The sequence below is a fragment of the Macaca mulatta genome, chromosome 5 (assembly GCF_049350105.2).
Source record: "Macaca mulatta isolate MMU2019108-1 chromosome 5, T2T-MMU8v2.0, whole genome shotgun sequence".
Taxonomy (NCBI): Eukaryota; Metazoa; Chordata; class Mammalia; order Primates; family Cercopithecidae; genus Macaca; species Macaca mulatta.
This window is the reverse complement of record NC_133410.1, coordinates 6,152,734-6,296,912: the sequence shown is the minus strand read 5'-3', so window position 1 is coordinate 6,296,912 and position 144,179 is coordinate 6,152,734. Positions and strand designations below refer to the sequence as shown.

At 45.1% G+C, this 144,179-nt stretch overlaps 1 protein-coding gene and 1 long non-coding RNA gene across 21 annotated transcripts; one reads left to right on the top strand and one right to left on the bottom strand.

The window, feature by feature from the left end:
- Positions 1 to 19,498: 19,498 nt before the first annotated feature.
- Positions 19,499 to 29,868, bottom strand: LOC144341118 (uncharacterized). Of its 6 annotated transcripts, none has more exons than XR_013417749.1 (4): positions 29,574 to 29,868; positions 27,601 to 28,690; positions 24,763 to 25,405; positions 19,502 to 21,294 (listed from the first exon to the last, which is right to left on the bottom strand). It is a non-coding gene; the product is annotated as an uncharacterized LOC144341118 (long non-coding RNA). The 6 variants fall into 6 exon arrangements; XR_013417750.1 differs by lacking the exon at positions 19,502 to 21,294 and having other exon boundaries at positions 24,670 to 25,405; positions 27,601 to 27,797; positions 28,093 to 28,690; positions 29,574 to 29,867; XR_013417753.1 differs by lacking the exon at positions 19,502 to 21,294 and having other exon boundaries at positions 24,670 to 25,405; positions 27,601 to 27,797; positions 28,182 to 28,690; positions 29,574 to 29,867.
- Positions 29,869 to 45,715: 15,847 nt separating this feature from the next.
- On the top strand, positions 45,716 to 143,161 carry KIAA0232. 15 transcript variants are annotated; one of them, XM_015137947.3, is made up of 10 exons: positions 45,716 to 45,830; positions 83,558 to 84,057; positions 100,967 to 101,104; positions 116,067 to 116,133; positions 117,326 to 117,407; positions 119,810 to 123,092; positions 125,131 to 125,199; positions 130,814 to 130,922; positions 135,912 to 136,009; positions 139,808 to 142,357. In XM_015137947.3, the coding sequence occupies exons 2-10, from the start codon at positions 83,827 to 83,829 to the stop codon at positions 139,985 to 139,987; spliced, it is 4,257 nt and encodes a 1,418-aa protein (XP_014993433.2). In that variant the 5' UTR covers positions 45,716 to 45,830; positions 83,558 to 83,826; the 3' UTR covers positions 139,988 to 142,357.
- The last annotated feature ends 1,018 nt before the right edge of the window (positions 143,162 to 144,179 follow it).

The following is a 144,179-nucleotide window of genomic DNA, read 5'->3' as shown; positions in this document are numbered from 1 at the left end:
AAACAATTATTCTGTCTCAGCCTCCTGAGTAGCTGGGACTACAGGCACATGCCACCATACCTGGCTAATTTTTGTATTTTTTGTAGAGATGGGGTTTCACCATATTGGTCAGGCTGGTCTGGAACACCTAACCTCAGGTGATCCACCCACCTTGGCCTCCTGAAGTGCTGGGATTACAGGCATGAGCCACCGCGCCCAACTAGGATAAATTTTTCAAAATGACATTTAGTCATGAAATTGCTAAGGAAAATAGTCTGGCAGTTTCTCAGAAAGTTAAGCATAGAATTACCATATGATCCAGAAGTTCCATTCCTAGATATATAGCCAAAATAACTGAAACCAGGGACTCAAACAGATACTTGTATACCAGTGTTCAGCATTATTCACAAAAAAACAAAAGATGAAAGCAACCTGAGAGTGCAGCAACAGATGAATGGATAAGCAAAATGTAGTGTATGCATACAGTGAAATATTATTTGTCTGTAAAAAGGAATGAACTTCTGATACATGCTATAACATGGATGCACCTTGAAGACATTATAGTGATACAAGCCAGACACGAAAAGAAAAATATTGTATTAATCCACTTACATAAGGTTCCTAGAATAGACAAATTTATAGAGACAGGAAATAGAATAGAGATTACCAATGGGGAGGAAGAAATAGGGAGTTATTGTTCAATGGGTATAGAGTTTCTGTTTGGGATGATGAAAAAAAAGTTCTGGAAATAGATAATGCTGATGGTTATACAGTGTTGTGAATGTACTTAATGCCACTGAACTGGACACTTAGAATGGTTAAAATGGTAAATTTTATGTTACATGATGTAAATGTGATATGGTTAGGCTTTGTGTCCCCACCCACATCTCATCTCGAATTGTAGTTCCCAGGTATTGAGGGAGGGACTTGGTGGGAGGTGATTGGATCATGGAGGTGGTTTCCCCCGAGCTGTTCTCGTGATAGTGAGTGAGTTCTCATGAGACCTGTTAGTCTTGCAAGGCAGTTTTCCCTGCTCTTACATGCTCTCTCTTGCCTGCCACCATGTAAGATGTGCCTGCTTTGCCTTCTGCCATGATTGTAAGTTTCCTGAGGACTTCCCAGCCATGTGAATCAATTAAACCTCTTTCTTTTATAAATTACCCAGTCTGAGGCAGTTCTTTATCGCAGTGTGAAATCAGACTAATATTAATACAAAACATATATTTTACCATAATAGAAAATGTTTTGAAAGGAGACATTTATTCCCTGATTACCAGTGTCATGCATTTTCATAGATGACAATGTGGAAATACAGAGAACACACAGAAGGAATGCAGGGAAAGGATGAAAAATGCAAATAGCTGTCAGATTTGGGGCAGCAGTCCAATTTTTCGGTGATTGACCCGGGACATGGATGAAGTGGCTTCCCTGTGAGTTCGCCAGCCATGCGCTGACTCTGCTGTCTGGTGGTGAGCACCCTCCATGTGCAGGTGAGCACATGCCTCCGAGGAGACGTCGTTGCCCTTCAGTTGGCTTGGACACACATTTCCCTTGGCTGTTCCTACTTGGGTTTCTCTCTGCTCCCAGAAAGCTTAGTGAGGATGACTGGGATTCCAAGATTCCAAGATTATATCTTGCAAGAGTGAAACACTAGGGTTTTTTCTGCTTTATTTATTTATTTATTTATTTATTTATTTATTTCTAAGAATGTTGCACTGGACTTTCTAGTTTTATGTCAAAAGAATTTTATTGTTTTTGTTATTGTTGTTTTGAGACAAGAGTTTCGCTCTTATCGCTCAGGGTGGAGTACAATGGCTCTATCTCACTCGCTGCAGCCTCTGCCTCCCGGGTTCAAGTGATTCTCCTGCCTCAGCCTCCCAAGTAGCTGGGATTATGGGTGCAGACCATCATGCCCAGCTAATTTTTTGTATTTTCGTTAGAGACGGGGTTTCGCTGTGTTGGCCAGGGTGGTCTCGAACTCCTGACCTCAGGTGATCCACCTGCCTCAGCCTCCCAAAGTGCTGGGATTACAGGTGTGAGCCACCGCACCTGGCCAATGTCAAAAGAATGTTGATTGCTGGTCATTTTCACACCTACAAAATTATGACGGCAAATTCTGCAAAATGACTCTTAAACAGAACCTCAACATTACTCATACTCTTTCCTGATAAACCCATGTATAGGAACCTATCCAGAGGAAATATTTGAATTATAAAAGGGTGTTTTGCAGCATCATTTACAACAGCAAAGACCTGTCCATCAAGAGGATTATGACCATCCACTCATGGATGCCTTTGCATATGTCACTTGCAAGGAGGGCTGTGTTAAAACTGCATGATATTGCAAGAAGGGTAGAATAAGTGAAACAAGCAGGATACAAAAGTTTCATGCAGTATATGCTTAAACTCTATTAGAGAGGCACAGCAATAAAATCTTTTCAAATACCTTTAACAGCATGAAACAGTTCAGTCCATGGTTTTTAGTGAAAAAGACCATGAAACTGTGGATGAAAATTGCTACAATGTCATGTATGAAAAATATAGGCTGCTGGGTACAGTAGCTCACACCTATAATCCTGGCACTTTGGGAGGCCGAGGCAGGCAGATCACCTGAGATCAGGAGTTCGAGAACAGCCTGGCCAACATGGCAAAACCCTGTCTCTACAAATACAAAAATTAGCAGGCGTGGTGGGGCATGCCTGTAATCCCAGCCACTCGGGAGGCTGAGGCAAGAGAATTGCTTGAATCCAAGAGGTGGAGGTTGCAGTGAACTGAGATCATGCCACTGTACTCCAGCTCAGGTGACAGAGCAAGATTCTATCTCAAAAGAAAAAAAGAAAAGAAAAGAAAAAAATATAGGCTGGGCATAGTGGCTCAGGCCAGGCAAGGTGGTGCATGCCTGTAATCCCAGCACTTTGGGAGGCCAAGGCAGGAGGATCACCTTAAGGACCCAGGAGTTTGAAACCAGCTTGGGGAACAAAGTGAGATCCCATCTTGACAAAAAAAAAAAAAAAGCAAAACAACCCAAAAAAAAACCCGACAATTAGTTGGGTGTGGTGCCACATGCCTGTAGTCTCTGCTACTTGGGAGACTGGGGTGGGAGGATTGCTTGAGCCCAGGAGTTTGAAGCTGCAGTGAACTATTATTGCACCACTGTACTCCAGTCTCCAGGTGATAGAGGGTATCTCTAGAAAAGCAAAAAGGAAGGAGTGGAAAGAAGGAAGGAAGGGAGGCAGGCAGGCAGGAAGGAAGGACCTTAATAACAAAGATTGGACGGAAATATACCAACATGTTAATAATGATTGGCTTTAACTTGTGGTACAATGAGTCACTTTTCTTTTTTTTTTTTTTTTTTTGAGATGGAGTCTTGCTCTGTCGCCCAGGCTGGAGTGCAGTGGTGCAATCTTGGCTCACTGCAAGCTCCGCCTCCCAGGTTCACGCCATTCTCCTGCCTCAGCCTCCCGAGTAGCACCCGCCACCACGCCCAGCTAATTTTTGTATTTTCAGTAGAGACGGGGTTTCACCTTGTTAGCCAGGATGGTCTGGATCTCCTGAACTTGTGATCCTCCCCCCTCGGTCTCCCAAAGTGCCGGGATTACAGGCGTGAGCCACCATGCCGGCTCTTTTTTCTTTTTCACCTCTTTTTTTTTTTTTTTTTTTTTTTAACGTTTTCACTATCATAAAGCCATCCAACTGTTAAAATCAGGAAAGAAAGTAGGTTATTTTTATGCTTAGGCAAATTGAAACTTCATCAAAATGTAAGTCCTTGTGTTAAGGTGAGAATAGAGGTGTTTTTTCTATTTTTTAAATTTTTATTTGCTTTATTGTACTGCCGTTATAATAAATTCTATGTGTCATTTTTAACCCATTGAATTTAGCCATTTCCCTTGTCACCTTCCCACCGTCCCAACGCCAACCCCACTTCCCAATGACTAGAGCCCAAACTTAGCTGGGGGCGACAGTGTGTAGTTGGCAATGATCCTTCCTTGTTATTTGGAGTCAACAGCAGGAACCAGACACACAGGTGAGACCAGCGAGAACCTCTGGGAAGCTGGCCTGACCTCCCCACCCCTTCATGACTCTGTGAACTTAGTTCCCCAGGCTCAGGCCCGTGCCTCTTCCCATATGTTCCCTTCCACGGAGCCACCCCAGGGTGGGCAGGTGCAGAGGCAGAAACCTGCTGAGGATGCCCAATATGACTTATTGTCCATTCCCCACAGCCTGGGGGCGCCTTCTCCACCCAGATCGGGTGCCTGAAAACACGCTGGCCATGGAAACCCCTATTAACGTGAAGGCGTCTCACTTCAGCCGTCAACACTGTCACCACCAAACAAGATTGCCAGGGTTCCCAGAGCAGGAGAGAGGAAAAGGGTTGTGTGGACAATTTAGAGTTGCCAGCTCTGTTTTTCCCTTCCAAAGACATTTTGTTAAAATTTTTCTTGCTAGAATTCTTCTTCTTCCCCTTCCCCTCTCTCTCCTTCTCCTCCTCCTCCTCCTCCTTCTTCTTCTTCTTCTTCCTCCTCCTCCTCCTCCTCCTCTTTCTTCTTCTTCTTCTTCGTCCTCTTCCTCTTTCTCTTCCCCCTCTCTTTCTCCTTCTCCTTCTTCTTCCAGGGTTTGGCTCTGTCACCCAGCCTGGAATGCGGTGGTGTGACCTCAGCTCACTGCAACCTCCACCTCCCAGGCTCAAGCAATCCTCCCACCCCAGCCTCGCAAATAGCTGGGACTACAGGTATGTGCCTCCATGTCCAGCTAATTTTTTTTTTTTTTTGTATTTTTAGTAGAGAAAGGGTTTCACCATGTTGCCCAGGCTGGTCTCAAACACCTAGGCTCAGGCAGTCTGCCCATCTCAGCCTCTCAAAGTGCTAGGATTACAGGAGTGAGCCATTGCACCTGGCCCACCATTCCTTTTTTGTAGTTTTTTTTTTTTTTTTAGAGACAGGATCTCACTATGTTGCCCAGGCTGGACTCAAACTCCTGGGACCAAGTGATCCTCCTGCCTCAGCCTCACCAGTAGATGGAACAATAGACATGAATACCACACGTGGCTACTACCATTTCTTAAAAGAAAAAACACTTAAATGTAGGAGGAATTTAATCTCAGAATATGGAAAATAGCAAGAGAGAACAGTTGTCAACTGCATACTGATATTTCCAAAACTCTTTTGTAGAGAACATGTGTTAAAAGTTCATTTCAAACAGCGCAAATGTCTATCAACTGATGAATGGGTAAGTGAAAGGTGGTCTGTCCACAAGGTGAAATATTATTCAGTCATGAGAAGGAATGAAGTGACTAGACGCGTTGGCTCACGCCTGTAATCCCAGCACTTTGGGAAGCTGAGGCAGGTGGATCATCTGAGGTTGGGAGTTCAAGACCAGCCTGGACAGCATGGTGAAACCCCATCTCTGCTAAAATACAAAAATTAGCCCAGCATCATGGTGGGTGCCTGTAATCCCAGCTGCTCAGGAGGCTGAGGCAGGAGAATTACTTGAACCCGGGAAGCAGACGTTGCAGTGAGCTGAGATCGCGCCATTGCACTCCAGCCTGGGTGACAGAGCAAGACTCCATCTCAAAAAACAAAAAACAAAACAAAACAAAACAAAAAAACAGAAAAGGAATGAAAGGCTGATACACCTCAAAAACATGGCGCTAACTGAGAGAAGCCAGGCACAAAAGGCCACACATCGTATGATTCCATTCACATCATGTTCAAAATAGGCGAACTGATTGAAAAAAGAAGTGGATTGCTGGTTGCCAGGGACTGAGAGGAGGGAGAAATGGTGAGTGACTGCTAATGGGTGTGAGGTTTCTTTTTTTTTTTTGAGACGGAGTCTCGCTCTGTCGCCCAGGCTGGAGTGCAGTGGTCGGATCTCGGCTCACTGCAAGCTCCGCCTCCCGGGTTTACGCCATTCTCCTGCCTCAGCCTCCCAAGTAGCTGGGACTACAGGCGCCCGCCACCTCGCCCGGCTAGTTTTTTGCATTTTTTTAGTAGAGACGGGGTTTCACTGTGTTAGCCAGGATGGTCTCGATCTCCTGACCTCGTGATCTGCCCGTCTCGGCCTCCCAAAGTGCTGGGATTACAGGCTTGAGCCACCGCGCCCGGCCGTGAGGTTTCTTTTGAGGGTGATGAAAATGTTCTAGAACTAAGTAGTAGTGATAGTTGTACAACATCGTAAACATACTAAAAACTACTGAGTTGTATACGTAAAATAATAAATTGTATGTTACGTGAATTATATGGCAATAAAACATACATTAAAAACTAAATGTAGGTTAGGCACAGTGGCTCAGGTTTGTAATCCCAGGACTTTGGGCGTCCGAGGCGGGCGGATCTCTTGAGGTCAGGAGTTCAAGACCAGTCTGGCCAACATGGCGAAACCCCCGTCTCTACTAAAAACACAAAAAATTAGCCGGGCCAGGTGGCCCACGCCTGTAATCCCAGCTACCTGGGAGAAGGACACATGAGAATCGCTTGAACCCAGGAGGCGGAGGTTGCAGTGAGCCGAGATCCCGTCACTGCACTCCAGCCTGGGCGACATAGTGAGGCTCTGTCTTAAACAAGAAACAAAAAATAAAACAACAACAACAAAAAACCCAAAAAGGAAAAACAAAAGCTAAATGTAAGGCAAGGTCTGAGAATGTACACAAATGACAACACTGAGCTTTATTTTGTATCCTTCTGGCGTGGGTTGTTGTCATCTTCCCTTGGATTTTGCAACTGTTGCAAATCCATTTTCAGAGTGGGGTGGGCCGTGGTGGAAGTCAAAGAGCTCACACTTCCACTCAAGGCACAATATTCTGTCTGAGCTGTCACTGGTCAAGGCTGCTGGGTGGTGTCAACCCCTGGCCTTTCCATCCTGCCCTGAATTGGGCAGAGAGGCTTCCAGGAAGCCCGCAGGCACAAAGATGCAGACGCTGCCTCTGGCAGAGGGGCTGATGTCCCAGGAGAGGCCCTGAGGGCAGTGGCTGCCTATTCCAATGGCTGTCCGCCTCCGAAGGACGCCTTTGGTGCAGGTGATGGGTGCCTCTCCCTTTGGAGTTGCCGGTGCTGCTGCCCTGGGAAGCCCCCTCCTGCCTTTGCCCCTCCCCCATTGCTTAGCTCCTGCTCTGTTCTTGATGATGGCTGGGAGTGGAACTGTGATGTACACCATGAATTGGAAGCTGACTGTCACACCATGGCAGCAGGGACCAGCACAGAGGCAGTGCTGCCCACAGACATAGAGAGCCCTGAGTGAGGAGAGAGCTGGGAAGGTCTCGGCTGTCCACTGGCAAAGGACAATGGATCTCCAAGGGGTGCAGCCGGCTGATGGGTGATGGCATGGATGGAGGGTGGGTACATCAATGCTGGATCATCAGCTCTGTGTGCCCCCGCAGGGAGAATCGCCCCTGCCAAGGCCCCGGCTGCTCCAGATCCACACCAGCCGCTTTAGGGGTGTCTGTGGACCCAGGACCCACACAGCCTCCAGAGCCAAGAGTCCCGAGTTGTGTGCACCTGTCAGCCTGGGTCTGGACTTGCAGCCCCAGCCAAGGGGGCCCAGGTCATGCACACAGCTGAGCATGAACGCGGGTGCTCCTGCACTTGCGTGATGCTGGCAGGCTTGTGTCCCTCCCAGCTGAGCTGTGGGAGGGTGAGGGCAGGCGTGAGAATGTGGGAGTGTGCCAGGGTGCTGCATTCCTGCGCAGCGACGGCGCGTGTGCATGAAGGTTTGTTGGTGGGCGGGCACCTGTGTGCTTGCCTGGGAGTGAGAGGGAGTTGTTGGGGTGGCTACTGCTGGGAGCAGGGAGGAGGGGACTACAGAGGACCGCCGGGGACCTTCCCTGGCTGGCTGCCCGCCCAGGCTTCCGTGTGTTTTGGTAGGGCTGCCCAGGCCCAAGGGCCCTCAGTGTCCAGGTAGAACTGCTCTGTCCAGACACTGCCCCTCCGCACCCTCTCTCCTCCCCACACTCCCAGTCTCTTGCTTTGTCTCTGTCTGTGGGTCTGTGGCCCTTTCCGTTTCCATCTTTCCCCCTCCATCTCTGTTTCTCTGTCTCCCATTCACCCCCGGCTAAGGATCCTCCTTAGAGGCCCCAGGCCCTGCCAGGCCTTCCCGGCAAGCACAGCGGGCAGCCTTCCCTCCCAGGCACGGTGTGAGTCGGGGAGGCCTCCAGGAAGTCCTCCCTCTTCATCTCTGACATGGCTCATTGTGACTTCGTTTTATGGGGCCTTAATGAGTCCATTCAGACAGATGGAGCTGCACCAAGGCGTGGGGACAGACGTGGTCATTAAAGAGGTTGCCAGTAGCCAGCATGGCTGGCACCAGGGTGTTCAGAAGTGTGACTCAAAAAGGAGCCACCCTACGAACCGGGCAGTGGGTAGGGCCTTCAGAGAGCCAGAGCCCAGGGTAACAGCCCTGAGTGTGCAACAGCCTAGCTCTCTGCTAAGTCTTCCCACCCCCATGCTTCCTGGGCACAGATCTGGGCAGACTGTCCTCTCACAGATGGAAAAACCGAGGCCAAGCTCCGGAGGGTCAGTGGATGGTCTGAGGCCACACAGCACAGCAAGGGTTTGCATGGAGACCGCCCTGCCCCTGGGCTATCCAGACTGGAGAGAGCCCCACCCGGCTCCTGGCAGAGAAAAAGGCCTAGGAAGGGGACCTGAGCCAAGAAGCACAGGAGGCGAGGGGGACTGTTCGCCACTCAGACAGCAAACGCTTCCTGACGCCTCCATCACCACCCAAGCAGCTCAACTAGGTGATTTCCCAAGGTCGAGTTCTCTCCCTGCAAAGAATTCTGGGGCCTGCTATAAGGATAATTAAATGTTCTCCACTTCACTTCGTTCCTGCACTCCTTCACTCATTCCATGCACTCACTGGACTCCTAGGGCTCCAAGGCACCTGTTAGAAGCTGGGGAGCCAGCAATGAATCTGGACCCGAGAAGCAGCACAAAGGGCAGGTGCTGAGGCCACGGGGCCCCTCCTCGGGAAAGCCTGGCCCAACACCCTCCCTACCCTGAGCTCCATCTTATGGCGCGGCTGTCCATCTGTCTCCACTGGCCTACCACTTCTGTGGGCCCAGTGCAGGAGCCACCCACAGCTGTAGCTGAACAGCGTTGTTTGTCAAAGGGGGTGACAGCACCATTTGGGTGAAAAGCTTTATAAACAGCATGGGTTCACGCACAGGCGAAGGGTCATGAGAGTGTGCACTTAGGCTGGCTGGGTCCGGGGGGCAGGAGAGGGGTCAGCCCAGGGCAGCGGTGGTGTCAGGAGGCCAGAGTGGTGACTTGGCCTTGGTCCAAGAGGATGCTGCCCCTGGCTTGGGAGAAGACCCTGCTGCCGGTCCCACCCTCCCAGGCTGACCTTGGCCAACACGGAGCCCAAGCGCTCGCCCCTCTGATATATTTACAGATCGGGAAATTGAGTTGGAGAATTGATTTCCCAGATCCACAGCTACTCAGAAAGGGGACTAGAATTCAAGTTCTGATATCTCTGGTTTCTCCCACTGAATCCAGCAGCCCCCCATGTATCAGTCTTATTTATTTATTTATTTATTTTTGAGACAGAGTCCCGCTCTGTCACCCAGGCTGGAGTGCAGTGGTGTGATCTCGGCTCACTGCAAACTCCGCCTCCCGGGTTCACGCCATTCTCCTGCCTCAGTTTCCTGAGTAGCTGGGACTACAGGTGTCCGCCATCATGCCCGGCTAATTTTTTGTATTTTTAGTAGAGACAGGGTTTCACCGAGTTAGCCAGGATGGTCTCGATCTCCTGACCTTGTCATCCGCCCGCCCCAGCCTCTCAAAGTGCTGGGATTACAGGCGTAAGCCACCACACCCGGCCCCATGTGTCAGTCTTAATAATAACATAGTAATAACAATAGCAACAGCAGCAGCAACCCTTTGCAGATGAGCCTCAGTGTTAAAATGCACTTTCTCTAATTCTCTAATATTATCTCATTGGATGCTCTTGAGAGCTCTGGGAGGTAGAAGTTCCCATCTGCCTCGACAGCTGGGGAAAAGGAGGCACACCCCAGCCAGGCACCTCCTCACACTACAGGGCACATCCAGCCCATGCAAAGCTGGGCCTGGTTCCTGGGTGGGGCTGTGTCGGGACAGCTGGGCGCGGACGGGGCTTTCACCCACGCTGGGGCTCCTGCTCAGCCAGGCTGCCTGGTGGGGCGGTGACTGAATGACAAACTTGCTGTGTGGGCTGGACGTCAGGGCGGGAGTAACAGCTCCAGGAAGGCCAGAGTTCAGCCCAGTCAGCCCACTTGGCCCCACTGCTAGGGCTGCCCGCGGAGCATGTGTCATCCTGCCAGGGTCCATCCCACTGCGACCTGCCTTCCTGGCAGCTGCTGTTCAGGAGTGCTGCACCCCGCCCTGGGTGTGCTGCCAAAGCCGAGGTGGCCGTGCGGTCAGAGGCAGCATCCTCTGCCCTCCCAGCCTCCCTGCCTGTGTGTGCCTCTCCTTCCACAGCCGGGAGCCTTTCTCCTCTCCCTTCTCGTCTCGTCAGACTCCCACCCGCCTGTCACAACCTGCCAAAGAGGCGCTGCTCCAGGCAGCTCCTGGACTCGTCCAGATGCAGCCAGACCCTCTGCTGCGCTCACTGCATCGTCGTGGATGTAGCTGTCTCTGCCTTTCCGGACATCCTGACTATGGCAGAGGTCCCCAGCCCATGCGGGATGGGGATGGGCAGGGTGGGGGTCCGTGTCCCCTTTTCTTAGGTGAGGGCAGTCACTTGAAGCCAGGGCAGGTGTAGGGATGGGGGCCCCAGACTTCAGCACGTGCCAGGCCGAGGGAAAGGGAGCTCCAGAGAGGTCGAGTCAGGGTAGGGGGCTTGATGGCCACACCCAAGCCAGAGAGGAAGCCAGGAGGGGCCAGCCCAGAACCCAGCAGCCTCTGCTATGATGAACCAGGGCGCCCCACTCTACCCAGCAGCTCAGCCGACCCCCTCAGACACTCAATTTTATTTAACCAGCACATATCCTGTGCACTCTGGACCAGGAGTGGTTCACTTACTCCTCACGAGCAGGCTGCCAGCAGCAGGGACATGTGCACAGAGGGGCTAGGGAACTTGCCCAAGGTCACACTGCTGGTCGGTGGCAGAACTGAGATCGGAGCACTGACCGTTTGGAACCACAGTCCAAGCGCTGCTGCCCAGCCCTTTCCCAGGGAGCCACTCCAGGCGGAAACTGGACCCCAAAGAGCAGGGGGCTGGACTGGGGTTGAGACTGCTGGCATGAACCTGATGGATCGCCATGGGCCAACCTCTTCCTGGCTGTGTGGCTTTAGATGAGTTGCTTCGCCTCTCTGGGCCTCAGATGTCTCCATTCTAGAGTAGGGAGAGTAGCAATAACTATCCACTCAGAATTTGTTAAGCGCCTTCTGTGTGCCAGGTCCTATTCTGGAATCCAGGACCACAGCTGTGGTGAGGACAGGCGAGACCTGCCTCACGGTGGGGCTGGGATGGTGAGGACCACCTGAGACAGGGTGTGGACAAACACCTTCGTCTACTTGTGGCTGGCTCTCCTTAATGCTCCACTGGGCCCTGCAAATTGAGCCTGATGGCGAAGATTTGGGAACCGCACACCCGGGGGTGAAGGAGATTCCAGGGCGAGGCAGTGCAGGAGCCAGGGCCAGGGGGCTGGGCTGGGTGGGGCAGTGCTGGGACAGCATTTGGGTGGGGCCTGGGGATGAGATGTCCCTGCTCTAGAGGCTGTGCTGGAGGTCCCGAGGTTGGAATGTCCTCTCTGTGTCCTGGGGTGGGGATGGGTGACAAACGGTAGCGTCAGGTCAGCAATCCCTGGGCACGTCTTGAGGTGCAGGAACATCCTGTCCGGCGGCTTCCGCATGAGTTCCCTGCCCTGTGAGCAGTCCAGGCTCACCTGCCCAGCTGGGCCCAAAGCACGAACACCCACGGGCGTGGGCTGGGAACAGCTTTTTTTTTTTCCCTGAGAATCCCTTTCTTTCTGAATTCAAAAGTGACATTTGATCATCATAAAAATAAGATTGGCAAAGCTAGGAAGATACCAACATTATATGAAAAAAAAATCACAAAATCACCCCATCCGGCCCCCCCAGAGATGAGCGCTAGTAATATGTTGGTGAACAGTCCTCTGGCTGTTTTCCTGTGCAACTTTCAACCTGGCTGGGACCAAGCTATGCATAGACTTTGTGTCGGGTTCTTTTTGTTTAACATGTAATATGCCATCACCTAGAATTATGTGTACGGTTTCTTTCTGATTACAAAATGAGTATGTGCTCATTGTGAAAACAAAGCAAAACCATTATGGAAATGTGGAACAGTGAGAGGCCATGGTGAAAAAGAAAGTGAAAGTCCCCCTTAGTTCCCAGCCCAGAGACATCGCCGTGTAAACTGTAAACAGGTAAACGCTGCTTTGTAAACTCCCTGAGGAGTGCAGAGCAGCAGAGGTGTTTAGAGCACAGGCCCAGGATCACGCTGGCCTGGGAACCAATCCTGCCTCTGCAGGCAAAGCCTTAGCTGACCTCTCTGAGCCTTGGTTTTCTGCAAGCGAAATTGATGAGAGCAGGGCCTACCTCACAACATTGCTGGAGGAATTAAGGAATATACCAAAAGCATGGCCATCAGTGAGTTACAACAGGTAAAGTGCTCTGAGTAGGACACAGGAAGTGCTGGAAGCACGTGAGGTTGTACAGTAAACACCTGACAGAAACCACAAAGGGGAACACAGAACTCACCATGTGCCAGGTAAGGGCTTTGCATCTGTCTCATTTGATCCTCCCCCAAGCTCTGTGAGGTAGGTACTTTGATTATCCCCATTTTACAGATGTGAGAACCGAGGCTGAGAGAGGTTGAGTGTCATAGAAGCACTATTCACAATAGCCCAAAGGCAAAAGCAGCCCGAATGTCCATCAGCAAATGAATAAATCAATCATGATATACCCAATATACATAAAAAGGAATGAAAGGCCAGGCATGATGGCTCACGCCTGTAATCCCAGCATTTTGGGAGGCTGAGGCAGGAGGAGATCAAGGTAGGAGGAGGCCAGGAGTTCAAGACCAGCCTGGGCAACATGGCAAAACCCTGCCTCTACAAAAAATACACCAATTAGCCAGGCATAGTGGCATGTCCCTGTAGTCCCAGCTGAGGCAGAAGGATCGTTTGAGCCTGGGAGGCAGAGGTTGCAATGAGCCAAGATTTCGCCAGTACACTCCAGCCTGGCGACAGAGCAAGACCCTGTCTCAAAAAACTTAAAAAGGAATGGAATACTGACATATGCTACAAAACGGATGAGCCTTGAAAACATTATGCTAAGTGAAAAAAGCCAATCAGAAAAGACCACATGTTGTATGCTTCCTTTTCGATGAAATGTCCAGAATAGGGAAGTCCACAGAAACAGAAATAGATTAGTGGTTGCCAGGGAATGGGGGAAGGAGAGTGTGGGGAGACACTGCTTAACAGGTAATGGGGTCTCCCTTGGAACTAGATAGAGATGGTGGGCACACAGCACTGTGAATGTACTAAATGCTACTGAATTGCTCACTTTAAAATGGTTAATCTTACATTATGTGAGTTTAACCTCAATTAAAATTTAAAAAATGAAAAAGGAAGAAAGGGCGAGTGACTTGCCCAAGCTCGGGCCACACGGCCAGTGATGGTTCTCCTGCTGGGCAGACCGGAGACCACATGGCAGAGCCCTTTGTCTGTGGTGTTTCTGCCCATCACCATGACCCCAATTTCCAGAGTGGAGTCACCAGGTCAGAGGTGGCAACCTGTACACGGAGGACACGCTGGGGGACTGGGCCTCGCCCTGCAGGGGACCCGGGTGGGTGGGAACGCCAGCCAGCTGCCCGGCCAGAATCCCACGAGACTGGTCAGTGCAGTTATCCCCAGAGCCCAGCGGGGTGGAGGGCGGGGCTGCCCTTTGGCCTGCACTTTTTGGTTAAGCCTGTGCTTTCAACACCCACCTCCTGCCTGCCTGGGTTATATTTAATCCTGCTCGCTTCCGGAAACCAGGACTCCGAGGACAGCGTGGCCTTCTTCTGGCTTCAGAGCCCCGTGGGGTCCGTCACGGCACGGACCTGCCTTTGGTCACCGCGCAGCCTCAGAACCCTGCTGTGCTTTCTGAGCCCCAGTTTCCCCATCTGAAAACAGATGCGACAATGGCCCAACCACAGGGAGGTTTCGATAGGAGGATGGACCTGCAGGGCCGGCTCGGAGCTAGGCCTATTCAGAGGAAGGCACCAGGAAAGGAACTGTTTGTTCAGTTGGCCCTAAGATGTTCCGGGTTTCTCTTGCAGTACCTTGGAAAGTTGACAGTGGACCTAGAAACATGTCCAAAGTCTCTCATTACATGGAAAAGCAAGCGCAATGGGTGAGGGGTCCCCTAGCAAACACTCAAGTGGGAGCTATTGTTATTTATTTGGGCTTTTGATGTTTGTTCCACATATGTTTCCATACACACACACAAAACATTTCTTTTTTTTTTTTTTTTTTGGAGACGGAGTCTTGCTCAGTCACCCAGGGTGGAGTACAGTGGCCCAATCTCGGCTCACTGCAAGCTCCGCCTCCCTGGTTCACGTCATTCTCCTGCCTCAGCCTCCCGAGTAGCTGGGACTACAGGCGCCCGCCACCTCGCCCGGCTAATTTTTTGTATTTTTAGTAGAGACGGGGTTTCACCGTGTTAGCCAGGATGGTCTGCGATCTCCTGACCTCGTGATCCGCCCGCCTCGGCCTCCCAAAGAGCTGGGATTACAGGCGTGAGCCACGGCGCCCGGCCACACACAGAACATTTCTAGAAGACTTCATGAGAAACTGTGAACAGCAATTAGTTCCTTCTAGGGATGGACAGGAAATGAGATTTTTTACTTAATACGTTTCTGTTCTCTTGAAAGTTTTCACCATGAGCATGTGTTACTTTTGTAATAACAGTTTAAAATAACATTAAACTCTGAAATAAAAAATGTTAGTTATTATGACCCTTTCAATTAACGGAAGAGGAAAATGGCACCCAGCCTCACCTCCTCCAAGAAGTCCTCCTGATAGCCCAGGCACCCGGCTTCTCCCAGGCAGAAGGAATCACCCTGTCCATCACTCGGTTTCCTTGTCTGCCTCTCCTATGAAAGTAGCAGACTGGGAGGGATGGGCCTGTTTGACTCATCCCTGAGTCCCTAGCACCCAGCGCTGACGAGTGGCACTCATGGGCACAGATAAGTGAAGGAATGAGGCTCTAGAGGCTAAGCCAGCTGACTGGGATCACAAAGTAAGTGGTTTTGCAGGGCGAAACCCTGGTCTCTGGGCTCCAACTCAGCCATACTCTGACTTCTCTAGGCCAGCTCCCATCCACTCACCATAAATATCTAATAGGGGCAGCCTGAGAATTGTCCAGATGGCCTCAGGCCTCCTGCAGGTGCTATGGCATTTGGGGCTTGGGAGAAAAAGTTGTTCAGGCTCCAAGTGGGAGCTGGGGATGCCCAGCATGTGGAAAATGCCAGAGGATGGTCCAAACAGAGCCAATCAGAAAGGCCACCAAAGAAGAGTGGTTTGTTCTCCCCATTTCCTTATCTGACACTTTAAAATTAAGATTTCAGCTTCCTAAATCAGGTACAAAGTTTTCCGATGACGGCAAAGTCCCTCCCAGGTGAAGAGCAGCTGACACTGCCTGGAAGGCTTTAGAACCCAAAGGTCTGGTAAGGCATCTCTTATGAACCCATTTTGCAGATGGGAAAACTGAGGATCAGAGAGATGTAATGCCTTGAAGAGCAAGGTCTTGCACTGACCCTTCAGAGGCTGGAATGTCTGTGTTGACACCAGTGTCCCACACATGACATGGCTTTGAGTCAGGCTGCCTGGGTTTCTAATCATGCCTAATTCATAAGTCTGTGGAGGATTAAATAACATAGTGCAGTATACAGAAGGCACTTAAGGCTAGTGCCTGGCACAGGGTAAGCACACAATAATAACAGGGTAAGCACACAACTACCATTAGTGGCTGTTGGTGACACTGCCGAGGCAGATTTTTGGCGTGTGTATGGCCTTTATTGGTGACACTCCCAACATGTGCCCATCTACCCCTTAGAAGCATCAATGTCTCACCACCCTGTCCACCAACCTTCCATTGCAGGGAAAGGCTCCACCCCTGTCTTAGAAGAGCTGGAGCCTCTGTGAGCTCCACCCACCCTGGGGGCAGCACCTGGCCTGGCTCTAGCCCTTTGGCCTGCTGCCTGCCCGCAGGCCAGAGGCCAGCACATGGTCAGTGCTAGCCAGAGAGCCTGGCCTGGCCAGAGAGGGCTGACCTTGACCTCTGAACTGGACTTAGGGGATGTCTTCTTGGCAGACCCTCAGCCAACAGCAAACATTTCCATGTGCCTTAAAACAAATAAGTGCAGCTAGTTTTTTGTATTTTTTTGGTAGAGACGGGGTTTCACCGTGTTAGCCAGGCTGGTCTCGGCCACTGCACTCCAGCCTGGGCGACAGAGCGAGACTCCGACTCAAAAAAAAAAAAAAAAAAAAAAAAACCCACAAACAAGTGCAAATTACACTCCTAAATGACAGAGACAGGGAAAATGGGAAAATTACCTCCTCCTGCTCTGGGTTGCTTTTGAAGAGGTATCCTTGGAATCATGATCTTCAAACTTTCTGGACTCATATAAGCCTTAAACATTTTCGGTGGCTAGGCATGGTGGATTGCTTGAGGCCAGGAGTTCGAGATCAGCCAGGGCAACATAGCGAGATCTTATCTCTATAAAAATTTTAAAATTAGCCAGGCATGGTGGCACACGCCTGTAGTCCCAGCTACTTAGGAGGCTGAGGTGTGAGGATTGGTAGAGTTGAGGAGTTCAGTGCTGCAGTGAGCTACAATCACACCACTGCACTCCAGCCTCACTCCAGCAAGAACCTAAAAAAATTAAAAAATAATAAAAAATTAAAAACTGGGAGGAGGGGTCCCATTATGTACTCCCTTGTATATTTATACGTTGCCTCTCCACATTTTTTCCCTATATTTACACAGCTGCAGATAATGCAATTTCAAATTTCTTTTTTTTTTTTTTTTAAAGACATGGACTTGCTGTGTCACCCAGGCTGGAGTGCAATGCCACCATCATAGCTCGATACAACCTCAAACTCCTGGGCTCAAGCAAATTCTCCCACCTTAGCCTCCTGAGTAGCTGGGACTACAGGTGCATACCACTGCACACGGCTAATTAAGAATATATATACTTTTCTAGAGATGGGGTCTCACTTTGTTGCCCAGGCTGGTCTTGAACTCCCGGCCTCCAGCAATCCTCCCTCCTCAGTCTCCCAAAGTGCTGGGATTACAAGCGTGAGCAACCATGCCCAGCTCTAATGTATTGCGAATGCTGACATTTTAAAACAAAATTGTGGCCAAGTGTGGTGGCTCATGCCTGTAATCCCAGCACTTTGGGAGACTGAGGCGGGTGGATTGCCTGAACTCAGCAGTTCGAGACCACCTTGGCAACATAGTGAAACTCCATTGTTTCTACTAAAATACAAAAAATTAGCCGGGTCTGGTGGCTCAAGCCTGTAATCCTAGCACTTTGGGAGGCTGAGGGAGGATCACTTGAGGTCGGGAGTTCGAGACCAGCCTGACCAACATGGAGAAACTCCGTCTCATTAAAAATAAAAAATTAGCTGGGCGTGGTGGGACATGCCTGTAATCCCGGCTACTTGGGAGGCTGAGGCAGGAGAATCGCTTGAACCCGGGAGGCAGAGGTTGTGGTGAGCCAAGATAGCCCATTGCACTCCAGCCTGGGCAACAGGAGCGAAACTCCGTCTCAAAAATAAAAAATAAAAAAATTAGCCAGGCATTACCTACTTTCTTCCACTTAAAAATTCTAGAATGAGCTTTTTAGCAATTGATGGGTTTGCTTTGTTGTTTTCCTCTGTGCTTTTTTTTGTGTGTATATTTCCATTCCACTCTTCCCCCAGAACTTTATACTAATCGAATAGGCTATACACACACACACACACACACACACACACATGTTTTTTTTTTTTTTTTTCTAGACAGAGTCTCACTCTGTCGCCCAGGCTGGAGTGCAGTGGCACGATCTTGGCTCACAGAAAGCTCCGCCTCCCGGGTTCACACCATTCTCCTGCCTCAGCATCCTGAGTAGCTGGGACTACAGGCACTCACCACTGTGCCTGGCTAATTTTTTTTTGTATTTTTAGTAGAGACAGTTTTCACCGTGTTAGCCAGGATGGTCTCGATCTCCTGACCTTGTGATCTGCCTGCCTCGGCCTCCCAACATGCTGGGATTATAGGCGTAAGCCACCACACCCGGCCCAAATAGGGTATACTTTTATGCTTAAAAGTATTTTGCTTGCCTGGGCAGCATAGCAAAACCCTGTCTCTACAAAAAATACAAAATTAGCCAGGTATGGTGGTGTATGCCTGTGGTCCCAGCTACTTGGGAGGCTGAGGTGCGAGGATTAAATAAGTCTGGGAGGTCGAGGCTGCAGTGAGTGGTGACTGTGCCACTGCACTCCAGCCTGGGTGACACAGTGAGACTGTTTCCAAAAAAACAAGTATTTCACTACTACCCAATTGTTACTTTCTCTAACAAATAAACATATAAGTTGAAATTAATTTCCTATAACTTCAGGGTTCTATGAGTTTTAAAAACATACTTATAGATTGAGTTCTCATTACCAAAGCGTTCATCAAAAATATATTATGTGGGGCCAGGCAAGGTGGCTCACGCCTGTAATCCCAGCACTTTGGAAGGCTGAGGCGGGCTGATCATCTAAGGTCAGGAGTTCGAGACCAGCCTGACCAACATGGCGAAACTCAGTCTCTACTAAAAATACAAAATTAGCCGGGCATGATGGTACATGCCTGTAATCCCAGCTACTTGGGAGACTGAGGCAGGAGAGTTGCTTGAACCCGGGAGGCAGAGGTTGCAGTGAGACAAGATCACACCATTGCAGTTTCAGCCTGGGCAACAAGAGCGAAACTCCATCTCAAAAAAAAAAAAAAAAAAAAAAATATATATATATATATATATAGAGAGAGAGAGAGAGAGAGAGTTATATATTTGATAAGTAATTATTGAACATAAAAGTAAATTGTTATTAGAAATGTGTTAATTACACAAACAGGCCTTGTTTTCTGAAGTAGTTCATGACATCTGCAGATTAATATTTCTTATAGCTAGAATGAGACATGGTTAGGGTAGGTTTTATTCTTTTTTGTATTTATAGATATAAAACATGTAGAAAATTTATTCATATAAAGAAGTGTATGGAAAGGGAAGAACATTTGTTATAGAAATGTCACTTAAGGCCAGGCACAGTGGCTCACGCCTGTAATCCCAGCCCGCCTGTAATCCCAGCACAAGGTGGGTGGATCACTTGAGGTCAAGAGTTCAAGACCAGCCTGGGCAATATGCGAAACCCCTGTTTATACTAAAAATACAAAAATTTGCCAGGAATCATGGCAAATTACATGCCTGTAATCCCAGCTACTCGGGAGGCTGAGGCACAAGAACCACTTGAACCTGGGAGGAGAAGGTTGCAGTGAGCCGAGATCATGCCACTGCACTCCCAGCCTGGGTGACAGAGTAAGACTTCACATCAAAAAAAAAAAAAAAGAAATGTCACTTAATTCTCTGAACGTCTTAAAAGATATATGGCCCAAAAAGTCACATAATGATGCTCCATTATCTAAATCAGGGAGGCCAATCTTTCTACTTCCCTGGGCGCCACATTAGAAGAAGAGGAATTGTCTTGGGCCACTCATAAACTACGCTAACATCAACAATAGCTAGTGAGCTAAAAAACAAAGAAACAAAGAAACAAACAAAAAACTCATAATATTTTAAGAAAGTTAGGAAAGTTTACAAATTTGTGTTGAGCTGCTTTTAAAACCATCCTGGGCTGCATGTGGCCCACGAGCCGTGGGCTGGACAGGTTTGATCTGGATTGTTTTTTTTATTGGTCAGTGGACAACTTGGTTAGGATTTTCTTCAATGTGTTGGAAACGCCTGGCTTCCGTAGGGATTTATTACTCAGTCTCTAGAGTCCTTCACTTTCTCAGTTTCTGGGTAAGTGCACGTATGGCAGACACACCTGACAGCAAGAGCGTGACATAAGCACACCCTGAGAATGACCCCAGGATCTGAGAAGAATGTGTGTTCCGAGTTCCAAGCTAAGGAATCTGGGAGTGGCCAGCCCAGAGATTCATTCCTTATCTGAGGAACATATGAGCCCCCAGCTCATCCCATGGAACTCAGGCTGTGCAGGAGATCGAGGCCCTTTGTTTTGGGTTAGATGAAGGTTGCCAGGGGGAGGGTGCTGTGGGGAGGTAGGGTGTCAAGGGAAAAGGCTATATAAACTGCATCTTTTTTACAAGCAACTGTGACTCTCCTGCCCAGCTAACTACCACTGGACCACCCTGTATGTAAGTCCCCTCAATAAACCCCACATCTCATTCTCCAACCTCTGGAACATGGTGCCATCCCTATTGAAGTCAACAGGAGTCCAGCATAACTGCACCAAAAAGAGTTTCCCAAGAGTCACCCAGGAGCTGGTGATTATACCTGTCACTCTTTCACTTAAATAAAGGCACCTTGTTTAACCAGACATTTGCAGAAAGAATTGGAACAATTTAATGTTGTTAATTTCAATATACTTTCCCCCAAAACTATTGTTAAAGGCTCTTGTAATATGATTCATACACACACACACACACACACACACACACACATATATATATATATATTTTTTTTTTGAGACGGAGTCTTGCTCTGTCACCCAGGCTGGAGTATAGTGGCATGATCTTGGCTCACTGCAACCTCCACTTCCCAGGTTCAAGCAATTCTCCTGCCTCAGCCTCCTGAGTAGCTGGCATTACAGACATGCACCACCATGCCAGGCTAATTTTTGCATGTTTTTTTAGTAGAGACGGGGTTTTGCCATGTTGGCCAGGCTGGTCTTGAACTCCTGACTTCAGGTGATCCGTCCGCCTTGGCCTCCCAAAGTGTCGGGATTACAGGCCTGAGCCACCGCACCCAGCCATATTTTTGACAAAACTTTGGAGCTATAGACTTAATTCATCTGATTTCTGGGAAATATCCACTGTATAAGCAGTTGGCAAAGGCAGTCCTCATCGTTGGTCCAATACGCCAATCAGACATGCTTTCCCCAAGAGGAAATATATATATTTCCCCAAGAGGAAAGCATGTCTTCATCTTTCAGTTCAAATTAAAGGGGCAATATGCATCTCTGTGACCATCACCCCCACTTCTGAGCACCAGATGAATGACGGATGCGTGGGCGGGTGGAGAAGCCTTTGGTCTTTCTGCCAATGAGCTCTTCACTCAATCCCACAAGACTCTTGCTCTGAAAACATAAGGCAAAAGAATTGTGTTCATTCAAAGCAAAACAAACAAACAAATAAACAAACAAAAAGAAGTCCTCACTCCTGCCCTACTCTACAATAGATCTGAATTCAGAACATTCCAGCAGGAGGCCAAATCCCCGTTTCCAACACCAGGCCTGCTCCTAATAGGACTAAAAAAGACGAGAAGTCTCATCTCTGTGTCGGGATTAAATGTGCTCTACCAATCCCCATGGCCTGGGTTCTGATCTGGGGGCCTTCCTCCTGCATGGTAGGAGAAGCAGGGTATGGAAGTGGAGCTGGGGAGAAAATGCTGACCTGTCACTCAACAGGGAGGGCTGGAAATCAAGTTCCTTAAACTCTCCATGCCCACGTGCCACTTGGAAAGTCTGTGCAGACCCCCAGAAGACACATTGCCCCATGGAGGCTGCTGCCTTGGGGGCACTCTTAGAACTGGAGGGACCACTGTGTCACTTGCCCAAGGAAAGCAGATCTTACCTGAAAATGTCCTCAGCTGGGAAGGAGCAGGGATGGCTGAGGCCTCCTAGTCCTCTCCCACCAGCCCAGACCTTTCTGCTATGCCCAGAGCCTCGTGTGATTTCTCCTGCGATGTCTCCAGGCACCTCACACACAGCCCAGTTTGTCCCATCCTGGGCTCCTCTCTCAGTGAGTACACCACCTTCCACCAGAAAACTAGAAACTATCCCTTAATCAAGGCGCCATGGTCAAGCAATCACCAAATGCTACCATGTCCCCCTTCTGGTCATCCAGGGGTCAGTCCCCTCTCTCTACTGCCATAGACACAGGCCTGGCTGAGACCCTCATCGCAGCCCCCCTGGGCCATGGCACCTGCCTCCTAGCAGGTCCACGGATCCCGCCTTGTTCCTCCCACTTAATCCCCCTTCCAGACGCCAAGGGCCCTTTCCTAAGCTCGAGCTTGAGTCTCCTCTGCTCAAAGCCCTCCATGGCTCCGCGCAGGCTGGGCATTCGAAGCGCGGTGCTGTCTCATGCATCCTGGCCCTCCGCTCCCTCTTCGGCGGGCCCTGACCCCCACCTCACATTGCACAGTGGCCACACTCACACTGTATGTGAGTGAGCCCAGCTACCCTCTCTCTGCTCTGTAGAACGGAGCAAGAGCACATCTGTCCGTTGTACAGTGGTTGTTAGAATTAAATAAGTACCCACAGTGCTAATCCAGAAAGGGTACTCCATGGTTGGTGTTCACAGCCACACTCCCCTGACCCTGTAACTTTCTGTTTTGGGCCTCAAACTGGTGGGCTTGCAACATGGAAGACAGTTCAAAACAATGCAGGGTCCTGGGTGCAGGCCAGACCAACGCGTGGCAGCCTGGGCTCATGTGTGTGACCTCAGAAAAGTCCTTTTTGTCTCCTGACTTCAGCTTCCCCATCTGAAAAAGGAGACGGCTGGACTGAAGGATGCCCAGTGTCCCTAGGTGTCTTGTTCATCCACATCCCTTCTTGTCCCAGATGGCAACGGCTCTATCTCGTTTCTCAACTGTCTGTGGACAGGGATCTTGTGAAGGAACCTCCATGTGGCCCTTAATATCCCGCCCTCCCATTCTTTCACCCACCCACCCTCAACAGAACAGGGAAACTGTTCCCCTCTAGCCTGCAGCCCTGGCTTCCCGCCACTGAAGGAACACCGTGTCACCAGTGCCAGCAGGCGGAGGACAAAGGCGGCTGTGTCCCCCAGGGCAGTAGTTATCCGCTGTCACCATGCAGCCTGGACCATCATCATATGCCCCTTGTCTCCCACCTTAGGGCGCTGAGGGTGGGCTGAAGCTTACGTTTCTATACTGGCCCATTTCTTGCTGCAGAAACGCACTGACTGCCTTCACAGGCTTCCTGCGGCTGAGCTGGGGGCCTCCGCCTGGCAGCCAGGGAGGAGGCGGGCAGGAGGAGCCGCACAGCCCTCAGGGCCCATCTGGAATGGAGCAGCCTGGAGGACTGATGCGGGCGGAAGTAGCCAGCAGCCGGCCAGCTGCGGGGGCTGGGCCAGGCACGGGGAGGGTGGGTGCCAGGGTGAAGCGGGCTCCCAAACCACGATGGCATGTACCAGCCTGTCTAGTGGAGCAGGCACAGCCCTGGAACACTGATGTGCATGGTCTGGCTTTTACGTTCATGTATGTGAATGTTAACTATAAATGGATCTTTTACATCGGGTTATCCACAGCACCTGGCTGTAAATAGGCACTCAATGCATGTTAGCTATTTTTTCATTGCTCTGATGTGCTCCAGGTTTTAAAGCATGGCCCTGAAATCCTCGATACTTATTGCCATGAGATGTGGGTTCTGGGTCCCTGCCTCCCGACCAAGCGGGCTTGTGACTGCTTCAACTGAAAAATACCGAGGAAGCTTGCCTCGTGCAGGTGGGGTGAAGTTACCTAACCTCTTGCTATGGTCTGAATGTGTGTGTCCCCCAGAGTTCTTATGTTGGAATCCTAACTCCCAAGATGATGGTGTTAGGGGGTGGGGCCTTTGGGAGGTGATTTGGTCATGAGAGGGTACCCTCGTGAATGGGATTGGTGCCTTCATAAAACAGACCAGACTGGGCATGGTGGCTCACACCTGTGATCCCAGCACTTTGGGAGGCTGAGGTGAGTGGATCACAAGGTCAAGAAATCGAGACCATCCTGGCCAAAATGGTGAAACCCCATCTCTACTAAAAAATACAAAAAATTGCCAGGCATGGTGGTGGGTGCCTGTAGTCCGAGTTACTTGGGAGGCTGAGGCAGGAGAATCGCTTGAACCCAGGAGGCAGAGGTTGCAGTGAGCCAAGATCGTGCCACTACACTCCAGCCTGGTCGACAGAGCGAGATTCTGTCGCGAAAAAAAAAAAAAAAAAAAAGAAAAGAAAGAAAGAAAGAAAGAAAAACAGACACCAAAGAGCTCCCTGGCTCCTTCTCCTGGAGGAGGAGGACCCAGCAAGAAGGCACCTCTGTGAGTTAGGACGCGGGGCCTCGGCAGACACCAAAATTGCCAGCCCCTTGATTTTGGACTTCCTGCATCCAGAATTCTGAGAAATCAGCTTGTGTTGTCTGAGTCTGTAGTCTTCTGTTAATAGCCTGAACGGACTGAAACACCTGTCTAGGTTTACTCTAAGAGGAGAGGATGGAGGTCCCTTCCTCCCAAGATGCCTACACAGGATAGAGAGGACGCATGCAGGCAGAGCGAGTGGCTGGCACCGTGCGCCATCTCGCCAACCTGGGTCTCAGCCCCTGCCCCTCCCAGGCCAGCTGCATGTGGCCACCCCTTGTTCCTGTGTGTCCCTTGGCCCACTCCCTTCACCACACCCACTTTTCCTCTCTCCCACAAGCACAACCCTTGTTCAGATGTCCATACACACTTCTCCCAAAATCCTGTGCTTAACACATCTTTACTGAGCACACGGGAGTGCTGAGGCAAGCGACGCCTGGGAATATGAAGCGAACGCCACACACCAGGACGCACCCTGGGAGCTGGCCTCCGGTGGGGGACGCAGGTGTTGAAGACATAACCACATGACCGGTGATTTCATCATGATCTTGCCGAAGGCTGTGAAGGAAAGTTCCAGGGGAGGAAGCGCACAGCCTGTGGGCCAGGGAAGGCTTTGCAGAGAGAAAGTGGGTCAGTGACCCGCACAGAGGTAGGAGGCAGGGCTGGTGAGTGAAGGTGCAAGGAGGACAGGACACGCGGCACAGAAATGCTGTCTCATAGCCAGGAGACCCGCCTAACCTACCGTCTCTATGCGCCTCTATTCCCCACGCATTTTGTAATTAAAGAAAGAAAAAAAAAAAAAGCCAGCCTGAATCCACATATATGTTCAGAAACAGGCCGGGCACAGTGGTTCACACCTGTAGTCCCAGCACTTTGCGGGCAACAGAGTGAGACTCTGTCTGAAAACAAACAAACAACAACAACAACAAAAACCCAGAAACAGCTGGAAACAAATCTGTGGGGTTAGGAATCTGAACAGCAGTTGCCTTTTGGAGGGGTCAGCTGCAAAGAGGTGTGAGGGAGCGCTCTGGGAATGGGAATTTCTGTCTTGATTGGAGTGGTGGCAGCAAGAGTGAACGCATTTGATGCAACTGCATTTTATACCATGTAATTATACCTAAAAAGAAAGAGAGAGAGAGAGAGATGGTGGCGGGTGAGGGAAGAGGAAAGAAGGACACATGGACAAAAGCAAGAGGCAATAAAATAATATGAAATGAAGTGCTGGGACAAAAACAAAGGAGTCAGCCTCATGGCCTCACACAGGTTTAATTTTTCTGAGCCTCAGTTTCTCCATTCATAAAATGGAATAATCACGTGACCTCCTAGAGCTCCACGGGCCTAGAAGTCTCTGCCCGCAGTGTCTGGTAGACAAGGGTGCTCGGTCGTCAGTCCCCTCCCTCTGTTTCTTTCTGGACTGCATCATCCTCGCCCACGAAATAGGGATGAGGGCCTGATGACACCTAAGAAAAGCCCCAGTTGGCTACCCAGGGATCTCTGCCTGTGACTGACCTCCCTGTTCCTGTTGCCTGCCTTGGCTATATCGATCTTCAAAACATTCCTTTTTGGCCAGGTGTGGTGGCTAACACCTGTAATCCCAGCACTTTGGGAGGCTGAGGCTGGAGGATCACTTGAGCCCAGGAGTTCAAAACCAGCCTGAGCAACAAAGTGAGACCCCATTTCTACCAAAAAAAAAAAAAATCAAAAAATTAGTTGGACATGGTAGCAGGCACCTGTGGTCCCAGTTACTTGGGAGGCTGAGGTGGGGGAATTGCTTGAGCCCAGGAGGTGGAGGCTGCAGTGAGCCATGATTGCAACACCATACCCAGCCTGGGTGACACAGTGAGACACTGTCTCAAAATAAATAAAAACAAAACAAAACAAAAAACCTCAAGGGCGACAGAGAGAGACTCCGCCTCAAAAAAAAAAAAAAAAAAAAAAAAAAAAAAAAAAACCAACCTCAAAACATTCCTTTTTGTTTACTTCCTAGAACTCTCTGCCACCAACCTGTACTAACTTCCATCTCTCACCCGGGACCATGCAGCCGGCAGCTCCTCCTGCAAAGGATCACGGCTTAGCGCCGTCCACCCCAACATCTCAGAGCTGCCTCACTCTGCAGGAGGAGGCCCTTGCAAGGATGGTGGTGGCAACTGCACGGCAATGAACAAAACCGCTTCTTAAATGTCACTAGTAATTCCCAGGATCACGCACTGCTCTAGAAAGCACCGCAGTAACTATTCCTTCTGAACACCTTGGCATAGGAGACACGGAGTGACCCTATGTGGCTTTCACCCAGGGGAATCATGTCCGGGCTAAATACAAGGACGAGGGAGAGAGAAGCCTGGGGGATGTCGGCTGGGGCAGTAGCCATCAGAGAGCGAAGGGCTTGAAGGTCATACCAAGGAGTCTGAATCGTGTTGTGTACAACACAGAGGGGCGTGGGAGAGGGTTAAGTGGAGAAGTAAGAGACGGTGTGCCAGAGATGGTTGCCTCCCCGCTATCTGTTTCTCCCTCCTTCCCTTCCAATGAAACCTTGATTTTATTCTGGCTGAAGACTATATTTCCCAGTCTCCCTTGCAGCCAGATGTGGCATGTGACTGTGTTCTAATCAATGAGACATGGGAGAGGTTGATGAGAGTGCCTTGTGGAAAGCTCAATAAAAAGAGGACACAGCTCTTCTTCCTCCTGCTTTCCACCTGGGATGAAGATATGATTGATGGTTGGTGCTCCAGCAGTTATTTTGGGCTATGAGGTGGTTTCCAGGTTAGAGGCCAGAACTTAGGTAAGGCAGATCAAAGCTAGGTTAGTTGCTCCTGATCCTAGTCCAGTGATCAGTAGCCCAAGGATGTCTGGTAGACCGAAGCAGCAACGCATTTAGCCTTTCACATCCCATTCGGAGCTATTGTCTGATACCCATCCCCCCACATCCTCCCCATCTGGCCATGTACCACTATGCTCTAGTTTCTTAGACCAGAAACATGAGTGTCACCCTCCATTGCCAGCTTTCTCATCTGAAAATCCCACCAGTTGTGCCTCTAGTTCACCCACTTCTGTTTATTCCTGTCACTGGCAGTCTGGCCCAGGCCACCCTCCCCTCCCACCTGGGACACTGCACCCACATCTTATCTGCTCTCCTGGCTTCCACCCTCCTCACAGCAGCCTGATGTTATAGAATGGTAACCCACTCCTGTCTTTGCCTTGTAGCTTCCTCCTGAACTTAGAAAAGAATCTGCACTCCCTGCCTTGACCTTCCAGGACTACCTTCCCTTCCTAACCTGCTCCCACTCTCTCCACTTTTCAGATACGAAAACTCACCTGTGATGAGCCCGAGGTCACAGAGTGTGCTCGGCACAGCAGACACAGAGATGAGCAAGACATGTGTCCCCAGCCAGGTGCTGGACACAGCAGACAGCGAGATGAGCAAGATATATGTCCCCCTCCATGAGCCCCGAGTCGGGTGCTGGCAACAGCAGACAGAGATGAACAAGACACAGGTTCCCCTCCATGAGCCCCTGATTGGACGAGAAACCCAGACAAGTGAGATGGTAGCAAAACAACAGGCTCCTTCTCTCCTTAGGACCTCCCCACATGCTGTTCTCTCTGCCTGCTGCCTTCCCTTCTCTCCCATCTAGCTAAGGCCTGGTTAGTCTTTTCTTTTTCTTGAGGAGGGTCTCACTCTGTCACCTACGCTGGAGTGCAGTGGTGCAATCGTGGCTCACTGCAGCCTGCCCTTCCTGGGCTCAAGCGATCCTCCCACCTCAGCCTCCCCGAGTAGCTAGGACTACAAACACACCTCACCACGCCCACCTAATTTTTGTTTTTGTTTTTTAAATAGAGACGTCTCGCTACGTTGCCCAGGCTGGTCTTGTACTCCTGGCCTCATGCAATCCTCCCACCTCGCCCTCCCAAAGTGCTGGGATGACAGGCATGAGCCATTGTGCCTGGCCCTGGTTAGCCGTTGGACCTCACTCAGAAGCCTTCACTGGTTCCTCCAGCCCCCGAGTCTAAGTTGGTTCCTTGTTATATTCTTGTAGCCAATGGTGTGCTGCCACTGCGGGGGGAAGCACTCATTTGCTGTTTGCCAATTTCCACGGTGTAACTACTCCCACCACAGCTGATTTCAAGGTGCCAATATGACATGAACGTGCAGTCAGAAGAGTAGTTCGTGATCCGGTCCCATAAATCAGTAAGCGCCAATTCCTTGTTATAGTACACCATGAACGCACCAATCTCCATTCCTGGTTGTATTTGTTTCTTTAAGTTCAGTGTTTCCCACTGCTCTGCAAGGTGACATTCCTAGGGTCCAGCACAGTGTCTGGGTCAACACAGGCTCCAAAGCAGCACTCAGAGAATGAATGAAAGGGAGAGGTATGGACATCCGCTTCCTCCTGGGGTCAGCAGTGTCCTGTCAGAAAAACAGACTAATTTCTGTTTTTGGTTTTTTTTTCTCTGTTGCCCAGGCTGGAGTGCAGGGGCACGATCTCGATCTCGGTTCACTGCAAGCTCCGCTTCCTGGGTTCACGCCATTCTCCTGCCTCAGCCTCCCGAGTAGCTGGGACTACAGGCACCCGCCACCACGCCCAGCTAATTTTTTTTTTTTTTTTTTTTTGTATTTTCAGTAGAGACGGGGTTTCACCATGTCAGCCAGGATGGTCTCGAACTCCTGACCTTGTGATCCGCCCACCTTGGCCTCCCAAAGTGCTGGGATTGCAGGTGTGAGCCACCGCGCCCAGTCTGAAAACAGACCGATTTCAAAGAATTGGCTCACACAATTGTAGGGTCTGACTAGGCAAGTCTGAAATCCGCAGGTGGGGGGCCTGCAAGCTGGAAACTCCAGGGCAGGGGTTGATGCTGCATGATTGGCAGAATTTCTTTTCTTTTTCAGAGAAACCTCAGTTTTGCGCTGAAGGCCTTCAACTGCCTGGCCGAGGCTCGCCCACATCAAGGGGAATCCCTTCCCTTAAAGTCAACTGATGGTAGATTTTAACCACAGCGACAAAACACCATCACAGCAACACCTGGCTTAGCGTTTGAATAAATGTGAGTGGAGCCTGGCTCAGTTGACACATAAAATCAACTGGCACGTTCCTCTTAGGTGAGGATTCTTTCCCCCTCTCTTTGAGGTCCCTGCTGGAGTAATTCTCCCCAGAGCTAAGTCCACGGTCTTCGGAATGAGTGTTTGGGGGTGGCCAGTCCCCCTGCCACCCGCCCAGGCCAGGGAGCTTGCCAATGCACGATGGGCTCACTCCTATTCCCTCCTCACTCATGAGTCTGGTGGGACAACTCACCCAGTCAGTCATGGCACCGAAATCTCCACTGGGAACCCCTGCCCTGAGAGGTCCGGGTGGGCTCAGCCTCATGGCACCAGAGCAGGGGGCTCATGAGCAGCCTCAGGCGACCAGCAGGTCACTGGCAACTGTTAAGCTGTGGAGCACCTCTCAGGGCCCAGCTGGCATTCCGACCTCCTTCGCTTCCCACGGGCCTGGGCGGGCCCCCTTCCTTTAGTCCTTAGCCAGTGGCCACTCTGTCCTCCACTGGGAGTCCCTGCCCCCATTACTGCACCAGCTCCCCTCCCCCCACCCTGAGGACACCCACCCTGTTCGTTATAAAGGGACACAGGCACAGATAACAAGGAACAATTGTGGGCAGAGTCCAAAGTTCAGGGTTTTAAGGACACTGTTCCCGCCCCTGGCCTCGTCTCTGAGATGATTCTGGGCCCATCAGAAGCTTCCGGCTTCTCCTTTTATGACCCTGAGCTTGTCAGTCTCCCCATCCTCATGCCCCCTGCCCTTGGAGAGACCCAGCCGTCCTTCTACAAGATCCCCTGTTGAGGGAGAAAGAGCTGGCTGGGGCAGGGCTGTAGGCTCAGCCTACATGCCCCAAGTTCACTCTCAGCTCAAATGCTTGAGACATTGTCCTGGTGCTCAGCCTGCCATCCAGGAGGCCCCTCCCAAGCTCTTGGGCTTCTGTCCTCAGTGATCCAGTGGCCCCGGTTCCCAGAGCTGGGTGGGAACGGGCCCCTTGCCTCTGGGGTGGGAGGAAGCGCTCAGTCCTCTGTCAAGCTGGTTGCAGACTCTGACGAACCTTTCCAGGGCCATGAGTCACGCCGTTTTCCAAAAGAGGAAGGAGCCTCAGGGAGAATAAGTGTCTTGCCCAAAGTCACACAGTGGAGTCAGCACTTGAATTTAGCTCTGACTCCCAGGGCACCTGTTGAGTGCTTGACCTGCTCCCTCCATCCCCCATGGCCTGCCTGCTCCATGGTGCAAGGATCACCTCAGCTGTCACAGCTTTAGAAGTGAGCTGTGCATGGACCCCTGAACCCCAAAGCATCAGGGAGGGTCACACAGAACCCCATGCCTGCTGGATGCTGAAGCCATGCCAAATAAATGGGACAGCCCTACTCATCATGCAAAGCTCCAGTGATGCTTTAGCTTCCTAGGAAATCGCTCTTGTAATGAGCATCAGTAGCAAGTGATGGCCAGCAGGTCCCACTACAAGCCCGACACTAGGAAGAGGTGTTCCCAGCCCACCATAGATGCCTGAAGAATCACTGATCTTCTGCCCATTCTTGCTGGGAAGAGAATTTTCTGGGAGGAAGGGCTTCGCATGCCCTATCTCACTTAACACACCTATGAGAAGGAACTGTTATTATGCCCATTTTACAGACGAGGAGACTGAGGTGGTTACTGGTCCAAGGTCACACAAATAGTAAGTGGTAGAGGCAGGTGCATCTGGCATCAAAACCCTCATTCTTTGAACCATATGACAGAAACGCTTTGCAGAAGTTTGCCCCAAGCCCTTTAAAAGTGATCATAATTCCAGAGGGGCTCGGAAACCTGTTCCCAAGCTCTTAACCTGAATTGGATTCTGTCCTGGGGAAGGCTGAGTGTGGACACAATTATTCGCTGCTGAACAGAGCTGTAGCTTGTTGTTAACTAACACCCTGGCATCTAGAACTGCCATTGGGTCCCTGTGATTCTAGCCAAGGGATTCGGCCATCCAGAGCAGGGTATGGGGGGCCCTCTCGGAGCTTGAACCTCTAACAGGATGGGGCCCATACCTGGGTGCAGCGGTGGTCATGGGGATGCCCCTCCTGAGCAGCCGCTGCCTCTGTGTGCTCCCCTTCCTCTCCCCACCCCCACTCTCTCCCCAGGCCTCCCTCTGCTTACTACCCAGCATGGGCAAAAGCAGCTGCACCCAATATGGACCAATAGGGGCACGCCCATTTTGAGGTGCTAAACGTGGTGCTGATAACAGAGTCCCCAGGCCTGGCCTGGCCCAAGGATGGAGCACCCCAACACCCCAGCTGTCTCAGGAGCCCACTGCTCGGCCTGGCTCACTCCCCTAGGATGGGTGGTCTCTAAGTGCAGCTGGTGGGCTTGTATGTGATGGTGGACGGAGTCTGGAGTTTAGCAGGGTGACTGCGGCCAAGCTGTTTCTCTCTGGAGCTGTTCCTTAGTGTCATTGATGTTGTTGACAGCTGACCGGTCCTGCACTGTGCTAATCATTTTACATGGAGAAGCTCCATGTAAAGCTTCCAGATTGTAATTCTCATCCCAACCCCGTGAGGTAGCTCATATTATCACCTCCATCCATTTTACAGGTAAAGAAACTGAGGACCACAGAGCTCAAACTGATGTGCCTTAGGTCACACAGCTAGTGAGCAATTGAGCCAGGCCTTGAACCCAGGCAGTCTGGCTCCAGGACAAGCCCGCACAGTATCTGTACAGAAACAGGACCTCATGCGTTTTAGGGTTGCTGTGATTTTATCCTTATCTGCAGGGGCTTTTACCTCTGATTAAATTTGCCCTATGACCTGTATGGTAGGTTTTATTACCTCAGTTTTATCACACTTTCACCCTCCTCCAGGGCAGAATCAGCTTACAGACGACGTAACAGGTTCAGAGGGGTTAAGCAACTTGTCCGGTGTCCCACAGCTGCTACGTGTGACAACCTGAATTCAAAGACGTCTCCTGACTGTCACTGCAGAGCCTCCCATTCAAGAGGGACCTCAAGGTGTCACAGAATTCAGACATTCTGAACGTCCTTACTTTATAAGTCCAGATTCAAATCAGTAATAACCCAGTGTTGAAGAGGAGTTGAAGAATTCTTCCATATATTTGTCCAACCTTGTTCCAGACCTTGTCCTAGGATCCTGGGGGTTGCAGTGGTGGGGATGGAACCATAGAGATGAACAAGTATTAGATCTAGGAAGTGGAATTTCAGGAATGCTTTGGGGTTTTCTGACAAGGTGCAGGCAGGCCACCTTTCTTGTGTGGCAGGGCAGGACAGGGCTGGCCTGTGTTCCCGTTCCGGCCGTGTCACTCTCATGCTGTGCAACTTAGGACAAGGTTCTGCTCTCTCTGTACATTGGGTCACCAGGCAGGGATGAGCTGCCTGGTATGGTGACTCCAGGTGGCTCCAGGAGGAAGGCGGGAGCCCTCTCAGATGAGTAGCCACATTCCTCCCTACGGCTTGTCCACAAAATAAGGGGATCTCACGGAGGCAGTTCTGCGCACCTGTCACACTGCAGCCCGGGAGGGGGTTCCGCAGACCTGTCACACTGCAGCCCGGGAGGCGGTTCCGCGCACCTGTCACACTGCAGCCCGGGAGGGGGTTCCGCGCACCTGTCACACTGCAGCCCGGGAGGCGGTTCCGCGCACCTGTCACACTGCAGCCCGGGGGGGCGTTCCGCGCACCTGTCACACTGCAGCCCGGGAGGCGGTTCCGCGCACCTGTCACACTGCAGCCCGGGAGGGGGTTCCGCGCACCTGTCACACTGCAGCCCGGGGGGGGCGTTCCGCGCACCTGTCACACTGCAGCCCGGGGGGGGTTCCGCGCACCTGTCACACTGCAGCCCGGGGGGGGGTTCCGCGCACCTGTCACACTGCAGCCCGGGGGGGGGTTCCGCGCACCTGTCACACTGCAGCCCGGGGGGGGGTTCCGCGCACCTGTCACACTGCAGCCCGGGGGGCGGTTCCGCGCACCTGTCACACTGCAGCCCGGGAGGGGGTTCCGCGCACCTGTCACACTGCAGCCCGGGAGGGGGTTCCGCGCACCTGTCACACTGCAGCCCGGGAGGGGGTTCCGCGCACCTGTCACACTGCAGCCCGGGAGGGGGTTCCGCGCACCTGTCACACTGCAGCCCGGGAGGGGGTTCCGCGCACCTGTCACACTGCAGCCCGGGAGGGGGTTCCGCGCACCTGTCACACTGCAGCCCGGGAGGGGGTTCCGCGCACCTGTCACACTGCAGCCCGGGAGGGGGTTCCGCGCACCTGTCACACTGCAGCCCGGGGGGGCGTTCCGCGCACCTGTCACACTGCAGCCCGGGAGGGGGTTCCGCGCACCTGTCACACTGCAGCCTTGTGCTGCAGCTTCCTTGGGGTTGGATCATCACAGGGGCCATAGTGGTGAAGCCAACTGGCTCTGAGCATGGGCTGTGGGGTCCAAAGACCCAGGGTTAACTCCTGGCTCTGGAACCAGCCAGCTATGTGACCCCGGCCAAGTTACTTAGCCTCTCTGAGCCTCCATTGCCTCATTCATAAAATGGGGAACCTAGCACAGTGCCTAGCAGCTGCTCAATTATGCAGGCACAGTCACTGAAGCTGAGAATTATGAAGCTGATGAGGATAGAGGGTCTAGCCTAGAAAGTGCCACCTACAAGCACCTACTATGTGCCAAGACAAGAAGACAAGAAGGTGACATGATTTACTTCTGGGCACACAGCAAGAACATGGCAAAGCTGGACCTGAGCATTGGATGCATTGGCGCCTGCAGTGCCTGATGGCTCTGAGCCTGTAGCTAGCTCCCTGGCTGAGGTCTGGGGCTGTGCCCTAGAGGAGGAGCCCCTATGGCCACTCCTGCAGGCCTTTGGCTGGGGCAGCACCAGCAAATGTCTTCAGTCCATCTGGCAGGTCTCACTTGCTTGGTCTGAGAACCTGCCCCACAGGCCGGAGCTCTGCAGGGAAAAGAAATAAAAATAGCCAGGTCTGAGAGGGCAGCGGCTGGGCCGCGGGCAGCAGTGCGTGCCTTTCCCGTGACTCCTGCTCTGCAGAGCACAGGCCTTCCCTGAGCCGCCCTGTGTGCCAGGCCCTGGGCTGGGCGCCCGGGAAGCAGAGTCACGGCAGGCAAAGCTGCTCTCCAGAGCAGCCCAAAGCTTGGTGGGTAGGACAGATTTGTCCAGCACGGCACCTTGGGGTGGGGGCCCGAGAGGGCTAGCAGGGGAGCATGCAAGAGAGACCCTCACCCACCTGGAGGGCCACAAGGTAAGCGTCCAGAAAGAGGGCCCACTGGAGAAACAGTTGTTAAGCAGAGTGGCGGGGCGGGGAGGGGACATTCCAGGTAGTGGGACCAGCGTTTGCAAAGGCAGAGAGGTGTGACAGGCACGGCCCATTCAGAGAAGTGTAAGTACCTGGGTACATCCGGAGGCTGGGGTGCCTATAGGGGCAGGATGTAGGGTCAGGCTAGGAAAGCCGGGAGCCTGGGACTGTGGGGACAATAGGGAGCCAAGGGAGGTTATAAAACAGGAGGTCACGGTCTCTCCTTCTCAAGATCCATAGCCTTAATCCCATCAGCAAAGTCCCTTTTGCCAGATAAGGTAACATAGGCACTGGTTCCAGGGATTAGGAGGTACACTTCTTTGGGGGGCATATTCTGCAGACCCTCTCTCTCTAATAAACTGCCCTGAATCCTCGTCCAAAGGCTTCTAGGGACTGCAAACTAAGATACTCCCAACCTTAATTATGGTCCCTGGGCTCCCCGTCATGGACCCCAGCTCCAGATCTTTGGCTCAGCCCCTCCAAAAATCTTGGCAGGTCATTCTCTAAACAGGCAGAGCTGGGTTCAAATCCTGCCTCTGCTGCTTACTTGATCTGTGACCTTGGGCACCTCCCTGGTCTCTTTCAGAGCCTTGGTTTCCTCATCTGACAAAGGGGGTAAGGGGCCCAAGAGATTACTAAACAGGTTAAAGAGTCAATAAGTGCCCCCAAGAGATTACTAAGCAGGTTAGAGAGTCAATAAGTGCCTGGCGCATAGTAGGTGCTCCAGAAATAAGAGCTGTTGTCAGTTACCAGGTAGTTCTAGCCCTTTGTTTCCTTCCCCTGTGCAGAAAATAATCATCATAATTACACGCTGTGCTGTCACCCTGACCTACCAACCCTCCTAGGGGCAAAGAAGTTTGTTTTGTTTATTTGTTTCCTGGATGCAGAGAATCTGTTGATTTCTCCAAGCCAGGCGCTGGCTGAAATTGTCCCAGCCTACACTGATGCTGCCTAGAAGGTGGCTGAAGTTTTGGGGTGGCACCGGAAAGGGCTCTTTTAAGGAGCCACCAGCACCTTCACCTCAAAATCAAGAACAATACTAGGCCCCATGCCAGCCACAGGAGTAATTAGGCCAGATGGTTTCAAGGCAGAAATTCCAATAGTCCCTGAAATGCTATAAATCTAGCCACAGACTGGAGGTGTGGTGACTTGACAGCAATTTCTCCCTAAGGCAAGGCCTCCGCGGCGTCACAGCCAGCCTCCCCTCCATTTGACGGCAGAAATAAATGAAATGATGGATGGTGGTGGTTCTTTGCGTTGAATGAAATGGATTCCCTGTGAATGCTGTTTGATATTCTTCTTGATCGTGTCAACTAGACGGACTGTGTTTTTCTAGCATTTGTTTTTCAAAAAAAGATGTGCGAAATAGGAATTTTCACATAATTCCTGAACAGGTTTTGATGGCGGTAGTGTTTGTTTTCCAAAAGCCAGGACAGGAACTGCAGAGCCTTCTAGTGCTTTCCTTCATCATCTCCCCAGGGCAGCCGGAACTCGCCCCTGGGGTGGCCGACTCTCCCCCCTGGGAGCAGCAGAGACAGCCAGCAGCACAGGCTCGGGCTGTGGGCTGGCAGAATGCTCCTCCGTGAACTCACAAGCACACGTTAGGTGCTCTGGATACAAGAAGCCCAGTCATATGGAGAGTATGTGGTTGGGCGGCCAGGCTTTGGAGCCAGTGGCCTGACTTGTTGTCCCAGCTCTGCCACTTCCTGGCTTTGTGACCTGAGGCAAGGTTGGTATTTCTCTCTGCTTCCATAAGATGGGATAACAATGGCACCCACTTCATCAGGCAGTGACAGTTTGATGCATAAATACAGGTAGTCTGTAGAAGGTCACCTGGCACACAGTGGGCACCCAGCAAATGCTAGTAATTTACCTCTGCTGTTAAAGCCCCTTGTTAAGCAGATGACAGGCAAAGTGAATCACGTATACACCTGAGGACAGGGACACCATTTTGCAAGTGAGGAATAAGGCTTAAGAAAAAAAGAACCAGGCTGGGAGTGGTGGCTCACACCTGCAATCCCAACAGTTTGGGAGGCTGAAGTGGGAGGATCACTTGAGCCCAGGAGTTGGAGACCAGCCTGGGCAACACAGTGAGACCTCATGTCGATAAAAAAAATATATAAAAATTAGCTGGGCACGGTGGTGCGCGCCTGTAGTCCCAGCTACTCCCAGGCTGAGGCAGAAGAATCTCCTAAGCTCAGGAGGTCCAGGCTGCAGTGAGCTGGGATTGCACTACTGCACGCCAGCCTGGGGGACGAAAAACACTCTGCCCCACCACCAAAAAAAGAAAAGAAAAGAAGAAACGAACCGTAGCAACATTATGCCTAGAAGCCGACAGGTGGAGGCAACCGAAGTGTCCATTGACGGAAGAATGTATACACAAAATGTGGTCTATCCTACAATGAAATATTATTCAGCTTTGAAAAGGAAGGAAAGTCTGACACATGTTGCAGTGTGGATGATCTCTGAGGACCTTATACCAAGTGAAACAAGCCAGTCACAAAAGGACAAAGACTGCGTGATTATGCTTATATGAGGTCCTTAGAGGAGTCAAATTCATTGAAACAGAAAGTAGAACGGTGGTTGCCAGGGAGGGAGCGGGGAGGGGAACGGGGGGTGAATGTTTAACAGGAATAGAGTTTCAGTTATGCAAGATGAAAGTCCTGGAGATGGATGGTGGTGATGGTTGCACAACGATGTTAATGTCCTTGACACTGAACTATACACTTAGAAATGGTTGAGATGATAAATTTTATGTTATGTGTATTTCATCACAATTAACAATTTAAAAGAAATGAACCAACTTGGCTGGGTGCAGTGGCACATGCCAGTAATCCCAGCACTTTGGGAGGCCGAGGTGTGTGGATCACTTGAGTTCAGGAGTTCAAGACCAGCCTGTCCAACAGGGTGAAACCGTCTCTACTAAAAGTACAAAAATTAGCCAGGCGTGATGGTGCATGCCTGTAATCTCAGCTACTTGGGAGTCTGAGGCAGGAGAGTTGCTTGAACCTGGGAAGCGGAGGTTGTAGTGATCCAGGATCTGACAAAAAAGGAAAAGGGGAAGGGGAAGGGGAAGGGGAAGGGGAAGGGGAAGGGGAAGGGGAAGGGGAAGGGGAAGGGGAAGGGAAGGGAAGGGAAGGGAAGGGAAGGGAAAGGAAAGGAAAGGAAACGAAAGGAAACGAAAGGAAACGAAAGGAAACGAAAGGAAAGGAAAGGAGAAAGGAGAGGAGAGGAGAGGAGAGGAGAGGAGAGGAGAGGAGAGGAAAGCAAAGGAAAGGAAAGGAAAGGAGAAAGGAAAGAAACTGGCCCAGGTCCCTCTTCTGGGAGGTGTGAAAAGCAGGATTTAGACCTAAGTTTGAGTGACTACCCAAAATGAAAGCCCCTTGCCTTCTATCTATTGGATGGGTAACATTTAGCAGAAGCGGGTGGCTTCAGGAAAGAAAATACTTTACCAAGGGAAGACAAGAGGAGACAGATAGAGATGAGAGATCAGTGGGCATGAAGCCAGGAGAGTGGGTGTCAGGCTGCTTCCGCTGTGTGACTTTGGCACACCACTCACCCTCTCTGGGCTTTGGGTCTCCACTCTTATATAAAGGTTAGGTTGGGAGGGCATCCAGGGCCTTTCATCTCTAAGGTCTAGGGTGGGGTGAGATGGGATGCCCAGGCATGCTGTGAGAGCTCCACTAGGCATGAGTACTCACCGCATCCCAGGATCCTTGGAGAGCCCACAGTTGGAGGGGAGGGACAAGTTACAGACAAACACCAATTGGCAGGTGTTGGCTGAGCACCTACCATGTACCAAGCTCTGTCCTAGGCTGGGCTTCTGCTCTGAGGCTGACATCCTGCTGGGGAGGAAAGGCAATAGAGAAGTAAGCAAACAGGAATAGATCACACGGAGAAACAAACATGGGTAAAGGGGTGCAGGGGCTCGGGGTGGGGCTGCAAGAGTTCCTGGTGGAGGAGAAGGCTGCACTCTGGTTGGAAGGCACCCTGGAAGAGGTGGCATCTGGACCAGGCTTTGAGCCTGGTTCCCCAAGCCTTTACTGAGCACATGTGCTAGAGACAGAGAATTCATGGGCCCATCGTTGTGGGGAAGACAGACATGGCAGCAAACACGTCACAGCACAGCCCAGGACTCGCCACCACGGAGTCTGCCTAAGCTATGGGGCAGGAGAGATGGGGACAGCGCAGCATCTCATGGGAGATTTTCCTGTTGAAAAGGACACGTGAGTGGGACTTGAGAGGATGAATACATTTCTCAGAGCTGGGAAGTGTGCCCAAGGCTTGGGGAACAGCCGGTGTGAAGGCACGAGGGTGTGCGGCAGAGGTTTGGTGCGACTGAGGGCTTTGGGGTCGGCTGACAGCTTTGTATGCAGGTGGCTCTGAATAAAGCAATTCGCTTCTCTGAAGGCAGGTTTCCTAATTTTCTCAATGAAGGAGAGTAATAATGCCACCTGGTGAGGGGTGTTACTTTTTGCGAGTACTTTTGACTATTGAGTGGTGTAGGGCCTCTTGTTGCTCCCCAGTTCTGCACTGCTGGATCACATGGCATCAAGAGGACACAGATGGGGAGTGAAGTGAACTGCCTCCATTGTACCCTGGGTCTGCCCCCTCGCTGTATATTGGCTACCCACCGCTCTTATAGAGAATCCCCTCTGGGACCTCAGTACTCCACAGGGAGCCCACCAGTCCCCAAACTCTAACCGTCTCAATCCAATCCATCTAAAGCTCCCCCATCCTGAATGTCATATTTTGGGGGACCTTCCATTTCTGAATTTGGTGTCCAAGGATGAATGAAATTCCTACCCAAGGCTAGGGACCTTGAGGGGCTGCTGTGTTCAGAGATCCCAAATCCTGGTGGTGGCGAAGCTGCCTCTCATCAGGAGAGGTGGGGCAGGTGGACATTCTGGCCACCAAGGTCTCCCAGTCTGAACTGAAGGGGCCTCAGGGATCTGCCACCCAGTCCAACTTTTCCATGCGGGAAATGGAGACTCTGAGAAGCAATTCGCCTGCCTTGGACCTGGTGCTTGCTATAGGCAGGCTCCACGCCCGGAGCTTTCCCTGAGGGGTCTTCTCCCAGTCATTTCTTCCTGGAAGATGCCAGCTTCCTGCCATGGCCATCAGACTATGAAATCATTATGGCATGTCAACATAAATATAATACCCATTTTAATAGCTATCATTTATATCTGTTTCCCCTATAAACCCTGTGGCATCATCAGCTGTTACTAGCAATCCTGTGTTTTAGGAACGACCCAAATAGGGCTGTAAATCTTCAGCACTGTCTGATCTTTATTTATTCATTCAATGTATATGAATTTTGAGCGCCTGCTGAGTGTGAGGTCCTGTTCTAGGAGCTGAGGCGGCAGCAGCGAACAAAGTAGACGCAGCCCTACCTGTCTTCCTGGAACTTACAGTTAGAGGGTGTGCAAAGCCATAGGTAAATACATATATGACACAGCATGTGACTTACAGTTAGAGGGTGTGCAAAGCCATAGGTAAATACATATATGACACAGCATGTGTTGATTAGTGCTAAGAAGAAAAAAATCAGGTGGGCATAGTGGTGCATGCCAGCAATTCCAGCACCTTGGGAGGCCAAAGTGAGAACACTGCTTGAGGCCAGGAGTTCAAGACCAGCCTGGGCAACAGAGGGAGAGCACACTCCTGGTGCCCCTGACCCCCTACCCTCTTCTCGAAAAGAATTTGTAAAAATTAGCTGGGTGCGGTGGCACATTACAGTCCCAGCCGCTCTGGAGGCTGAGGCAGGAAGATTACTCGAACCCAGGACTACAAGGCTTCAGTGAGCTATGATTGTACCACTGCACTCCAATGTGGTGCAGAGTGAGACCCTGTCAAAGAAAAAGAGAGAGAGAGAGAGAGCATAAGAAAAAAAGCAAGAAGGAAGGAAGGGAGGGAGGGAGGGAGGGAGGGAGGGAGGGAGGAAAGGAATGAGTCACGTGACACAGAGGGGTAGGTGTTATACTATTTTATTACCACAAAAGATTTTTAAGTATAGTGGGTTGAATGTTGGCCGCCAAAACATACGTCCATATATTGATTAAAAAAAAATCATTCCTGGCTGGGTGCAGTGGCTCACACCTATAAATAAATAATCATTTCCAATTCCTTCGCATGCTAATTGTCCAGACGCAGGGTACTTCTGGGCAAAGCAGAGGAAGCCTCGTGAACGGTTTGTGTGGTTATAATGATGACAGTAAGTCGGAAGCCAGGAGGGAGGTCGGGTCGGGGTCTGGCCTTCAGGCTCCGTGGAGAGAAGTCTTTGCTTGGGTAAATCCCAAAAGGGACAGGGATTCACCAAACATAGGAAGGGGCTTCGTATACTTGCAGATGGATCAAAAGATGAGTGTTCACTACAGGAGGGTGCTCCCACTGTGTGCATTTTAGAGAGATGCGAGCCAGCTCGGAGAGAGGAAGTGACTTGTTCAAGGTTTCACTGTGCCACATGGCCGTGCAGGACTCAAACCCAGGTCTGTTTGAGCTCAGTATGACTGTAAGGTCATTTCTGAGACAAATTCACCACGTCAGTGCACTAGGGCTCTAGCTCAGGCAGCCAGGCAGAGGCTGAGGCTGTAAATACAGCGATGAGGGAAGGGGCACCTGGGTGGGAAGGCAGTGAGTCAGCCATGAACATACTGGGGCCTGGGAAGGGTCCCACCAGCAAGGCGGACAAGCCCAAGAGGCAGTTCTTGGCCTTGGAGAAAGGCCGGGGTAGGGGAGAGATATTAGGTGTCCCTTCCATCTTCATGTTACTTAACGGCTACTGGAGTGGAGGAGCCTGCCCTAGTGGCATGCAGAGCGATCAGAAAGGAGGGAATGGGAGGGACAGAGGAAGAGAAGGACCTGGAGATGGGCAGTCAGAGCTAAGTAGTGGGGGCTACTTAGCCTCAAGGAGGGATGGTCACGGATGCTGGTATTTACTGAGTGTTTGCTGTGCGCCGGGTACCCTCTGTGTGGATTCAGTTACCGCTTCACCACAACCCTCTGAGGCAGATACTGTTATTATGATGCCCATTTCACAGATGAGGAAACTGAAAGGCTAAATAATTTGCCCATGTCAGTGAGCTGATCAGCCAGTGTGCTTAAACACCGGGCTCCCCTACTTCTGGGATAGAAGGTTGCTGATGACACTGTTGCTTTTCCATGGAGTGGGTGGAAGGATAGAAGTGAGGAACAAATTTGGAAGCAGCAGACAACCACACCTCTGATCTGGTTTGGCCCTGCAGGGACAGGCAAGCGGAACAGGCGTTTTTCCTCTGTCATTTCCTGCACTAGGAAGCCAAAGCCCTCAGAAGGTCAGGGGCTTGCTCAACGTCACACCATGAGGCTATGCCAGAGGCTTGAACTCAACTCTTTAGGCCTGGAATGATGTTACTACCCCTAAGAGGAATGGAAAGCCACTGAGAGGAGAGGCTGCCAGGATGCAGGTGCAGGCCTGGGGTGGTCAAGAGAGAAGGCCATGACGTGGGCCACCTTGACGGACAGCATCTAAGCTGAGATGCCCAGTTAGTATCCCAAGTGAGGGTCTCGGTCCCACGGGGAGGCTGTGGAGAGATTATCTGGTCGTGGTTTTATCTTGGCCTCATTCATTTAAAAGTCGTCTCATGATGGAGTTTAATGATACTGTGTGGCCCAGCAGCAAGCACAGGGCTAAAATGAAATCCTGGTGCTGCCTTTTAGTAGCAGTGTGGCCTGGGCAAGCCATCTAAAATCTCCAGAGAAGCCTTGGCTTCTGTGGCTGCAAAATGGGGATTATCTCTTCCCTGCCTGGTATTGTGGGAGTTCAGGACAATGTGAGCAAAGCACTTGGCATGCACCTGGGGGTCAGTAAACAGGAGCTGGCATTGTTCGTGTCAGGTGACAGGTGAGGGTTTGTACATCTTTTATCAAAGTGTAGCTTCATTGAAATTTTGTTTCTAAATCTCTCTCACACACACAGGCACAGAACAAAGGAGATATCTGAAATCTTCCTGCCCAAGTCCCTTGTGGTGTAGATGGGGAAACTGAGGCCCAGAGACGGAGATTATGTACCCAAGATCACAGAGTCAAAGAGGCCTGGCCCGTGCCTGCCGTCAGTCCGTGTGCCACACGACATCACAAAGCGTCCCGAACCCAGCCTCATCCCTGCTGTTCACTAAGCATGCACATTACACAATCACTGCCCCAGTTGCCAGAATCCTCGCTGGCATCGAACATCCAAGTCAGAGGGCACTCAGAGTCGCCAGCTTTCTCCAGCATTGCCTCACCTGGCTGTAGGGGCTAAAAAGCTGTGGCAGGTGCTCCTGAGACTGGAGAAATGAAATGAATGATCTCAGACATACACAGGAGACAATGGTTTCTTCTTAGAAAATGCTGAAGGGGGAGTCTACCGCCTCCACACCAACCGTGCCTTAACGAAGGAGTCCTCTGGCCTCATTTGCATACCCAAGGGATCTTAGCCCACAAGAGGGAGAAAGCTAGTGCTCTCCTGTGTTGAAGTTGGCTGATCTCTACCCGGGAGCTTTAAGGAAGGTCGTGGGCAGTGTGGCACACTAGGGGGGCCGGGGCTCATGCGGAAGAGGCCTGTTCCTGATTGCCGGAGGGAAGGTGGGATTGTTTTCTCCCTGATGTCCACTCTGACCATATCACAGATGATAGTTCAGTCCTACACCTACAAACTGGCAGGCCCTGTGCTGGGCTCTGGGCATATGAAAATAAGCACCACAGGCAAGATGCCTGCTCTTGCAAGATACAGGTCTTGAGTGAGGAGGCTGAGATGAATGAGGACACATACAAACGAGATAATCTCAGATACTGATAAGAGCTGTGAATAAAGAAACAAAACAGAGCAGCGACATCATGACGAGGAAGGTTGGCTACTCCAAATTGGGCATCTAGATGTCTCTGGGCAGGTGACATTGTATCTGGGCCCTTAACATGAAGGAACCAGCTACGCGCTCTGGGGAGGGAGTTCCTCAAAGAAATCAGCAGATGCAGAGGCCCTAAGGCTGGAGTCAGCTGAGACTCCTAGGATTTTTATCAAAATAATTTGGAGGACAGGGGGCTATTTTGTTAAGAAAACAAAGTAAACCAGACACTTTCTTTCCCTAATATCATCTTTCCCCACCAGCTCCAAATCCTATTAATACAAGATAATTCCTACTTAAACCCCTCTTCTTCCAAGAAGCCTTTAGGTTCTACCAGTTCATGGTAGAACTAGTATAAAAACTGGTCTGTGGCAAAATAAAACAAAGGTCAATAAAATGTATGTGTGTGTGTGTCACTATACAGGTGCCAACTGTGTTTCCTTTCTTCAGAGACTGAGATATACTGTTATTACTTTTCAAAAAATTTTGCTATTAATACTCTTTTGTAAAATACGATGTAGATGACACGTCACCAATGTAGCAAAAATCAAAAGTTGACCATCCTTTGCAAATCCCCCATACTTTGGTCTGTGAAATCCTGGAGCCTGGGGGCATGTGTGAACTAGGCTCTGAAGCTCTGCTACTCTTCCCTCCTTTACTCCCAAGTGGCCCTGGATTTCCCATACCCTTTCCATTCTATTCCCTGTTTTTAGAGTTTGAGTTCCAGGCGGGCACTGGGACTGTGCGTTCCTGGCACTAAGCCAGGTCCACAGCAAGCACTCAGAACACATTGACTGAACGTATGATTTATGATGATATACATTCACCTGAGAGAATGCTCAGAGAATCCAATTAGGAGCAAACTGGTGAAGGGAGACCATAGGGTAAAGGAAATGAAACCCCATATGTCAGAGCCAGGAGCCTGGGTTCACATTCTGTCTCCTGCAAGAGGTGGTTTAGCAGGGTCAGAAGGCCCTGTCCACTCAGCAGCAGTCAGGCTTGGGTGAAATCACTTTCTTTGAGCCTCAGCTTCCTCACCAGTTAAATGGGGATGACAAAGCTTTGTCCCACGATTTTTGTAAAGAACAAAAACATATATTTGCAGAAATACACTCTGTAGATAGTATGTAAGCGACAGTTCCTCGGTTTGTCCTTCCATGGATGCATGGAGCATCCAGCCAACTCAGTAGATGACCTCCTTCCAGTGTTTCAGCATCTGCTTCTCCCACAAGCCCGTGAGCTGGTGCAGGAAATTCTCCTACAGGTTCTGAACAGAAAAGCATAGTGCCTGGCACCTAGTGGGTGCTCCATAAATGAACAAATGAGCCCAGGTAAGTCACTCCTCCCACTGGACCTGTTTCCTCTAAGTAATCTCCCTTCCGTTTCCAGGTCCATGATACTTATCTGCTTTTTTAGAACAGGCCTAGGAGTCACATTTAGGGAAGGTAGGTGGGTGTGAAAACACTTTGATTAAAAGGTTAATGCACATTTTTGGTTTCCACTTTCGAATCTTCCAGAATTTATTTTTGCTTAATAAAAAAAGAGCCATGTCACATTTCTTTAGCTTGTGTTCTGGGTTCCTTAACAACAACAACAAAAAACTAAAGTCTTTATTTTAAACCGCCTACTCCAGCCATCCCAGGACACGGCGAGGAGGGGGCGCGGACAGGTGGCGCGCGTGCCCGGGAAGGCGGGGGCTGCACCGGGCCGCGGGCGGGGCCGTGCACTCCGAGCCCCACTTCCCCAGCGCGGCCCGGGGGCGGGGCGCGGCGGCGGAGTTCGGGGGCTTCTGCCGAGGGCAGTCCCACGTGCCCCTCTGCGGGAGGCGTCTCCTCTCCGACGCCCCGCACACGGGTGGGCTGCCGCTTCCTGCCTGCCCCCTCTACTGCCTGCCCTCTCTACTGCCTGCCCTCTCACCTCCCAGCGGCTTCCGCCGCCCCCGCCAGGCTGTACGGCGCGTCCCAGGCCCTAGACCCCCACCCACCAGGCACCAGCCCCGGCGTGTCCCCCGGAGTCTTCAGCCCGCGATCCACCGCCCGCGCGCGCCCGCGGCCCAGCCGGAGGGAGGGGCAGGGGAGGGGCCCGGCCGGCGCTGATGTAATCCCGGCACCCGGGCGGAAGGATATGGAGCGCGCCCCTGGTTGGCGGGGCGCTGAGGCCAGTTGCCGGGTAACGGAGCGGAGCGGCTCCCGGCGCGCCTCCTCCCGCCCTCCGCCGAGTGGCGCTGGGGCCGCCGCCGCCGCCGCTTTACGTAAGGCGCAGGCCAGGGCCGCCCTGCGCTCGGCAGCCGCCCGCAGCCCCTCGGATCCAGAGGAGAGGCGCCCCCGCCGGCCGCCGCGCCGCCCGGCAGCCTCGGCAGGTACCGCGGGCAGGAGGCGGGGAGGGAGGGCGCGGGGCAGCCCCTCGGCCGGGTGGGCGCGGACCCAGGCAGGCCGGACGCTCGCCGCCGTGGGGCTCCGGGGCCAGCCCGAGGGAGGCCGGGCCGCCGCCGAAGGCTTCGGGGCCAGCCCGAGGGAGACCGGGCCGCCACCGGGGGCTCCGGGACCAGCCTAAGGGAGGCCGGGCCGCAGCCGATGGCTTCGGGACCAGCCTGAGGGAGACCGAGCCGCCGCCGGGGGCTCCGGGGGCAGCCTAAGGGAGGTCGGGCCGCCGCTGATGGCTCCGGGGCCAGCCTAAGGGAGACCGGGCCGCTGCTGATGGCTCCGGGGTCAGCCGAGGGAGGCCTGACCGGCTCCGACCCTGGTGGTTCCCAGGCGTGCGGATGAGCTGTGGGCCCTGGGACCCCCGCCTCGACCCCAGGACGCCGGGACCCCGGCTTGCAGCTCGTGCGCCCGGGTGGGCAGCGGACGATGAGTCCGCACAATGGGTTGCCGTCGGCTGCCTCCTGCCTGGGGCAGGTGTCGCCGCGCCGGGGCGGCTCTTTTGAGGGAGACGAGGCGGGGGTGCTTAGACTTGAGGATAGGACGCGGAGCCCCGAAAGCGGGCGCGGGAGGAAGGCTTCGGCCGGCGGGAGGCGTCCGGCGTCCCCGGCAGCGGGGTCAGGCCGGCAGGCTGGGCCGCTCGCTCGCGTCCCCTCCGTTCCCCTCCCCTCCAGCATTGTCCTTTTGGGGCCCCGGGAAGGGAAAACCGCGGGGCGGGGGAGGAGGGCAGCAGGCGGGCGGGGCCGGGAGGCCGGCTGAGCGACTGGCGCGTCGGCCTATGGCGCGGGGCGCGGCGCGGGGGGCGGGCCTGGCGGGCGGGGCCGGTGCGGCGCAAGGTTTGGCGAAGGTTACAGCTGAAGCTAGGAGTGAGAGGCCCACAGTCACCCGTGCGCCGCCGGGCAGACCCCGGCGCAAGGAGCGCCCCGAGTTGCTGCGGAGCCTGATCTGCCTCCTTTCCAACAATACGTGTCTCCAGCCGGCATTTCTAGAGCTCTGCTTCTTCCCGCTGGAGAAACCAGTGTGTGTCGTGTTGGAATGCTTCGTGTTGCCCTAGAATTCAGCTTGCATCTTGTGGTGCGCAGATGACAGGACCTGCCGAACTCTTGGTACAGACCCCTAAATCATGGCAGAACTGTCTTGATTTCTTTTTTGCCACCTTTCTGTTTTTGTCTTCTATAGGCAAGCCATGAAGACTTAACGCAGTTAAAAACGGGAGGGAGATTCAGCAGAGAGGAGGCATGCGAGATTCTTTGGAAAAAATACATAAATGTGATTCTTGCTAATAATTACCTGGGTTGGATACTTTGACTTACTGCTCAAGTTCCTAAGAAGGGATTTTACATTTCCGGGTCTTGTTTTAAAAACTGTTAGAAAGCTTGTGAGGGAGTAGGGACAAGTAGTTTTGATAACAGGCGATGCTGTGGATAAAACTGTACAGCAAAATGCCCAAGCTAGATTCTTCATGTGCAAAATAAGACCCGTTCCAGAACACTTTGACCATTTCATGGACTTAGAATTTAAAGGCAGGGGGAGGGGAGGGGGGAAATCTGTCACTGCATCCTCAAGGTCAGGTATTCTTCCATCAGTTATTTCGGATTGAACCATTCTTAAATAGGTCTCAGAATCTCCATGTCGCTTCCTTATGACGGAGCCTGTTTCCTAAATTGTGCCTTTGCATACCTATAGAAGCTCCTTTCAATTAATACATCTTATAACTCAGATTCAGTTGCTGTACTTGCCAAATAATGCATTTTTAATCAAAAAGTAGTTTACGGCTTCCATTTTGGGTATAATGGTTTTTATGTAAGCCTGTTACATCAGTGATATGCCAGTTTTGAAACATTGAGGGGAGGGGAGAATATTACTTAGGTCCATGGGAAGTAGAATTCAAAGTGCAGGTGCTTTTTTGTTTGCTTTAAAGAAAAAGTATAGTTCTTTAACGACATTAACGTAAGTCAAATCTAACTGTTTTAAGGATAATTAGCTCGTTTTACAAGTTGCAAACATTTAAGAAGATTAGATGATTTTTTCTTTTTAGACAGAGTCTCTTTCTGTCGCCCAGGCTGGAGTGCAGTGGCACGATCTCGGTTCACTGCAACCTCTGCTCCCGGGTACAAGCGAGTCTCCTGCCTCAGCCTCCCGAGTCGCTGGGACTACAGGTGCGTGCCACCACACCCGGCTCATTTTTTGTATTCTTAGTAGAGACGGAGTTTCACCATGTTGACCAGGATAGTCTCGATCTCCTGACCTCGTGATCCGCCTGCCTCAGCCTCCCAAAGTGCTGGGATTACAGGCGTGAGCCACCGCGCCCAGCCGATTAGATGAATTTTTAACACTTCCAGTGATAATATAGGGTAATATAGCTAGCCTACTCTGTGCTTTATTGTATGGTAGCACTCTTCAAAAGAAATTAGATTGTTCTTGTTCTTTATTTTTCATTGTGTGGAAAAGTACTGAGCCTGGGCTTTGTCCTTGTTTTTGTAGCATTTGACTTGGCAGTTAATGGCTTGTGAGCTAGTTTCCTCATCTGTAAAATGGGAAGATTGATGACACCTGTTTCACAGAATAGTTGGGATGATCACGGGAGGGAAGACGTGAAATTTTGTCAACACTCCAACCCTTTACTAGTGTAATTGTTAAAACCTCAGATTGCTTGCTTGGCTTGAAGCTTTTAACTTTGTTTTCAGGCTCCTCCCCACCCCTTCCTATCCATGCTTTGCCTGACTGCCAGAGTCATCTTTCCTGAGCTCAGATCTTGTCAGCCTCTGGCTCAGCAAGCTTCTAAGACTGCCTGTGGTTTGGACCTTAGAATTCAGAGATACCAGCCTCACAATGCAGGCTGCTCGCAGTCTGGCCCCCAGTCATCTCTGTACTTTATCTTGTCCTCTTTGTCCCCTTTCCACACTGTCCAGTGTGAAACCAAGACTGCTCTTGGTTCTCTGAACATGCCAAGCTATTTCAGACCTTCTTTGCTTATATTCTTTTCTCTTATTGGAATGTCCTGTCTCACTCCCACTCAATCTTAAAGAGTATGTTAATAGAGTATATTTATTTTTATTTTTTCTGACCCTGGCTTAAGTCTCGACATGCAGTTTTTTGTTTGTTTATTTTTGAGGCAGGATCTTGCTCTATCACCCAGGCTTGGAGTGCAGTGGTGTGATCACGGCTCACTGTAGCCTCAACCTCCCAGGCTCAAGTGATCCTCACACCTCAGCCTCCTGAGCAGCTGGGACCACGGGCATGTACCACCATGCTCAGCTAATTAAAACAATTTTTATTTATAGAAATGGGGGTCTCCCTGTGTTGCCCAGGCTGATCTTGAACTCCTGGGCTCAAACAATCCTCCCATCTCAACCTCTCAAAGTGCTGGGATTACAAGCATGAGCCACCGCACAAGACCCAGATGAAGTATTTTTAATAAACATCAGTGCCAACAACAACATTAGAAAATGTAGTTTTACTATGTTGAATGTAGTTACTATTTAGAATATTTCTTTACAGTATTTTTGGCCTTTCACATAATCACATAATAAGTGGTATTTTATACAAAGTAAAAACTGTCATCTTTCCCATCTGTATCTAAACTTGTAGGGTCTAATGACATAGATTCAGCGCCTGCATTGTCATCGGCCCGTTTTTTGGGTAGAGGGAACCAGAGCACAAGGGTCAAAATATTCCTTATATTGGCCGGGCACAGTGGCTCACGCCTGTAATTCCAGCACTTTGGGAGGCCGAGGTGGGCAGATCATGAGGTCAAGAGATTGAGACCATCCTGGCCAATATGGTGAAACCCCATCTCTACTAAAAATACAAAAATTATCTGGGTGTGGTGGAGCACACTTATAGTCCCAGCTACTTGGGAGGCTGAGGCAGGAGAATCTCTTGAACCCGGGAAGTAGAGGTTGCAGTGAGCCAAGATGGTGCTACTGGACTCCAGCCTGGTGACAGAGCAAGACTCTCTCTCAAAAAAAAAAAAAGTTCCTTATATTTGAAGTATAATTTAATTCCCAAGAGATTACATGTTTTTTCTTAAAAAAAATTTTTTTTTGGAGATTTATTGTATGCATCAAAAGCAATTGTGTTTGAGAGGGCTTCTTAAAAGAATATTAGAACTGGATTTGAAAGACTCAGGTTTGTTCTTGGCCGTGGACACGTTTGTTAAATCTCTCTTGGAAGTCAGTCTTCATTTGTGAACTGAGAACAGTTACTCCTTTTGCTCTGTAGTACATTTAAAGTGGCTATGCTTTGTGTACTGCACATCCTTACACAGATATAAGGTAACAAGGTATTTTGCTTTATAGCATTTTTGTCCTGCTTGTTACCCAGCCTGGAAATCTTCAGAGGTTTCCTTTCTTGACCAGATTTTTACCAGGTTTGCTTCCACGAGTCTTTTCCATCAGTCTTTCTCTTGACTCTTTCCTTTCCTGTTTCCTCTGCCCCTACCCTCCCTGAAGCTCTTACTCCTTTTGAAGATAGCTACTGTAGTCCTCCAACTGGCCTCTCTTTTCTCTGGTCTCTCCTCCTCTGTTCTGTTGCCAGAATTATTTAATATGCAAATCAAATCATATCATGGCTCCTCTCCCAAGTATACCCCAGAGGTTCTCAACATTTTCCCCTGTTCCATCACACCTGAGGGATATGGCAGTTTTGTTGGTAAGGTTATGTATGGGCTTTCTCCTCCAAAGATTTTTACCTTGGAAGTGCTACCACCCTCCTCCCCTGGTTGAGAATTAATGTTAAAGAGTTAGGAAATACTCTAAGATCTTTGCTGTCTGGCCTCATTCTTACTTTGAGCTTAATCTTTTATTGGATCTCTTCTTTTTCGTTTTTGTTTTTTTGAGACAGGGTCTTGCTCTGTCACTCATGCTGGAGTGCAGTGGTGCCCTCTTGGCTCACTGCAACTTCTACCTCCCTTCCTCCTCCTGCCTTGGCCTCCTTAGTAGCTGGGACTACAGGCATGTAACACCATGCCTGGCTAATGTTTGTATTTTTTGTAGAGATGGGGTTTTGCTCTGTTGCCCAGACTGGCCTCGAACTCCTGGCCTCAAGCAATCTGCCCGCCTTGACCTCCCAACGTACCGGGATTATAGGCGTGAACCACCACGCCCAGCCTGCATCTCTTCTTGTCACCTTATATTTCAACACAAGACCTCTGGCCACTTCCATTATTGGCAGACTACTCTGAAATATCCTTTCCACCTTTCTCTGTCTTTCTGAATCTTGGAGTCTTGGCTTAAATGCTGCTAACTCTACTTCTGTAATCTGATTTTCAGAATTAACTCATTTTTCTCTCACACAGTGCTAGCCTGATACCTCTACTTATCTATTTTTTCCTTATGACACTCTTGTTTATATACATGAAGGTTTTTCTTGGTTTATAAGCTCCTTGAGAGATATAGAGGAAAATCTTAATCATTGCTGATTTCCTCTAGTGTGCAACATAGTCTTTTACATAGTACTCATTTGTTAAATGTTTGACTGAATTAACTCAGAATTTACAGTCTCTGATTTCAGGAGGAGAAGGATAGAGTTGGAATAACTTTGTATGAGAACTTCGTGAATCCACGTGACATACTCAGAACAGGGCCCAGCATATAGTAAGTGCTCAGTAAGTGGCAGCTTTTAGCTATTAATATGAACAGGTGGAGAGAACACTAGTGGTTGGATACATTGGTTGATTGTATATGCTAGTTTATTATGACAGTGTCCACATACTTATTTCTGGTGTGTGTGTAAATAAAAAAAAAGTCTCATTTTCTTTCTTTCTTTTTTTAATTTTTATTTTGAGACAGAATCTCGTTCTGTCGCCCAGGCTGGAGTGCAGTGGCGCAATCTTGGCTCACTGCAAGCTCCGCCTCCCGGGTTCATGCCATTCTCCTGCCTCAGCCTCCCGAGTAGCTGGGAGTACAGGCACTTGCCACCGCGCCCAGCTAATTTTTTGTATTTTTAGTAGAGACAGGGTTTTACCATGTTAGCCTGGATGGTTTCGATCTCCTGACCTCGTGATCCACCCACCTTGGCCTCCCAAAGAGCTGAGATTACAGGCCTTAGTCACCGCACCCGGCCTTTGTTTTTTTTTTTTTTTTTTTTTTTCCTTTTGAGACCAAGTCTTGCTCTGTCGCCCAGGCTGGAATGCAGTGGCGTGATCTTGGCTCACTGCAACTTCTGCCTCGTGGGTTCAAGTGACTCTCCTGCCTCAGACTGCCCAGTAGCTGGGATTACAAGCGCGTGCCACCATACCCAGCTAATTTTTGTATTTTTTAGTAGAGATGGGTTTCACCTTGTTGGCCAGGCTGGTCTTGAACTCCTGACCTCATGATCTGCCCATCTTGGCCTCCCAAAGTGCTGGGATTACAGGTGTTGAGCCACCACGCCTGGCCAGTCATCTCATTTTCAACTTGTACCTATGTTCTTTCATTAATTTTGTGAGTAAGTTGGAGAGGGCTTTTGCATAAACAGATTCATGATGGTGGTCCTAAATTATTCTGAAGACAGGCAAACCTGTCTATAGATGAGCAGGTTTTTTGCATATGGCTTAGGAAAGTCTGGAGAATTGGCCAGGCATGCTGGCTCGCCTGTAATTGCAGCACTTTGGGAAAGCAAGGTGGGAGGATTGCTTGAGCCTAGGAGTTTGAGATGTGCCTGGGCAACATGGTAAAACCCTGTTTCTACAAAAAAATTTTAAAAATTAGCCAGGTGTGGTGGCACATGTCTGTAGTCCCAGCTACTTAGGAGGCTGAGGCAGGAGGATCACTTGAGCCCAGGAGATCAGGGCTTCAGTGAGCCATGATTGCACCACTGGACTCCAGCCTGGGTGACTGAGCGAGACCCTGTCTTAAAAAAAAAAAAAAAAAAAAAAAAAAGGTGGAAAATAGAAATTGTCAAATTTTACAGTATACAGTGTGTTATTTTCAGGAAAGTTAATGTTTTCACTTTAATCTTACATCTGGTTCTATACATTAAGCAGTAGGAACCTCCTGTTTGGCGTTTGGAATGACTGTTGAAATTCTGTTTCTGACATCTTCCCCAAGTGCTTCCATGTTGCTAGGCTTTCTACATATCTGTCTCTTCCTCACCGTTGCCCCTGGTTGAATAGGGAGAAGATAAGGAAAACCAGCTATAATTATTTCAAAATTGTTTGCCCAGTTTGGAGATTTTTTGAAGCCCTTCCTTTTTTTATTTAATTTTTTTTTTAATTAAAAAAGGTTTTTTTTGTTTTGTTTTGTTTTTTTTGAGACAGAGTCTGACTCTGTCACCCAGGCTGGAGTGCAGTGGTGCGATCACAGCTCACTACAGCCAGGACCTCCTGGGCTCAAGTGGTCCTCCGGCCTCAGCTGGGACTGCACGCTCATGCCACCACTCCTGGCTAATTTTTCTTCTTTTGTAGAGACAGGGTATTGCCATGTTGCCCAGGCTGATCTCAAACTCGTGGCCTCAAGCAATCCTCCTGCCTTGGCCTCTCAAAGTGCTGGGACTGTGGGTATGAGCCACCATGTCCAGGCAAGCCCTTGATTTTCTTAGATGTCTGATTAATATGTTGCTCCTTGCTAGCATTTTCCCTGAATATTTTAATGGAGAGAAAGTTGAAATAGAGTAGACACGTTTTTAATTCTTTCTTTGGTTGTTTTCCTTGCCACTGCTTTCTTTGGTTACCATCATAGATAATTGAGTCCTGATTGTATTTTTCTTAATCTTTTGCCAGTACCATCTGAAGGAGTTTCTTTTTTTATATACTTTTTTTTTTTTTTTTTTTTTTTTTTGAGGCAGTCTTGCTCTGTCGCCCAGGCTGGAGGCACAATCTTGGCTGACTCTAACCTCCACCTCCCGGGTTCAAGCGATTCTCCTGCCTCAGCCTCCTGAGTACCTGGGACTACAGGCGTGTGCCACCATGCCCGGATAATCTTTTGTATTTTTAGTAGAGATGGGTTTTTGCCATGTTGCCCAGGCTGGTCTCAAACTCCTGAGCTCAGGCAGTCTGCCCGCCTTGGCCTCCCAAAGTGTTGGATTACAGGCGTAAGCCACCGTGCCTGGCCTGTTTTTATATACTTTAAAGTTTAAATTAGTTTAAATTAAATTTGTTAAAGTATATTTTGTATGATTTGCCAAAACATTGGAATATAAAGAGCTGTTATAAAGCCCTTTTTTTTTTTTTTTTTTTTCCAAGACAGGGTCTCATTCTGTCACCCAGACCAGAGTGCAGTGGCACATTTATGGCTCACTGTAGCCTTGGCCTCCCAGGCTCAATTGATCCTCCCACCTCAGCTTCCCGAGTAACTGAGACTACAGTTGTGCGCCACCACACCCAGCTAATTTTTAAATTTTTTGTAGAGATGAGGTTTTAACACGTTACCCAGGCTGTTCTGGAACTCCTGAACTCAAGCAATGCTCCTGCCTCCACCTCCCAAAATGCTGAGATTACAGGCGTAAACCACTATGCCTGGACTCAAGTCAATTTTTTAACATGAACATTAAGTCTCTTTCTTCATCTCCCTTCCCATCCTGTACTCATCTTCCCTTGAAGACCACAGATAAATTGTAAAAACTGGAATCATGGTAAAGAGTGTTTTTATGTCATTATTTAAACAAACACTGACCTTTGTATCTTGGAATGCTTTCCGTATCAGACATACAGATTGATATGGGTTGGCTGTGTCCCCACCCAAATCTCATCTTGAATTCCCACATGTTGTGGGAGGGACCTGGTGGGAAGTGATTGAATCATGGGGGCAGGTCTTTCCTATGCTGTTCTCATGATAATGAATAAGTCTCATGGGATTTGATGGTTTTAAAAAGGGGAGTTTCCCTGCATAAACTCTCCTCTTTTGACTGTCACCATCCATGTAAGATGTGACTTTGCTCCTCTTTGCCTTCCGCCATGATTGTGAGGCCTCCCTAGCCATGTGGAACTGTAAGTCAATTAATCCTCTTTCCTTTCTAAATTACCCAGTCTTGGGTATGTCTTTATCAGCGGTATGAAAACAGACTAATACCCAGATCTACTTCAGGTACAGATTTGCTTTACCATGTTCTTTTTTTAATGTGCCTAGTATTACCTTGTGTGAAGGTGCCTGAATTTATTTAATTAGTTGATATGAAAAGTTTCCAGGTTTTTGTTATTTGTAACACAGTGCTACACTAAACATTTTTGTACATATGTCATAGTGAACTTTCATGAGTAACCACCTTACCCTCAGCAGCCTTAAAGAAAATTGACCAAGTTTCTAACTGCTCTGAATAATCATTTGTCATGTTAAAAATTTTCTTGGTAGCTATATTAGTTTTACTACTTTCATTAAGGCTGGATCTTTTGTTCTCTGAAGTAGTCCTGTGATATAATTTCATACAAATAAGGAAGCCCAGATTTTTTATGTTGCACATAGAATATTAGGTTCATAAAGTTTATAAAGGCACAGGGTTGGCTTTATGAGCCTGTAATTGTATCATACAGGGCCCTTGCTTGGTTCAATGATCTGCTGTTGTAGTTGTAGTTTGATATTCTTTGTTTTTTTTTTTTTTTTTTTTTTTTTTTTGAGACGGAGTCTCGTTCTGTCACCCAGGCTGTACTGCAGTGGCACAATCTCGGCTCACAGCAAGCTCCACCTCCTGGGTTCACGCCATTCTCCCGCCTCAGCCTCCCGAGTAGCTGGGACCACAGGTGCCCGCCACCACACCAGGCTAATGTTTTTGCATTTTTAGTAGAGACGGGGTTTCACTGTGTTAGCCAGAATGGTTTCCATCTCCTGACCTTGTGATCCACCTGCCTCAGCCTCCCAAAGTGCTGGGATTACAGGTGTGAGCCACCACGCCCGGCTGTTCTTAGTTATTGTTGAACTCAGAACCCACATTATTGTTCTGCATTGGGTCCCACAAATTTTGTAGCCAGTCCTATAAAGACTTCATAAAAACTCGTAGTAAGAACCCCTCATCCTCTCACCTCCTACCCCTATTCCCTGTGAGTGACTACCATTAACATTACCTAATGTTAACTAATTAACTAATTACCGTTAGTTAATCCACTTGGGGACTTTTTAGAATATGTGTATAAACAACATTGCATATTATACTTGAGCCATTAAAAAAAGAAAAAACTATTTATTTGAAATTCACACAGAGTCTGTGTATTTTCCTGAAACACTCCATAATGGATCAAGAATACTACAGACTTTCAGAAAATAGAGACTCTAAAAAACTTAGCCTTAAGAAGTTGGTACTGAACTGTAGTTTTAGATTTTGGTTTGTTTTTGAAAAAGTATGCTTAACTTGAAGCTTTAGCGAAACAGCCTAAGTTTCAGTGTTAAGATAGCTATCTCTGAGATTTCACCTTCTAAAATGAAGTAAAACCTTAAGCTCATCATAGGTGAGTCAGGAATGAAAATAAAGTTTGTTCATTAATCAGGTTCAACTGAATAAGGGATTTGCCAGGATTATTTGGTGCTGTCTTAAAAAGTGGTTAGAATTCTTGGTGAAGTAAAAGGGCTAAGGATTCTTAGAAGTAGCTGCAGAAAATGGATAAGAGGAGAGTGAGCTAACACTGGCTAACAGTTCTATCTGTTAGGGCATGGTGTTAAGGACCTTAGATAAACCATTTCATTTAAGCCTCCTAACAACTCTGAGGGAGATGGGATGATTGTCATTTTACAAATGAGGAATCTACAACTCAGGGAGATCCCAAAAAACTTCCCTGTGGTCACAGGTAACATATGGCAGAGCAGGAGCCCAGACTTCCGTCCTTCCAACTTAAAGTTCATGTTCTTTCCACTGCCCTACTCTACCTAGAGATTTATTCATTCACAAAATATTGGTTGACTGCCTACAGTGGGCTAGGTACAAATGCCAGGATGAATTAGACATCCAGGAGGTTTACTGGGGAATAAGGGTAAGGTGAGAAGAAGCAGGAGTAGTATGTAGTAAAAGCCTTTTGACTTCCACTCGGTCTGATTCCTGTGAAAGGAGAGAGGAGAAGAATAGTGGGTAGGAACAGCCTCAGATCACTGTACAGTTCTGAGAAAGTCTTGACCAAGCTGATAGGGAATTCTCATGCGGAAGCCGTGCATCCTTCTCCAGGCAGAAAGGCCTGAGTCTGTTATCCCTTTTGGATTAAACCATTAGTTGGGGGCAGCCTGATGGAAGCATGGCTTGGTGTCAGTGCTGTTGCGACTCTGAACATGTAGCAACTTGAGGCTGTCAGCTTGGTTTCCTGTAGCAGCTTCTCTTGAAGGGCGATCTGAGCAGGGCACCTTCACAGTAGCTGCACACGGTCCTGTCCTGGTGTGTTTGGGTAGAAAGACTGATAGTACAAATAAGCAAGTAGATGCATATATGAAGTGAAAAATTAGTGCCAAGGGGAAAAACAGAGCAGAAGATGGGGTGTTGCGTTGTATGTGGTGGACAAGGAAAGCCTCTGTTGACTCTTGAGCGGAGACCTGAAGAGTAAGAAAGAAAGATGTGGAGACACCTGAGGAGCAGAGCATTTCAAGGGGTAAGGGAGAGCAGTGAAAGACCTTGGTTCTGCCTCCATGATGAAGGTCCACCTAAGAGGGTTTGCTGGTGGCTGAGATGTGGGATGTGAGAGGAGGAGCCATCGTAGTGTGGAGTTGCCCTTTACTGACATGAGGAAGGTCATGGCAAGGGTAATGGTGGTGAGAAATCCGGGTTGTGTTGTTTGGCTTTAGACAAGTTATAAGTTTGAGATGCCAGTTAGATACCTCCTTGTCTAGTAGCTTAGTAGCATTAGAATTCTGGAATTAAGGAGAAAGAAGCAGGGTAGAGGGAAAGGGTGGAGCAGTGTCTGCATAGGTGGCATTTATAATCATGGGACTAGAAGAGGTAAGCCAGGATTGTGCTGTTAAATAAGGCAGACACAAGCCACATGTGGCTTTTGAACTTTGCATGTGGCTAATCTGAATTGAGATGTGCTGTGTCAAATACACACCAGATGACGAAGACATTGTGAGAAATTACAATGTAAAATATATCATTAATAATCTTTTACCTTCATTATATTTGGAGTGATATTATTTTGGAAATATTGGGTTAAATCAAACATATTATTAAAGTTAATTTCACCTGTTTCTTTTTTAATATTGCTACTAGAAAATATATTTATTTATTTTTGAGCTAAGGCATCACTCTGTCACCTAGGCTGGAGTTTGGTGGTACATTCACAGCTTCTTGCAGCCTTGGTCTCCCAGGCTCAAGTAGTCCTCTCACTTCAGCCTCCTGAGTAGCTGGGACTATAGGCATGCGCCGCTGCATCCAGCTGATTTACTTTTCTGTTGAGACTGGGTCTCACTATGTTGCCCAGGCTGAGCTTGAACTCTGGTCTCATGCAACCTGCCTGCCTTGGCCTCCCCAAGTGCTGGGATTACAGGAATGAACCACTGCACTTGGCCTAGAAAATTTTAATTACATACATGACTGGCATTATTTTGCTGTTGGAGGCACTGGTGGAGGAAGTGAATGGAAATAGAGAAGTCCAAGGACAGAGCGTGGAAAGCTGGGAGGAGGAGGAGCAGCCAGCAGAGGAGCCAGAGAGGGTGTGGACTGGGTGAGGAGAGGATGATGAGAGGTGTGGTTTGTGTGTAAGTGAGCTGCACTAAAAGTTCTTTAGAACTTGAGTAAAAGGAAGGAAAGTATCAGAAACTAGGTCTACTTAATATGTAGTATGTGGAATTGGTTATTCATAGAAGTGAACGAGTCCTGGAGATGGTCTGTAGGATCAGGATAGGGTCGGGATCCTTCCCTATATTGTGTTTTGTTTTGTTTTGTTTGTTGGTTGGTTTTTTAGAGACAGAGTCTTACTCTGTCATCCAGGTTGGAGTGCAGTGGCACAACCTCAGCTCACTGCAGCCTCTGCCTCCTGGGTTCAAGTGATTCTTATGTCTCAGCCTCCCGAGTCACTGGGACTACAGGCGTGTGCCACCACCCCTGGCTAATTTTTGTATTTTTAATAGAGACAGCATTTTGCCATGTTGGTCAGGCTGGCCTCAAACTCCTGACCTCAGGTAATCTGCCTGCCTTGGCCTCCCAAAGTGCTGGGATTGCAGGCGTGAACCACTGCACCTGACCATATTTTTCTTTTTTAAGTGATTTTCATGCCACTTGTTTAAAGAAAGCTCTAACGTAGCCTAACTGAGGAATCAATCATGATAGTAGAAAAGAAAGCACACATTTATAAGATTTGACACAGTTAGTGCAAGAAGGTGACTCTTACAGCCCTTAAAACTTTGGTCACAGGGTTTTCTTTCATCTTGTAATCTTCACTGAGTAATAACTACCATGAGAATATCTTACCTTCCTTTTGCCATTTCTGAGCTCATAGGGTTTCTTTGAGAATGTTCAAGTAGGCTCCTTGAGTGGACTTAGCTACCATGATAGGAGGGCTTTGTTTCCATTCTTGGTTTTCTGGTTTATATGTTGGTCACGTGGTTACGTTAGTCAGCATCCTTTGGCATTGCCTTCTGTCCTGATCATCTCATAGAGTACAGGAACAGACTTAGGGACATTTACTGACAGCGGTCAGTTGGAGAGCCTTCCTCATGCAGCACGGCGGCTTCTTTTTAATATGTTGGTCGCTATATCCGTGTAGTGTCAGGCAGATTTTTTTTTCTTTAGACATTATACTTTTTTCCTCTGTATTTTATTATTTCATTTCCCAAAAAACACACTTGCACATTTGAGAGCAGTGTTTTAACAGTTTTCTCCCAAGCCATGAGATAGAAACTGTCGTGGAAACTGAAGCTCCTCTGAGTGGAACTTGCATGGGCCTTTCCAGGGTGGGCAAAAGATGATGTTGGAAAGCATCAGGTAGCACCCTGCGTTTTGCCGTTGGCTAAAGTGGGGTCAGAGCTGGTTGCCATTTTCTCTCTGTCTTGAGGTTCAGGCCTGTCATCTTCTTAAAATGCCTCCAGGCCTGTTGGGACAGTGAATAGTAATGGCCAAACTAAAAACTTTAAGGGTATTATAGGCTAAATGCAGGGAAAAAGGCTTTGCTTTAACCCTCAGCAAATGTATAAAGAGGGCCGGGTGTGGTGGCTCACATCCGTAATCCCAGCACTTTGGGAGGCCAAGATGGGAGGATTGCTTGAGTCCAGGAGTTCGGGACCGGCCTGGGCAACATAGCAAGATCCCATTTCTTAAAAAAAAAACAAAAAATAAAAGCTTAGCTGGGTGTAGTGGTGTATGCCTATAGTCCCAGCTACCTGGGGGGCTGAGGTGGGAGAATTGCTTCAGCCCAGGAATTCTAGGCTACAGTGAGCCATGATTGCACTACTGTGCTCCAGCTAGCCTGGGTGACAGAGCCAGACTGTGCCTCTCAAAAAAAAAAAAAAAAAAAGAAAAGAAAAGAAATTGTGTGAAGGAAAGGCTACAAGTTAGACGAGGAGTGAATAGTATGATGGAAAGGGCACCAGCTTTGGAGATAGGGCACATACCTGGTGGCCCTGGTTTTGACTCTCCACGGGACCCTGAATACCTGTCTAAATTTCTTAATCCATGAAATGGAAGGTTTGGCTTAGTTCATGCTTTTTTATGTGAAAGCAGCATTTGATGCTGAGTAGGTGCTCAGATGTTGATTAAATGAACAAGGAATAAAATAATTATAGAGAGCCTAGGCACTTCAGGCACGAGCCAGGGATCAAGGTGATGGGGAGATGGGTATTGGCCACCCCTGCTCCTCACCTGTCCCACGTTCACCTGTGTAGCGTAGCATTGGCATCTACTACTTTAAGACATGTTTGAACAACACTAGATTAGATGATCTCTTTCTAAGCTTAAATATGTCATGCTTTTGATGCTGACACCAACCCTTCTCTTTCTTCTCACTTACGTGCTTTATTTTTGAGACAGGGTCTTGCTGTCGCACAGGCTGGAGCGTGGGGGCATGATCATCGCTCACTGCACCCTTGACCTCCAGGGCTCAAACGAGCCTCGCACCTCAACCTTCTGAGTCTCTTGGACTACAAGCATGTGACATTACGCCAGATTATTTATTTATTTTTTTGTAGAGATGAAGTCTCCCTGTGTTGTCCAGGTTGGTCTCAAACTCCTGGGCTCAAGCCATCCTCCTGCCTCAGCCTCCCAAAATGCTGGGAGAGCCACGATGCCCAGCTTCTGTGTCCTATTTACTAAGATAAAAGTTGCACGAGAATAAATGCAGTTTCTTCAGGTGTAGGGGAGGAAGTCAGAGGTGCTGTGTTTGTTTCCTAGGGATGCTATAACGAAGTACCACAAACTTTGATGGATGGCTTGTAACAACAGAAGTGTATCTTCTCACAGTTCTGGAGGCCAGAAGTCCAAAATCCAAGTGTTGGCAGGGCTGATTCCTTCCGGAGGTTCTGAGAGAGAACTTGGTCTATGCCCTTCTCTTAGCGTCTGGTGGTTATTGGCAATACTTGGCATTTCTTGGTTTGCATTGGTACATTACTGCAGTCCCCGCATTTGTCTTCATGTGGGATTCTCCCCTGTGTGTCTCTGTGTGAATTTTCCTCTTCTTATAAGGACATCAGATCAATGAATTTGAGTCTCATCCAATTTAGGTGGCTCATAATCCAGTATGACCTCATTTTAACTTCATTACATTTTCGCAGACACTATTTTCAAATAAGGTAATGTTCACAGGTGATGGAGTAAGGACTTGAACATATCCTTTTTGGAGGAAACAGTTCAGTCCACAGCAGGTGTTAAAGTTGGGGGTAAACAATGTCTTAAAAATTGTGACTCATGGCCGGGCACAGTAGCTCACGCCTGTAATCCCAGCACTTTGGGAGGCTGAGGCGGGCGGATGACAAGGTCAGGAGATCGAGACCATCCTGGCTAACATGGTGAAACTCCGTCTCTACTAAAAATACAAAAAAAAAATTAGCCGAGCATGGTGGCGGCCGCCTGTAGTCCCAGCTACTCGGGAGACTGAGGCAGGAGAATGGCGTGAACCCAGGAGGCGGAGCTTGCAGTGAGCCAAGAGATCGCGCCACTGCACTTCAGCCTGGGCAGCAGAGTGAGACTCCGTCTCAAAAAAAAAAAAAAAAAAATTGTGACTCATTTCCTCAAATTCATCTCTTTTCATTAGAGCCAGGTCTGTCAGAGGAATTGGGATGAAACAAACCAAAAATTCATGTCTACTAGGAAGTATCGATTTGGCCTCAAGTTAAAATGGTGGATGGCATCACCTTAGACTATATAACTATTAGAAAGACTCTTATAGAGACTAAGAATTCTGTTTTTTACACATCGGGTTTTTGCTTTGAGATTAGTTGTTTCTTTTTTGTTTGTTTGTTTTTTGAGACGGAGCCTCGCTCTGCTGCCAGGCTGGAGTGAAGTGGTGTGATCTCGACTCACTGCAACCTCTGCCTCCCAGGTTCATGCCATTCTCCTGCCTCAGCCTCCCGAGTAGCTGGGACTACAGGTGCCTGTCACCACACCTGGCTAATTTTTGTATTTTTAGTAGAGACGGGGTTTCACCATGTTGGCCAGGATAGTCTCCTTCTCCTGACCTCATGATCCCCCCGCCTCGGCCTCCCAAAGTACTTGGATTACAGGCGTGAGCCACTCCGCCTGGCTGGCTTTTGTTTTGCATATGCTCTGTTTTCTTTTTCTTTCTTTTTTTTTTTTTTTTTTGAGATGGAGTCTCACTCTGTTGCCCCGGCTAGAGTGCAATGGCATGATCTCGGCTCACTCTAACCTCCATCTCCCGAGTTCAAGTGATTCTCCTGCCTCAGCCTCCTGAGTAGCTGGCATTACAGGTGCCCGCCACCATATTCTGCTAATTTTTGTATTTTTAGGACAGATGGAATTTCACCATGTTTGCCAGGCTGGTCTCGAACTCCTGACCTCAGGTGATCCGCCGGCCTTGGCTTCCTAAAGTGCTGAACCATCGTGCCTGGACTTACATATGCTCTATTTTCTTTTCTTTTTTTTTTTTTTTTGAGACGGAGTCTTGCTCTGTAGCCCGGGCTGGAGTGCAGTGGCCGGATCTCAGCTCACTGCAAGCTCCGCCTCCCGGGTTTAGGCCATTCTCCTGCCTCAGCCTCCGGAGTAGCTGGGACTACAGGCGCCCGCCACCTCGCCCGGCTAGTTTTTTGTATTTTTAGTAGAGACGGGGTTTCATGGTGTTAGCCAGGATGGTCTCGATCTCCTGACCTCGTGATCCGCCTGTCTCGGCCTCCCAAAGTGCTGGGATTACAGGCTTGAGCCACCGCGCCCAGCCATCTATTTTCTTGATGTGTTCTGATTTTATTATATTTGAAAATTTGGGGCCGGGTGTGGTGGTTCATGCCTGTAATCCCAGCACTTTGGGAGGCCAAGGTGGGCGGATCACCTGAGGTCAGGAGTTCAAGACCAGCCTGACCAACATGGAGAAACCCCATCTCTACTAAAAATACAAAATTAGCTGGGCGTGGTGGCGCACACCTGTAATCCCAGCTACTCAGGAGGCTGAGGCAGGAGAATTGCTTGAACCCGGGAGGCGGAGGTTGCAGTGAGCCAAGATAGCACCACTGCACTCCAGCCTGGGCGACAGAGGGAGACTCCATCTCAAAAAAAAAAAAAGAGAAAATTTGGAGGAAAAGACCTTGCTCATTATATTTGTTTGAATTCTGTAAATGAAGTAAGCAGAATGGCAGAAATGTCATTTGGTAACATTTTATATAGTTTTGGGTCACACAGAAGAAGAAGATGGCTCCTGGGCTCATCACTGTGAAAGGTTATGTGAGGGGGGTGATACCAAGAGCCCCGTTAGGAAGGGCAGGCAGGTTCTTAAGGGTTTGTTCAGTTCAGCAGTGCTTTTCCAACAGCTTATTAACATGGAGTGTAGTGGGAATACAAATATAAATATAGACAGAGTTCTTGATAATTTGGTCATAGGATAATTTGTAATTTTCTTAGTTTGTAGAACATTAAGTTCAGCAGCTGGGTATTGAACCAGGATGTGGAATTGTCACCATTTCTCCAAATCTTGATGTGTTAGACCTGTTGTGTCCAGTAGAACTTTGTTTGATAATGGAAATGTTCACTGTCTTTTCTCTTCAGTATGCACTGGCTACATGGGGTCATTAACACTTGAAATGTGGCTTGTGCCATTAAAGAACTGAATTTTCAATTTTATTTAATTTTAATTATTTTAAATGTAAATAGTCACTAGTGGCTACCATATTCATTGGACAGTGCAGTTCTAGAGATTCAGTTCACTTTTGTTCAATTCACCTTTGTTCAAAGAATAAGTGGATAGTGGTTGTAAGAGACTGAAAAGATGCTACTAGGCCAGGCGTGGTGGCTCATGCTTGTAATTCTGGCCCTTTGGGAGGCTGAGGTAGGAGGATTGCTTGAGCCTAGGAGTTCGTGACCAGCCTGAGCAACGTAGTGCAACCCTGTCTCTACCAAAGAAAAAAGCTGGACTTGATGGCCACACACTTGTTGTCGTAGCTACTCTGGAGGCTGAGGTGGGAGGATTGCTTGAGCCCAGGAGTTCCAAGCTGCAGTGAGCTATGATCACTCTACTGTACTCCAGACTGGGTGACAGGACAAAAGGGAAAAAAAAGAGAAAGGTGCTATTAAGTGACTTACAGTGCTTAGGACTTTAATTAGCATATCCATGTTTTTAAATGTAGAACATAGGGTTTTCATAAAGTAGAAATGTGGATTCTGGTTTATTTGCAGTATAAAGAAAAATACAGGGCCTTCGAGGATGGTCGTTTTGTGCATGTGCTGAAATCACATTCTTTTAGCTTTGGAAGTTATCACCTTCCAGATTAAGTTTGTGTCCCTCGCTGTGTATTGCACATAGTAAATACCCGCTAAATGCTGGTGGTTTCTGCTGTTTATATGCAGTAAAGGGGCCCTTGATCCTGAGAGGGCTGTTAGTTCCTTCATGAGTGTCACAAGTTGGGTTCTCTGGGAAGGCGGGAACTTTGGGAAGCAGATGCAGACAGTTTAGCATGCAGAATGTTGATTAGGGCTTGTCTGTAGGGTCCAGACTCAGGGAATGGAGAAGTTGAGCTACCTTGCATGCCCAATTATAGCATGGCCTTGGCCAACCCCGTTAGAATAGCCCTTTGGAGCTGTCCTGGGTTGGGCTGGATAGCCAGGCCTGTACACTCTCCCTGTCAGTCAGGGTGACTTGCCTGGAAGAGGGCAAGATGTCGGGTGAGGCAGTTCTCTGTAGCCACAGCAGTACTTGAAGGGGCTGACGGAGCAGTCTGGGTCCTTCAGTTGAGGGTCTGGGTTGTACATCACAGCGTGCCACAGTTGGACAATATTTTTCTTAGAAATTTTTTTGATTGATTTCATTTGACTCATTGGTTGACCTTCTGGAGAAATATGGGGTAAGTCTCTTCCTCTTTCTCTGTGACTCTTCTTGACTCCCCCACCCCACCTCCCTACTTACTAAATAACTGTGTGTGTGTGTCTTATGTATGAACAGAGTTACAGTGCACAATTAGCCTTTTCTTCTGGTGGAAGCTGACTCCAACCAGAATGCTTCATCTTTACCTCTTCCCCAAGGACATAAAAACAGAAAGGGGATTTTGCTATAACATAGAATACAGAGTGGTGATTCAGGTGTAGAGCAAGGTGTGGTATGTTGATGATGTAAGGAGCACAGAAGAATGAAATTAATTGGTATGAAGTTCTCTCAAGGAAGGAAAGAATGACAGAAGGTGGAAAGAAGAGTAATAGTCAAATATGAGTGCGTATAGCTGGGAACAGTGGCTCATGCTTATAATCCCAGCACTTTAGGTGGCTGAGATGGAAGGATCACTTGAGGTCAAGAGTTCAAGACCAGCCTAGGCAACATACTGGGCATACTTGAGCAACATACTCCATCTCGACCAAAAAAAAAAAAAAAAAAAATTTAGCCAGGTTTGGTGGGTGCACGCCTGTAGTCCCAGCTACTGTGGTGGGTGAGGTGGGAGGATCACTTAAACCCAGGAGTTCTAGGCTGTAGTAAGCTATGATTGTACCACTGCACGCCCAGCCTGGATAACAGAAGAATACCTTATCTCTTGAAAAAAATAAAAATGAGTGCATATATATATATATATATGTGGACTTTCTCATATAAATTGAAGCCCAGATCCCTTAAGTTCAAATGGAAATATGCCATGAGTACTTGGAAATATAGACTGAGAAGACAAGGTAAGAGAAAGATTTGTAGGGGGTGACTTTATACATTACACAAATCTTTGACGTTATCAAACATGAATGTCAAACATTGAAACATGAATGTTCAAGGGCCTGCAACACGGCTCTCAAGTTATATAGTTACTGGTAGTTAGGTAATAGTTGGAAGATTCCAATAGTTATGTAGTTACTGGTAGTTAGAAAATACTTGAAAGATTCATTTGCATAAGATTACCCTGATTAAAATTTCAAATATAATAATTTCTTTCTTTCTAGAGTTGTCTAATTTCATATTCACTTACAGATAATGCTTTTTACTAACCTCAGAATCAAGTATTTCATGTTAGAGAACTTGACCAGAATTTATAAAAAAGGAATAACCAATTTAATATTTGACATGAGTCATTTGGAAGTGGATTTTTATGTTTAATGTTTGGATTGTTAGCTATTTTTCTTCCATGTTTGTTTTTGCTTTTCTGAGCCATACAGTGTGTATTTTTCCTACCTATTTTCTTCCTTTACATTTACTTGTAACATAGTATTTGGACTTGAACATATCTGAAATTTTAAGGAGGTATCCTTGTAGGGCTCTACAGATAGTCATTTTTGAGGGGAAAGGTTTTAATTAACATAAAATTCCAATCCAAGATGTATCACCTTTGTTAAGTATGGTACTTTGCTGAGTATTTAAAATGTGTTTTTGAGAATGTTACATGTTAACCTGTCTTTAAAGTATTTGTATTTGAGGTTTTGAGAATTATATCTATTTTATTAATTTAGGGAGAGTTGTGTAAGATCAACATCACAGCTAGCAGGAATTCTCAATGTGTTTCCCAGATTCAAGGATGCCTCAAAGTACAATTAAATTTGGTAGCATTTCTAACACTTTTAGTAGCTGTGCCTAATACTTAGCAAATGTTTGTTAAATACAGGTATTCCTGCTCTAGCGGGCCTCCCTCCACCAGCCCCTGGAGTGCTCCCTCTTGCTCTGGTCCATGAACCCTAGTGTGCCATACTCTGCCACCCTCAGTTTAGAGCCACTGACCAGTTGGGTTCATTACCTAGTGGAAGCTCTGCCATTAACATCCCATTGTCAGACAGCTGTCTTTTAGTCCATTAAAAACTGTGATTGCTTTGTAAAGTATAAAGAAACCTAAGATCATTTTAATGATGGTAAATACGTTTTTGATACTAAAATGCCTGCTTCACTGTTGTGTAGGTAGTGTGCACTGATATAGGTAGGGCGCGGTGGACTCTGCCCTTGTAACCATTCCAGAGAATGCATTGAGAATGAAGACAACCAGTAAGTCACTAAGTGTATGTGGGAAATGGAAAAATGTGGAAGTTTCTGATACATTAAAAGGGAATACTAATTGATTTACTGTATAGAATAGTACAATTTATGCAAGTTATTTAAAGGAAAGAAAAGGAGAGGGATATAATTAATGATCTTATTCGTAAATTACATCTTCAGTTTAACTTTTTAATCCTGGGAATTCAGGATTTAAAGACCTCAGGTCAGGTGATCTATACCTTGCTTATATTAATAACTTGGGCCTTGGGGAAAATTCTTTCTGATTAGAATGTCTCCTGTTTCCCAAACTGTGTTCCAAGGAAGCAAAAGGGGTGAATGAATGAATGAATGAATGTTCTCCACTACTTTGTTTCCTTCTTGGAGGTTCCGAGTGCATATTAGCCTATTAAAGGTTTCAAGATGTCCTGAAATAAACCTGTTCTTGTTTCAGCTTTGGTATTTCCCTAATTTATGCAAAATGAAGAAGTTTATAGCAAAGGAATGTGTGTGTGTGTGTATGTGTGTGTGTGTGTATATATATATGTATTTTTTTTTTTTTTTTTTTTTTGAGACGGAGTCTTGCTCTGTACCCCAGGCTGGAATGCAGTGGCGCAATCTCCGCTCACTGCAAGCTCCGCCTCCCGGGTTCACGCCATTCTCCTGCCTCAGCCTCCCGAGTAGCTGGGACTACAGGTGCCCACCACCACGCCCGGCTAATTTTTTTGTATTTTTAGTAGAGATGGGGTTTCATTGTGTTAGCCAGGATGGTCTCGATCTCCTGACCTAGTGATCCACCCGCCTCGGCCTCCCAAAGTGCTGGGATTACAGGCTTGAGCCACTGCACCCGTCCAGGAATATATTTTTGTATCACCCAGAATATACTTTGGGGAAACTGTAGCAAGTTATCCTTTAAATGATGGCACTGTTTATTTAAATATCTTCCTAAGGTCCAGAAGAATTACTATAGTTATCTTCAGAACCATATCTAAAGACTTGATTTAATGTTGGAAGCATACAATTAATGGATGAGAAATGAACATATGTACTACTTTGATCCTATTCTGAGTTCCCTAGTGTATATCTTTTTGCATAAACAAAATTTTATTTGGACTCTTTAAAATTTTTAACTATTAGAATATGAATCAGATAATCCATATAAACTTTTCATATAGAATTAGATTATTGACAGATATAAACACATTATTGAAGTATTGCTTCTTACCTAAGTCCATTTTGGAGAACTATAATTTGTATTAGTTGGCTATGGCTTTTATAGTAATTTTAAAAAGTTAACTCACTGTCTTACCAGTGAGTTACAGAATTTCATGCTACCTTTCCCCCACTCATTGAAATTCAGAAGATATTTGTGGTTTTGAGTTTAGTAGTTGAAAGCTATAGAATTTATATGCCCAGACATTTTGAGGACCAACAGTATCATGTTGTAAAATTATTTTGATACACTATGATCTAGTATTTTATATGATGAAATGTTTCAACGTTGACAAAGTGGGTTTCATCATGCTGGAGCTTTTTGCATTTTCAAAAAGTGTAAAAATTATTTATTTTAGTTTTTTTCCAAGTAAGCTTAGGGTTTTTGAAATTTTGCATTTCTTAATGTGTAGATGTTTCAGTTTCTCCTAATTGAAATTTTTAAATTTCTAAAATTTAGTTGTTTCATCCCTTTTCCAACAATTTATCTAAAAGCTTTTAGAATTTCATAATAATGTTGTTTTATCTTGTTTTTGCATTTTGTTTGGTAGCTATTTTGTTATCTTTTGCAAGGAAGGAGGAGGATTTGCTTCAGTTGTAAGTATATACATTTTCCCCTTCCCCTTGGGCCCAAGTGTTTTATCCTTTGTCCTGTAAAGTGTCTGATGTGAGGTTTACCCCTGCTGGGTAAAAAAGGCATTTTTGTAAATCTCCATAACCTTTTGAAGGCATAAAAACTGCCATTTTGTAGCCCTGGTAAAGAATTTTGACATCTAATTTGTCTAAATGAACTAAATGTCTACATTGGTTATTATAATTTGATAACCTGTAAAAAAAAAAATTTAATATAGCAGTCCAGCTTTTCAAACCAGAAATATTAACAGATGAATAAGAATCATCAAATAACTGGAATCAAGTAAAAATTAGACATAAAACAATGTAACTTTGCATAAGCAGTTCATCTCCATAGTACAATTAAACAATAAGTTCAAACAGTAAGAATTAAAGCAATAAGAGGCTGGGCGCGGTGGCTCACACCTATAATCCCAGCACTTTGGGAGGCTGAGGCGGGTGGATCACGAGGTCAGTGGATTGAGACCATCCTGGCTAACACGGTGAAACCCTGTCTCTATTAAAAATACAAAAAATTAGCCGGGTGTGGTGGCGGGCGCCTGTAGCCCCAGCTACTCAGGAGGCTGAGGCAGGAGAATGGCGTGAACCCGGGAGGCGGAGCTTGCAGTGAGCCGAAATCACGACACTACTCCAGCCTGGGTGACAGAGCGGGACTCCGTCTCAAAAAGAAAAACAAGAAAGAATTAGAACAATAAGAACGTACAGGCTGATCAAAACTTTCAGGTCTGTCAGCATTTGACAGTAGCATGGTCAGTAGAGGAAAGTTTATCCAGGTTGCATAGAAAGCTTTTCCCTTTGATTTAGTCTCATTACACACTAGTCAAATTACACTCTTAATTGTTTTGTTTTAATAGAATTCTGTTTAGTACCTGTGACCTATGTAGAACTGATTGCTTTCACCTACACTTTATCATCATAAAATTGGTTTTTCCTTTTTATATATGTATTTATTTAAGACAGGGTCCTGCTATGTTGCCCAGGTTGGCCTGTACACCTGGGCTCAAGGGATGTTCCTGCCTCAGCCTCTCCAGTAGCTAGGATTATAGGCATACACCACAGTGTTCAGCTTTTCTTCCTTTTAAACATAAAGATCAACCAGATGTGTTACAGGCTTGCAATTTATGAAAGCATTTCCTAGTTCTCTTGCTATCGAGTGGTAATCTTTGTAAGAACAATCCTGTTTATGAAAATATTAATAATTCATTTTAATTGTCACTGGAGAATATTACTTATGTGTTTATTTCTGATGACTAGTAAGGATGGAATTTCTCAATCTTTATGCAGTTTTTCCTCTTTTCATAGAAAGAACTCAAGTCTCACACTAGTTTTGTTGATTACATTACTTTTTTAAAAACCTTATTCATTTCCTGGGACTTGACACACTTCTAGAATGGGGAAGAAAACTGTAGGTCTGATTGTCCATTTCTACATAGCTTTTCAGAAACCTAGGGTAAACCAGTTTACATAATTTAGTTTATAGCCCTTGGTTCCTGTTTTCAATGCTTGAATTCCAGTTTGCGTTGTAGATTCTTTATGGATTTTCTTTTCTGGCTGTAGATTGGCTTTGGAGCCATGCTACCTACTAAAGAGAATAAGCATTATCTTGGGTTCCAAATTCATGTGCTGAGATCAGAAAATAACAGACAAGGCCAGGCACAGTGACTCATGCCTGTAATCCCAGCACTTTGGGAGGCCAACGCGAGTGGATCACTTGAGGTCAGGAGACCAGACAGGCCAACATGGTGAAATCCCATCTCTACCAAAAATACAAAAATTAGCTAGGTGTGGTGACGTGCACCTGTAGTCGCAGCTACTCAGGAGGCTAAGGCAGGAGAGTCGCTTGAACCTGGGAGGCGGAGGTTTCAGTGAGCTGACATCATGCTACTGCACTCTAGCCTGGGCAACAGAGTGAGACTATGTCTCAAAAAAGAGAAAAAAGAAAATAACAGGCAAGAATTATTTATAAATGTATAACTACTTAATTGTATGTTCGCACTGCAGGCAAATATTATTTAGGATTTTGGTGAAAAGTAATAGAGTCCAAAAGCCAGAGTCTTAATATTTCAAATGTCTGTTTCTCTTTATTCTCTTTTCTATAGTCTTTCTTTTACTTTATGTTATATATTGTTTATGCCTTCTCCCTCAAGGCTTTTCCTTGTGTGAAAGTCCTATAAACACCCAAATTGAATAATTACGAAAAGACAGTTGCAGGTAATGCTGAGTCTTGGGTACCGAGCACATCAACAATGTGAGTACGAACTTTGTAGTGAGAAAGGACCAGTTAAAAACAGAGTTGAAGCATGCCTTGCAGAAGTACCGTACTAGATCAAAGGGGATGGTAGAGGGCTTCAGTGGGAAGAGTACAAGTTGCTTTACCTAATGTGAAAGCCTGCTAATACAGGATGGTAAATACCTAAAGGAAAATCCCGAGAGGGTTGTGATTGTCTCCATATCACTGACACCATGCACAGTGCCTTGTACACAAGAAACCTCTAGTACATGGAATTGTTTGAGAATGAGTTAAAATTCCTATGTTAGTTAGTCCCTGCCTGTGGACTCAGAATGTGATCAGAGTTGGGTTTTTTCCTCCCACCTCCTAGTATTACGAATATCGTTTTATTTATCAAACTTCTCTTTTTCAGAATTTATTCTCCATTGAGATTTGGAAAGTAGTTAGTTCAGCACAGTTTTGATCACCTGCCAAGGCCTAAGCATTCTACTACATAGTACATGTGGAGTATGTCACAGTTTGACCTGAAGAACTTTAAGCCTTATTTGATAAGGAACCCATTCCCAGGAGGCAGTTAGAGAATAGTATAAAAGGGCATCATCACAAGGCAGAAAGCCATGAGGACAGCCAGCACTCTGTAAGTGTTGGGAGGAAGACCGTGGTATACCCTTAAATAATTAAAAGGGCTTCTTCAGAAAGGCAGGGCGGGAATGATTCCATTGCCAGTTGGGTGTTAGTGTTTCAGCCATGTCTGTGCTTTCTGAAACTTTTATGATCCTGTTACTTTTGTCCCTGATAGTTTGTCTATGTTTACCAGAGTGTTAGTTTCAATAATGTTAGATTTCAGAGTTGTTTCCTATTAACAGCCCCATATTCTACCCCTTGAAGTGGTCATTAGGGCTAGTGATACCTGCCCTATTGAAGTGAAGTGAGGCTAAGGGACTTGCTTTGACTCATAAAATGTGAGTAGCTCACTTCCAAGAGGAAGCTTTCGAAGTACCAGTGCCAGCTTTGGTCCAGATCTTATTTTCTCTGGCCCCCTGGACTAGCAGGGTTCAAGATGATGGCCATTTTGTCACCCTGTGTCCCAGAAGATTATAATGAGTGATTGCCCTGAGCATTTCTCATACTATGTGATGAACACATAGTATGAGAAGGGTATAAACCTTTGTGGAAGTCCTAGCAAGAGAAATTAAGCAAGAGAAAGATATAAAAGGCATCCAAATCGGAAAAGAGGAGGTCAAATTATATCCCTATTTGCCATTGATATGCTCTTATATCTAGAAGAACCTAGAGACTCCACCAAAAAACCTCCTAGATTTAATAAAGCAATTCAGTAAAGTTGCAGGATAGAAAATCGGCATACAAAAATCAGTAATGTTTCTATATACCAATAACGATCTAGCTGAGAAAGAAATCAAGAAGGCAGTTCCATTTACAATAGCTATAAAAAAACAAGGTACCTAGGAATACATTTAACCATGGAGGTGAAAGATCTCTACAAGGAAGACTACAAAACACCGATAAAAGAAATTGTAGATGACAAATAAATGGAAAAACATCCCATGCTCATGAATTGGAAGAATTAATATCATTAAAGTGACCATACTCTCCAAAGCAATCTACAGATTCACTGTAACCCCTATCAAAATACCAATGTCATGTTTTACAGAATTAGAAAAAAAAAGTCCTAAAATTCATACGAAATCAAAAAAGAGCCCTAATAGCCAAAGCAATCCTGACCAAATGAACAAAGCTGGGGGTATCACGTTACCTGACTTCAAATTATATTACAAGGGTATAGTAACCAAAACAGCATGGTACTGGTGTAAAAATAGATGTATGGACAATGGAACAGAATAGAGAATCCAGAAATTAAGCCACATGTTTATAGCCAACTGATCTTTGACAACGCTAACAACAACATACATCAGAGAAAGACACCCTCTTAAAGAAATGGTGCTGGAAAAATTGGATTGCCCTATGCGTAAGAGCGAAACTGGACCCCAGTCTCTCACCATATACAAAAAATCAACTCAAGATGGATTAAAGACCTAAACGTAAGACCTGAAACTATAAAAATACTAGAAGAAAACCTAGGGAAAACTCTTCTGGACATTAATATAGGCAAAGAATCTGTGACTAAGACCTCAAAAACACAGACAACTAAAGCAGAAATAGGCAAATGGGACTTAATGAAACTAAAAAGCTTCAGCAGAGCAAAAGAAATCGTTAGCAGATTGAAGAGACAGCCTGTAGAATGAGAGAAAATGTTTGCAAACTATCTGATAGGGAACTAATATCCAGAATATACAAGGAATTCAGACACTTCAATGGCAAAAACAAAAAGATCCCATTAAAAAGTGGGCAAAGACATGAATAGACTTTTTTTTTAAAAAAAGAAGACATACGCATGGCCTTACATGTATATGAAGAAAAGCTCGGCATCACCAGTCATCAGAGAAATGCAGACCAAAACCAGAATGAGTTGTCATGTTACCCCAGTCAGAATGGCTAGTATTAAAAAGACAAAAACAAAAAACAACAACAAAAAAAAAACCCCCAAAAACCAGATATTTGCACGGATACAGAGAAAAGGAAACTCTTAAGCATTTTTGGTGGGAATGTAAATTAGTATAGCTTCTATGGAAAAGAGTATGGAGATTTCTCAAAGAACTAAAAATAGAATGAGCATTCGATTCAGCATTCCCACTGTTGGGTATCTACCCAAAGTAGATACTCAAAGGAAAAGAACACATCAGAAAGATACCTGTACTCATATGTTTATTGCAGCACTATTCACAATAGCAAAGATGTAGAATCAACCTAAGTGTCCATCGGTGAATAAATGGGTAAAGAAAATGTGGTCTGTACACACTATAGAATGCTATTCAGACATAAAAAAAAGAGTGAAATCATGTCTTTTGCAGCAACGTTGATGGAACTGGAGGTCATTATCTTAAGTGATAAGGCACAAGCCAGACATAGCCAGATACTGCGTAAACCCTGACTTACTGTGCAATCTATGCATGTAACAAAATTGCCCACGTACCCTGTAAGTTTTTCTTTTTTCTTTCTGAAACAGGGTCTCACTCTGTCACCTAGGCTGGAGTGCTTTGGCACTATCTCGGCTCACTACACCCTCTGCCTCCTGAGCTCCAGTGATCCTCCCACCTCAGCCTCCCGAGTAGCTGCGACTCCAGGCGTGAGCCACCATGCCTGGCTGATATTTGTATTTTTTTTGGTAGAGATGGGGTCTCACCGTGTTGCCCAGGCTGGTCTTGAACTCCTGAGCTCAAGCAATCTCCCTGCCTCGGCCACCCAAAGTGCTGGGATTATAGGTGTGAGCCACTGTGCCTGGCCTAACTTTTCTTTCTTTTTTTTTTTTTAAGATATAAACCTTTGTGTTAGGCTACTGTAATTTGGGAATTGTTTTTGTTGCATAATCTACCCTATTTTTAACCTTTTCCCTCAGTTTGTTCTTGACCACTTATCCTAATTATTCTCAGTTCTCTCTGTTTTGTCAATAAGCTTTAGTTGTTCTTGTTATTCCATACAGTCTGACTTTGTCATTGAACCTTCCATGATTACATTGAAATGTAAGAAATTTGACCTTTTGAAATTTGATACCTATCAAACATAAAGTAGATGTTTTCCAGTTCTCTCAAACAATTCTTTCTGAGCTCATTGTGTTACTTCAGAGTAGCTGTGATTAGTAGCCTTTCTTCCAGGTGGTGTCTTGGACAATCTACGGGAACGTTCAAGGGGGCATAGCTCTGTTGAAAGAGCTAATGAGTGTTTGTTAAGCTCAACATAGTCATTTGCTAGAGAGGAGAGAGTCAAAACCCGTGTCGTTTAGTAGAACTTCTGTGATTATGGAAATGTCCTATATTTGCACACTAGCTACATGTGGCTGTTGAGCGCTTGAACTGTAGCTAGTGTGACTGAGGAACTGACTTTTAGTTTAAAATAGCCACATGTGACTAGTGGCTACTATATTGGTCAGTGCAGTAAGGGTCTTAGAACACCATGGGGATGACGTAATGCCAGGTGAAAAAGGCAGAATACGAAAGTCTATGTATGTTATTATTTAATATATAGAAATAATAAATTTAAAGTTCTACGCAAAGGAAAAAACACTAATAATAAACACACCAAAATACTAACAGTGAATATTAGGTGCTGAAATTATGTATGAGTGTGTGTTTCTATTTTTATATTTTAAAAATACTTTAAAACTTTGCTAATAAAAGGCATGTATGATAAACATAAGAAAGAAAGAAGTGCTGTGGTACTAATAAAGACCACTTCAGCAAGTGAATATATCGGTTGAGTGGAACTGCCCACATTTTTCTCCACAACATCCACATTTTACATTTTGCCCAGAGAAGCCCAGTTTGTAACTGTTTACTGTCTGGTGCTGTTTTTGATCAGTTGTGCTGTAACAAAAGTAAATTGAGAGAACAGTCCGCAAATAGTATTTATGCAGCCGTGTTCAAAAGAGAGTGTGCTTTTTGAAATCATTTTCATATGTTGTAATCACACCTAAAATTATTTATAGTGTATTACAAAAAAGGGAAATATCTTAATATTTAATTAACTTGGCCATATGTCTGCTGTACTTGAACATTAAAGAAACTGAACTATAGATAATATGTCACTTATAGCTTATAAATAATTACAAACACCAATGGGAGTTGTAATTTGAATTATTTTTAGTAATATATGTCATATAGAGTATAAAAAGATGGTGCCATGTTACCTGGAATATTATTACATGAGGGCTGAGATTTTGGGAAGATTTGTGAACTTCTTCAAAACAAGTGCTCACTGCTCCAAAAAAGCCTTCATTATTAAATTACTTGTGTGAAGTGTGGCATTATGTTTGGTCTGCTTCTTGGAAAAGTATTTACACTTATATAATAGTTTAAGTACTTTGATCTGGTTTTTTTATTATTATTATTTTTTATTTTTTTGAGATGGAGTCTCGCTGTGTCGCCCAGGCTGGAGTGCAGTGGCGTGATCTCGGTTCACTGCAAGCTCCGCCTCCCGGGTTCACGCCATTCTCCTGCCTCAGCCTCCTGAGTAGCTGGGACTACAGGCGCCACCACCACACCCTGATAATTTTTTGTATTTTTAGTAGAGATGGGGTTTCACCGTGTTAGCCAGGCTGGTCTCGATCTCCTGACCTGTGATCTGCCCGCCTTGGCCTCCCAAAGTGCTGGGATTACAGGCATGAGCCACCGCGCCCAGCCTGTTTCTTGTAATATCTTTATTGGCTTTTGGTATCAGCTTAATGCTGTCTTCATAACATGATTTGAGAAGTATTGGGAGAGTTTGTGTAGAATTGGAATTATGCTTTTCTTAAATATTTGGTAGAATTCACCTTTGAAGCTATATGGGCTTAGCGATTTCTTTGTGAGTTTTAAACTATAAATTCAGTTCCCTTTATAGATACAGGACTATTCATTCTGTTTCTTCTTGAGTAAGCTTTAGTAGTTTGTATCTTTCAAGGAATTTTTCCATTTCATTTAAGTTATTGAATTTATTGGTATAAAGTTTTTCTAGTATCTCTTATTCTCATTTTTATACCTATAGAATCTGTAGTGATCTCACCTCTCTCATTCCTGATGTTGGTAATCTATGTCGTCTCTCTTTCCTGATCAGTCTGGCTAGAGGTTAAAGAACCTGTTTTTGGTTTTATTGTTTTTCTGCTTTCTATTTCATTGGTTTCTGCTCTGATCTTTTTTCTTTTTTCTGCTTAGTTTAGGCTTCGTTTGGTCTTCTTTTACTAGCTTCTTAAGGTGAAAACTGAGATCATTGATTTAAGACCTTTTCTAATATAGACAGTGTTCTACATTTCTTTCTCAGTACTGCTTTTGTGGCATCCTAAAAATATTGATAGGTTGTGTTTTCATTTACATTCAGTTCAAAATACAGTACTTACTAATTTCTCAAATTTCTTCTTCCCCCCCCACTGCCTTTTTTTTTTTTTTGAGATGGAGTCTCGCTCTGTTGCCCAGGCTGGAGTGCAGTGGTGTGATCTTGGCCCACTGCAGCCTCCGCCTCCCAGGTTCAAGCGATTATCTCACCTCAGTCTCCCGAGTAGCCGGGACTACAGGCTTCCGCCACCACGCCCTGCTAATTTTTTGTATTTTTAGTAGAGCCAGGGTTTCACCGTGTTAGCCAGGATGGTCTTGACCTTCTGACCTTGTGATCCACCCGCCTTGGCCTCCCAAAGTGCTGGGATTACAGACGTGAGTCACCATGCCTGGCCTCCCCTATTGTTTAGAAATATGTTTTTAGTTCTCACATATTTGTGAAGCTTTTCCAGACATCTTTATGTTACTAATTATAATTCCGTGTGGTCAGAGAACATGCATGTATGATTGAATTCTTTTAAGCTTATTGCACCTTTTCTGTGGCCAAAGATAGTTTATCTTAGGTCAAGTTGGTTGATAATGTTGTTCTCTCTATATCCTTATGGATTTTTTTGTGTATTTCTTCTTGCAGTGACTGACAAAGAGGTTTTGAAATCTAGTGTAATTGTGGACTTGTTTATCTTTGCAGTTCTATCAATTTTTGTTTCATATATTTTGCAAATATGCTATTAGATGTATAATACAAAGGAGTGGTACATCCTTTTGATATATCCATCCCTTTATCATTATGAGTTGACCTTCTTTATCTCTGTTAGTATTTTTTGCACTGAAATTTACTTTTGTCAGAAAGTGATGTAGACACCCTAGCTTTCTTTTCATTAATGTTAGTGTAGTATTTTTTCTATCCTTTTACTTTTAACCTATTTGTGTCTTTATATTTAAAGTGGATTTTATACACCTATAACATTCAGACCAAGAACCAAATCAGGAATACATTCCCAGGCTGGGCACAGTGGCTCACGCCTGTAATCCCAGCACTTTAGGAGGCCAAGGCAGGTGGATCACGAGGTCAGGAGTTTAAGACCAGCCTGGCCACGATGGTGAAACCCCGTCTCTACTAAAAATACAAAAATTAGCTGGGCATGGTGGCGGGCGCCTGTAATCCCAGCTACTTGGGAGGCTGAGTCAGAGAATTGCTGGAACCCAGGAGGCAGAGGTTGCAGTGAGCCAAAATTGCACCAGTGCACACCAGCCTGGGTGACAGAGCAAGACTCCGTCTCAAAGAAAAAAAAGAATACACTCCCTGTACTGACAGTAGCTCAGTGGTTCCTTCAACAGAGAACACTTCCATTTACAATAAACACACGCGCACGTGCACACACACACACACACTACCTAGGAATACATCTAACGAAGGAGGTGAAAGATCTCTGTAAGAAGAATGATAAAATCATAGATAACACAAACTAATGGAAAAATATTTCATGTTCATGGACTGGAAGAATTGATATTGTTACAATGGCCATACAGCCCAAAGCAGTCTACATGTTAAACACTGTTCCCATCAAACTACTAATGTCATTTTTCACAGAATTGGAAAAAAAAAAACTATTCCAAAATTAATATGGAACCAAAACACAGCCCGAATAAGCAAAGCAATCCTAAGCAAGAAGAACAAAACCAGTGGTTTCATGTTACCTGACTTCAAACTATACCATAAGGCTACAATAACCAAAACAGCATGGTACTGGTACAAAAATAGATAGGTAGACCAATGGAACAGAATAGAGAACCCAGAAATAAAGGTGTACACCTGTAGCCATCGAATCTTCAACAAAGTTGACAAAAATAAGCAATAGGAAAAGGACTCCCTGTTGAATAAATGGTCCTGGAATAAATTACTAGCCATATGCAGAGGAATGAAAATGGACCCCTACCTTTCAACATATATAAAAATTGACCCAAGATGGATTATAGATATTTAAATGTAAGACCTCAAACTATAAAAACCCTAGGGAAAAAACTTGGAAACACCATTCTGGCCTTAGGAAGGAATTTGTAACTACGTCCTCAAAAGCAATTGCAACAAAAACAAACATTGACAAATGAGATCTAATTAAGCTAAAGAGCTTATGTACAGCAAAAGAAATTATCAACAGAGTAAACAGTGTACCATATTAATAGATACACCATTTCGTATACAGACCACCTACAGAATAGGAGAAAATATTTGCAAACTGCATCTGACACAGGTCCAATATCCAGAATCTATTGGAAACTTAAACAATTAAACAAGAAAAAAAAACAACCCCATAAAAAGTGGGCAAAAGACATGAACAGACAGTTTTCAAAAGAAGACATACAAGCAAGCAGCCAACAAACGTATAAAAAAAGTTCCACGTCGCTGATTATCAGAGAGATGCAAATCAAAACCACAATGAGTTACCATCTCACGTCAGTCAGAATGGCTGTTATTAGAAGTTAAAAAACAGATGCTAATGAGGCTGCAGAGAAAAGGGAACACTTATGTACTGTTGGTGGGAATGTAAATTAGTTCTGCCACTGTGGAAAACAGTTTGGAGATTTCTCAAAGAACTTGAAACAGAACTACCATTTGACCCAGCAATCCCATTACTGGGTACATCTCAGAAAAGAAATTATTCTTCCAAAAAGACACATATACTCATATGTTCATCACGGCACTATTCACACTAACAAAGATACGGAATCAACCTAGGTGCCCATCAACAGTGGATTGCATAAATAAAATGTGGTACGTATACACCATGGAATACTATACAGCCATTAAAATAAAAGAATGAAATCTGTCCTTTGCAGCAACGTGGATGCAGCTGGAGGATAATATCCTAAGTGAATTAACGTAGGAACAGAAAATCGAATACTGCATGTTCTCACTTAGAAGTGGGAGTTAAACATCAGTTACTCGTGGATGTAAAGGTGACAGCAGTAGACACTGAAGACTGCTATAGTGATGATGGGGGGAGGCGGTAGGTGTTGAAAAAACTGTTGGGTAGTTTTCGATGGCTACAGGTATACACCTTTATTTCTGGGTTCTCTATTCTGTTCCATTGGTCTACATATCTATTTTTGTACCAGTACTTGGGCAGTGGAATAATTCATACCCCAAACCTCAGCATCATGCAACATACCCAGGTAACAAACTTGCACATGTATCCCCTGAATCTAAAATAAAGGTTAAAAAGGGAAAAAAAAAAAAGAAGCCGTATCTTACTTGGGTAGAGCAGATAGAGAAGTTTGGGGAAAAGCTGGCATGTTTAGGCTACATCTACCAGATTGACATTTAGGAAAATAAATTTGAATTCTGTGGAAAGAATTAAGTGGAGGGTTTTTTAAATAAGCAGCATATAATTAGGTCTTGCTGTTTTAAAATTCTGTCTATCTCTGCCTTTTAATTGATGTGTTTAGGTTATTCACATTCATTATTATTAACAGTTATCAGAATTTGTCTTCAAGTGATAGTAGGTATACCATTTCATACAAGAACCTTGTAATAGTATTCTTACATTTGTCCACTCCTGGCCTTTATGCTACTGTTGGCTTACATTTTACTTATATGTATGTTATTAAATAAAAGCTCTACAATGTTTTGTATTATTTTTGTTTAAACAATTATCTTTTAAAGATATTTAAATAATAAGACAAATGTTATTTCTGGTGCTCTTTGTTCCCTTGAATGGATCCACATTTTGTTCTGTCTTACTCTGTTTTCTGTTGCTATAACAGAATGACATAGATTAGGTATTTATAAAGAATAGTTTATTTGACTCACAGTTCCTGGAGGCCGGGAAGTCCAAAAACATGGCACTGGCATGTAGTGAGGGTCATGCCGTGGCAGAAAGCATCACATGAGGAGGAGGATAAGAGCAGGCGAGAGTGCTTTATACAGAGAGAAATGGGGCTGAACTTATCCTTTTATCAGGAACCCACTCCTGTGATACGAGGTTGGAACCCTCATGACCTCTTAAAGGTCTTACCTCTTAATACTATCACAATAGCAGTTAAATTTCGACATGAGGCTTGGAGGTGATATTTAAATCATAGCATTTGCTGGCAATAAATTCCTTCAGTTTTTGCATATTAGAAAAAGTCTTTGTTTCACTTTCATTTTGAAAGTTTTTAATTTTTTGCTTTTTATTTTTATTTTTTATTTCCATAGGTTTTTGGGGAACAGGTGGTGTTTGGTTACATGAATAAGTTCTTTAGTGGTGATTTCTGAGATTTTGGTGCACCTGTCACCTGAGCAGCATACACTCTACCTAGTTTGTAGTCTTTTATCGCTTACCTGTCTCTCCCTTTCCCCCCGAGTTCCCAAAGTCCACTGGTATCATGCCTTTGTATCCTCATAGCTTGGCTCCCACTTGTGAGTGAGAACATACAGTGTTTGGTTTTCTATTACTATATTACTTCACTTAGAATAATGGTCTCTAGTTTCATCACGGTCACTGCAAATGCCATTATTTCATTCCTTTTTGTGACTGAGTACATATATACACACACACTACAATTTCTTTATCCCCTCATTGATTGATGGGCATTTGGGCTGGTTCCATATTTTTGCAATAGCAAATTGTGCTGCTATAAATATGCGTGTGCAAGTATCTTTTTGAAAGACACTTTCAGTGAGTATAGAATTCTAGGTTGACAGTTTTTTTTCTTATAGTACTTTAAAGTTTTTGCTCCATTATCTGCTCACTTGCATTGTTTCCAACAAGAAAACTGATGTCATACTTATCTTTTGTGTGCTATATTTAATGTTTCTTTTTTCTCTGAGTGCTTTAAAAATTTTCTGTTTATCACAAGTTTGGGTAATTTTATTATAATGTTCTAGGGGTCATTTTCTTCATATTTCTTGCACATCTCCAGAATTGAGTGTATTATTTAATTGACAATCTCTCTGGCATCCTGAGATCCAAATGTTAAATGAATTATGGAATGTTTTGAAAGTCAGTTGGAAAAGTTCAGCTCGTGAAAGTTACAGAAAATCTTTGCTTTAATTTATCTAGTTGTCATAATTCAGATAAGAGTATAGTAGAGAGGATTTCAAAAGTAGCAAAACGTATATTAGTGACACATTAATGTAGTAACTTAGTCCTGTGGTGAACTTAAAACTGCTGTCTTTATATTTAATGTGTGTAAAATTTACTATATAGCGATAAATTTAAGAAACTCAGTCTTAAATCTTTGGGTAATAATATTTGTGTTTCTGACTTGATGCTTTTACTAACATTTATTAACAATACTTTGAAAGTAATTTTTGATAACCCTCTTATTGTCTGTTAATATTCATGCAAAAGTTGAGTTTAGGAGGTTTACCTTTCATTACATTAGTTTTCATTTTCTAGTGGTTTGTAAATTAGCCAGAACTCTAATATAAAGAATATTATGATTTAATAAAGCCATTGTTAGATTACTTTCACATATTGAAAGTATGTTAATTTGGGGGGAAGCTATTAAACTAAAAGTGTGTCATCTGTCGTAAAAGCTAAGAAATGCAACCTAGGTATATAAGAAGAAAAGTTGCAATAGGTATAAGAGTATAGCCTGGCTGTAACACAGACTGGTGCTCCACCTTTATTTGTATGAAATCAGAGATGACCAGTCCTAAAGTTTCGAGCCTTACAAAGTAATTAATTACCTGTATAAAACATAAAGAACTACTTTTTTTACCCATGTTTCAATGAAATTACTCTTCATCTACTGATTTCTGTTATACTTAGATATGAACTACTGATTTATTTGTTAAGTTTTTCAGTGTTACAGAGACAAAATTTTACTAGTCCAATCTCTTGAGATAGCAAAAAAAAAAAAAAAAAAAATTGGTATAATTGAGCAGAAGGAGAGCATCAACTTCTGAATTTTTATTTGTTTTAAATGATACTCAGCTTTTTAAAAGTTCACAATGTTGTTTTAAGTTTTTTAAAAATTTATTTATAAAGACACGATCTCAATATGTTCCCCACGCTGGATCGCAGGGGTTATTCATAGGTACAGTCATGGTGCAGGACAGCCTGGAACTCCTGGGTTCGAGCAGTCTTCCTGCTGCAGCCTTCCAACTTGCTGGTGTACAGGAAGGTACCACAGTGCCTGGATTCATTTTAGAAGTTTAAAATGTCAAAGATTGTAGGCGGGGAAATCAGTGTTCTAAGAAACCAAAAATATTTTAATAAAGAGGGACATTTGATTCATTTGATTTTTATTCTCAAAAGGTCAATAATTTATTATTTATATATAATGCATATTTTTTTTCCTCTCTCATTTTTGTAGGTTCTGCCAGAGACTTCCATTTGGCCTCAATGTGAAATTAAAGTAGAAAATCACATCTACATGTATGTTGCTATCAGGATGTTGATTCATTAGTCATGCCTGAAGAGGGAAAGTCTGTTTTAGGTGGCTGACTACCAGCAAAAATAAATGCTTATCCTACATGTCAAGCATCTCTCCTTTTTACTGGAGTGAAAATCCCCTCCAGATACCAACAGAATATCAACTGCAGAAAATGCTTCACATTTTAAGGATGTCGGCAACCTAAATTCATGTACCCTATCTGTACAGTTGTTGTGGATGGTTTGCCATCTGAAAGCTCCTCAAGTTCTTATCCAGGCCCTGTGTCTGTTTCTGAAATGTCTCTGCTTCATGCTTTGGGTCCAGTGCAGACCTGGCTGGGACAAGAGCTCGAGAAATGTGGCATTGATGCCATGATTTACACTCGATATGTCCTCAGTCTTCTGCTGCATGACAGCTATGACTACGACCTGCAGGAACAGGTATTTACATATTTTAAGTGTTTTGTGAAAACTGATTGTATCTGTATGTATACATTCCTCTTAAACAAGCACTTTCATACTTTAAAACTGGGCTATTCATGTGTTTCTGCAAACATTTAACCTGTCAGTGACCAGATGGTAAGATTGCCTTGGAGTGTCAATCAGCCTGTGTCACTGAGCACCCTGTTAAGTGCAGTTATTTCATTCATGGTTAGACTTTCTCACTGTTGATTACGTTTTGGCATAGACTCCAGATCTTGTGATGGATTGGTCATAGTTTGATGACCTGCTGCCTTTAAATAGCAGTGCTCTAGAATGTTGATTTCTACTATTTAGAAAAACTCATACATTATGAATAGATATTTAAACATTGTATCTATTATACTTCTTACCATTCCAAATTTAATATTGTATTTTATCTGCAAGAAAGATATTTAACTGCTTATTAGTCTGTATGTATAACAAATCAGTAGACTTTAACTTCAGTAAAGCACACAGTTTTGCCATAAGTCAGTGTGTGCCACCTTGTAAGTTGGTCATTACACATTTTACTTGACTTTGCTGCTGAGTTTATAGTGAGAAATTGGGCTGGGTGTGGTGATTCACACTTATAATCCCAACACTTTGGGAGGCCGAGGTGGGAGGATCCCTTTAAACTGGGAGTTTGAAACCAGCCTTGGTAACATAGAACCCAGTTTCTAAAAAAGTATTAAAAAATTAGCCAGGCATGTGGCACGTGCCTGTAGTCTGTAGCTACTCAGGAGGCTGAGGTGGGAGGATCGCTTGAGTCCAGGAAGTCAAGGCTGCAGTGAGCCATGATTGCGCCACTGCGCTACAGCCTTGGCAACAGAGCAACACTCAGTCTCTCTCACATGCATATGAGAGAGAGAGAGAGAGAGAGAGAGAGAGAGAGAGAGAGAGAGAGAGAGAAACAAAAAGAAAAGAGAAACCAAATACAGGTTCTTGAAAAAAATCTTAACCTCAGTCTCATTCTTAAGAGGAGCTACTGAAAGTGAGGCCTGCCAGAGGGAACCAGAGTCATCAGTAGTGAATAAATGGGCTCTGGGTGACTTCTCTACAAATTTCACGTAAAGTCTTTTGGTTTTTATAGACAGTAAAAAGAAGGAGGTATTTTGTGGGCAGTTTTTGTTGCTGTTTTAAACCATTGTTACCCACACTGAAAGCAAAGCAGGAAGAGTTTCATTGTCAGAAGAAATTGGCTTTGCCCCTCCAAACCACACAAAAAAGCCTCAAAGTCCTGTAAATACAGAGGATTTCACCAAGATGCTTTTTTTTTTTTGAGACAGGGTCTTGCTCTGTCACCCAGGCTGGAGTGCATTGGTGTGATCATAGCTCACGGAAGCCTTGAACTCCTGGGCTCCAGCCATCCTCCCACCTCAGCCTCCCAAAGTGCTGGCATTACAGATGGGAGCTACTGTTTCTAGTCAGCTTAACATTGAGTTGTACAGAGCATGTTTGATGAGAGGGTTTCCCATTGTGTCTAGCTGGACATGTTTGATGAGAGGGTTTCCCATCGTGTCTAGCTGGACATATTTGATGAGAGGGTTTCCCATCGTGTCTAGCTGGACATGTTTGATGAGAAGGTTTCCCATCGTGTCTAGCTGGACATGGTGGACGTGTCTTGCTTCCAGGTTGCTTGCTGCCTTGGCTGGCAGTAGATCCAGTAAGGTTTTGAAGCGATTAACTTATAACCTAATAATCAGCAACTGTGTTATTTTGGTGGTCAGTATTTTGTATAATTTCCTTCCCAGAGCTCTGTTATTTGCCATCATCTTTCTGGTAAGTGTCAAATATACTCCTTTACAGGCAAGTAAGACGTTAAATCTACAAACATGGAAGGACTTTCATTTCCAGAAATGAGGAAAATATTTCTCATCATTCAAAAATTACATACTTCATTGTAAGCATGTACTCATAGGGAATGATTTTTTTTTTTTTTTGAGACAGGGTCTTGCTCTAATTGCCCAGGCTGGAGTGCAGTGGCGTGATCATAGCTCACTGCAGTCTTAACCTCCTGGGCTCAAGCGATCTTCCTGCCTCTGTCTCCTGAGTAGCTGGGACCACATGTGTGTGGCACCCCACCCAGCTAATTTTTAAAAAACTATGTCTCTCTCTCTTACCTAGGCTGGAAAGAATAGTTTTTTAGTAGGACTTGAACTTCCCATTTCTTAGAGTTGTATGTCAGCAATATCAGTCCAGAATAGTTAATCAACACCAATACATTTACTAGCACAAAATATATTCTGGGTGCTATAGGACATACAGGATAAAACAGGCCAGATGTTAATAAGATTATAGTCAATCACATCTCTGATCAGACTTGTGAATCCTCTGGTTTCTTTACTAGCTCTAGGGGGTTGTGATCAGAGATAAGATGAACTATCAGTATCTGCAGCTGTGTTTGATCCTCCCTCCAGAGTTCTGGTTCATTCCTCAGGACACAGGACAGATAAAGGTTAGGGAAAGCATAACATGTCTGGAGTTATAAGGAGAATCCATAGGGAAATAAAAGGCCCTAAAATACTTTTCTACTTGGTCCAGAGTAACAGCAGTGTGTGCCAAGTCCCATGCCGATGAAGAAGGTCAAATTTTAAATGATACCTGTTTTAGTAAGACATGACCTGAGAATCCTTTATCCCCTACGTTACTTTTCCGTGAAGTTACAGTCCCTCTTTAAAGGTGGCAAAAGCCAGATGCCTGACTCAAAGGGAGGATGTGCTTACTGTTTCCCCAGGCACAGAGGATGCAGAAGCCAAGGATGGTTCTCTTCTAGCAAGAGTAAGGAGAGTGGAAGGGCCCTTAGCTTCTGTCATTCAGAACTCCAGCTAACAGCAAGGCTGACAGACCTGGGTGACGGTGTGTGCCACCTTTCCTGATCTCTGGCTCATGCTTGTGCTAACACAGCCCCTCAGGTGGAGGCCAAACCACTCTACTCCTGGGTGTTCATTTCCTCACATCTTCTCTCACCCCTTTGTCCTTGAGTTAGTCTAGCCTTGAGCGGCCAGTTTTAAGACCCATCACTTTTCCTGGTTTAGGCTAAAGCAGACACACAGTGCTCTTGAGTTGTGAAACAGATTGGATGCCTCAGTTTGGTCTCAGCTGTGCAGGATGATAAGGAAGTAAAGCTGATCAGATCCTAGTCTTGTTTAAGCCTGAGTCACGTATAAACCTCTAATTTGGGCAGGGTTTAAACACAGTTGTGGTGGTGGACTGGTTACAATGTAGTTCCAGAGAACAACTGCCTTGTAATATGGAGATATCATCACTGTGCCAGTAGTTTTATAGTTTTATTTCCACAAATGTTTCTTCTTCTTTTTTTTTTTTTTTTTTTTTTGGTCGTGATTACTCTGGGAAGTATATTCTCAAATAATCAGAAAATCACTGCATACCACTTTTATTTTATATAACCGCTTTTCTTCCCCATCTTTCAAAGCCCAGGTCACCTGTCTCTGAAACTTTTTCTGATAATTTCAGATGAAAGCAATGTCTTTTACCAAACTTGATAATATTTTACTGTAAAGCTTTTCATTATCGTTACAGGAATGTATTCTGTTTCTCAGTAGGTTATAACATCTTTATGGGTAGAAATCATATATTAATCTTTCTTAAAAAGTTTAACCAGCCTGGGCAACATAATGAGACCCCCATCTCTTAGAAAAATATTAGCTAGATGCAGTGGGGTTTACCTGTAGTCCCAGCAACTTGGGAGGCTGAGGTGGGAGGATCACTTGAGCCTGGGGGTTGGAGGCTGCAGTGAGCAGTGATTGTGATGCTGCACTCCAGCCTGGGAAACAGAGCAAGACCCTGTCTCTTAAAAAATAAATAAATGTAACTTTTTAAAATGAAATAATTTCAGACCTCAGAAGTACAGCTAGGATAGTACAGAGAACTCTCATGTTCTCTTCAGTCACCAATTGTTAGTATTTTCACACGTTTGCTTTCTTTTTTATTGATATATAATAGTTGTATGTATTTGCGGAGTATTGTAATGTTTTGCTGCATGTATATAAGAAGTTATTATCAAGTCAGGGTATTTGAGTTATCACCTATCTCCTTAAACATTTATCTTTTCTTTGTGTTGGAAATAGTCCAATTCTTTTCTAGCTATTTTAAAATATACAATAAATACTGTTAGCTATAGTCTCCCTACCATACTGTTGAATACTGGAAGTGACTCCTGTTTAACTGTATGTTTGTACCCTTTGTACTCTTTAACCCACTTCTCTTCATCTTCCACTTTTGCTTCATTTCTGTCTTCTCTTCATGCTGACCTCTCTGAGTAAACTAGCATGTACTTTTTAAGATCAAAGACTTTCCCTTGGTCATATTACAATTAGAAAATTCAGGGAAATTAGGATTGATAAAACTTTATTGTCAGATATGCAGTCAGTATTCAGTTTTTGTCACCTGTCCTGATATTGTTTCTCACTGCAGTTTTCTCCCTCATCTAATATCTAGTTTGAGAGTATGCATCGACTTTAATGGCCACATCTCCTTAATCTCCTTTCATCTGGAATAATTCCTTGTTTGTCCTTTGTGTCTCATGACATTGACACTTTTGGAGAGTCCAGGCCAGTTTTGCAAAACATCCCTTAATTTGGGTTTTTTGGGTATTTCCTCGTGTTTAGAGTTGGCTTGTGCGTTTATGGTAGTAGCATTGCATAACGATATTTCCTTTTTTTCTGCATATCACATCAGAGGGCCAGTGACAACAGTCTTTTTCATTCTTGGAGACGCTGACTTGGTTCCTCATGGTTCAGATGGTGTCCACAGGTTTCTCCTTGTAATGAATAAGCGATCTGTGCAGGGAGACTTTGATACTTTTACCATCCATTGATGTCCTTGCCTGAATCAGTTATTAGTTGGGTGGTTGAAAAATGGTGATTTTTCTAACTCAGTTTTCCCCTCTACATTTAGTAGTTGACATTCTACTACAGTGCCTTCCATCTTTTAAAAATCAGTAGCCTAGTCACATAAGGAACATTACAGCATGTAAGATGCAGCGCCAGCCACTTCATATATAAGGATTGCCTTGTTCAGTCTGCAAGCCAAACCTCGAAAGTAAGTATTAAGCTCCCACAGCCTGAAAGTGAATGGCATGGCAATGTGCATTGACTGGTGACCTGGAGCATTAAGCCTAGATCCTGTACATCTTACAACATATCTGTTACATTAGTTTAAGACATTTTTCAGTCTTACTCAAAAATGACTAAAAGGAGAACTTCAGTAACATTATAACTTTAAATGGAGTTAACTTTTCCTGCCTAGAGGTTGTGCTAGATTGATAGTTGGCAGCAGATCTCCCCATGATCTGTCACAGGTGGGAAGGGATACACTAGCAGATAAGGGTGGCTTTCACTATTGTTCTTATAACCCCAAATATGCTTTCGTTTCCTTCATAGCTAATTAAACTACCAGTTGAGAGTTTATTAAACCTTTTCTTGTATTGCTATACATTGATGTTCTCAGCATAATGCATTCTTTGTTTATTATTCTTATTAGGAGTCTGTGATGATAACAGAAAACCCAGCTCAGTCTGGCTTAAACAGAAGTAATAATAAAAGCAAACGCATGTATATCATGTGCTGTGTGCCAGCCGCTGTTGCAGGGACTCATTTTCCATTCACAGTAACTCATTTAATCCTCCTTACACCATCCTATTATTATTTGTATTTCATAGATGGAGATACTGACAGTGGTTAAATAGCTTGCCCAAGGCCACACAGCTAGTACATTTTGGAGCATTTACTGAAATATCTGGGAATCAGCGCTGACCCCAGTGGCAACTTGATCCAGGACCTACAGTAAAATCAGTACCCCATCTTTTAGCTTGCCTTCTCTGTTGTCTTTTTTTTTTTTTTTTTTTTTGAGATGGAGCACTCACTCTGTTGCCCAGGCTAGAGTGCAGAGGCAACCTTGGCTCACTGCAGCCTCCACCTCCTGGGTTCAGGTGATTCTCCTGCCTCAGGCTCCTGAGTAGCTGGATTACAGGCATGCATTACCATGCCTGGCTAAATTTTATATTTTTAGTAGACACAGGGTTTCACCATGTTGGTCAGGCTAGTCTTGAACTCCTGGCCTCAAGTGATCTGCCCACCTTGGCCTCCCAAAGTGCTGGGATTATGGGTGTGAGCTGCCATGCCTGGCCTGTTTTCTTTATTCTCAAGCTTCACCTCTACCCTGCCTGCTGTGAGCTCAGACTCACACCCTTTTTTGTGTATGTGTGTCCAGCAGAAAGAGCAGGCTTCTCATCCTAATAGGTCAGCTTTGCTATGGAGCTGTTTCTGACCTGACCGCTGCAGTGACAAGACTTGGGTGGCTAGAGTACAAGCACCTGGAACCACAAGGACTAAGAATTGGAGAGGATGATTCTCCAAGGGAAATACAGAATACTGTGCTGAACCACCCCAAAAAAGTCCTGTCTAACTACCTTTGTACAAAGTAGTGCTTTGTTTCTTTCTCTCTTTCTTTTCCTTCCTTCCTTCCTCCCTCCTTCCCTTCCTCTTCTCCCCCTCCCTCTCCTCCCCTCCCCTCCCTCTCCCCTCCCTCTCCCCTCCCTCTCCCCTCCCTCTCCTCTCCCTCTCCTCTCCTTCTTTGCTTTCATTTGTGAGACAGAGTCTTACCCTGTCGCCCAGGCTGGAATGCAGTGGTGTGATCTCGGCTCACTGCAACCTCTGCCTCCCGGGTTCAAGCAGTTCTCCTGCTTCAGCCTCCCAAGTAGCTGGGATTACAGGCGTGCGCCACTATGCCCAGCTAATTTTTGTATTTTTAGTAGAGACGGGGTTTCACTGTGTTGGTCAGGCTGGTCTCGAAATTTTGACCTCATGATCCGCCCGCCTTGGCCTCCCAAAGTGATAGGATTACAGGCGTGAGCCACCATGCCCAGCTCTCTCTTTTTTTTTTAAAGACAGAGTCTCAGTCTGTTGCCCAGGCTGCAGTGCAGTGGCACAATCATTGCTCATCAAATTCCAGGGCTCAAGCAGTCCTCCCACCTCAGCCTCCCAAGTAGCTGGGACTATAGGTGTGCACCACCATGCCCAGCTAATTTATTTTTTGTAGAGATGAGGTCTTGCTTTGCTGCCCAGGTTAGTAGTACTTTCTTTTTCTAATCTATTACTAGTTTTTCTAAGTTGTAGGATGTATTCCCTGATTGTACTACATTCTAAGATACAGTCTTCAAATAAACTATTTTTTAGTATTATCCCTTCTAATGATTTTGTTGTCTTTCTTTTTTTCTTTTTTTTTTTTTTTTTTGAGATGGAGTCTCACTGTGTCACCCAGGCTGGAGTGCAGTGGCGCCATCTCGGCTCACTGCAAGCTCCGCCTCCCAGGTTCACACCATTCTCCTGCCTCAGCCTCACGAGTAGCTGGGACTACAGGCGCCCGCCACCACACCCAGCTAACTTTTTGTATTTTTAGTAGAGACGGGGTTTCACCGTGTTACCCAGGATGGTCTCGATCTCCTGAGCTTGTGATCCACCCGCCTCGGCCTCCCAGAGTGCTGGGATTACAGGCGTGAGCCACTGCGCCCGGCCGATTTTGTTCTCTTTCTCTAGGAGTTTTTTTTGTAGATCGCCTCAAAAATTATCCTTTCATGATGGCCCCTCCATCTGAGTGATGGCTTTAGGTGTTGTTGGACTGTTACATTTTCTTTTTTAGATCTTAGGACTCCCAGAACGTTACTAACTGTTCCAGATAGAGAACAACCATGGATTCTGTACGAGAGTAAGAGGTTTTTTCCCCCTAAACTTTTTATTGAGGCATAAAATGCATACAGAAAAATGTACAACTTGATGAATTTTCGCAAAGATCGTATCCCTGTAACTATAACCACACACAGAAATAGATGACTGGCAACCCAGAAGCCCGCCTCGTGTCCCACACAGCTTCAGAATTCCTCGCGTGTTCAGAGGGGAGTCCGGCAGAGTGGCCTCTGCTTCCGACCCCTTCTTCCTTGGTTCCTGGCGTCTTGTGTCTCTGGCGCTCTCCCTCTTCTGCTGCTTTCTTTGTCTCTTTGAAGGGCCACCTTTTTCTCAGCCTCTTGGCCTGGACCGAGGTCAGCACATTTCCCTAGGAAGGAAGCAGCTGCAGATGTCAGTGCCCTGTGCCCACACCTACCCTGCCCTTGGCATTCACTGTCTTCTCAAGGCCTGGCACCTCAGCAGGGCTCTGATGCCCTGGAGCAGGTGATGTGGGTTTGGTTTGGCTTTGTGTCGCTACTGGCTTTTCTAGTTAATCTGGGCAAGAGAGTTGTGCTGCCACCAGTTACTTTTTAACAGAGAGTATTTCTTTGTTTAATGGCATAGTTTGGTTTTGATATGTATTTTGTCTTATCCTCAGTCTTTCGCTGACCCACTGTATTTGAAATAGAAGCCTCCCATTCTTAACCCTCTTACTTGCTTTATTTTTCTTCATGACATTTTTTATTATCTGAAATTATATGATTACTTGTGATTTAACTATGTCTCTCCTACTGGCGTACGTAATTATGTAATTCTTTTTTTTTTTTTTTTTTTTTTTTTTGGAGAGGGACTCTTGCTCTGTCACCCAGGCTGGAGTGTGGTGGCGTGATCTTGGCTCACTGCAACCTCTACCTCCTGGGTTCAGGCAATTCTTCTGCCTCAGCCACATGATTAGCTGCCATTACAGGTGCTCGCCACCATGCCCGGCTAATTTTTATATTTTTAGTAGAGATGGGGTTTCACCATGTTGGCTAGGCTGATCTCCAACTCCTGACCTCAAGTGATCCGCCTGCCTTGGCCTCCCAAAGTGCTGGGATTACAGAAGTGGGCCACACACCCAGCCAAAGTTGGGGACCTTTTCTGCTGTTTTCTGTTGGATTCCCAGCCCTTAAAACAGTTCCTGGAATATACAAGAGGCTCAGATACGTATTAGACAAATGGATAGCCATATGCTTCTTTCTCAGGCAGTGACTTATGCGTAGGAGGGAAGCATGCTAGGAGTGGGTGTAGACCCCATAATCACATACTGGGGCCTGCCCTGCAGAGAAGTTACTGTTGCTGGTTTTAAATCCCCTAATCAAATTGTATCTTCTAGCTCAGAGTCCATCCTTGTAGAAACGTAACTGGATGATTACGTTATCTGTACTTGCCCACAAGTTGTATAATAATAATCCCAGCCCTGATTGCTAGGCGAGACTCATCCCCTCTTCACTCAGCGAAGCTCATTTGCTCCTTCAGCCTATTTGTAACACACTCCTGTAGCGTGTCCTGTTCAGCGTTTCGCTTTTTGGAAAGCTAGCATCTGCGGTGTTTCCTGTTAGAGTTTATTAGAATCTTTAACTATAGGACCTATAAAAGTCTGACCATAAAGCGCTCCTCGTGTGTGTCACTGCATACACTGTATTTCAACAAACATTTATTCAACAGACTTTAATTAAATACCTTCTACATCACAAGCATTGTTGTTTGCATTTAAACAACACTTCCTATTTTTATTCTCTTATTTCAAATCAGCATTTCAGAGCTCCAGGAAGGAAGCCAGGAGTATCTTTCTAGAACCTTCCCTATCCCTGAAAACTTCCTGAGAATTATTCCATGCTATTGCTTGAGCCCAGGAGTTTGAAACTAGCCTGGGCAACATGTAGAAGCCCTGTCTCTACAAATAATACAAAAATTAGCCAGGCATGGTGGTGTGTGCCTGTAGTCTCAGCTACTTGGGAGTCTGAGGTGGGAGGATCACCTGAGCCCGGGGAGGTCGAGGCTGCAGTGAGCCATGATTGTGCCACGGCACTCCAGCCTAGGCAACAGAGTGAGACTCTATCTCAAAAAAAAAAGAAAAGAAAAAGAATGTGTCCATGCTACTGATGGAAGAATGTATACATGCCAGTATTCGCTTTGACTCCCATAGTGACAAAACCATTCTGGGTGGTGGGTATGAAATAGCGTGTACATTACTGAATAATTCATGAAGAATTAAGCAGGAGGTATCAGAACGGTTATAGGGTGAAAAAACTTGTACCACTGATCCAGACCAAAATTTCCTTTAATAGCACCTTGACTTTTATCCCAAGCGACTGTCAGACCCCCAGCCTCCTGTTCTCTCTCTCCCTTTTGAGATTCCCCCCCTTACTATAAGTCAGTATCACATTGTTAAGAACGTAGGCCTTGGATGGAGTCTGAAGACCTGTTCTAACCCCACCTTCTTTACTTTCCAACTTAGACCACTGACTTGGACAAGTTAACATCTCTGTGCCTGACTCTCCATTTCTTTATTGTTATTATTATTATTTTAGAGATAGGGTCTTGCTCTTTCACCCAGGCTGGAGTGCAGAGTCTCTCAGAGCTCTTGGCCTCAAGGGTCCTCCTGTCTCAGCCTTCCAAGTAGCTGGCACTACAGCTGTCTTTTCATTTATAAATTGTACAAATTACGTGCATATCTGATATCATTACTGAGGATTAAAGGAGATTGATTTATTGACCATATAGGTGCCAGGCATCATTTTATGTACCGATAATATAGTTAGAGGAATACTAGACATAAAGTAAGTGCTCAGTAAATATTGACAACTATTGCTATTATTATTGCTGTTCATACAAACCTTTCCTTCAAATAGTTATTTTCCTATTAACTACTCCTCTTCTAGCAGGTAGGCTAATGCCTTTATTAGAGGCAGAGATAAGCTGCTGATACGGTATTTCCAACATTTACCCTAACAATCTCAATTTGAAATATTTGGCCCTGCCATATATCCTAATTATGTGTTCAGCAAACATGGTCACTATAATATTTCTGGATGTAATTATTACCTTTGACGCAATTGGGTCCCTTGAAAGGGTATTCTTTAAGACTGACAAATTCCAGTGGCAATTACTGTTATTTTTTGTGACATGATGACCAGGTTAAAAAAACAAATTTTAGGAAACTAAAGTAAAAATCTTTTGATGGTACATATAGATAGATAGAATGAACCTGGATTTGTTCACTGTGAAAGGTATAATGGGAGGGCTGGGGTGATTCTCTTGAGTTTAAAAGAGAGTTGTTTAGTACAAAAGAAATACTTTTGTTTGTGATAAGAGTGTTGTTGCCTAAGAAACTACCCCAAAACTTAGTAACATTAAAACAACAACAACACTACTATCACATGACAGAATCTGTAAGTAAGGAATTTGGGCAGGGCTCAGTTGGGTGATTCACCCAAAGTCACTCATTGGTACTCAGCTGACAGATGGGCTGAGCTAGAAGGCCCAAGATAGCTTTACTGACATGTCTGTCACTTTGGCAGGTGTGCTGGAGGGCTGGATGCAGCTGGGATTGTTGACCAGAGCCTCTTCATGTGGGTCAGGAGGTAGCTAGGCTTATGTGGTTGGCTGGGTCCCTCAAAGCAAGTAGCCCAAGAGAATCAGGTAGAAGCTTAAGACCTTTTTACTACCTAGCCTTGAAAGTCACTTAGAATCACTTCCATTGCACTCTGTTAGTTGAGCCGACTGGAGCCCACACAGGTTCAAGGGGAAGAAGCATCACTCTCTTGATGGTAGAACCACCACTCTGTCAAGGTGCTTGGTTTTGAAATTTTAGACCAGCAAGGACAAAGAAACAGCTACGATTTTTCCAAAGAGAAAACAAGCCTTGCCCAACGAATTAGGATTTGTTTTTATTAGTAGTATACTTTTAAGTTCTAGGGTACATGTGCACAACATGCAGGTTTGTTTCTTAGGTATACATGTACCATGTTGGTTTGCTGCACCCATCAACTTGTCATTACATTAGGTATATCTCTAATGCTATCCCTCCCCCAGCCCCACAGCCCTCAACAGGCCCCAGTGTGTGATGTTCCCCTCCCTGTGTCCATGTGTTCTCATTGTTCAACTCCCACTGATGAGTGAGAACATGTGGTGTCTGGTTTTCTGTCCTTGTGATATTTTGCTGAGAATGATGGTTTCCAGCTTTATCCATGTCCCTGCAAAGGACATGAACTCATCCTTTTTTATGGCCGCATAGTATTCCGTGGTGTATGTGTGCCACATTTTCTTTATCCGGTCTGTCATTGATGGGCATTTGGATTGGTTCCAAGTCTTTGCTGTTGTGAACAGTGCTGCAATAAACATACGTGTGTGTGTGTCTTTGTAGCAGCATGACTTATAATCCTTTGGGTATATACCCAGTAATGGGATGGCTGGGTCAAATGGTATTTCTAGTTCTAGATCCTTGAGGGATCACCACACTGTCTTCCACAATGGTTGAACTAGTTTACAGTCCCACCAATAGTGTAAAAGTGTTCCTATTTCTCCACATCCTCTCCAGCATCTGTTGTTTCTTGACTTTTAAATGATCGCCATTCTAACTGGTGTGAGATAGTATCTCATTGTGGTTTTGATTTACATTTATCTGATGGCCAGTGATGATGAGCATTTTTTCATGTATCTGTTGGCTGCATAAATGTCTTCTTTTCAGAAGTGTCTGTTGATACCCTTTGCCCACTTTTTGATGGGGTTGTTTTTTTCTTGTAAATCTGAGTTCTTTGTAGATTCTGGATATTAGCCCTTTGTCAGATGGGTAGATTGCAGAAATATTCTCCCATTCTGTAGAATTAGGATTTCTAACTTACAGTGTTGCATTTGAGAGTATATGGAGCAATACCTTTCAGATTCTGAGAAAAATTATCTCCATTCTAAAAGATCTTACCCAAACTAGTAAGTATTAGGATAACAAAGACAGCTTTTTTTTTTTGCTTTTTTTTTTTTGAGAGAGGGTCTTACTCTATCACCCAGACTGGAGCACAGTGGCCTGATCTCTGCTCACTGCAGCCTCCACCTCCCAGGCTCAAGCAGTCCTCTCACCTCAGCCTCCCGAGTAGCTGGGACTACAGGTGCGCACCACCATGCCCAGCTAATTTTTGTATTTTTTGTGGAGTCAGAGTTTCGCCATGTTGTCCAGGCTGTTCTCAAACTCCTGGGCTCAAGTGATCTGCCCACCTCTGCCTCCCAAATTGCTAGGATTATAGGTGTGAGCCACCATGCCCAGCCTAAAGATAGCTTTTGACACATGAGGCTTCTAAGGTTACTGGGAGTATTCTAGGTCTGACTGTTACCTGATAGATATATTATTATTATTAAAACTGTACAGTTACATTGTATATGCTCTGCTATGTGGGATGAATTCCACATTTAAAATAAATCTGTTGGCCGGGTGCTGTGGCTCACACCTGTAATCCCAGCACTTTGGGAGGCTGAGGCAGCGGATCATAGCTAAGGAGATCGAGACCATCCTGGCTAACACGGTGAAACCCCGTCTCTACTAAAAATACAAAAAGTTAGCTGGGCGTGGTGGCGGGCACCTGTAGTCCCAGCTACTCTGGAGGCTGAGGCAGGAGAATGGTGTGAACCCTGGAGGTGGAGCTTGCAGTGAGCCGAGATGGTGCCACTGCACTCCAGCCTAGGCGACAGAGACTCCACCTCTAAATAAATAAATAAATAAATAAATAAATAAATAAATAAATAAATCTGTTAAGATATATGCCAACTGTTGACAATAGTTACCCCTGAGGATTGATGTTGGGGTGGAACTGACTTGTACTTTCAAAGCAGCTTTTTTTTTTTTTTTTTTTTTTGAGACAAAGTCCATTTCAAAATTGTTATAAAGGTTGCTTGAAGCTAATACATGTTTTTGATAGTTAATGAATTGATACATTTAAAATAAAGCTGGCCAGGCGAGGTGGCTCACGCCTGTAATCCTAGCACTTTGGGAGACCGAGGCAGACGGATCACTTGAAACCAGGAGTTCAAGACCAGCCCAGCCAACGTGGCGAAACCCCATCTCCACTAAAAATACAGAAATTAGCCAGGTGTGATGGTGCGCGCCTGCAATCCCAGCTACTCAGGCTGAGGCAGGAGAATCTCTTGAACCTGGGAAGCAGAGGTTGCAATGAACCAAGATCACACCACTGCACTCCATCCTGGGTTACAGAGCAAGACTCTGTCTCAGAAATAAAAAATAAAACTAAGAATTCTTCCTCTCAAGCTTCTAGGAATGACCTTGATTAATAAGATTAGTTTTATTTCTTATATGAAAATTGATTAAATTTTTTTCCCATCGCCATCAGGTTTAGATTTTGCATTAGCACTTACGTTAGGCAGAAGAAAATATATAAAATTTTACACATAAGGAATATGAAAATAATTTCAGAGTGAGAATTGGTGCTAACGATTGGTACACAAATTCATATACTTCCCAAGACACCATTAACACTTCGTGTGTGTGTAAAATGTTCTCATGGAATAGAGTTTTGAATATAAATATTCCATGTTTTAAAACTGACATTTCTGCTTTTATGTGCAAATGTGAATGCATCAATACAGAGAAAACTAGGGATGGTCCCTGAGTGACAACTACCAGTGTAGGAATCACCTTGAAGGAAGAATAAAGGAATAGTGTGTACAAAGACACAGAAGTAGGAGGGGCCTGGTGCTGTAAGGTCAGGAGTGGGTAGTCGAAGGTCAGAGTGGGGCAGGCCCGCGGGAAACAGACCCTGAAGAGACTGATGTGCTGTGCGAGGGCATTTCTAGTTATGTCCTAGAGACAAAAGACCTGTAGATCTATTTAGCCAGCAGGACTTAATGGCATAGCAATGGGCAGACGGGCTTGGGCCACTGAAGGCAGGGAGGTCAGTGAGGAGGTCATCACTGTGGGCTAAAGACCTAGTAGGAAAAACAGGAATATAGTTAACCTGAAATTATGCTTGTTTGATTGGAGTGGCTCATCTTTTAGGGGCAAATAGGGGTTCTTTTGAGTAATATATCAGTAGATTATTACTGAATGCTCTCAGAATCTGACTGTATCTAATTCACAAGTCACCAAAAGTTTTGCCGAAATTGGCTGAAGGGGGAAAAAAGGCTTAAATAACTAAAAGTCCAGACGTTGGGCTGGCCCCTGCTAGGTTTGATTCAGAGCTTCCCAGTGTCATTCAGGCTTCTGCTCTGCCTCTCTGCCTACCACTTTTTGTCAGCTTGGTTTTGCAACCAGCTCCTTATAGGGTAAAGGGCAGTGACAATGAGCATGTTTCTGAGATCATATTCTCACACACTGTCCAGAGGTCATGTTCCCTACATTCCCAGCAAGAACCATGAAATGTGCATTTCTGATTGGCCACGTGCCTCTCTCTGGGCCAATCTTTGTGGCCCAAGGGATGATGGGGGTAGTGTTAATCCCATGCGGACACATTGTGGTTTTGGTCATTTAGGCACTGCTAGGCAGGGGCGTACGCTCAGCAGCGAGCCTCCGGTGACTGCTGATGGATTTCCAAGTGGCGTGTGCTTTTTCTCCCCCAGTTCCCAGTCTCCCTTTTGATACAGACAGCATGGGAAAGTCAACCAGAACTCTAGCCTTACGTGACCTCCCTGTAGTGTCTAGAAAAGTACCTGATAATAGACTCTCATGCTGGGGAGTTCTTTAGTTGTATCCGCTTTTGGTACTTGATAATTATGTTCTTTCTTTGAGATTAGGACTTTCTGAGTAACTATTTGAGAAATGTCTCATATTTTATGTTTATGTATAAGCAGACTTTTTTTTTTTTGAGACACTTCTGACCTCGTGATCCACCCACCTCTGCCTCCCAAAGTGCTGGGATTACAGGCACGAGCCATCGCCCCCAGCCATAAGTAGACTTTTAATAGTACAGGATAGGAGACTACAAGGATAACAGTAAGTGAAATAGAAACATCTCGGCTCTTTTTATAGTCATGTCTTTAAACTGTGATTAACAATTCAGTGCTGTTAAATTTTGGTTAAGACACAGTACCTTAAGCCAGAAAAAAAATAGCATGAGGGACCTCTCAAATATAAGTATAAATAACAGAATGCAAACAAGTGTGTGTAATATACTATTGTTTATGTAACTTTTGCTACAGATTTGATGTTTCTTAATTCAACCTAAAATTACAAGGCAAAACAGAACTTGTATACAAAATTTATAATGTGATAAAGTCACTCTAACATTGTTTGAATCATAAAAATGTCAGGCTGCTTCATACTTTTTTTATTCTGTCAAAAGTTAAAACAAGAATTGAAATCTCCATCCCCACACAAATTTATCATGAATAAGTTGTCCAGGCTCCAACTGCTGTTCCAGCAGCACTTTTCATACCTTGATACACAGTGCAAAGGAAATTTCTTTATCTCAGAATCTGTTTTCCTACTTAAGTTAGCAAGGAGCTTTCATTAACTTTCATTCCTTAGTATTAATCTACAATATACTGACATGCTAGAAGGCAAATATCAAGATACAAATTTAAAAGAATTCTCTAAATGCCTTCTAACCAAATTATGTTCAGTTAAACTCATGCTTGTGGATTAATACCAGCATTTGGCAATTTCTATTTGTGTGAAGACATTTTCAAAGATGAAATACATAAACTTTTATTATAAATCAGCATTAACAGGGCAGTTAGGCAAGGAAAAGACATCCAAATTGAAAAGGAAGAAGTAAGACTCTAGTCACATATGACATGATCTTGTATAGAATATAGAGAAAATCCTAAGGAATGAAATTAAGAAAAAACTCCATTTGCAATAATATAAAAAAGAATATAATGCTTAAGAAAAAATTTGACAAAAGTGCAAGACTTGTGCACCGGAAACTATAAAGCATCTTTGAAAGAAATCAAAGAAGACCTAAATAAATAGAAAGCATCCCATGTTTGTGATCAGAAAACAATACTGTTAAGATGGCAGTACACCCCAAGGTGTTTTACAGAATCAGTACAATCCCTCTTGAAATCCCAGCTCCCTTCATCGCAGAAATAGACAAGCTGATCCTAAAATTCGTATGGAAATGCAAGAGGCCTTTCTGTGACTGAGTATGTGTGGTAGGTGGAATATAGTAGTGTCCACGTTAGCCCTGGTCATTTAACCTGGTGCAATTTCATTGCAGGAGAATGACATCTTCCTGGGCTGGGAAAAAGGAGCTTATAAGAAATGGGGAAAGAGTAAGAAAAAATGTTCAGATCTAACTCTAGAAGAAATGAAAAAACAGGCTGCTGTCCAGTGTCTTCGATCTGCTTCTGATGAAGTAAGTTTACATTTTATTTCTAACACTTAAGAGAGAAAGAAGGGGTGTTTTAAGTTTACAGATAGGACAACTTGACCTCCAAAAATTGGGAAAACAAACTACTTATTTATCTTACAAAGTAACATGAACATTACCACTTTTCCTTTATAGTATTTTTCCATATTTTCTGAAGTTTTATAAGCTTTTCTTTTATATGTGCTACTCTAATTAAGAGTATACACAAAATTTTGTATCCTTTTTCCGACTTGACTATTTCATCCTGTTATTACATTGTCTTTATTCTTTTTAGTGGCTAAGATGCATTTCATCAAATGATATTTCAACAACAGTATAATATTATAATCTTTATTACTGGATGTTTACCTTGCTCTTGATTTTTTGTTTTGTTTTGTTTAAGACAGCGTCTCACTCTGTCGCCCAGGCTGGAATGCAGTGGTGTGATCTCGCTCCACTGCAACCTCCGCCTCCCAGGTTTAAGCAATTCAGCCTCCTGAGTAGGCAGAATTACAGGCATGTGCCACCATGCCTGGCTAATTTTTTTGCATTTTTTAGTAGAGACGGGGTTTCACCATGTTGGCCAGGCTGGTCTTGAACTCCTGATCTCAGGTGATCTGCCTGCCGTGGCCTCCTAAAGTGCTGAGATTACAGGCATGAGCCATCATGCCCGGCCTGCTCTTGATTTTTTTTGTTATGCTGTCTAAAATATTTTATGTGGGGTTTTTCTGTGGTCTGTATTATTACATTTGAATACATTCCTAGAAGGGAATAGCAGTTCAGACACTTCAAAAGTACTATATTGGCATATGATTTATGTATTTTTTTGTTTTTAGAAAACATTACAAGATTATTTTATTCTTTTAACATTTCATATAAAATATTTCTCATGTCTTTCAGTTTCCTGAAATAACAAAATATCTTTTGCAGTTAATATTATGAATTCTTATTTTATTATTCACTCTAAGATGTAATCTGTGAGATCATGACTACTGAAAGAATTATTTTGCTTTGACCATGCTATTTGAGATAGTATGGTTTAAGTACCTTTATGATGCAAGGCCAAATTGAGCGGACTCCGACCTCCAGAAACTTCCTTCCTGAACTAATTGTTGAATGGTCTAGTGTTGCCATCATTGGCTTTGTTATCTTTGCAATCTGCAGAAGTTTATTCTTTCTGGCTGCCACTGATGCAAATGGTTTTTAACGCTTATTTGTTTAGTGTTTCCCACCTTTCTGTTCTCATCCAACTCCAAATTATCTCTGAGGCTAAGAACAGTGGCTCAACACCTGTAATCCCAGCACTTGGGAAGGCCAAGGCGGGAGGATCACCTGAGGTCAGAAGTTCGAGACCAGCCTGGTCCAACATAGTGAAACCCCATCTCTACTAAAAATGCAAAAATTACCTGGGCATGGTAGTGCATGCTGTAATCCCAGCTACTTGGCAGGCTGAGGCAGGAGAACCGCTTGAACCTGGGAGGCAGAGGTTACAATGAGCCAGGATCGCGCCACCATACTCCAACCTGGGCGACAGAGGGAGACTGTGTCTCAAAAAAATAAAAAAAGGAACTGTCTCTGAATGCCTGACTCCCCTGGCCATATACTCATGATACATTGTGTAGACCTCAAATAACATGGCCCTCACATCCTAAATTGCAATTACTCATTTGACTGTGCTCACTGGGTGCAAGGACCACGAGTGCCCCATCTTTTTTTATCTCCTACTGCCTAGCACAGTGAGTGCTTATCATATGAAAGGTACTGATGTTTTTAAATGAATCTAACATTCATTTTTTAAAAGCCTACCCTTTCATCCGATTATTTTTTCTCTTCCCCGCTGTTTTCTTCTCCCCCACCTCTGATTTTTTAACTTTAACTTCTTAATTTCTTTTTTTTTTTTTTGAGACGACAGAGTCTTACTCTGTCACCCAGACTGGAATGCAGTGGCACAGTCCTGGCTCACTGCAACCTCCACCTCCTGGGTTCAAGTGATTCTCCTGCCTCAGCCTCCCAAGTAGCTGGGATTACAGGCATGCACTACCATGCCCAGCTAATTTTGGTATTTTTAGTAGAGATGGGGTTTTACCATGTTGGCCAGGCTGGTCTCGCACTCCTGACCTCGGGTGATCCACCTGCTTCCGCCTCCCGAAGTGCTGGGATTACAGGCGTGAGCCACCGCGCCTGGCCAACTTCTTAATTTCTTAAAGTTGCTGCTTCATACAGCATGGAATAGGAGTTTGGAAGTTACCACTTATACATACAGCTATCTTAAGCACCATTTCATTACAACAATTAGGAACATAATTAACCTGGTTTAAGGAAAAATAGAAATATATGTAAAGGATACAGGGATGTCTTACTGAAGCCAAGTGCTAGAAGTATAGCAGCCTCAAGAGAGAGCTGAACTGGGAATTATGTGATAGACAAAGTCACTTTCAGTAACAACCAACCTGCAATCTCTCATTTCCTTCTGTACCCGAGTCGGGGTCATTCCCTCTCTGTCCAAACTCTGGTTTTCTCTGCTTTAGCACATAGTGAAGAATGGCCATTCCAGCTTCCAGCCCCGCGTGACCATGGAACTCTACTGTCCAACACCATTCATCTAGAGAGAGAATCTGATTGGCTGGGCTTGAGCCAGGTGATTGAGCCTAGGCTTGATCAGGCTTGAGCCAGCCTGATTTGATAAGCCCTGGTTGAGGGGGCAGGGCTGCCTGGAGGTTCATCACTTCAGCAGGGACTGTGAGTGACGTGCCCAGAGAAAACTCTGCAGAGAAAACTTTGTGGTTAAAGTAGTGGGTTTTTTGTTTTTTTCTTTTAATTTAAAAAAATATAGGGACAGGGTCTCCCTGTGTTGCCCAGGCTAATCTTGAACTCCTGAGCTCAAGACATCCTCCCGCCTCGGCCTCCCAAACTGCAGAGATTACAGGCCTGAGCCACCATGCCCGGCAAAAATGGCGTTTTCTTTATGACACTGAAGGGGAGTAAATTGATAATTTGTAGATTGGTAAAGTAATTTAGAGCTTTTAAAGGAATTCAGAACGCAGATTTTTTTTTTTTTTAAACAAGTGAGAAGTTAATTCAGGTAAATTATTTGAGTAAAATCCAAAGAAACTGCTGAGTTGTAGTGGGAAAGAAAATATGGGTAGTGCAGTTTCAAACTGAGAAAGGATCTTATTTCTTCTTTGGACCAAAGTTGCTGAGAAATGAGCCTAGCCTTTGACTCATGGTTAAGCTGAGGAAATGACAAGGGCAGCTGAAATCAGCTGTGAAAAGATGAAGAGTATAAAAACCTTGTATGAGTAATGCAAGACCCTTCTCCTGTAGCTTGTTGAATTTGCGTGTAATTCATACTAACCAAGTATTTGTGTGAGGTGAAGAACTTAGTATGAGGTAGAAACAGTGCAAGGGAATAGTTGTGGCTTATAGAGATCTTTGATTCTTTAGGTTATTGCTTTGGGAAAATGCTTTCCTTTGCCTGGCTCTCATAGGCGGGATTTTTATTTTCAACCCCAATAAAGCATATTTGTACTTCCTTGCTCTTTCCTTCTCATTTTGTTAAAAAAAAAAAATGTCGGATTCCTTTTTCCTTACAATGATTTTTTAAAAATCTTACCAAATTAAAATTAGCTGAGGAAGTGAATGTGCCAGGCATAACCAAATGCTCAGTAATTACTTATGGAATGAATGAGGAGAGTCTTCAAGTCCCAGTTCCTGCTCCAGAGCCATGTGCTGTTGTTTGTGCATCAATCTATAGACCCTTTAAACCAGGTGTCCCCAGCCCCCGGGCCATGGACAGGTACAGGTCCATAGCCTGTTAGGAGCTGGGCTGCACAGCAGGAGGTGAACAGCGAGCAAGCTTTAGCAAGCTTTACTGCCTGAGGTCCGCCTCTTGTGAGATCCGCAGCGATGGCCTTAGATTCTCATAGAAGCACGAACCCTATTGTGGACTGAGCACGTGAGGGATCTAGGGTGAATGCTCCTTATGAGAATCTAATGCCTGAGGTGGAAGTTTCATCCCGAACCCCAAGCCTACCTGCTGGGTCTGTGGAATAATTGTCTTCCACGAAACCAGTCCCTGGTGCCAAAAAGATTGGGCACCACTGCCTTAAACCAGCTCACCCGCCTCTTGGGGAGCCAATGAAAAGAACCCTCTTTAATTATTGCCTACTGCAATAGAAAGAATCAATGTGTGGTAGTTTAGGAATGGTAGGCCATCTGTGTGTCCCCTGGGTTTCTTTTTATAGTCTTGTCTATTGGCTTCAATGGAAAGAAAGGAGCAAAGAGGACCTCCATCGAAAATTATAATGCAAAATTTTATTTTATGTTTTTGTCATGAGTGTTTGCATATTAAGTATGCTAATTTCCTGAGGATGATCGTGTTTATGGTATTGTGTGTGCTATGCTTTCCTATCCAGTCCAAATGCCCTCTTAAAAGCGCTTTTCAGTACAGCTCTTTAGACAGTCACTACCAATTGGTCGCAATCAAAAACCACTAACAATTCAAGTTTATAATCTAGTAGATTAAAATGTTAATGGCAAATAAAAGACAATGATGTAGGTTATATTATATTAGATATAAGTGTAGGTAGGAAGTAGTGGTGATATTATGCATTACATGTGAGGTGAATTATTTTCTCATGTGTATGTGACTATTATATGTGTATGTGACTATTATAGTTACAGTGTGAACTGTTTCTGTAAAAGCATCCATAGTTATCAGACTATTCACTGGTGTCACGGTTTAAGGAGAATGGCTTACTTCTCTGGATCCACTTACATGCTTGTGATACTACACTGTGCCTCCACTTTATCCTTGTAACAAGTTGTACCCCACGTTATAGCACTTCTCTTGCCCTGCTCAGCTCATTATTTTATGAGAGACATTGCCAAAACAGAGGGCAATTCAGTTGCATCAGAATGTAATTTTATACATTGATTAAAATGTGGCTGTCCCCGTGTAAATGTTGGCTGAGCAATTGAAGATTTATTTCTCCAGGGAATCATGACCTTTGATGGGCTGTATTGGTTGTTAGGTCCCACTGAAAACTGCCTTGGCTAATTCCCTTTCATTTACATATGCAAATAACATGCATGTCTCTGGGTGTTCGTTTTCATTAAAATATTTTGCATATGCTTTGATTGCAGTTAGTAATGGAGTCTGTAAAGAGGAATGGTATTATGAATCAGTCATAGGCAATTCAGCCCTCCCCTAGATGTATATTTTTTAGGTGATTATCCTAAGCTGTCTGTTTCATTCCTGTTATCAGTGGACCTGGCATATACCTGATATTTGTTAAATGTATGCAAACCTCTCTTTGTTTCCCCCTTTAAAAAAATAACTACTTATATTTGTTTTATTGAGCCACTTAACACTGAATCAGAACTAGTACTTTATCTCCCACTTTGAGGGTGGTTAGAAGATTAGAAACTTAATGAGGTCCTGTTTGGGGAGTGAATAAAGTTAAAATGCAATAACTCTTTCATAATACCATTCTTCTGGGGTTGTTAGTTTTGAAAGTAGCAGCACTGCAGCTTACCCTGGGGAGCTGACCAGCCCCATTGTTATTTAAAAAGCCTTAGAGAGGACTTACACCCTAAGTAGGGTGGAGTCCTAACATTCACTTGTTTATATTCTCACATTGAGCTAAGTCTACCAGGAAAATTCTTTTTGCCAGTAAAAGTACAGAGTATATCTTAGTATTTTGCATATGCATTATTTATATGCTGTACAGGGTTATATGTACAAAAAACCATGAAAAATATGTCATGGCAGTGTTTACCTTCAAGGTTAATTTTGACCGTATACAGTTGGCCCTTCATACCCATGAGTTCTACATCTGTGGAGGTAACCAACAGTTGATCAAAGATATTTGGGAAAAAATGGATGATTGTGTCTGTGCTGAACATCTATAGACTTTTTTCCTGTCATTCCCTAAAAAATGCAGTATAACAACTACATCCATAGCATTTACATTGTATTAGGTATTATGTGTCATTTAGAAATAATTTAAAATATATAGGAGGATGTGTGTAGGTTATATGCAAATATTATGCCATTTTATATAAGGAACTTGAACATCTACAGATTTTGGTATCCTCAGGGGGTCCTGGAACCAACTCAATATAGGGATGACTATATACTGTGTCCTGACACATGGACTGTTGAGCCCAACCTTTTCTGGGTAATACTAAGAGCGTCATACAATGATAACATTTATTGAGCGCTTACAATGTGTGAGGTGCCTATCTGAATGCATTATGTACATTGCAAGAAGTGATGCTGTGCTCTCTACAGACTAGAACCCCTCAGAAGAAGCCAGCGATTACTAAAGCTGTGAACACTCACAGTTGTGTGATCACAGCCAGTCCTGCCTGAGGAAGCCTAAGTCCTATCTCTTTGGGTATATAGATGGCAGTGGAGCTGGAGCATTTGAGGAAACTCATGGTCCATACTAGGGATTTGGGCTTTTCCCCTGAGCAGCTGTGAAGTGTTAGGGTTTGGAGAGGAGTAGTGCAACCTGACTTACTTGCCAATCAGATACTGATCAGAGAGTATACTGGTTGCTGCACTGAGACTAACTACACAGGGTAAGTGAGCTGTGCTGGAGGGACAGAGGGCAGATTGCAAGCCCTCAGTGAAGATGCAATTGCAGGGCTCCAGAAGGCAGATGGCTGGAGGATTCTGCATCTGTTTTTGAAGATGGAACTGACAGGATTGGATGTGGGTAGAGATAAGAGGAGGAGACAAGAAAGACAGCCAAGGGTTTTGATCTGAGCAACTGCAAGAATGTCATTCCCAGCCGGGCACAGTGGCTCATGCCTGTAATCCCAGCACTTTGGGAGGCAGGCAGATCACTTGAGGTCAGGAGTTCGAGATCAGCCTGACCAACATGGCAAAACCCCGTCTCTACTAAAAATACAAAAATTAGCTGGACATGGTGGCACCCGCCCATAATCCCAGCTACCTGGGAGGCTGAGACAGGAGAATCACTTGAACCCAGGAGGCGGAGGTTGCCTTGAGCCGAGATCGCACCACTGCACTGCAGCCTGGGCGACACAGCAAGACTCCATCTCAAACAAACAAACAAAAAATTATCTGGGTGTGTTGGTGCATGCCTGTAGTCCCAGCTACTTAGGAGGCTGAGGTGGGAGAATCGCTTGAACTGGGAGGTGGAGCCAAGATCGTGCCACTGCACTCCAGCCCAGGTGACAGAACGAGACTCGGTCTCCAAAAAAAAAGTAATTTTCATTTACTAAGGAAAAGGAACCTAGGAAAGGAACTTCTTTGTGGTATGAATAAGGATTAACCTATGAGATGCCTCCTAGGAGATAGCTAAGTGGAGATTTTTGAACAGGCAGCAGAATAAACTGAATATGCATGTCTAGGGTTGGTGGGGTAGAGTGGTTTATGAGGACCAGGCATGAAATAGACCATTTTCTTTTTGTTTATCTAGCCCAATTCTTCTGATCTCTTTTTAGAAAAGGTAGAAAATTGGGATTTTTTTACAGGAAATTTTCTGATCTTTCAGATGTTGAGAAGTGAGAATATGAGAACAGACACAGAAGTGGAAGGGGCTGCTGTAAAAATTTGAGAGGGAGGCACTATAAAATAGACACGTGTGGGGTTAAGGGCTGGGGTATGAAAACAGATTGAGAGTTTGAGGAGCAGAAGGGGCCAAATGACGGCCCAGTGAATCCCTGTGTGTCCACTGAAGTTGAAGAAGCCAGGTGTTGGGAGCACAGCTGGAGACCCATGTGCCCTTTCCTTATGACTTTCCTCCTCATCCCGCTCAGGTTACCACTGTACGCAGCTTGGTGTTTATCTTTCCCATGCTTGTTTTCGTATGTTTACTAAATATTGTTTGAAGATGTACACAAATACTCATAGCATGATTTTGCATGTACTTAAATTTTCTATAAATTATACCATACTCTATATGTTTTTGTAACTTCTTTTAGTTAAAAGTTTTAAAATTTTACCTATATTGATAACATGATTTTATAATGTCTTCATTCCTAAATAGTTGTGCATTGTGAACTATATAACACTGTTTATTCTCCCAGTAATGGGCCTTTTAATTGCTTCTCATTTGGGGCTGTTATGAAGAATGTAGAAAGGAACATTCTTGTTTTTTGTTTTTTAGACGGAGTCTCGCTCTGTACCAGGCTGGAGTGCAGTGGCGTGATCTCAGCTCACTGCAGCCTCCGCCTCCCGGGTTCAAGCGATTCTCTGCCCCAGCCTCCCGAGTAGCTGGGACTACAGGTACACAACACTATGCCCAGCTAGTTTTTGTATTCTTAGTAGAGACGGGGTTTCACCACGTTGGCCAGGATGGTCTCGATCTCTTGACCTCGTGATCCGCCCACCTTGGCCTCCCAAAGTGCTGGGATTACAGGTGTGAGCCACCGTGCCCCACCGAAAGGAACATTGTTATACGCTTATCCTTGTGTGTGTGTGTACAGTACTTTTTCTTGCGTGTATACTTAGGCATTAGATTACTAGATTGAAGTCAGTGGTTTTTTTTAACTGTTACACCCTTATAGACTGGAGTATGTGATGAAAGCTATGGACCTAACCAGAATGTTATACTTAAACTTTTCTTGTATGAATTACTTTGTTACATGTCCACTAGTGGCCTCCTTAAGAGCTCATGCTTCCTAGATTAAAAATAACTAGTCTAAATTCTGACTATTCTTAATTGAACCATGAGGTGAAACAAATAATATCCAGATATTCAACTCATAGCTTTCTGAGCTTCTATAGCCAAATGTCCTTCAGGAAGTTTACTTGTTAGATATCTAAAGGGAAAAGAAACTGCCATCTCCATATGAAAGTAAGAAACAGGACTTTTTTTGCATATAATAAAAAATAGGGTTTGCCTGGGCGCGATGGCTCATGCCTGTAATCCCAGCACTTCGGAAGGCTGAGGCAGGTGGATCGCTTGAGCCTGGCAGTTTGAAACCAGTTTGAGATGGGGTTTTGCAGAAATCACGTCTCTGCAAAAAGAAAAGAAAGAAAAAGGAAGCCAGGTGTGGTGGCACACGCCTGAGTTTGAGCTACTTGGGAGGCTGAGAAGGTGGGAGATGAGTCCTTTAGGTCAAGGATGTGGTGAGCTGTGATCGCACCACTGCACTCCAGACTGGGTGACAGAGCAAGATCCTATCTCAAAAATTAAAAAAACAAAAACAAAAAACGGGGAGGGGTTTGCCTAAATCAGTAAGATGCTATAATGAACTGGGAAACTTGAAGGACTTAAGTTAAGCTGAAATATTTTCCTCTTTTTGTAAAATGATGAAATGGAGGCTCAGAGAAGTTAAATAACGTGTACAGCTTCACATAGCACAGCAGGTCTCATGAGTCTAGATCATGTTCCCTTTATGTTACATCACCCTGCTAAAGAGCAGGGCTACCTTTTTCTAAGCCTCTATTGATCACGTTATTTAATCATTATAACAGTTTGCTATCCTCTACTTTTTGTTGCAGATTTTTTTCAGCATTCTAAAGAGTACATAATCTGTGCCCTAGATCATGTTTGAAGATATTTGTCCATTGGATACTTCTCTCCTACTCTGTATCATTTTCTAGAGAGCAAATGTGCATGAGAGCTGGAGGCAGGCCAATTTTTGTAGACCATTTGGTGTTCAAGGATAGGAATCTCAGCTCTCATACAGGGGCCTTGGCAGAAACAGCTTTTTATTTGGGGGAGGTTTTTTTTGACTTTGTATTACTTCTCTGGCTATTGAAGGCATGAGTTTGTGAACCCTGGTACATATTCTCAGTCTTCTCACTTGGTGCTCTTTTGTTTATTTGCTTAACATTAACTTAGTTCTAAATTGTAAAAGGGTTTTTAAAACTTCTAGTCATTAAAGTATGGAATTGATCCTTTACTTTCCAGTAAAATGATTACTGTGATCACCAGTAGTCATTCTATCAGTATCTAGTTGGGTTTCCTACCACTAATCTTCTAACTCCGCTTTAAAACTGAAGACTAAGATCTGAAAAACTATAAAAGAGCCCCATGTGCAGGGTCGGGCTGAAAACAGGAGTGTTTGAAAGCCTGTGCTTCAGTTATTGCTGCATAACTAAGTACCCCAAAACTTAGTGGCTTGAAACAACTATTTTATTTACTCATAATTCTGTGAGTTAGCTACGGCTCAGCTGGGAGGTTCTTCTGCTGTTCTTGCTTGGGGTCTGCGAGGGCACATGGAGCTGAAACATCCAGGATTGCTCTCCTCATGTGACTGGTGCTTCAGCAAGCATGGCTGGGAGCTGTGACCTCTCCCCACATGGCAGATGGAGAACACTCAGAAGGTAGCATTCCAGGAGGGCATCTGTCACACTCGGCAACATCTTATTGTGAAACCCAGTCACCGTGGGAGGGGCCCAACCTAGAGGCAAGTGCTGGGAGGTGCAGTTCATTGGGGGCACTACAGTAACAGCCTTTCCTTTGACAGTTACTTTCTGGAGAAATTGAGTAGACAGGTTTTGGACTTTGGGATACCAGGCACCCCTGAGGGAAAGCATGAGACACCATAATGAAAATTGGGGACTGATTCCCCCTTCCCTTTCTGGTACCTGACTGACAAGTAGGTTTATGTTCCAAAGACAGAAGTGTGGAAGACTTCTTAACGAGGAAGTGGTTACTGTAAAGAAGAAACATTTGAAGCCGGGCGCGGTGGCGCAAGCCTGTAATCCCAGCACTTTGGGAGGCCGAGACGGGTGGATCACGAGGTCAGGAGATCGAGACCATCCTGGCTAACCCGGTGAAACCCCGTCTCTACTAAAAAATACAAAAAAAAAAAAAAAAATTAGCCGGGCGAGGTGGCGGCGCCTGTAGTCCCAGCTACTCCGGAGGCTGAGGCAGGAGAATGGCGTAAACCCGGGAGGCGGAGCTTGCAGTGAGCTGAGATCCGACCACTGCACTACTCCAGCCTGGGCGACAGAGCGAGACTCCGTCTCAAAAAAAAAAAAAAAACATTTGAGGGACGAGATGATCTTTTAAAAATTATAACCATGATAATAGAAATGAAAAACTCAATAGAGGTTTGGAAGACAGCTCTGGAAATCTTCCAGAAAGTAGAACAAAAAGATGAAGAAATGGTGAACAGGAGACAAAAGAAATTAGGGGACCAGTACAGGAAATTCAGTAACCAGCTATTAGGAAATGTGTCCATAATACTAGCACCCTTTTCCAGATGTAGAAACTGAGGCTTTGATAGGTAAATGATTTATGTAGGGTCATGTGGTTGACCCTAGGGTGAAATTTAGAACCAGATCTCTCTGACTCCATTGAGCCATGTGCAAATGGAACAGGCAATTAACACTGAGTATCATGTATGTTAGTAATCACACTATGGCAGCACCTGTCTGGCATTTAGGGAATATCCAGTCTAAATGAACCCTCCATGAAAGATAAACCTGTAAGGTGAGTAATATGGCACAGAAACCTTTGAGTATGGAGAGCAGAGGTGAAGCAGAATAAGTCAGATTGCCTTTCTTTTACTTTACACTTACTAGCTAAGGTCCAAGTTGAGAAGGATGGGAAGTATTTAGAAGATGGAGAAATACTGGAAATGTTGTAGGGATGGGAAGTGATAGGAGTTTGTCAGGGAACAAATAAGACCCTCATGAAGTAAGGACACCAGTTGCTGTGTTTGACCGAGGCTCAGTCTCCATCATCATGTAACCCTTCAACCCCACCCCCCAGCCAGGTGCAGAGAGCACAGCAGTGGCAAGAACCTAGTGTGTTGGTCAGAGACAGAAGGAGCAGGCCATGAAGTCCAGGGAGAATCCAGAGGGGTTTGGGTGGTATGCATTAGGTTAATTATCTTTTTACTCCTCCAACCTCCAAATCAAATCATAGCAAAAATTAGAGGCATTTTTGAAGTGATAAATCAAAAAACAAGATTGTAGAAAATTAAAAACGTACAAAATCTAGAAATGACACCAACATTTAAGTGACTAAGATGACAGGGACTCCGGGTGCCTCACGTGTGTCATGTTAGCTTTTTCTACTGAATCTTCGGAGAAAAGTGCTGGCGTTCTTGGGTCTAGAGAGAGGAAGTGGCACACGTGTCCTTTGCTGCCCGGTGAATATAGCAGGGCAAGAATTCAGACCCAGGCCAGCATGACTCCAAACCCCAAACCCAAATACATTCCACTGAGTCCTCTTCTCAGAGAAATTAGAGTGGTTATCATGTAAATTGCAGGAGGACAGGGGTCCTCATAACCGTTTGTTTACTGGGTATGTGAATGAGCCAGTTTATGGTAAACTAGTGGCCGGCTGGCCATGCATTCGGAAGGTTGCTCACTGAGTGTGTCCTGAAACTTGCCAGTGTCTGTGTGTGGCTCGCCACTTTGCAGGTTTGGAGTAGTATAATTTGGATTCTAGAGTGCTCTTACAGTTTGCAGAGTGTTTTACATGCGTTGGATACTGGAAGGTGGGTGATTATTATCCATTTTACAGTTAGGAAAAGCAATTCACGAGTTCAGTGGTGAAGTGGTAGCATTTTGTTCACCTACAGTTTGTGCTCTCTTAGAGTTGTTATTAATATATAACTTAATCTTTCTTTGTTTTTTAAGATACTGTATGCTCTCAAAATATTCTTGAATGGCCTTATGGATATGCTATACTACTGAAATTTGATTATTAATATTTTCTAATGGTTTATATAATTGGGAAAGTGAATAAAAATTTCTCATTAAAGCTGTAAATTAACACTTTGGAACGCCTGCCAGGAGACAACAAAGGGCGATGACAGCTTCTGCTGTGCCTCTCTGCTTCCCAGCTTGCTGTGATGGTGACCTGGGGTTCTCATGATTTTTTATTTTTTATTGATTTATTTATTATTTATTTATTTATTTGAGATGGAATCTCGCTCTGTCACCCAGGCTAAAGTGCAATGGCGTGATCTCGGCTCACTGCAACCTCCGCCTCCTGGGTTTAAGCAGTTCTCCTGCCTCAGCTGCCGAAGAAGCTGGGATTACAAGTGCCCGCCACCACGCCCAGCTAATTTTTTGTATTTTTAGTAGAGACAGGGTTTCACCATGCTCACCATGTTCACCAGGCTAGTCTTGAACTCCTGACCTCAAGTGATCCACCCACCTTGGCCTCTCAAAGTGCTGGGATTACAGGTGTGAGCCTGGGATTACAGGTGTGAGCCACTGTGCCCAGCCGATTTTTTAAAAAAATATAAGATGCTACAGGTAGTCAAAAGAACAAAAAAACCTGGTTGATAGAGCTTGCTTTTACACAGAGAGTAAGGAGTAAGCTCTTAGTTTATTTTGCTGTTTAAACATGAGAGCAAAAAAAATATATATATATATATGTTTATATATGACAGCAAATATATATATATCACTCGTATAGTATACATATTTACTCAGATATTAATAAATATGTGTATATATGTAATTAATTTCTAAGACAAAGCATGAAAAAATATGCAGTAACCAGGTTGTAATGACCATTCTGATTAAATGGGACCCCATTTTAGAGTATTGGAAAACATTTAATAAGCGATCCCTAGAGGTTCAGTGTTCTGCATTGGAGACTAGCCCTAGGTTTAAAAACCTAGTGACATAGGCTTGCTGTACAGAACAGTATGCAGTGTGTCAGCTGACACTGGTGTTGGTTTCACGATCCGAAGGAAATGGAATATAATTGCCGTCCTTGTCACACCTTGAGCATTATGGTAAGCAGATGCTTTCTGGTGCAACTGTTTGTAGTTGAACAGTGTTTATGACTAATATCTGCCATGGTTTTTAAGAGTGTTTCTAAAGGAAAGGGCAACTCTTGTCTGGCCTATTTTTCTATCTTCCTATTAAAAACTGTGGTATGATGTGGACAGAATGTAACTCTAGATGTTTACAATTAACTGTTTTCATTGTAATCTGTTTCTTGCTACTCAAACTGTGCAACTGTGGGATTTCTTATGTAGGATATCTGTAATATTTGTGCTGAGTCATTTTGAGTTAAGTGAATGCGGTAAAGTTCTATTTTTAGCCCGTCAAGGCCTAGTGAGGGCACTGGCTTAGCAGAACTCTCCATCACGCGCCTCTGTTTGGGTTATGCCCACCAATAAAGACTTGATTCCAGTTTAAATAGGACTTTGCTCACTGAGTAAATCTAAAGTTTTTGAGAAATAAGTTCACTTTTTTTGTCCACTGTAAAAAAATTTTTTTTCTTCCTGTGAGAAATTGAGACTCCTAAAAGTTAAAGTCTACATAGTGAAAGGTTATTTGCTTGTGCGTGTTTTCAACATTGATTTTTCTTTAAAGGTTGACTCTTATTTTTACCCTCCCAAATCCAGACTCTTCTATGTACTCTCCTTAAATTTTAAACTCCCAAGCTTTGTATAGAAGTCGATAATCTGATCCAGATGCTGAAAAGGAGACAAAGCTTTCACACTTGCAATATTGGCTTCGTTTGCTGGACCTTTGTTGTTGTTGTCGTTGTAATCATGAGTGTTCATGTTTCTTTAAAACAGAAAAAGAGAAAATCGCCTTGTTTTTTTCAGAGTGTGAGCTCCTAGAGAACTAAGATGAGGTTTTGTGATTTTCCTTCGTTTTAAGTCTGGTATAAGACCTTGCTCACATAAATATTGAATGCTCTTTTTGATGGTGACTGACTTTTGGTCATATGATGGACATTTAGGCCCTTAAATCTGCCCCATGAACAAGATGACACACCTTTGGAAAAGCAGAAGCTATTCTGGGAGGTACATGAATGTGTTCACGTTTTATCGCTAAGCTTCATTTAGTATGCTTTATTAGTAAGAAGCATGTATACTCATTTGTATCTACAAACCTGTAATTTTTAAACTGTAATATTCACGTAAATATTGGTAATGTATTTATTTTGGAACATAGATGATTTGTAAAACCTATGTATTAAAACAAAAGTATACAAATACCTGATTTGTACATACTGGCTGTAACCTAATGTGTCTTTTTGTTGTCATGCAGAGCTCTGGTATCGAGACTTTAGTGGAGGAGCTCTGCTCCAGACTGAAAGACCTTCAGAGTAAGCAAGGTGAGGTCAAAAGCGCTGTGCACACACATGCCAGGATTACATTCCTGAGGAATCTGGATTGGGGAAAATCTTAGAATTGATCAGAAAAGAAAACCAGAACAAAGTCTTTGTGTCCAGTGTGTGTCACTAGGCCAGCCTCATGCTCCATCTGCAGCAATGTTAGTGGCTTCTGTGTCAGTTCCAGCAGTCACTCAGAGAGAGTCCTGCAACCAAGGGAGGGACTTAGTCCACAGGCGCCCTCAGAGATAGGAAACACTTCATGTTTTCTGTTTTTTGGGTTTTTTGTTGTTGTTGTTGGCTTCAAGTTGAAGCTCAGAGATCAGGAACAATATTGTCTCTTTCCTTTCGCCATCTTTGCCCCTCTGTTAATATCTGCCTGTTGATGTTAAGACTGCTAAATTAAGACATTAAATTAAGATGTTAAGACATGAATTACTTCAGGTTTGGAAGGGACTTCTGTTTTGACTCAACTTTTTTGGAAACAGACTTGGCAAGTTTATTTAGTCATTTCGATATATGAACCCTCCTCATACTTTTTCTAACTTTCTGCAATCTCTAAGAATGAGACCTTCATATTAAGGGTAAGGATCCTTGTTTCCTTACCCTCTTCATGGTCATTTTGCTGCCCACCAAGCCTTGAGCCTGCCTCTTAAGGGCACAGTTTATTTGTAACCTAAGACAGTATCCTAGGCTAAACTAAAGGTATAGCCCTTTTTCCTATTTTAGTTGAAATAGCCCTTGCTCACCTACATGTTAAGTAATAGAGCAAATTGTAAGAAAGAATATTCTTTACAGATTAGTTTTAGTCAAGATGAGTCAATGTAAAGTCTATGAGTGTAGAATTTTGTACAAAAATATTTTTGGAATCTAAACAGATGTTCTGTCCTTCTGGTCTAATTAATAAGTACACAGGGGACTTCAGTCTCTTAATTAAGTGCCTCTAGAGCACTGTATCAGTGACGAGATGAACAGCTCTCACCTCTTGGCCTAATGCTAATGTGGTTAACCGGAGAATTCCCTCTGGCACACTGAAAAAATAGATTTTTATTAAACAGACAGATTGGTCTCGAGTTTGCCTTTTAAACACCAAAGTCTCTATTTCTTGTTAAAATTAGTTGAGAAACTTTGAAATACATGGGCATTTATTAACTAGATATAAGACAAATCTTTCTGAATTTTTGTTTCATAACAGAAGAGAAGATTCACAAAAAGTTAGAGGGGTCTCCCTCTCCAGAGGCAGAATTATCCCCTCCAGCAAAGGATCAAGTGGAAATGTATGTAAGATTGTATTCAGTAATAAAGTGTGCATTTGTTAAAATCAAATGAATAACTGCTACATGGTTTCCATTTTCTGTTTGTCATCTTGTTTAGTTTCATTATATATAATTTAAGACACATTTATCAAGCGCTTATGTGCTTGACACTGAGAATTCAAAGGTGAAATAAGATGGTTCTATCCTTGGTGTGCATATTCAATAAATATTCGTGGAACAAATGAGTGAAACAAGGTTATTATTTGCTAAGTCTATGTATGTAATATTACCTTTAATATTCACCAACAGCCCTTTGAAACAGCTGTAAGAAATTACGATTATCAGCCAGGCACAGTGGCTCACGCCAGTAATCCTAACACTTTGGGAAGCCAAGGCGGGTGGATCGCCTGAGGTCAGGAGTTCGAGACCAGCCTGGTCAACATGGTGAAGCCCTGTCTCAAAAATTAGTCAGGCATGGTGGTACACACCTGTAATCCCAGCTACTCGGGAGACTGCGGCAGGAGAATTGCTGGAACCCAGGAGGCAGAGGTTGCAGTGAGCTGAGATTGTGCTATTGCACTCCAGCCTGGGCGATAGAGCAAGACTCTGTCTTATAAAAGAAAAAAAAAAGAAAAGAAAGAAAGAAAAGAAGTGATTGTCCATGTTCACAAGCAAGAACACTGAGTTCCCACTGTTTACTGCGAAGGGAACATAGGCAAATCCTTGACCTGCCAAACCTGCTTCCTAAAGATACTTTTCTTTTTTCTTTGTAAATAATTAGTCTTAAAATAATCTGCATTATAAACAGACTTCCCTATTATACATTTTATTTTAATCTTCTGAACCTCTGAAACCTAAGAAAAAAATGGCATTTCCTTTGTTTGTATAGACCTGTATTGTCCAGCACAGTAGCTGCAAGCCATGTGTGACTATCGAGCACTTGACATGGGGCTGGTTCAAACCGTGATGTGCTGTCAGTGGACAATTCTCATTGGATTTCAAAGACTGTATATAAAAAAGAATGTAAAGTAGTAAACATTTTAAAATACTGATTACATGTTGAAATGATAATATCAGGAGTTTAGTTAAATGAAATATATTACTGGAGTGAATTTCACCTGTTTCTTATGTTTTTAATGTGCCTGCTAGAACACTTAAAATTACCTATGAAGCTCAAAATACATTTCTGTTGGTCAACTCTTGATGTAGACTGAGAAAGAGAATCAAGTTCAGGCCCTTTGAAAACATGGCCTTTTACCACTTCATGTGTGACCTTGAGCATTGCCTCTGAAACAACAGTCCCCTCAGTAGCCAATGTGACATTAAATTCTTCCTTTCGCAGTCTGTTCTGCTCTGAAATCTTCGGTGGCTCCCAGTTTCCTAGCAAATCAAAAACACTTTCTCATTTTCAAGCCCCCTGAAACCAGCCTCCCTGGCTTTTTGTACCCTGCGTTTCTAGTGATCGCTGCTCTAATTAGTTCTCCATTCTGTGAGCATAACGTGTGCCTTCGTGTCCTCACACAGGTTCTCAGGCCTCACAGGTAGTACTCACTAAACTTGCGGAATAAATCTGGAATTCCAACGCTTAGTTGTGGCCCACTTTAACTGTTTTAGACCTCACCAATATCCTCTTTCTGAATACTTGAATGTGGTCATTCCTACCGTTTCTGAGGGCCTGCTTCAATGCCAGGCAGTATGCTAGCGGTTAAAAAGCTGCTTTTCCGACTCATTTTGCATATTAATTCCTTTACTCCTCAGAACTCTGAGAGGTAAATATTACTAGCTCTATTTTTTAGGTGAGGAAACTGAGCTATGGAGAGGTTAAGTAACATGCCAAAGGTCACACAGCTAGTAAAGTAGGCAGAGCCAGGATTTGACCTCAGAGAATGTGGCTTTAGAGCTCATACTCTTGACTGATTTGCTACTGAGCTTTTCAACTGCATATATTTTCAATGCTCACAGTAACTTCATGAGGTAAGTCATAGGATCACCATTTTGCAGTTGAAGAAATAGTCCAAAGCAGTAAATAATGAGCTTAAAGTCGCAAGCAATAGTGACTTAGCTGAGATTCAAATTCAGATACTGCTTACTGAAGAGACTGCATTCTTTCTTCTGTTATTTGTCCTTTTTGACTTCTTAATTAAAACGCAAACTTTGAAGATAAAAACTATCATCTTACATATTTTCTCAGTATTCTTAACAGTGCGTATCACAGTGCTGAGCAAAATGGTGCTTGATGCATGGGACTAATCTGAAGCATATTTTACTGTATTATAAATTATTGTAAAGTTAATGATTCTTGGATGATGTGAATGTTGACACTGCTAAAATGAAATATTCCATTATTTTGGATGGTAGTGTTGTTTTACTGTAACTAAAAAATCTGTATACTCATTTTTTGAACTCTTTACTCTGTTTTTTAGGTACTACGAAGCATTTCCACCGCTTTCTGAGAAACCAGTTTGCCTGCAAGAAATCATGACGGTGTGGAACAAGTCTAAAGTCTGTTCTTACTCTAGCTCTTCTTCATCATCCACAGCCCCACCAGCTAGCACAGATACTTCCTCTCCTAAGGACTGCAACAGTGAAAGTGAAGTCACCAAGGAAAGAAGCAGTGAAGTGCCCACCACTGTGCATGAGAAAACCCAGAGCAAAAGTAAAAACGAGAAGGAAAGCAAATTTAGTAATGGCACAATTGAAGAAAAGCCTGCTTTGTACAAAAAGCAAATCCGACATAAACCTGAAGGAAAGATTCGCCCTCGCTCATGGTCTTCTGGCTCCAGTGAAGCAGGCTCAAGTTCCAGTGGGAATCAGGGAGAATTAAAAGCATCCATGAAGTATGTTAAAGTAAGACACAAGGCACGAGAGATTCGAAACAAAAAAGGGCGGAATGGGCAAAGCAGGCTTTCTTTGAAGCATGGTGAAAAGGCTGAAAGAAACATGCATACTGGAAGTAGTAGCAGTAGCAGCAGTGGTTCTGTCAAACAGCTGTGCAAGCGGGGTAAGAGACCTTTAAAAGAAATAGGGAGAAAAGATCCTGGGAGCACTGAAGGAAAAGACCTGTACATGGAGAACAGAAACGACACAGAGTATAAAGAGGAGCCCTTGTGGTACACCGAGCCAATTGCTGAATATTTTGTTCCTCTGAGCAGAAAAAGTAAACTAGAGACCACATACCGAAACAGACAAGACACAAGTGATCTGACATCAGAGGCAGTGGAAGAATTGTCTGAATCAGTGCACGGTCTTTGTATCAGCAACAATAATCTTCATAAAACATACCTCGCAGCAGGTACTTTCATTGATGGTCATTTTGTAGAAATGCCTGCAGTTATAAATGAGGATATTGACCTCACTGGGACCTCATTATGTTCTCTACCAGAGGACAATAAATACCTGGATGATATTCATCTATCAGAATTAACGCACTTCTATGAAGTGGATATTGATCAATCCATGTTGGATCCTGGTGCCTCAGAAACAATGCAAGGAGAAAGTCGGATTTTGAATATGATTCGACAAAAAAGCAAAGAGAACACAGATTTTGAGGCAGAATGTTGCATAGTGTTAGATGGTATGGAGTTGCAAGGGGAACGTGCAATATGGACAGATTCTACCAGCTCCGTGGGTGCTGAGGGCTTATTCCTGCAGGACCTTGGCAATCTGGCTCAGTTTTGGGAGTGCTGTTCATCCAGCTCTGGTGATGCGGATGGGGAGAGTTTTGGAGGAGACTCTCCAGTTAGACTCTCTCCCATCTTAGACAGCACAGTGCTCAATTCACACCTGCTTGCTGGCAATCAAGAGCTCTTTTCAGATATTAATGAAGGATCTGGTATAAACTCTTGTTTTTCAGTGTTTGAAGTGCAATGCAGTAATTCTGTTTTACCATTTTCTTTTGAAACACTCAACTTGGGAAATGAAAATACAGATTCTAGTGCTAATATGCTTGGGAAAACACAGTCTAGATTGCTAATATGGACCAAAAATAGTGCCTTTGAAGAAAATGAACACTGTTCTAATCTTTCAACAAGAACTTGTAGTCCATGGTCCCATTCAGAAGAAACACGTTCAGACAATGAAACATTAAATATTCAGTTTGAAGAATCCACACAGTTTAATGCCGAAGATATTAATTATGTAGTTCCTAGAGTCTCATCAAATTATGTAGATGAAGAACTTCTAGATTTTTTGCAAGATGAAACTTGCCAGCAAAACAGTAGAACTTTAGGTGAGATTCCTGCATTAGTTTTCAAAAAAACATCTAAACTAGAATCCGTCTGTGGTATTCAGCTAGAACAAAAAACAGAAAACAAAAATTTTGAAACTACACAAGTGTGTAACGAAAGTCCACATGGAGATGGCTACAGCTCAGGGGTTATTAAAGACATTTGGACAAAGATGGCAGACACAAATTCTATGGCCACAGTAGAAATAGAAAGAACTGATGCTGAGTTGTTTTCGGCAGATGTAAATAACTACTGCTGCTGTCTAGATGCTGAAGCTGAACTGGAGACCCTTCAGGAGCCTGATAAGGCTGTGCGAAGGTCAGAGTACCATCTGTGGGAGGGACAGAAAGAGAGCCTGGAGAAAAGAGCATTTGCTTCTAGTGAGCTATCCAACGTGGATGGTGGTGATTATACAACACCCTCTAAACCCTGGGATGTAGCCCAAGATAAAGAGAACACATTCATTCTTGGAGGAGTTTATGGAGAACTCAAAACCTTTAACAGTGATGGGGAATGGGCAGTCGTACCACCCAGCCACACAAAAGGAAGCTTGTTACAGTGTGCAGCTTCTGATGTAGTGACGATAGCTGGTACAGATGTCTTCATGACCCCGGGAAACAGTTTTGCTCCTGGGCACAGGCAGTTATGGAAACCCTTTGTGTCATTTGAACAGAATGATCAGCCGAAGAGTGGGGAAAATGGGTTAAATAAGGGATTTTCTTTTATCTTCCATGAAGACTTACTAGGAGCTTGTGGCAACTTTCAAGTCGAAGATCCTGGACTTGAATACTCGTTTTCTTCCTTTGACTTAAGCAATCCATTTTCACAAGTTCTTCATGTAGAATGCTCATTTGAACCTGAAGGGATTGCATCTTTCAGCCCCAGTTTTAAACCGAAATCAATCCTCTGTTCCGATTCAGACAGTGAAGTGTTGCACCCCAGGATATGTGGTGTTGACAGAACACAATACAGGGCTATTCGGATCTCTCCTAGGACTCACTTTCGCCCAATTTCTGCATCCGAACTGTCCCCAGGAGGAGGAAGCGAGTCAGAATTTGAATCTGAGAAAGATGAAGCAAATATTCCCATTCCTTCTCAAGTGGATATATTTGAAGATCCGCAGGCAGATCTCAAACCTCTGGAAGAAGATGCAGAGAAAGAAGGCCATTACTATGGAAAATCAGAGCTTGAGTCTGGAAAATTCCTTCCCAGGTTAAAAAAATCTGGGATGGAAAAGAGTGCTCAGACATCACTGGATTCCCAGGAGGAATCAACTGGGATTCTGTCAGTAGGAAAGCAAAATCAGTGTTTGGAATGTAGCATGAATGAATCCCTGAAAATAGATTTAGAAAGCTCAGAAGCAAATTGTAAAATAATGGCACAATGCGAGGAAGAAATTAATAATTTTTGTGGTTGCAAAGCAGGTTGTCAGTTTCCTGCTTATGAAGATAATCCAGTTTCTTCGGGACAGCTGGAAGAGGTATGTGTCTGCGTATTGGTATTTGACAAAAGGATTTGATCAGAGTTTAACCGAAGAACAGACATGTCAGGCAATGAAAGATAGGGTTAAATTATCGGGAAGTTAGCATAAATGTCTTAAAACTTAAATTGTTCTAATTTTACATGTAAGGACTTAAAATGGATTTGATATTTATAAATTTGAATTAGACAGTAGAGTTTTTCTGGAGAGAAAAAGCTTTTAAAAATCACAGGATGTAAGATTCCTATGTGTTGTCTTAAGATACATGTTATTGGCCGGGTGCAGTGGCTCACGCCTGTAATTCCAGCACTTTGGGAGGCCAAAGCGGGTGGATCATTTGAGGTCAGGAGTTCAAGACCACCTTGGCCAACATGGTGAGACCCCATCTCTACTAAAAATACAAAAATTACCCAGGCGTGGTGGTGGACACCTGTAATGCCAGCTACTTGGGAGGCTGAGGCAGGAGAATTGCTTGAACCCAAGAGGCAAAGGTTGCAGTGAGCTGAGATTGCATTCTGCACTCCAGCCTGGGTGAGAAGGTGAGACTCTGTCTCAAAAAAAAAAAAAAAAAAAAAAAAAAAACATGTATTATGCTTAAAGCAAAAACCTAACATATAAGTGTTCCAACATTCAAAGTTGATGAATCAGGAAGTGGCTGCTATTAAAGTGTAGCAAGCCTGTCTAACTGACTCTTAGAAGTTGATCATTTTATCAAAACTTGTGTTTTCCATGTAAAACAAATTATATCTCTATGGAGTTCTCAAAAATACATTGTGGTACATGTAGAAATTCACCCACAACCCAAATGCAACAAAATTGCTTCTAAAGAACCTATAAAGAGGTATCTTGCTTTATACAAAGTACATATTCCAGAAGCTGTGTGGGTTATATGTGAAGGCTATGGAATGAGGATAATATTAAGTTTTGTGAATGAGAGTCATTGTACCCCTCCACTGTATGCCCAAGAAATGGCTTGAGGTTAAACTGATTGTACAAGAAATAACACTTAAGACAATAACCTGTTTCACAAAAAAAAGCATAGCAGTCTGCCCACTTTTCCACTGTTTTCGATATGTGAGTGCCTGGCCTTTCTCCAGAAACAGCTTATTTAATTTTGTTTTTGTTTTTGTTTTGTTTTGGGGACAGTGTCACTCTGTCGCCCAGGCTTGAGTGCAGTGGTGCGATCTCAGCTCACTGCAACCTCCACCTCCCAGGTTCAAGTGATTCTCCTGCCTCAGCCTCCTAAGTAGCTGGCATTAAAGGCATGCACCACCACGCCTGGCAAATTATTTGTATTTTTAGTAGAGACAGGGTTTCACCAGGTTGACCAGGCTGGTCTCGAACTCCTGACTTCAAGTGATCCACCTGCCTTGGCCTCCCAAAGTGTTGGGATTACAGGCGTGAGCCGCCACGTCCGGCCCAGCTTATTGAAAAAAAGAGATGGAGGTGTTTAGAAGTCATGCTCCCTGTGGCCGGAGAGCAGATGAGTGTTGCCCTTCCTCCCAACTGTCCTGCACACCCTCCCCTCTCCTGTACACCCAAAATGTACAATTTTGGATTGTACATCCAAATCTTACCCATACCGTGAGACTTCCTTCATATGCCACCTCCTTCACTGACACTTTTCCTAATTCCCTCTCTCCCCTGCTCCAGCCCCACTCTGCATCAGAATTAATTTCGCCCCTCTCTTAATTTTCTTGCACTTTATGCCTCTTTTTTATTGCATTTTCCATTTCTCATGAGTTATTTATATCCTGGACTATAAGCTCCTTGTGGCTGTGGACCATGCCTTACTCACTTGTCCATCAGAGTGCCCAGGTGTGGGGCTGCTTGCCTGTGATTCTAGGAAGCCCCCAGGTGACTTGAGAGTCATTGCTCTAATCAGCTACCTAGAGACCTGTAGAGGATGAATTTAATCCTATTGAAGCACTGCTAAGAAAAAACCCAGTAATGTTGTTAGCCTTTATCTGTTTGTTTATTGCCCCATTTTTCATCCTTAAATACTCCTTCATGTACTTTGTATTTCACCTGGTTCCAGATTGGGAAGAAAGAAAAAGAGGAAAGAAGCAAGATTCTACATACCACTACCATATTCCTTCGCTTTCTAGTATGTTGATGTATTTATGTGTTATCAGAATTCTGGGTTTCCTTGAAAGGTCTTAGCCGCCAAAAACATTCCCAGAGGACATTTTGGGATGGTCTGATAGTTTAGATGTTGCCAGCACTGCTCTCTCGGCAGCGTTGTTACAGTTCAGAAGCCGGGTTCAAGCTTACTTCATAGATTCATCTGAGATATGGAAGAGGCTGAGAGAGTGACCTGAAGGGACAGTTCGGGGCCAGCCTGGTAGTAGAACCTGTATCTTTCTGTTCTGTCACATTGTCTGGTCAGTTTTAAAGGTGCTTTTAAGAGGATGTGCTTCCGACCCTCTTCCTGAGTCAGTCCAGTCTTTTCAGAAAGCAATCTGGGAGGCGTGTTTGAAGATCAGTAGAACCCCATCTATTTCAGACCTAGATGATGAAACTGTAGGATTTCCAATAGAACTGGTGTCTAAGAGCATGAAAATATGATTATTTTCCAAAGTTTAGCGTAGTTCAATTCAGCAAACATTTAGTGAATAGCTGTTTACATGCCTGTTGCTAACGTAGGTGTTCTGGGTGAATGAGACTTTGTCCTTGCCTATACAGAATTCAGCGTAGTGAAGATGACCAACTTGTACCATGTTACTTCTTTTAATTGAAGCAGGTAATTTATTCATGTGGTTCAAATTCAGAAGTTACAAGTGTATATGTACATACACAGTGAAAGGCTCCCTCCCCGGCAGCAACCACTAGTGTGAGGTCTGATGTATTCGCCAAGGATATTTTTTGCACGTATAAACAAATAAATGTTCATATGTATTTCTTCCTATATTTTCTTTTTACTGAGAATAGTACTTTATTGTAATCACCCTTCCTTTTTTTATTTTCTGCATACTATTCCATTGTATGGATATACCATAATCTGCCTAGTCAGTTCTTTATCTTTTAGGGCATTTGACCAATGCAGTTTTAGGTGCTGTAGGTAGAATGGTGGAGGGGAGCACAGAATGCTGTGGGAACCTGCAGGAGAACGCTGCTAGCCTGTGAAGGTTGAGGAAGGCTTCTTGAGCGTACCTGAGTGTCCAGAGTAGAAGGAAGGAGGCAGGGCAGTCCAGGCAGAAGGAACAGCAGAAGCAAGGGTAAAGAGAGTTGAATCTGCTGATGTGTGCAGGGCAGCTGTGAACAGTTATCTCATGGTCTCTGGAGTATAAACCGTACAGTTAAGAGTAGCACAGATAAAGCACAGTGTGCCTTGGCATCTGTACATACATTGGTGGTGAAAATGTTCTTGTTGTTTCCTTGGTTGCCAACTTAGTACCAAGCACCTTGAGGCACAGAAAATAAGCAAAAGACTTACTTGGTGTCGGCCGGGCGCGGTGGCTCAAGCCTGTAATCCCAGCACTTTGGGAGGCCGAGGCGGGTGGATCACGAGGTCAGGAGATCGAGACTATCCTGGCTAACATGGTGAAACCCCGTCTCTACTAAAAATACAAAAAAAACTAGCCAGGCGTGGTGGCGGGCGCCTGTAGTCTCAGCTACTTGGGAGGCTGAGGCGGGAGAATGGCGTGAACCTGGGAGGCGGAGCTTGCAGTGAGCCGAGATCCGGCCATTGCACTCCAGCCTGGGAGACACAGCGAGACTCCGTCTCAAAAAAAAAAAAAAAAAAAAAAAAGACTTACTTGGTGTCTTCAGGGAATTTCAGTCTACTCAGGAGAGGAGCTCACTGTGCTGTGGAGGTCAGCAGGTCTGGAGGGACAGAAAGGCTCTGATGAGTGAAGGAGGAGTGGGGGTCGGGTCTTCCTGGCGATGGGCCACCCAGCCCATCTATGTTGAGGCTTCTGTCACCACTATCCTACTGGATGCCCATGTAGACCTCATGCGGTAGGTGATTTTCCCCACTTCTGAAGACACATAGGCTCTAACAGGTGAGACAGCTGCCCCACATCCCAGCGTGAGGGGCAGGCAAAGCATTTTCCGCCGCTTTGCACCTCTGTGAACTGAGGAAAGCTCACATCAGCAGTTCTGCGTTTCATTTGTCTCTGTTGCACTCAGCATCTCTTCACTGATGTTTCTTTTCTTCCTTCCCAGAGAACAAGGTACATGGAAGTCTTGCTTCTCCTGGTGTGACCCAAATGAGAGCTGATTGTGGCAAAGGGGCAAGATTCCCAGAGTCAAACTAAAACCAGGCGCCTTTCTCATTACCCAAACTAAGAGTATTTTGTGAGAATGTAAAGCTTGGAGCCTTTGTTTCCTTCACCCAGCTTCCACCTTCTAAAGAATTTCTGAATTTTACTTCTGTTGCTAAAAACATTTCTGGTTAGGCTTTTTGGATTAAGTTTATGTCTTCTTTTCACTGTTTCATTCATTCATCAGCTATTTCTTATGTACCTGCTCGGCCAGGTACTATTCTTGGTGCTGGAAATAAGTAACAAAGCTCTCGGTGCTGGTGGAGTCACATCCCACCTTGGGGAGCTGACAATAAACATGTTAAGTTATATAGTGTATTACAATATAAATGCTGTTGGAAAGGAGGAGAGCTGGACGAGGGGCATTGGGGTTGGGAGTGATTGCAGGAGTTTGCTGTGTTACAGGCAGTATGAGAACAGGCTTCCTCGCCAAGGTGCAATTTAAGGAAATACTTAGAGGTAAGAGAGTGAGCCGAGAAGATGCCTGGCAGGAGAGGGAGGGCAGCACTGAGGCTGCTGCTGTGCCTGCCTGTCCATGACAGCGACGTTCTGATCTGCTTTCAGCTTCCTCCATTGTCTCTTCATTCTTTTCATTCCCAGCTACACCAGAAGTTGAATTAATACATTAGATGGTGTATTAGATGAACATAGCATGATCCAGCCTAGAAGTTACAAATGGCGGAGAGGAGAGATGTCATGACAAGATGCATATTCCTTGAATATGTTTACTGAAGTATAAAACGGGACAAATAAGTCCCTGCCATAGGAACTGACATTCAAATGGAAGATGCAGAAAAAAGACCCCCAAATTTATGGTAGAAACTGGTGTGCTCTTCACAGTGGTTTCAGCAGGAGAGAGAGAAGAAATGATGTATGAGATAGTCAGAGACTGTTGGCCTGGGGAGACTTTTCTTTACGTCAGCAGACACTGAGTATCTACTTTGTGCGGGGGCCCTGTACTTGGAGATGCAAAGATGAAGAAGACATGGTCCCTCAGGAAGCTTACAGTCGGGTTCTGCTGGGATCTAAACTCCTCTTGGTTCATGCTGCCCCTGCTCCCCAGGTGCCTGGCCCCTCCAGCCAGCTTGCCCTGACCTGTCCCATCCCCCACCATGAACTCACTCCCTTTCTTGATGTTAATCCTCAAGAAAGGATGAAAAGATAAGCAGTATATTTAAACTGATCATTCCTGCAAAGAGCCTTTTCTTTCTCAAATAAGAGCCTGTTAACCTCTAAATCCATTTATCTTCAATAGCACCTTAGGGAGCTGATGGAGAGAGTTCTGACTGGGGCACCTTCCTTGCTCCCCCTGAGTAGCACTAAGGAATCTCACAGGACAGGCTAGACCTTTCTAAGAGGTCTTAGAATGTAGGGAATTGCATGCCAGGTGCTGTTAGCCACCTTGAAAGAACTGCAGGCCTTGCGTGGTGCCGCCTTGTTTGCAGGAAGCCCAGCCCTGTCCATTCCCCTGGACCTAGCATCTGTTTATCCCAATTTTTATTGTTAGGATAAGCTGTAGGAGAAAATAGCAAAGGTTAACTTGACTTCTCTGGGTAGACAGTACAATTCTCCTTCAGTTTCTGACTTAGGAGTGTTTCCAAAAAGTTAAGTGAAAACAAAAGTTGGAAGTGTTTCCCTTTTAGTTACATGACAAACACTCATTACTGAATTGAACAGTTTTAGACCCATAAATAATTAAGTTAAAAGTGTAACAAAATCCTATTAGGAAATTGATGATCCATTTGTTTCTAAAACACTTTGGATTTTAAACTTGAACACGTAATGAAATGTCTTTCAAAGCAGTGACGATGGGTGCAGTGTTCACAGGCCTCTCCACTGAGCAGGTGTCTACTGGGAACGCAGCATTAGGGGATGTGGGTGGTAGAAAGATACAGTGGCCAAGCCTCACCCTGGGCGAGCGAGCTGGTGGCAGGCTCACCCTCTCAGGCACAGTGAGGAAGGCACACAGAAGGGGGTTGCCCTGAGTGCTAGCATGCCAGGTATACATGGTGACTGAAGCTGCCACAAGTCTTCTATTGACCACACTACAGGGACTCTCCTTGGTCACCAATGATAGCTGTTGTCTGTCTGCCATTGGCCACACCATCCAGTTCTCACTGGCCAAGCAGGTGGGGCCCAGCCAGTACTTGAGAATCCCACTGGGTAAGGATGGATCCTGGGTTCAGGCTGGGTCCCTCTTCTGGGCCTGGACAACTTCCAGATGTGAAGGATGTGAGTCTCTCCTGCTCTCAGGAGTCATTCTCATCTCATTTGGTTGACTGTCTCTATTTAAATTTGAATCATGGAATTTGAATTTGTAATTTGGTTTTAACCTTAGTTTCCTTCTGGTTCGCACCTAAGCAAGATAATTTTAAGACATTTAGGTCAATAACTCTGCCTATAAGAATTTCCGTTGGGCCAGGGGTGGTGGCTTATGCCTGTAATCCCAGCACTTTGGGAGGCTGAGGCAGGCAGATCACCTGAGGTCACAAGTTCGAGACCAGCCTGGCCAACATGGCAAAACCTTGTCTCTACTAAAAATACAAAAATTAGCCAGGGTGGTGGTACATGCCTGTAGTCCCAGCTACTCGGGAAGCTAAGGCACGAGAATCATTTGAACACTGGAGGCAAAATTTGCAGTGAGCTGAGATCGCACCACTGCACTCCAGCCTGGGTGACAGAGTGAGACTCTGTCTCGAAAAAAAAAAAAAGAATTTTCTTTTATTCCATTTCTTCTTTGCCTTACTTCTGCCTGAGTATATGAGAGAGAAGAGGGTCCCCTGTTCTCTTCCGAGCACCTCCTGCCAGTGAAGGCTCAGGGCTTCCCCGTTACCTCTGTGTACTTGTGGAACCTAGAAGTTGGCCTTACCTGGGAGCGTTTTTACTACATTATATTTTTGGCTTGTAAGAGTTTTTTTGGTTAAGATTTTCAAGTCGCTTCCCATCTAAGTACTTCTTAAGCAATACTTTATACACTCTGAACACGCTGGCTTTTAAAATGCACCTTTTTCAGAATTGTATAAAAACTCACCAGTTGACTGGGCATGGTGGCTCATGCCTGTAATCCCAGCACTTTGGGAGGCCAAGCTGGGCAGATTGCTTGAGCTCAGGAGTTCGAGACCAGCCTGACCAACATGGCGAAACCCTGTTTCTACAAAAAGCACAAAAAATGAGCCAGGCATGGCGATGCCCACCTGTAGTCCCAGCTACTTGCAAGGCTGAGGTGGGAGGATCACCTGAACCCTGGAGGTGGAGGTTGCAGTGAGCTAAGATCGTGCCACTACACTCCAGCCTGGGTGACAGACCCAGACCCTAGCTCAAAAAGAAAGAAAGAAAAATCAAAAAACCTCTCCAATGTAAAAGTTCTGGGTTTATAATCTATAAATAATGCTTGAATATTCTTCCTCTAACTTGAGAGTTGATACGCTTTTTTTATATTTGGTTTAATCTAAACAGTTCCCTGTATTGAACACTGATATACAAGGAATGAATAGAAGTCAAGAAAAACAGACCTGGTGGGAAAAAGCCTTGTACTCTCCTCTTTTTCCTGCATCAGAGTGTGAAGGTAAGGAGACCTCTTTAGTTCATTGATTCATTCCAATTTGTAATTTATTAAGAGCAATAATTTCTTTTTCTATGAACATCAGTCCAAGAAACATTTACCAAGAGGTTTCTGTGTGGGTGGCACTGTGTCATGCACTGGGACACAGACGAATGAGAACTGGGTCCTGCTCTGAAACAGCCACAACCTGCTGGAGGGGAAAGGCATGGAAATACATCCAAGCATTACTGAGCATGGATGAGATGTGTATAAGCCACCATTGAGTCACAGAGGAGGAAATAGCGGGCAGTCCCTGTGAAGAGAGTTGCCCGCACAGAGGCAGGAGGGTCGCAGCCAGGGGAAAAGCACAGGGCCCCATGGCTTAGCTGAGGCGGGAGAAACAGACATGGCAGGAGCCTGTCGGAAGGTTTGAGGGCTTGGCTAAGTTAGGTCCGGAGAGACAGGGCAGGAGGCTGTCGGAAGGTTTGAGGGCTTGGCTAGGTTAGGTAGCATCTAACATGCAGGAAGGGAATGCCGTTCACAGAATTTAAATTGGAGGTTGTCAAGGTCCGATGTTGTTGAGAACAATTCTAGTAACAGAGTGGAAATGGAATTGAAAAACTGAAGGGTATTGGCCAGGGTTTTAGGCTCTTGCAGTAGTTTGGGAACCATAAGCTAAAGGGCTGGACTGAGGTAATAATCACGGGGACAGAGAAAAGGAAACAGGACCGAGAGGTTTTGTAGAGGAGGAGCTTGTTGGATGACTTTCTGTGAGGAGTAGTTATGGGAGTGTAGGTAGAGAGGGAGACAGGAGTGGGCGCTGATACGGTGAGGAAGATTTTAGTGTAGGGTATTTTTGGAATGGGCAGTCTGTGAGGCCTTCCAGGTAGACTCCCAGAAGTTATTAAGAAACCCTGACTTGAAATTTTGGGAGAAGTAAGAACTAAGGATGCAACCAGAATTGATTAGCTCAGGAAGTTCAGCTTGTCCAGATTGTGGTCTCCTGGGCTTCTGTTGGCTACCACATTTATTCAACAGCAGCCTCCTGTCAGAGCCCTGAAGGGGTTATGCAAATCTCTTGCATTTAAATTTACAGGTTCACTTTTATCACATGCCCTCAGGTAATTTGTAGTTAGTGTGGAGCCAAGTGACTTCTCTCACTAGCTAGGACGCCCTGCACACGCCTGTGCTGTCCTCGGAAAGCCTTCCTGGCACTCCTCGGCAGCATGAGCTGTACTGATGGGGTGGAAGGCCGGATCGGCCAGGGTGACTCTAGGAGTGGAGCGTGTGCGATTCTCTGGTCTGTAGCCACAGACAGCTTCCCAAGACCCTGCCTTCCTCCTTCCCAGAGGTTCAGCTGGGGCGTAAGGAGAGTGTAGAGCTGAGTCTTCACTGTTAACGTCTTTGTTGATTGAACAGCATTTATTAAAGACCCATTCCTGCTGCCGCCCTACCGTTGGCTCGTATCTGGACAGCCTTGATGACGTGCAAGGCGCTCGAATTTTATATAATTCCCACAAGAACCTTAGGAGATGCCCCCCGCTGGTTTTCAGATGAGGAAGCTGAGTCTCCAGTTGAGTACTGTAATTTGCCCGAAATCACAGTTAACTGTTAAGCATGGGCTAGAATCTAGGTTGTGATTCTTGTGGTCCAGAAGTTTTGCCCTGTACAGCAGCTGCCTGCACTTGGTACCAAGGTAGATGCCAGGGCAGTAGGAGCACAGACCTTCCCTTCATGTGTGTCCAGTCTGGTAAACTGGGCAAGTGTAAGACACAGACACAGTTAATGGAATGCAGGTGGGATGTGGCCAGAGCTGGGCCACAGAGGGCCTCTGAGGAAGAGCTAGCAGGTAGAGGAGGCCGCCACTTTGTGGCGAAGAACCAATTCCTTGCAGTGGCATAGGATGATTTTCAAAACAGAGTTCATGTTTCTTTATAAAGGGCAACCTTGGCACCCTTAGTCCAGTTTTCTGTCATTAGTTAGTAAAGAATCCAGTTCCAACTCTTAGCTCTAGGTTCCTGGTTATCTGTACATCTCTTAGTAGATACTGGTGTTTGTACGTAATACTTTTGTTTTTACGGTGAAGTGGTATATAGAGAGACTCTTCAGTGCATAAATGCTGGTAATTATTTCTTTTGAATGACCTTTAGCTCACAGTGTGAGTTAAGTGCCTGCATATTTGCCCTGTAGCATCATGAAGCATCCTTCTTTAGCTTATGTGGGTTGGGGTATGTAGTCTCGGAAGGATAGCCAAGAAAACAGGTAGTCACTTACCCACTCAGCAGAAGTGGTGGGGACTCCTGATGCTTCTAACATTGCATATGGTTCGTCACAAGCAGGTGCTGCTCTGAGCCAGGGGTTGACCTGGGAGCTCACAGCATCTCTGGAAAGGAAGAATAGCATTGTCCCCTTTACAGTAAGGCGGACAAGAGGCTCAGAAAAGAGGCAGCTTGTGGAGGTACCCATATAAGAAAGCCCAAGCTTTTTGCAGTCTGCCACCTGCTGGCCTTGCTGTGTATTTGTGTGTGCATCCATTCAGCACTTGGGTTAGGCACCGTTCTAGACTCTGGGGATGCATCAGCAGACAGATCGTGTCCCTGTCCTCCTCCTGCTCAGGTACCTTCTCAACAGGGACTTAAGGAAATAGGACACACACCATGTGACAGCTGGGGCTGCCTGCAGGGAGAGGTGCCAGGCAGCAGTGGCTTGTGCAGGGGAGGAATGCATTGGGTATGCCCCAGCATGACTGGCAAAGAGGGGATGGCATGGGAGTGTGGTGGGGATGAGGCCAGCCAGGCAGCTGGGAGCCAGACCACAGAGGGCCTTATAGACTGTGTGCACCAGCAGTGCTGTCCCAAACAGCAGTCTCCACAGCTCACGCCCCTGGATTTTCAATGCTTTCAAGACTCAAGTAATGTAAGTGTCTGGATGACTTTAGCATTAAAAACAGAGAGTCCTGCAGGGAAGCAGTATAGACAGTCGGTGAAGGGCTCAGGATTGAGAACTGTATTGGAATCCAGAGTCTCTTTCCCCAGCTGTTAGGCCTTGGGTGCTGACCGAACCTTTCTGTGCCTCTGTAGTCTGTATGTATAAAAGGAGGCTAGAGGAATGCCTTCGTTGTAGAGTAAAGTGCCTAGAACAGTGCCTGGCATGTCATCATGGCCTGAAACAGGGTGGCGGTCAACTTGAGCATCATGAAAACTGTCAACAGCAGTTCAGCATCACCTTTTCCAAGTACCCTGTGGCACAATAAAACCCTCTTGTGTGTACAGAATTCCTAAAGCAGGAAGAGAAAATGAAAGAGTGGCGTGTGGAAATGGGCCTGCCTGCCTCTGAGCATATCCTCATCAAGGAAACCATGTCCTCCCCACTCCATGCCCCTCAGCCAGTATAAGTGGTGGCCAAATGGAGTGGGCCATGGAGTGAGAGGTCAGCCAAGGAAAAGATGCCTCCTTAGGAGAGATGAAGCCAGCCTCAGCAGAGGACACAGGGCATCCTCCCCAGCTGCCCTAGGGTGACCATGCCTCCAAGCCTGTGGCTTTGATCAGCAGTGGTCATAGGTGCAATGTGTGTGTCAGGCACTGTGCTTGAGGCTTCGCCTCTTTGAATATGCACAGAAATGTAGGAGGGAAAATGGTGATGTTCTCATCTTAGAGACGAGGATACTAGGGCTCAGAGAGGTTAAATAATTTGCACAAAGTTACATCACAAGTAAATAGCGTGACCTGGAATTGACTGAAGTCTGTCTAATCCCAGAGCCTGGGGTATTCTCATGAACCTCAACTAGTAACTTGGAATTCTTGGAGCCATCAGAGTGAACAGAAGCTTGTGGAGAGTCTTCCATGTGGCCAGTGCAGCTGCAGGCAGCAGCCCAGCGGGGTCCAGGTGGTCTTACCCTTGGCACAGCCTCGCTACCCTGTGCCAAGGTAGAAGGGCACAGCAGTCACTTGCTCCAGCCTTGTCCTTTGGGGTGTTGTGCAAGGGGTAGGCATGCCATCTCATCGAACTGCCTTGTGGTAACTCTTATGGCAGGGGATGGGGGCTGTGATCTGCTTTTGAGGATGTAGATGCTCAAGGGTGTTAAAGGACTTTTGCACCATGAATGTCAAAGCCAGAGTCCAAAACCCTGGCCAAGTTCCTCCTTTTCCTCTGCACTGTGCCTCTGCCCCAGCTGTGTTTCTCATGGAGGTGAGGAGAGGAAGAGGCTGTTCTGGATGAAGACCAGCAGTTCTCAGTGCATTCGAATTGCTTGGGAGCAGTTCTGCCTTTCAGAAAGTGCCCAGCCCCTGCCCGGGACAGTTCATTTGGAATCTCTGGCAGGAGTCTAAGCCTCTCTAAAGCCCCCGGATGATGAGAATATGCAGCCAGGGTTGAGAACCACTGGGCTCATTGGATTTATTTGATTTCTTCTCATCCCAGTTTCTTTCCCGTTTTGTGGGCCGTTTGCCTGATGGAATCGCTGGCACCATTTCTTTTCCCTAGTCATAGATGAGATACATGGTTCAGTATGTTGTTGAGTTGAGGAAGAACACACAAAGACGTGACCCTGTGTTGTTTCTCCATTGCGTTCCCTCCTGTCTGAGCTGCCTTTGTTCTTCTGTTCTATGAGCGTGCTATGATGCACCATCTGTCTCCTCCTTCCATTTGTCGTGGAGAGCACGGGCCCTGTGGGTCTCTCTGTCCTATGTTCCCAGGGCCGATCACATTACAGGTGTGAACAGAAGCTTGTCCAGTGAATGTCTCCTGGTAGAATAACAGGAGTATATGGTTATGCTGGCCTTTTTTTTTTTTTTTAACTCACTAAACCAAGAACTTTTGTCAGTGTAGCGTTTTTTTCTCTTACACACCTGCCTGGCTGTGCTTTCAGTGATGACTTAAAATCTCCGAAGGGTTGGGAGACCTAACTGATCTAACTTTTTAGTGAAAATGAAACAAGAATGTATGTTTCATAACTGTGTCTTAATGGAATTTCCCCCTTTCCCTCTTTTCCCTTCTCCATTCAAAATGATTAAGAATGTTACACAAATGCCAAGGGAGAGAGTGGTTTAGAAGAATGTCCAGATGCTAAAGAGACACCCAGTAATGAAGAGCGCCTGTTAGATTTTAATAGGGTAAGTGGACTGTCCGCCTCCTCCTCATTAACTTACAAACAGCTACCACCTCCACTTGTCCCTCTAGTCAAAAACCTGGGAGTCATGTGAGTGGACCCCACCTCCCAGGAACCAGCCAGGTCTGCGGGTGCAGACTTCCTCTTCTCTGGCCTTTGTTTTGAGTCTGCATTATCCCCGCCAACCCCCTTGACTGTTGACTGCCAGCGCTTCCTGAAGAATCCCCAGCTTTCTCCCCAGTCTTGGCTCCACACTACTGCCAGAGGGCATTGTATTACAAATGCAGAGCTGGCCCTCTTGCTCCCTGGGTGGGCACTCTTTTCATCTTTCTTTTTTCTTTTTTTTTTTTTTTTTGTTTACCTAGTAAGTGGGAGACCTAGCCTTGTCGTCTTTGAAAAGCGCAGCCGGAGGCAGCCTTGCCAGTGTGCTTCTTGCCGCTGTCCTGGCTTCTGCAGAACCATCCTGCCCCATCCGTGTCCTTGCTGCACTCTGTGCACAGCTCTTCTTGTTGCAGCCAGAGCATTTTCCTGCGTTCAACTTTTGCATGTCTGCCTCTTCCACAAGCCCTGGGCACCGTGAAGGCGGCTGCAGGGCCTGTGCCTGGTTTAGTCTAGTCTTAGACCTTCCCCAATTAAGCAGGCAGGCAGGCAAATGAACCTAAGGAAAATTATTTTTCTTTAGTATGAATTGTCAGTGTATTAGGGTTCTCCAGAGGGACAGAACTAATGGAATAGGTGTATATATAAAGGGGAGTTTAGTAAGTATTAACTTGCACAGTCACAAGGTCCCACAATAGGTCATCTGCAAGCTGAGGAGCAAAGAGAGCCAGTCCAAGTCCCAGAGCTGAAGAACTTGGAGTCCAACGTTCGAGGGCTGAAAGCATCCAGCACAGGAGAAAGATGTAGGCTGGGAGGCTAGGCCAGTCTAGTCTTTTCACGTTTTTCTGCCTGCTTTATATTGTAGCTGTGCTGGCAGCTGATTAGATGGTTCCCACCCAGATTGAGAGTGGGTCTGCCTTTCCCAGTCCACTGACTCAAAGTATTAATCTCCTTTGGCAACACCCTCACAGACACACCCAGGATCAATACTTTGCATCTTTCAATTCAATCAAGTTAAGACTCAGTATTCACCATCACACATCTACCCCTTGTCAGTGTGAACCCATCTCCTGAAATTATGCATGATCTTCAAATAAAGACAATAATAAGGTCATAATTATACCTAACATAATACAGCTATCCTTCATACAACCAGAAAAGCACCAATCCCAAACCAAAATACTATTACATAGAGTTAACAATACTTAAATGCTGATATGAAGTCAATAAATCTTATGTCAGCCGGGCACAGTGGCTCACACTTGTAATCCCAACACTTTGGGAGGTTAAGGTGGGCGGATCACCTGAGGTCAGGAGTTCAAGACCAGCCTGGCCAACATGGCAAAACCCCCTCTCTACTAAAAATACAAAAATTAGCTGGGCATGGTGGCACACGCCTGTAATCCCAGCTACTTGGGAGGCTGAAGCAGGAGAATTGCTTGAACCTGGGAGGTGGAGATTGCAGTGAGCTGAGATCGCACCACTGCACTCCAGCCTGGGTGACAGAGCAAAACTCCATCATTCATACATACATACACACATGCACACACATACATACATACACATGCATACATAGATAAATCGTGTCACATTATAAAGGACAAAACAAAATGAGATTTTCTTAGTACAAGTGTATACGTGCACAAACATGTTTTTAACAGAAGGAGGAGGAAATGCTGAAGACAATTACAGTCCCGGTTTCTGCAGCTGGTCACATGGTCGTAGCTGGTATTGATGCCTGCCTTCTTCTACTACCCGTTCTGTATTCCCTTTACCTTCAGCAAGCACCTCAGCAGCTCGTGGTTTTTTCCTGGTGGAGTGACCTAAACCTTCATTCCTGAAGAGTCTGGGCCGTTTGTATCCTGTCTGGATGGGGCTGTTGTAGTTTCCCATTAACTTTAATCACAGGGCACGTGATCCAGTGGACACTCAGTATTAACCACCAGTCAGTGTCCATTCAGGTCCTGTGAGAACTGACTGCCCAAGCACCTGTAGCATCATTATCCACGTCCTGCCGCCCACTGACCTGTCCGGCTCCACACATCAAGGCAGACGTTTGAGGCCCCCACAAGCTCTCTCCTCAGTGACTAGTTCACATCATCCTCCCAGCCTCAAATCCCAAACCAAGACGTGTTCCCCAGTCCTCTCTCTCATCTTCCACACACAGTCCGCCTGCCAGTCCTGACCGTTCCACCTCTCAGCCACTTCACATCCTCCCACTTCTCCTCCTCTCCATCATTACCGCTTTGTTCAAGCCACTGTCCCTGCTCCTGAACAGCTGCCATGGTATGTTCGTTGTCCTTCCTGCTTCCGTCATGCTTTCCAGCCTTCTCTCCACACGGTAGACAGATTGACCTCATGAGCAGTAGCTTGTTTAGTCCTCACAGCAACCCTGTGAGGTAGGTACTGTAGTCATGCCTGTGCTGCAAAATAGGAAACTGAAGCACAAAAACATCAAGCGCCGTGTATCCAAGGTCAGAGAGCCACAGATTCAATGTGGACCGGAACTCTGAACCTCAGCAGTCTGCCTCTAGGACCCATACTGCTAACCATGATGTCGCTTTGCTGTTGCATTTGAGACAGATCCAAACTCCCTGCCATGCCCCTACAGCCCTGTATGTTTTGCCCCCATCTGCCTTTGACCTCCTCTGCCTCTGCTTTCCCCTTAGTCTGTGTGGCTTTTCTGTGCTTCTGCCTCAGGGGTTCTCAGCCAGGGACAGTACTGCCATGTGGAAATGAGGTGGCAGTGCTGCTAGTTACTATGGCACGGTGAGGGGAGCTTTGGTAATGACTGTGACTGGGGAGGGACTACCACTGCGTCCAGTGTCCTGGGGTCCAGAGATGCTGACCGTCTGGTGTAGCGGGGACAGTCCCACACAACAGAGTGTTGGCACCTCTGCATGGCTGGCTTCTCAGCTGAGCAGGCCTCTTCTCAAAAGAACTCCCTTCCCTTGGCCGGGCGCGGTGGCTCAAGCCTGTAATCCCAGCACTTTGGGAGGCCGAGGCGGGTGGATCACGAGGTCAGGAGATCGAGACTATCCTGGCTAACATGGTGAAACCCCGTCTCTACTAAAAATACAAAAAAACTAGCCGGGCGTGGTGGCGGGCGTCTGTAGTCTCAGCTACTTGGGAGGCTGAGGCGGGAGAATGGCGTGAACCCGGGAGGCGGAGCTTGCAGTGAGCCGAGATCCGGCCACTGCACTCCAGCCTGGGAGACACAGCGAGACTCCATCTCAAAAAAAAAAAAAAAAAAAAAAAGAACTCCCTTCCCAACCACACCCATCCGCAGTGCCCCCCTCGCCATCTGAACTGTGTCACTGCAGCTGGCGCGTGTTGGTTTGCTCGTTCATCTCCCCGGCGGGCCTGGCATGTCCCTTGTGCTGCTGGAGTCCCTGTGCCCAGTAAAGCTCCTGGTGCAGAGCAGGTGCTCAGAGACTTCTGAAAATGACAGCGTTCTTTACCCTCCCCTAGCATGCCAACATTTTGTCCAAGTGACTGAACATGTGCAGTTAGGATTTTGGATCCTTTATGGATCAGAGGAGAGAGGCGGTTTTGCTCTGAAACAGTGAAAGTCTGCATTTTTCTAACTCCACAGGAAAACATCGATGATTTGTTATTTCTTCTCTGTATATAAATACAGTATCTCACCCTTTTGGAAGAAAAAAAAGTCTTTTTGATCTGTTGAAAATTGTTTGAATCTTAGGTGTCTTCTGTTTATGAAGCAAGATGTACAGGAGAGAGAAATTCTGGAGCAAAGTCAGATGGCTTCCGCAGAAAGATGTGCTCCAGCGCCAGCTCCACCTCGGAAGAGACAGGCTCGGAAGGCGGAGGCGAGTGGGTGGGCCCTAGCGAAGAGGAGCTCTTTTCTCGAACTCATCTCTAAACCTGCAAAATAGTACAAATTATTGTTTAAAAATGATATGTGATGGAAAATTACTCTTCAGTGAGACCTGTTAATCTAAAACACCAACTTAGATTTCCTCTCCAATTAACTGATTCAGATCGGTAATAATTATCTTTCTCTTCTTGCTTATTTTAGAGTTGAGGACAGCTATCCTGTTAAAAGATTTTTTTTTTCCCAGCTGTTAAATTCTCGGCTATTTGAAATAGACTAGATTGTGTTGTCAAATCAAGAATGGGTGTGCATGTGCTTGTCTTAGAAGTATCACTGCTTTTTGCATCTTAACTGCAGTTAATTTTCCTTCTAACTGCGGTTAATCACTCTGACCTTATTAGCATTGCAGTGTCAACAACCACTTCTCTTCAGAGACTTCAGCTTCGGAGCACTGAGGCTTTGTTCTCCGAGAACTGGGATAGCCATCCTCACCCTGCGTGGCTCGATGCCTTTCTGAAGGCGAGAGGGAAGCGTGGGTGACTCCGCGGTGGTCTCCATTCAGCAAAACCTCATGTATATTTGAAGTAGGAACCACAAGGGTGTGCTTTTCGAGACTCACAAAATACTGTGTTTTCTATCTTAGGATTTCTTTTACCCTAAAGTATCATGGAAGATACTATGGTTTGTGACTTTTCTTGCTAACTGAAGAAGCCAAGGATTTGGGGTGTGGGGTCATATGCAAGACACGGTGGGGTAAGGGTGCGTACCCCACCCCTTACCTGTTCTCATACTGCAGTTACATTTACACCAAAACCCCATGCAGGGTTCTGTGTGGTGAGTGTCACATATGTGGTAAGGACCTTATTTGCAGATTGTTATTTTCTGGTGACCTATGTTGAATTGAAGCCCCCAAAACTTGAAATTGTGAACATTTAACATGCAGTAAAGGCCACCTCATCACCCAGAGAAATCTTTGGCTGCTGCAGCTAGCCGCTCCTTGGCTGTGATGTAGTATAGCTTCGATCTCATTTTGTGTTTGAGAGAATGTTCTGGGCAAGTTCTGTGTGTGGTGGGTTGGGGCGGGTAGAGTCATGAGTTTTCCACGTCCCTGTGTGGTGGCTGTGCGGACTGTCGCTCTGTGGGACTGGCTCCCAGTTCTCCTTGGTGAGCCCGGGGAGCCGGCGCATCTTGTGAGTCGTGTCTGTGCATGGCGATCCGCTCCTCCAGCTCTCATGGCATTGTGCCACAGGCGAAGCCAGGAGGAGCAGTATGTGCAAAACCTAAACATTTTACATTGTTTTTCTTTTTTAACCAACTCATTGTTTAAAAACAAAAAAACAAAACAAAAAAACACCTAATCTGTGAAATCAATGTAGCATGTCCGGAACATCAGGAATGGCAGAAAAGTCTGATATGGTCTAGACAGCTTCACCACTAATTTTGGCAGGCAGTAAACACACATATAATTTATTAGCTGGGAGCTGAACTGGCTGTGAAATCTATGATTTGCTTTGAACATTTGGGTTTTGTTGCCTTCTTCTTAATTGATAACACAGAAAGTACCATCAAAGACTGTGGAGTCATTGAGGTTCTGTGTGTCCTCACTGAGAGGGACCTGGTGTGCCCGCCGGGTTGATCTTCCCACATGTTAGGGTTTATTTTTATACAACACATCTTTTGACACTTTAAGGTGGGTGTGTGTGTGTGTGTGTGCGCGCATGTGTAAGGTTTTATGTTGCTGTTATTTATTTACAAACTTCAGATACGTTTTTATGTATTTTTCATTCTTCTGGAGCTTCCTAAAAATTGATAAGCATCTGCACTGAAATATAATTTAACAGCAAAGATAAAAAAGGATTGAAAGTTGTAAATTCCTCATATCACTACAGTGACGATTATTCTAGAAATCGTTGCTTATGTAGCAAAGACCAAATAAATCGATTTCAGACACAACCTTGAGCACAGTTAATTTTGGACAGCTGCTGTTTATTAGGAAAGGGCTCCAGGTGGCAAAGGTGCACACTTCCTCAGACGCGCGTGAGAAGATGTCGCACCTTCCACAGGTGAATGGGACGGATTCGAAGTGAGCAAAGGGATTCACAAATTATGTATTTATTTGTTTTCATAGTTAAGTAGCTGAAGCTCAGAGGCTTTCAGCAACAGAGATGAAAGTGTGGTTTTTTAGTTTTGTGAATGGATGATCACAAAGAAAAAGCATTTTTAAAAAGTTGGCAAATGCTGAAACGCACTGTGGTATGAAGCGCATTGCATTTCCATTAGCACTGAAGCACCAGTTTCCATTCCTGGGCTGAGATTGCTTTCCCCGTGGTTGTATTGTTCTGATTTCACGTTCACCAGAGTAACTGATTTTTTTTGTTTTCTTGTGGAGTTAACACCAAATAAAAATTGTAAAAAACAGTTTGTTGTTTTTATTTCTCATAGCAAAGCTTCTTTTGTAAAAAACTCCAGCTTCCTTTCACTCATGAGCGTCTGTGGAAGAGCGAGGGCCCAGGTTACATTTGTTCTCGATGGAGGTCATTTAGCTCTCCTTGCAGACGCTGCTGAACACATTGTGCAGCTTTGCTAGGGGAGAAAGTGGTGTGACCTGCTGAGAAATGAGTGACCCTCCCCATCTCAGCCCGGCACACGCAGGGACTGCTGCCAGAGTCTGCAAAACACAAGAGCATTTTTGTCCGTAGATGGTACACAAAGCTCCATCTTTTTGTTTTCTTCTGGGGAAAAAAGTAAATCTTCATATGTTAATATGATTGATATTCATTGTGGAAAAAAAATCAGTGTGTTTTTAAAGAGGTCTAAGGGAAAAGGAAAACTCGTATGTCCTTCTGTCCTCTGAGACATTCACTGGTAACATCTGTGCAAGCCCCTTTCCAGGATGGTGAATGTACAGTATATACGAATGCATACAGAGAGAAATGTACATTAAAGAGTATACTATACTTGTTCTTCTATAACATCAGAAATAGGTTTTTACTCAGATGTCTTTTCATGTCAGGAATTATAGAACTACATAATTATTTTTATAGCTGTATTATGTAGACTTAACAGGTTCCTCATTGATAAAACAATGTTTTTTTGGTTGTTTATTCAGTATCTGAATAACGTTTCTATGGACATCCGTAAACATGTTTGAGGGGACTTTTAAAAGTTCATGGAAAATGGAATTAAAAGAAAAATAAAAAAATACAAACTTTTATTTCTCAACATAAGTTCCATCAAGTTCAAGATACTACTATAAGACATAACACCATAATACCAACCATTTAGTCTATCCCTAAAGAACTGAGGGTCCTGGAAATTTCACCATGGCAGTGTAGTCTCTATGTTGTGAACTGAAGAAAAATGGGTGCCCTTTACAGACTTTTCAGATTAGGAAACAAAGTCAGAGGAAGCCCAATCAGGACTGTAAAGTGGATGCCTCATGATTTCCCGTGGAAACTCTTGGCAAATGGCTCTCATTTGCTGAGAGGAATGAGCAGGAGCACTGTCGCGGTGGAAAAGGACTCTGGTGAAACTTCCCTAGGCATTGTTCTGCCACAGCTTTGGTTAACTTTCTCAAAACACTCTTAATCTCAAAACACTCTTTGGGCATCTAGAAAGTCAGCACACACACACACACACACACACACACGCGCGCGCGCACATATACACACACACCGTGCCTTGAGCATCCCAGAAAACTGTTGACCGGCTTCTGCTTTTGACCCGTCTGCATTTGCTACAAGGAGACCCCTCCCACCTCTTGGTAGCCAGTGCTGTGATCACAATCATGTTGCCTTCAGGATTGTGCTGGTAAAGCCATGTTCCATCTCCTGTTACAGTTCTCAGAGGAAATGCTTTAGGATCTTGATTCCTCTTGTTGTAAATTTCCCTTGAAAGCTCTGCTCCTGTGTCCAGCTGATCTGAGTGCAATGGTTTGGTAGCCATTGAGTGGCAAGTTTGCTCAAGGTGAACTTTTCAGTCAGATTGTGTAAGCTGAACCATGTGACGTGTCAATGGTGTTGGCTGTTGTTTCTGCTGTTAATCATTGTCCTCTTTGGTTCAGGCATGAATGAGATTAATTTTTTCCTCACAAATTGATGAGGAGGTCTCGTCTTTACCATTGTCTCATCCCTTCTTAAAACAAGTTACCCACTGGCACACCTGATTTTGGCTGGGGGCAGGGGCATTGTCCCCATAAGCTTTTTTGTAAAAAAAAAGATTTCAGGCCAGGTGAGGTGGC

What these genes read in the sequence shown, in the direction of transcription:
- KIAA0232 (XM_015137947.3), top strand. Translation starts at nt 83,827, where the DNA reads ATGTACCCTATCTGTACAGTTGTTGTGGATGGTTTGCCATCTGAAAGC. An exon ending in GCAAAGGATCAAGTGGAAAT is followed by an intron (nt 117,408 to 119,809) that starts GTATGTAAGATT and finishes TCTGTTTTTTAG; the next exon opens with GTACTACGAAGCATTTCCAC. An exon ending in CCATATTCCTTCGCTTTCTA is followed by an intron (nt 125,200 to 130,813) that starts GTATGTTGATGT and finishes TAATCTAAACAG; the next exon opens with TTCCCTGTATTGAACACTGA.